This window comes from Ranitomeya imitator, chromosome 10 (assembly GCF_032444005.1).
Source record: "Ranitomeya imitator isolate aRanImi1 chromosome 10, aRanImi1.pri, whole genome shotgun sequence".
NCBI lineage: Eukaryota > Metazoa > Chordata > Amphibia > Anura > Dendrobatidae > Ranitomeya > Ranitomeya imitator.
The window spans coordinates 38,758,426-38,860,749 of record NC_091291.1 but is presented as its reverse complement, the minus strand read 5'-3'; the positions used below and the strand labels follow the sequence as shown (position 1 = coordinate 38,860,749).

General features: G+C 44.6%; 1 protein-coding gene and 1 long non-coding RNA gene across 5 annotated transcripts; one reads left to right on the top strand and one right to left on the bottom strand.

Annotated features, from left to right (window-relative positions):
- Positions 1-2,029: 2,029 nt before the first annotated feature.
- CDC42EP5 (CDC42 effector protein 5) lies at positions 2,030-55,127 on the bottom strand. Of its 4 annotated transcripts, none has more exons than XM_069741155.1 (3): positions 54,995-55,127; positions 53,545-53,843; positions 2,030-5,022 (listed from the first exon to the last, which is right to left on the bottom strand). In XM_069741155.1, exon 3 carries the CDS (start codon positions 5,007-5,009, stop codon positions 4,095-4,097), a length of 915 nt encoding a protein of 304 aa, XP_069597256.1. In that variant the 5' UTR covers positions 5,010-5,022; positions 53,545-53,843; positions 54,995-55,127; the 3' UTR covers positions 2,030-4,094. The 4 variants fall into 4 exon arrangements, with proteins under 4 accessions (XP_069597256.1, XP_069597255.1, XP_069597257.1 ...); XM_069741154.1 differs by having other exon boundaries at positions 54,991-55,083; XM_069741156.1 differs by lacking the exon at positions 54,995-55,127 and adding an exon at positions 54,916-54,970.
- A 2-nt stretch (positions 55,128-55,129) lies between these two features.
- LOC138651140 (uncharacterized) lies at positions 55,130-61,117 on the top strand. The gene is made up of 3 exons (XR_011315443.1): positions 55,130-55,294; positions 60,383-60,452; positions 60,532-61,117. It is a non-coding gene; the product is annotated as an uncharacterized lncRNA (long non-coding RNA).
- The last annotated feature ends 41,207 nt before the right edge of the window (positions 61,118-102,324 follow it).

Below are 102,324 nucleotides of genomic sequence, written 5' to 3'. Positions count from 1 at the left end.
CAGGGGTTAGTTTTAGAGCTTCTGGTCCATATACCTGCACACGTCGCAGAACTATGTGCCGGCGGTTCCCCCTCACGCCGCTGTTGTCGGTGCCACCGTTGGATTCCCACCTGCTACAGACTTCGCTGAGACGCCATGTGCCGCTGTTGTCGGTGCCACCGTTGGAACCCTGAAGAGCTGCACACCAGAAGACTACAGTCTGATAAGTTTTACCCCTTTCATTCTGAACTATTGTTCATCCCTGTCCTACCCTGCCACTCTCCCAGTTCTGCCCCATTTCTTCCCATCACCTTGCTACGCACTACTCCCTGCGTGGAGTGCATTTATTGTTAATAAACCTGTTAACCCTTGCTCTGCCTCACGTTCGTCAATGCATCCTGCTTGAACACTTCACTCGCACCCATAAACTTGCATTGGTGAGACTCAGCCGATATACGCGTAAAATCGTAGCATGCTGCGATTTCACTCACACGTAGAATACGCCAGAGGAAGAAAAAAAAATGGTAATGTGAGCTTCCCCATAGATTAACAATGGTCCGAGTGCTATACAATGTTTTCTTGCATAGCACTTGTCCGTATTATACGCTAGCGTGACTCCGGCCATAGACATAGGCCCAGGTAGGGATGAGCTGCATCAACAGGCACAGTCACATGCACTAGCCCAGGTAGGAATAAGCTAAAACACCAATCACAGTCATAGACATAGGCCCAGGTAGGGATGAGCAGCAGCACCAGTCACAGTCATAGGCCCAGGTAAGTATGAGCAGCAGCACCAGTCACAGTCATAGACATAGGCCCAGGCAAGGATGAGCAGCAGCACCAGTCACAGTCATAGGCCCATGCAAGGATGAGCAGCAGCACCAGTCACAGTCATAGGCCCAGGTAAGGATGAGCAGCAGCACCAGTCACAGTCATAGACATAGGCCCAGGCAAGGATGAGCAGCAGCACCAGTCACAGTCATAGACATAGGCCCAGGTAAGGATGAGCTGCAGCCCCAGGCACAGTCACATGTACTAGCCCAGGTAGGAATAAGCTAAAACACCAGTCACAGTCATAGACATAGGCCCAGGTAGGGATGAGCAGCAGCACCAGTCACAGTCATAAACATAGGCCCAGGTAGGGATGAGCAGCAGCACCAGTCACAGACATAGGCCCAGGTAAGGATGAGCAGCAGCACCAGTCACAGTCATAGACATAGGCCCAGGTAAGGATGAGCTGCAGCACCAGGCACAGTCATAGACATATGCCCAGGTAAGGATGAGCAGCAGCACCAGTCACAGTCATAGACATAGACATATGCCCAGGTAAGGATGAGCAGCAGCACCAGTCACAGTCATAGACATATGCCCAGGTAAGGATGAGCTGCAGCACCAGTCACAGTCATAGACATAGGCCCAGGTAGGGATGAGCTGCATCAACAGGCACAGTCACATGTACTAGCCCAGGTAGGAATAAGCTAAGACACCAGTCACAGTCATAGACATAGGCCCAGGTAGGGATGAGCTGCAGCACCAGTCACAGTCATAGACATAGGCCCAGGTAAGGATGAGCAGCAGCACCAGTCACAGTCATATGCAGTAGTCCAGGTAGGAATAAGCTAAGACACCAGTCATAGACATAGGCCCAGGTAGGGATGAGCTGCAGCACCAGTCACAGTCATATGCAGTAGTCCAGGTAGGAATAGCTGCAGCCCCAGGCACAGTCAGTCACGTGCAGTAGTCCAAGTAGGGATGAGCTGCAGCACAAGGCACAGTTATGTGCAGTGATTGAATCAGTGTTTGGTGAAGCTTTTAATTAAATACCAAAGCCAATCATCTAATCAATGTGGGTCCTGGGGGTTGGAATCCAATGATTGTTTCTCCTTGTATGCCGTCACTGCAATGTAAAACATCTACACTTATTCCCATTGTACTGCTGCCCTTAGTGAAGCAAATTAACATAAACTGAAGATTACTATGTCAGCTATTGAATCCAACTGCATTTAGGAACATCCCCGACTAGTAAACCACATAAAAGAAAATTACAAAATTCAAAAGGCTGCAAACTATTTTATTGCAGAAGAAATATTTCTAAAAAAAAAAATTTCTACTATATGAAATACATTTTTGTGAAGCTTTTTTTTTTTTTTTTACAATACATAGACTGAAAAGAGATGTAAAATAAAAATGTAAAAAAAAAAAATCCTGCCTGTTTAGACAGTGTTCTGATGGGATGCAGGCGGTGTATTACACCAGATTTCTGGCATGTTGACATCAATTTGCTATTAGATAAAAAAAGAAAAACGGGTATAATTGAGAGCGAGTGCAAATTATGTGAAACACCTGTAGTGTGCAAAACAATATTGAACATGGCATCGACAATTTCTACAGCTACATTTCTTCAAAATTTTTGCAAGCTGTCAGTCCACCATTGTGTCAAGTTTTTTCATTTAAAAGTTTGGTCATATGCATGAGCGCACAAGAGATAAAGCTCTATTGTACGAAATACAATATACTTTGTGGTTAATTCCTCTGGAGCAGAAAAGTCAAAACACAAAAGTAAAACGAAATAGAAAAAAAAAAAAAAAGAAATCTGTTCGGTTGACTCCGTTGGGACAAGGAGCCAATGATCAAACTGTGCAGCATGTTGTACAGAAAAAAAAAAATAATGGAAGAAATCTAAAATACATTTCAAAGAAATCCATTGGGGCTTAGTGTCCGCATGCAAATTACGATGTGTGCCCCAGCAGGAGATGTACAAAGAGGATTTTCCCAGTCGATGTGTAGTCCAACCTTGTGTTTAAAGCATTGATAAAAATACCATTTACATGAAAAATATCAACAATATCATGAATAGATTAAAAAAAAACTAATTGAAGAAAGAAAAAAAAATGTACAACCCTTTACATGTAAAAAAAAAAAAAAATGTCAACATCTTCAATGGATTGGGTTATATAAGAAACATGCAAGATAACAGTCTCAAGGCACTTTCTTCAGTCTTTTAGTGTTTTACATCCTTAAAGGGGAACTTTCACTGTATTTTTAAAATTGAAACAGAGTCCCTCCTCCAATTGCCACCGCTCCACTGATTCTGGAACAGCTTTTCTTTTTCTCCTGCGCCCATCTGTTCCAAAATTATACCTCCCAAATTTAAAGATGCAAATTTTTCATTCAACCATCAGGGCATATATGGCACAAATCCTCTGTGGGCGTGGCAGTGTTTTGATTGGCCAGAATTAAGAGAAAAGAAAACAAAAACGTCCAACAGAGGGCTTCTGTTGAACACGCCCTGTTTGTTAAAGGCAAAATTTGCACCATTATTACTGGGGGCATAACTTAGGAATAAAGGGACACAGAAACAAAAGAAAAACTGTTCCAGAATCGGTAAAGTGGGCGCAATTGGAAAATATACTTTTTTTTTTTTAAATTTAAACAGTGAAAGCTCCTCTTTTTTTTCTTAAAATAATACTTGAATGGATAAAATGTACAGATATTTGAAAGATGTTGTATGCTACAATAGTGAGGCTTTCGACAGCTACTTTTCCTTAATTTGGGGTATATGTTATAAGTGTAAACACTAGTAGCCATGGTGGGAAATCAATACACAATTAGTTAAAAAAATAATAATTAGGGAGCCGAGTATTGTCCTCTTCCGCATGCATTCAGATTTTACATAGCGTAAAGAATTCTCTAAGGACATCTATAGAGACTCATATTCATCATTCATCTGTAATAATGCTATAAATTACCCTTTAATATAACAATGACATAAAACATTGGACAGTTTCACTTCCTCTTATCAATCATAATTGGAAACATTGACAAAGTCCTTTCTGATAACTTCTCGCAAATGTCCAACTAAAACCAATTAGACCATGTCAACTCTAAGTCCAAAGTACAAGTCTCAAGTTCTTGGAAGCAGATCAAATTTATAAGATTACCTCTGTAAAAAAAAGTATATATCTTTTTAGAATAGTTTAACAACCTAAAAGTCTTTTAGTTTTTTCCTTTCTTCTTTTGAGAAAGTCCATCATATAGCAGTTATACAAGTTATTGATCTTGCTTTTGTGGTCAAGAAACATATACGTGAGGGATTCAAGAGTTTATTTTCATTCCTATACTCCAATCTCATCGTCAAGGTCATCATCAAATGTGTAGCCTTGACCGTCCTCTTCATCATCGTCCTCATCATCATCATCATCTAGCTCTGCCCGGTGACTGATGTGTAGATTGTTGTCATGCTGCACTGGACTATCTGCAATACCTTCATAGATGGAACGTTTTTCTTCTTCTTCCTCGCTGTCTTCTTCGTAAACTGATCTTTTTCCTTCTCGATGGTCTGGAGTGGTAACAGAGATGTTCTCAAAACCAGGGTTCGTCATTGGCAATGTGTTGGATAGACTATAGTGGTTTCCTTGTGGCTCTATAGCAGGCGATGATTGTGTGTATTTATCACCATCCGTGGCATGGACAGGCGTAAGTTTAAAGTCAAAATCTCTCTGGACATCTGGATTGCTCCACTCAGGAACCGGAGGATCTCTATCCATCACACCTAATACATCATCCAAAATAGATGGGCCCAAGTCAAGATGAAAGGATAACATGGATTCTGCATGCTTTAGGCCACAGTCTCCGGGTGAAATCCAGTCAAACTGATCATTATTCCTACCCGTGTTGCTGTTACTCCATAAACGGTCTTCTTTAGATGATACATTATTGACTGGGCTCGAGGAGACACTACCGGCCCCAGAGCCAATCCCTGAGGATTGCGAGAGCTGACTTAAAGAATCTGCCATTTTATTTTCTTCGTGTTCACCTGTCATTTTCAGGAGACCATTTTTCTTTGGCACTTCCACTGGTGGGGCTGAGGAAGGACCATGGTTACTGAGAAAGGAGGTATCTCCAAACACATCACCTCCTCGTCCAACATGCATGGTGTGTCTAAAATCCCCCAATGGGGCACTGATCATCTCTCGATCAATGCGGGTTCGCTTTTTTGAGTTTGAGCTGGATTGCTTGAGGATAGGCATCTTGAGATTGGATCTATAAGAAAGGAAAGACAAAAAATAAGAAGTCTTTAATATTGACATAACTTATGATGTCTGTCAGAGGTCTCAAAATGTTGTAGGCCAGGTTTCTAGGTTAACATCCACATAATAGAATCACAAAGATCATTAAACATCAGTCATTAGAAATCTAAGTTTCCTAGGTCTGTGATTTGTAAAAAATAAACAATCTTTCATCTAAAGGCAAAAACAACAACATGAATTATGATTCCATCCCATATTGAGAAGACAAGATAAGGAGCTCCTGTTATGAAGTAGAAATGTTGATGTGAATTGATTATTTAAGTCCTCCACATACATCAGATTATTGTCTGACAGTTCTCTCTCCCGCACCCTCCAAAATCAGGAATTCTTGGTTCGCCCAAAAGCTCCTATGTTTTCTATGCGAGAGCCACTGCCAGACTTTTCTGGCCAGGACTTACCTTAAGAAGAAAAGGATCGGCCATTGACATTCAACAGGCCGGATTTGTCTCTCCCCACACACCATAAGGGGAGAGTTGGAAGAATTGCGCATATATTAGACCAGTTGGCCAACTTTAGTCTGTCAATAAGGTACTTTACACTTCCTTTCCCTGTTCATCTACAGTTATTGTAAAAAGGTTGAGTTTACCAAGTCAATCAACATTATCGCTCATTAAAAGAACACACTGTCCATATACATCTGTTTAAAAAAGGGTTTTCCTTTTTAGAAATATTTGGATACCATCATCTAGATACCAGCATGTAATGGATATTAAATATAAAACAGTCATAGACCAACTTCGGTTGTTTTTTTTTTCTCCATTGTATAGAATCTTAGGGTTGGGTTCCTCTGGCTTTCTCTAAAACTAAAATATTGTACATAAATTAAGGCAGGATTATAAAGGAACATACAAATAAGAAACTACACCAGGTCTTCTACATCCATTCAAAATATTTACAAAGGTGATGACTCACAACCAGAATTAATGGAGATATGGGACGGCCCTAAAGCGTTTGCCCAACACATTAGGCCATCGGCAAATGATGCTTCCATTGATCGTTCCGCAGACGGACTTCTCTGCCCACTATCCCATACACAGGAGAACTCATACGGTTAAGAACTCCTGTGTTCTCTATGAGAAAGTCACCAACTGATGCATTGGCCTTTGGCTTATTTCAGGGAGAGCAATGCGATTGACTGTCCAAAATCAGACCTGCCCAATGGACATCTCTACCGTCTATCTGTTGGCCGAAAATCCCATAAACATTACACCATCAGCTGGACCAATGGATATTGGCAGATGACATTAGTCTGATGTGTCTGGAAGCCTTAAGACTAACTGTAACCAATTAAAAAGATAATAGAAGAAACTAAATCTGGCCATAATATACCTTAGATGTAGATCAGACCACCATGATGATTTTGGCTCGGACAGGCCAACCATCTAATCTGTACATGGACCCTCAAAAGATTAGAATAGATGGGAAAGATTTGGATATCAACAACCCAATCTTTTTGGTTTTTTTCTGGAGATAAATTTCTGCGGTCAGAGCATTCTACCATCTTACTAGCAAACAACTCAACAGAAGAAGTCAATGCAGAGTAGGATCTGCCATTCTGGACCTCTGATAATCGATCCGTTTGTTCCCCGGAAGGTAAGTTATTGACTGGAGAATCTGGAAACAGCTCTCTTGTAGAGAACAGAGGAGAACTCAACCGAGAGCTCCAATACATGGGGGACTAAGAAGAGATCTGTTTGATCATTCGGCTGACAAATGTCTATTTTTATTTTTTGGAGTGAGGGCTACACTGAGAACACATGTATGTCAGGAAGTTGGGGAGTTACAGCCTCTGGCAAATCGGGCGTTTGTACAAAAGCTATTTAATGGGCATTGCCAGTTTGATTTTAGGGCTTATTCTAGCGTAATACCTTATGAAATCAGTCAGTAAGTGAAAAACAGCGAAAAAGAAAGTTTGTAAACTGGTTTTGGGATCATATATGTCAACTGTAATCTTTTCACGTCACTGCCCACATGCTCTACCATGAGAGGTAAGAACTGATTTGTTACATGGAAAATCGGACATGTCTTTCATGTGTAACTTGTGTGCAGTTTTCATTACAGCAAACAACAGCCTTATGTTCAGAACACAAAACGCGCAGAGTCTCAGTTCTTGCCAGCTGTAAAGGCTTCAAAGCGCAGCCTCAGGCCCAACCCTTGTAATCAGCCTACTTTACTCTTAACAAATTACATATGTCACCTAATAGTAATATCCAGGCCAAGCATGTCAACAAGCAAGGTAACAGAAGGGGAAGCAAATCATTACATCAGCCCCACAGTTTACAATATTTATGAAACCTTAAAGGGAAGCCATCATCAGAAAATTACATATTGGTTAAATATGTTTTTTTTGTTGTTGCATTTTTCATATTGTGATTTTTTTTTTCTTAGGCTAGGTTCACATTGCGTTAGTGGGTATCCGCTAACGGAATCCGTTGCATAGCGCCACTAACGTAATGTAACGGATCCGTTAGCGCACCCATTCACCGCAATGTATGTAACGCATCCCTAACGCATGCCATTTTTGGCATGCATTAGCGATGTTCCGTTATTTTGTGACGGACCTCGAACGCTGTCTGCAGCGTTTTTGGGTCCGTTCTCGCTAGCGCAGATCGGGCATCTGCGCTAGCTAAATGCGATCCCTTTTTGGACATTGCATTAACGCAGTCCGTTAGCGTATGCGCTAAACAAACTGCACTAACGCAATGTGAACCTAGCCTAATATATACCAAATTAGTAATCTGAAGATGTTCACCCTGGTCATTGGGGCCATTTTGGACTCATACTTCCTGTCTTTTTAGGAAGAGTTTTCAGTAGGTTCCTCATCATCAGAGGCAGGACTATAATGAGAGGGGTAGCACGGTGGCGCAGTGGATAGCACAGCAGCCTTGCAGCGCTGGAGTCCTGGTTTCAAACCCCACTAAGGACAACATCTGCAAAGAGTTTGTATGTTCTCTCCGTGTTTGCGTGGGTTTCCTCCGGGCAACAAAATCCTCTAAACTGCATGCTCGCAAACGCCAGAAGCCTGACAAACAAGATGGAAGAACTAGAAGCAGAAATATCTACAGGTAACTTTGACATAGTGGGAATAACCGAGACATGGTTAGATGAAAGCTATGACTGGGCAGTTAACTTACAGGGTTACAGTCTGTTTAGAAAGGATCGTAAAAATCGGAGAGGAGGAGGGGTTTGTCTCTATGTAAAGTCTTGTCTAAAGTCCACTTTAAGGGAGGATATTAGCGAAGGGAATGAGGATGTCGAGTCCATATGGGTTGAAATTCATGGAGGGAAAAATGGTAACAAAATTCTCATTGGGGTCTGTTACAAACCCCCAAATATAACAGAAAGCATGGAAAGTCTACTTCTAAAGCAGATAGATGAAGCTGCAACCCATAATGAGGTCCTGGTTATGGGGGACTTTAACTACCCGGATATTAACTGGGAAACAGAAACCTGTGAAACCCATAAAGGCAACAGGTTTCTGCTAATAACCAAGAAAAATTATCTTTCACAATTGGTGCAGAATCCAACCAGAGGAGCAGCACTTTTAGACCTAATACTATCTAATAGACCTGACAGAATAACAAATCTGCAGGTGGTTGGGCATTTAGGAAATAGCGACCACAATATTGTGCAGTTTCACCTGTCTTTCACTAGGGGGACTTGTCAGGGAGTCACAAAAACATTGAACTTTAGGAAGGCAAAGTTTGAACAGCTTAGAGATGCCCGTAATCTGGTAGACTGGGACAATATCCTCAGAAATGAGAATACAGATAATAAATGGGAAATGTTTAAGAACATCCTAAATAGGCAGTGTAAGCGGTTTATACCTTGTGGGAATAAAAGGACTAGAAATAGGAAAAACCCAATGTGGCTAAACAAAGAAGTAAGACAGGCAATTAACAGTAAAAAGAAAGCATTTGCACTACTAAAGCAGGATGGCACCATTGAAGCTCTAAAAAACTATAGGGAGAAAAATACTTTATCTAAAAAACTAATTAAAGCTGCCAAAAAGGAAACAGAGAAGCACATTGCTAAGGAGAGTAAAACTAATCCCAAACTGTTCTTCAACTATATCAATAGTAAAAGAATAAAAACTGAAAATGTAGGCCCCTTAAAAAATAGTGAGGAAAGAATGGTTGTAGATGACGAGGAAAAAGCTAACATATTAAACACCTTCTTCTCCACGGTATTCACGGTGGAAAATGAAATGCTAGGTGAAATCCCAAGAAACAATGAAAACCCTATATTAAGGGTCACCAATCTAACCCAAGAAGAGGTGCAAAACCGGCTAAATAAGATTAAAATAGATAAATCTCCGGGTCCGGATGGCATACACCCACGAGTACTAAGAGAACTAAGTAATGTAATAGATAAACCATTATTTCTTATTTTTAGTGACTCTATAGCAACAGGGTCTGTTCCGCAGGACTGGCGCATAGCAAATGTGGTGCCAATATTCAAAAAGGGCTCTAAAAGTGAACCTGGAAATTATAGGCCAGTAAGTCTAACCTCTATTGTTGGTAAAATATTTGAAGGGTTTCTGAGGGATGTTATTCTGGATTATCTCAATGAGAATAACTGTTTAACTCCATATCAGCATGGGTTTATGAGAAATCGCTCCTGTCAAACCAATCTAATCAGTTTTTATGAAGAGGTAAGCTATAGGCTGGACCACGGTGAGTCATTGGACGTGGTATATCTCGATTTTTCCAAAGCGTTTGATACCGTGCCGCACAAGAGGTTGGTACACAAAATGAGAATGCTTGGTCTGGGGGAAAATGTGTGTAAATGGGTTAGTAACTGGCTTAGTGATAGAAAGCAGAGGGTGGTTATAAATGGTATAGTCTCTAACTGGGTCGCTGTGACCAGTGGGGTACCGCAGGGGTCAGTATTGGGACCTGTTCTCTTCAACATATTCATTAATGATCTGGTAGAAGGTTTACACAGTAAAATATCGATATTTGCAGATGATACAAAACTATGTAAAGCAGTTAATACAAGAGAAGATAGTATTCTGCTACAGATGGATCTGGATAAGTTGGAAACTTGGGCTGAAAGGTGGCAGATGAGGTTTAACAATGATAAATGTAAGGTTATACACATGGGAAGAAGGAATCAATATCACCATTACACACTGAACGGGAAACCACTGGGTAAATCTGACAGGGAGAAGGACTTGGGGATCCTAGTTAATGATAAACTTACCTGGAGCAGCCAGTGCCAGGCAGCAGCTGCCAAGGCAAACAGGATCATGGGGTGCATTAAAAGAGGTCTGGATACACATGATGAGAGCATTATACTGCCTCTGTACAAATCCCTAGTTAGACCGCACATGGAGTACTGTGTCCAGTTTTGGGCACCGGTGCTCAGGAAGGATATAATGGAACTAGAGAGAGTACAAAGGAGGGCAACAAAATTAATAAAGGGGATGGGAGAACTACAATACCCAGATAGATTAGCGAAATTAGGATTATTTAGTCTAGAAAAAAGACGACTGAGGGGCGATCTAATAACCATGTATAAGTATATAAGGGGACAATACAAATATCTCGCTGAGGATCTGTTTATACCAAGGAAGGTGACGGGCACAAGGGGGCATTCTTTGCGTCTGGAGGAGAGAAGGTTTTTCCACCAACATAGAAGAGGATTCTTTACTGTTAGGACAGTGAGAATCTGGAATTGCTTGCCTGAGGAGGTGGTGATGGCGAACTCAGTCGAGGGGTTCAAGAGAGGCCTGGATGTCTTCCTGGAGCAGAACAATATTGTATCATACAATTATTAGGTTCTGTAAAAGGACGTAGATCTGGGGATTTATTATGATGGAATATAGGCTGAACTGGATGGACAAATGTCTTTTTTCGGCCTTACTAACTATGTTACTATGTATGTTACTCCGGTTTCCTCCCACATTCCAAAGACATACTGATAGGGAATTTAGATTGTGAGCCCCAACGGGGACAGTGATGATAATGCGTGCAAACTGTAAAGCGCTGCGGAATATGTTAGCGCTATATAAAAATAAAGATTATTACTATTATTATTATTAAGTAACCCCTCAATACACAACTGATAACGCAGCATCCACCAATCACAATATGTGATATCACAGCTCACCTCCTCCTCCTGTACAATGACTGATAACACCTCTATAAACAGTAGATAACACAGGATTCACCATTCACAATAGGTGATGCCACAGCTCACCTCCTCCTCCTGTACAATGACTGATAACACCTCTATATACAGCAGATAACACAGGATGCACCATTCACAATAGGTGATGTCACAGCTCTCCTCCTCCTCCTGTACAATGACTGATAACACCTCTATATACAGCAGATAACACAGGATCCACCATTCACAATAGGTGATGCCACAGCTCACCTCCTCCTCCTGTACAATGACTGATAACACCTCTATATACAGCAGATAACACAGGATCCACCATTCACAATAGGTGATGTCACAGCTCTCCTCCTCCTCCTGTACAATGACTGATAACACCTCTATATACAGTAGATAACACAGGATCCACCATTCACAATAGGTGATGTCACAGCTCACCTCCTCCTCCTGTACAATGACTGATAACACCTCTATATACAGTAGATAACACAGGATGCACCATTCACAATAGGTGATGTCACAGCTCACCTCCTCCTCCTCCTCCTGTACAGTGACTGATAACACCTCTATATACAGTAGATAACACAGGATCCACCATTCACAATAGGTGATATCACAACTCACCTCCTCCTCCTGTACAATGACTGATAACACCTCTATATACAGTAGATAACACAGGATACACCATTCACAATAGATGATGTCACAGCTCACCTCCTCCTGTACAATGACTGATAACACCTCTATATACAGTAGATAACACAGGATCCACCATACACAATAGGTGATATCACAACTCACCTCCTCCTCCTGTACAATGACTGATAACACCTCTATATACAGTAGATAACACAGGATACACCATTCACAATAGATGATGTCACAGCTCACCTCCTCCTGTACAATGACTGATAACACCTCTATATACAGTAGATAACACAGGATCCACCATACACAATAGGTGAGGTCACAGTTCACCTCCTCCGGCAACAATGTAGTTCTCACACGCTCATAATACACTTCAATAGCAAAGATAGTATTGGACTCTGACCATTGTGACTATGTACATGTGTTTTTTCCTGACACAGAAAGTGAAGTTTCTAGTGTGAAAATTTCAAGATTTCTGTAGTTTTTTTTAATTCTCCATACAGATTGTGATAAAGGGAAAAAAAAAAACATTTTCTAATAGCTTCCTTTTAAGTGTCTATGACAAAACACTTTTGACTTGGGAAAAACTGCCAACAAATGTCAGTGTGATCAGCCCTACTCTACAGCCCTTGCAGTTAAAACGGATTGCTGTACGTTTCTTAAAGGAAGTCTTGTAAAATTGGCAGAGACGGCAGGGATTGAGCAGAATATAGCACAAATCCGAGGAGCCACTTCCACTTAGAAATATTCTGCTGGCTCCTAAACTTTGGTTCTAGGCAAGCCTTTGTTTGGCAGCAGCAAAGAGTCATAATAGAGGCTGGAGTAGTCTAAATGGCAACTAATATCCATACAATTGTCAGCCTTCTGAGTAGTCAATTTCCAATCAGTGATTTTATTTTCATTAAAGATCAGCTTATTGAATGAGAAACAAAATGTTATTGATCGTACTTGTGAAATCAGGATGACCACCAACAGCAGCCTTTCTTGGGTTCTGTGGTGACTTCTGATGGAACATTAGTTTTCTTAACATGGAAGGTCTACAGGGAGGCTTAAGGTACCTTCACACATAACGATATCGTTAACGATATCGTTGCTTTTTGTGACGTAGCAACGATATCGTTAAGGAAATCTTTATGTGTGACAGCGACCAACGATCAGGCCCCTGCTGGGAGATCGTTGGTCGCTGAACAAAGTCCAGAACTTTATTTCGTCGCTGGATCTCCCGCTGACATCGCTGGATCTGCGTGTGTGACACCGATCCAGCGATGTCTTCACTGGTAACCAGGGTAAATATCGGGTAACTAAGCGCAGGGCCGCGCTTAGTTACCCGATGTTTACCCTGGTTACCAACGTAAAAGTAAAAAAAAAATCAACCACTACATACTTACCTACCGCTGTCTGTCCCCGGCGCTGTGCTCTGCACTCCTCCTGTACTGGCTGTGAGCGTCGGTCAGCCGGAAAGCAGAGTGGTGACGTCACCGCTCTGCTTTCCGGCCGCTGTGCTCACAGTCAATACAGGAGGAGTGCAGAGAAGCAGAGCGCCGGGGACAGACAGCGGTAGGTAAGTATGTAGTGTTTTTTTTTTTTTACTTTTACGCTGGTAACCAGGGTAAACATCGGGTTACTAAGCGCGGCCCTGCGCTTAGTAACCCGATGTTTAACCTGGTTACTTGGGGACTTCGGGATCGTTGGTCGCTGGAGAGCGGTCTGTGTGACAGCTCTCCAGCGACCAAACAGCGACGCTGCAGCGATCCGGATCGTTGTCGGTATCGCTGCAGCGTCGCTTAATGTGAAGGGGCCTTTAATGATTATCTCTAAGATGGGTATCTTGTTTATTTTTGAGTCCTGATAAGTCTGATCACCAGTCGGTCTTATTTGCCCACCTTCCATCCCCCCACAGAAAAATGTATAGATCCTGTACCTAATGGCCTTTGTTCATGTCTGCTCCTTCCATATCCAAGGACAGTGCTTCCTAATGGTACCTTCACACATAACGATATTGTTAACGATATCGTTGCTTTTTGTGACGTAGCAACGATATCGTTAAGGAAATCGTTCTGTGTGACAGCGACCAACGATCAGGCCCCTGCTGGGAGATCGTTGGTCGCTGAACAAAGTCCAGAACTTTATTTCGTCGCTGGATCTCCCGTGGACATCGCTGGATCGGCGTGTGTGACACCGATCCAGCGATGTCTTCACTGGTAACCAGGGTAAACATCGGGTAACTAAGCGCAGGGCCGCGCTTAGTTACCCGATGTTTACCCTTGTTACCAGCGTAAAAGTAAAAATAAAAAAAACACTACATACTTACCTACCGCTGTCTGTCCCCGGCGCTGTGCTCTGCTCTCCTCCTGTACTGGCTGTGAGCGTCGGTCAGCCGGAAAGCAGAGTGGTGACGTCACCGCTCTGCTTTCCGGCCGCTGTGCTCACAGCCAGACCAGAGAAGCACAGCGCCGGCGACAGACAGCGGTAGGTAAGTATGTAGTGTTTGTTTTTTTTTACTTTTACGCTGGTAACCAGGGTAAACATCGGGTTACTAAGCGCGGCCCTGCGCTTAGTTACCCGATGTTTACCCTGGTTACCCGGGGACTTCGGGATCGATGGTCGCTGGAGAGCTGTCTGTGTGTCAGCTCTCCAGCGACCAAACAGCGACGCTGCAGCGATCCTGATCGTTGTCGGTATCGCTGCAGCGTCGCTTAATGTGAAGGGGCCTTTAATGTCCAAAATGGACACTGCAATGGGACAGTGTACTGTGGGAAGTCTGAACCACACCTCCCCTGCTCCGTGAAGGACATAGCATAGTTATCATCAATGCTAGTCCATCCTGCCATAATAAGACTTCACACAGTGGTCAACATCCCAGTGGCCACATGGAGAATGGTGCACCGATCTTGGATACAAAAGAAGCGGAAACAGAGGAGGACATAAGGTTTGGTAACTATAAGTTAGAAATTTATAATGGGCAGAGGTATGGTGGGCTACGTAACTTTCTGAACACTTCAGACAACGTTCTTCCTAATGAATGTCTTAGTCGGGTTGGCTGACTCCCCTATATACGTTATCGTTTGGCCAACCTGAAGAATTTTCAATAGGTAGGGGGAGGAAGTCTTTGCCAAACACTTGGCAGCAGTTTATTCCCCAGGGAAGTAAATGGATCTGGTACTTTAATTCAACAAGCTCAAACCAACATCATCTGCTGGGGAAAAGTCTCGAGGCTACCTACCCATACAAACCAGGTGGTCTAGCGGAAAACCGGATTAGGATGAATTTTCTCTTAACGTTTCAGGGGGATTTTATGGTGCATTCACACATGCCAAGTTTGGTCCAAGTTTTAGTGCCTTTAGTTTACCAGCAAGAGCGGCGTATATGAACATACCTTTACATTAAAAGAAAAAAATTATATATAACAAATTTGTATTATTTAAAAGGTATCTAAAACATGTGAAATTAAAAATGGCCACTGTCCCTCCTGAAAGTCTGCAGCGTGCCTCCATGTACAGGCAGCAGGAAATCTGCTCAACAGACGTCGAAAAATAGCTCATTTATCAGCGCCACAGCTGGAACTTCCCACAGTGAATCACCAGCATATTTACAGAACATCTGATGTGACACGCATACATAAATATGTACGGCCTGCGTGGCATCCTATAGGAATGGAGGAGAGGTCTCAGAGGCGACGGCAGAAATACCAAAAAATAAGAGAACATGAAAGCAAGTACACGTGTGAACCTCAGAATGCGAGGACTCACATCGGAAAGAAAATGAGTCAAGATCCTTCTTGACTAGACAATACATTTCTTATCTCATTTTGGATTGGGATATATTAATAAAGTTGCCTAATATTACTCCCAAAATAATAATTAAAAAAACAGAGTTAGGCAATTCATCGTTTTGAGATGTGCCGATTCAGAAGGGTTGCGGTCCCTTCAATCAGCTGATCGTAGGGGTGTCAGTAGTCAGACTCCCACCTGATCAGATATTGTGACTAGAGATGAGCGAACCCGAACGGTAAAGTTTGGGGTTCGTACCGAACACTTAGGGTACCGTCTCACAGTGGCACTTTTGTCGCTACGACGGTACGATCCGTGACGTTCCAGCGATATCCATACGATATCGCTGTGTCTGACACGCAGCAGCGGTCAGGGATCCTGCTGAGAATTGTACGTCGTAGCAGATCGTTTGGAACTTTCTTTCGTCGCTGGATCTCCCGCTGTCATCGCTGGATGGGTGTGTGTGACACCGATCCAGCGATGCGTTCGCTTGTAACCAGGGTAAACATCGGGTTACTAAGCGCAGGGCCGCGCTTAGTAACCCGATGTTTATCCTGGTTACCATCGTAAATGTAAAAAAAACCAAACACTACATACTTACATTCCGGTGTCCGTCAGGTCCCTCGCTATCTGCTTCCCGCACTGACTGTGAGCGTCGGCCGTAAAGTGAAAGCAGAGCACAGCGCGCTGTGCTTTCACTTTACGGCCGGCAGTCAGTCAGTGCGGGAAGCAGACGGCAAGGGACAGACACCGGAATGTAAGTATGTAGTGTTTGTTTTTTTTTACGCTGGTAACCAGGGTAAACATCGGGTTACTAAGCGCGGCCCTGCGCTTAGTAACCCGATGTTTACCCTGGTTACCCGGGGACCTCGGCATCGTTGGTCGCTGGAGAGCTGTCTGTGTGACAGCTCTCCAGCGACCACACAACGACTTACCAACGATCACGGCCAGGTCGTATCGCTGGTCGTGATCGTTGGTAAATCGTATAGTGTAACGGTACACTTAGTGTCCGGCGATGAACTCCGAACACGGGACTTCTCCCGGAAGTCCATTTTAGTGTTCGGATGCACAGAGAGAGAGGGAGAAGGACAGAGAGACAGAGAGATAGACACAGAAAGAGAAGATAAGGCACTGTCAGACTAGTCTTGCAATGACTGTCTCAGAAAACACAGAAGCACTCAGCCAAGTGAGGACTTCTGTGTACGGTAGAGATCGATGGTTCTTTCGGCAACTTTTGGCCGACCTACCTTTAGTGTATAGGGGACTTTAAACTCTTTTTTCTATTCTACACCAACTCAAGACTATTATTCATTTATACTATAGTACCTATATCTAAATGATAGGCAAGTGGTGGCAGTGCCCACTTTCCAAGCCCAAAACAATACGTGTTGGGTACGCCGCAGTCAAAACAAAATGGAGTAGAAATCAGGTGCAAGAAGCCATAGTAAATCTGCTCCATTGTGTTTCCACCTTTATCTCTGCACAAATCAAACATTCCGAACGGATTGTCAGGTACGAGAATGTTTTCACTCCAAACACAATGTATATCCCACGGATCTGTGTCTGCACCATTAATACTCTGTAGTGTTACAATAAAACTCTCCCCCCACCCAAAAACTAAATATTTAACAGATTCTGGCTTCAGCAGAGTGTCTGACACTTGAATGGGGAACAAAGCCCCTTCTGTCTGGTTTTGGCACATGAATTACAACTTTAGATGAGACCAGAATCCCCCCTTTTCTCAGAAACGAGACACCGATCCCTTCCCGGCAGAATTGTGCAGCCGCTCAGTGCAGAACGATTCTTTCTTTGCAATTCATTTATATCAATAGAATCTGATCAGTTATTCAAAGATTTTGTATGATCAATGCAATGATCTGCATATTAAAAAGATGTTTATCATGCATGTTGCAATTTGTGTGAAATTAATCAATATCTGGTGCATTTTCGATGCTTAGTATTTTGTCGTTTGTCTTAGGAAAGAGTCAGCAAGCTTGCTGCCAAATACATCCTTAGATTAGGTTTGGTTCACATTATCCTATGCGCTACATTGAGCACGTGCAATGGGGTTTTCATCTAAATCCCCCCCAAAAAAGGAGTTCAAATAGAACCTGTGATGAAGCATGTTGTAATCGAGCAGATGGAGATACTTTAGACTCCCGTTTGGCCTCCAGTTGGGTAGTGTCCCAACTTTTTTTTTTTTAAGGTAGACACAATAGAGTGGTTGATGGTACTTTTACGTCTACCTAGAAAATTTGGGACGCCACCATACTGAAGACCAAACAACCAGAGTCCAAAGTATCTACACTGGCTCCATCTGGTGTTCTCTCTAAATCACATTTTTTTTCAGGGATGGAAAATCCCGGCACATTCCTCAGAGTACAGGATAAATATGAATATAAGCACTGCATGATTACCATGAATTCCGTTCCTAAGAACACTCATTTCATGATAACTGTACCGTCTAAACAAACATTTCATCTGGGGAAATGATCTTTTGACAGTTCATTATTCTCGGCAGCACATTGTCCTTTGTAAACAGGATTCGAGCTGCCAAGACCAATCTGCTACAAATCACTCGTTTCGCACCAGAAGCGGTGTCAGTGTGTAAATAGGCTATTAAACGCCTCTGACCGGCAAGCATGTTGCCACACAGCGGTCTTTTAATAAAGTGCATCTTTCTCGTGCAGTTGACTTCCTGTGCTGAAACTGGATAGTCCAAATTACTCAACAGTGCTTCATATAAAGAATGTACTTCCTCGAAATACAATTCATATGATCGTGGGCACACACCGAACCAGCAAAGCAATTCTAGGAGATTTCATATCTGAAACCTGTAAAATTACGAATACAGCTCTGAAGCCTGAATCCTTTACTGCAAGGCCAGTAAAAATTACTAAATATATTTGCAAATTACTTAAAGAGTAAGAGATTTTCCAACCTTGGCAGGCACTTTAATTGCCTGCAGATTGGTGGGGCTCTGGGATCTAAGACCTCCAATAGATCCCAGAACAAGGTGAGGCTCAGCAGACAGGAGAGCGCAGCTCCTGTCTGAGGATGTACACAGAGCAAAGAAGAGATTTAATAGAAAGCATGGACTGTGGAGCTTTGAAGTTTAGTTACTCTGACATTTTTATATAGATTCACCTTATACATCGGCTGTAACATTTTGTTAAAAAGTAGACACCTTAAAAAGGAGCCATTATTTCATCTCAGAGTCTGTACTTCTACCAGTCACATGACCAAGCCATGAGCAGCGCCTAATGACCCCAGAACTTTACAGGTGTGGACATCCTACGATGTGGCTCCAATGACCAAAAAAGTAGAAGAAAAAATTCTAAAAAAAAAAAAAAAATTTAGATTTAGCAGTGGTCAGAATGCCGAGCTGTGTATAACCCCGCCCACACCCCTGATTGGCAGTTTCCTGTGTACACTCTCAGCAAGCTGCCAATCAGCAGTGGGGTTATATAGATTAGCTACACTGCCTGGCACAAGATACCTAGTCCGGCAATGATAATCTCCTGCTGATGAAACACTGATAGTATTGAAACTACAGCGAGTATCCCAATAAGTGGCACATCGCCGGAATCAGACTCTCAGCTCCTATATTATTCTGTTCTCAGATTAAATAGCAAAAACTTGCTGACAAATTCCCTTTAAATAGTCATTTCATACCACAAAAATCAAGGATTAAGGTCTGACTTAATTGTTTTCGATGACTAGGGTTAAAAATTCATATCTGCGGTTTTCTGGTAATAAAAAAAAGCTTTACTGTGCTGCATTAATCACCAGATCTGTGTCAACCGAGGCTGAAAAGACATCCTGGAATCTTATTTCAAAGTCCTTATAGGGACGGACTATTTATTTTGGGAGAATGGTTAAGCCTTTTGCCAAGTAGTAAACTCCTAGAAGACAAACTTTAAAGGGGGCATTAAACTTGAAAGGCAAAGCTTATTAAAAAAAAACCCCTAATAATTGCATTCACACGCTCAGTTTTGGAGTTTCTCAGGACACGAGATACGGGACGTGGAGTATTGATCATAATGATAAGAGATTTTTTTTTTCGAGATTTCCTGCCAGTGACATCATAGAGAATTTTGCCGACAAAACTTCTCCCCAACCATAAAAGACTAGTGACCTGGAACAATTGTTTGCATTCTATCATGGAAGACCAGAAACTCAAAATAGTTCTTCTGGGTGAATGAGAAAAAGATAATGGCCCTCCAGGGGGATATTATGAGAAAAGTACTAAACCGACTGCTGATAGGTCTCGTCAACAGTTCCTTCTGATCCCAGGAAGAATTAAGAGGGCAAGTGATCATTTGTAGACCTTCCGACATTTCAGATGGGTAATGAGGAAATGACAACTCTAAATGTTCCTATATTACTGAATAAAGACCAAAACTGCCGAAAAGATAAAACAAATGTACCAAATGCCCATCAATAGAGTATATACAGAGCCGTTAAAACAGGAGACCTTCTCAATATCGAATTTTCTAGCATCCTTGTTGTACAAAAAAAAAACCAAAACCTCATCTAACATATGTGAAATATGTATCCTGATGTCATGTTTTCCCAAGGATAAAATTCCTACTCATTTTAGTCCATGGGGCTGTTCACATGTTCGAGTATTTTTGAGGACCGAGTGGTCAGTTCCAAAAAATGAAGATTTGTCTGATTTGATTTGGATCAATCTCACCAATGAAAGTCTACGAGTCTCTGAAAAAATAAAAAGGATTATTTTTTATGGACTGCTGGACATGAGAGACTTGAGAAAAAACTATAGTTTCCCCCCCCCCCCATAGGAGAAAAACCTAAAAACGCTTGATGGTAAAAGCACACACTGAGCAAACTCTGATCAAAACATTGTTCAAACTTGAAAAGTTATGTTTTTTTTACGGATGAGTATAGAAAAGTGACCGACATCTGAATGAGACCTTAGCACGAGTCTTTGTATCTGAATCTTTGAGTAAGTGCTCTCCTTATGATTGTCTTACAAGACTTCATAAGTACTGTAGAATTATGTTGAGTGTTGTACTTTCTTAAGTGATGGACGTTGACTTTGATGGCTCCTTATCTGAAGTTCAACACTTTTATAAAAGTCTGGGTTATCCAACTTCTTCTGCCAAAACAAAGAAGCCCATTATCCATTAGAGAGCTGTAAAACAGATTCTTGTCTTCCCCGACATCATCTGACAGAGCAGAGATGGTAGGTGGTAGGCAGGAGCCGACAGATTGAAGAGGACCCCTGAGGAAGAATAATATATGGGCCCTATGCTATCCAATTCCACCTACTTATAGGTGGAAGCGAGTCCCATAACCTCTTAAGACCCCTGTGCGGCCCCATAGATTGAACCAATGGTATGTCCACCCCTGATGGTAGCCCACCATATAGTAATTGTCCAGTCCCATTATCATGATTGTAATTTATGGTAAATGCGATTCTCCACCATATTCAATTTCGGCCAAACAAATGCTCAAAGGGCACATCTAATGAATACATTGAGGCATTTTTCAACGTAAAGACATATGTTGTGTCTAAACTCTTACAGGGAACCCATTACATAATGTGGCGCAAACAATGAGCAGCGTGAATCCAAGCCTGACTTCATGATTGCAACCATGTATATTTTTCTCGCACCGGTGACTCAGAGGAAATACAGTTCGTAGATCCAGATGGGGACTATATGTAGAGACTGAACTAATGTGGTGCCACCCTTGGCCATCTCCAACCACAGCCACTTTAGGTGATTGAGAGGTTTATCCCACCTGGAAGCCGGTCAGGTGTGGCCTGCACTAGTCTAGACTCTGCCTATGGTCCCTGGCTGGTTCTACAAATTATATTTTCTCTGAATCACCGAAAGAAAAAAACAAATAGTTCAGCCAGTCCGAGGTTCAAGCTGCCCACGGTTTGTCCCTATAATTACGTCCTTTTGGACTGTATCTCTTCTGTATCATGATTTTTCATCTACAATTTAAGGATCTAACGTCCAGATGGAGTGACAGAGGAAGGAAGGAAGGGCAGGAGTTAAATCGGGTCTGTATTACATATTTCCTTTCAGCCTCGGGAGACCGAATAGCTGGATCTTCAGAGCAGACTAGCTGCTCATGTAACATACAGAGTGAGCTAAGAAATTTCCTGTGACCCTAGATGAGCAAAAATTTGGCCAGTTCCCTACGTCCAAGTCATAATTGGGACATTAGTTTTATGCAATAAAACGTAATGTCAACATCTAACAAAATACTCCAATAATAACATTCTATCAGGAATCACAAATTAATTAAAGGGTCAATTGTAACATGCTGACTACATCCATGAGGTGAATTCCATTACACCAGACACTGAGGAACAAACTATGCAGTGATAATGTTTGGCGCATGGCTTACCAGTGTCCTGCCAGTGTCAGCCACGCTTGATAGGCTTCATCACTGGGTTATGTGAGGTTTTTAAAATGTGACCAAAGTAAATCAGTGCGAGTGGATAACATCAAAAGAGACGCTAATCTTCCTATGTGAAGCCAAGGCAAGAAATGCACATGGTCTGAAGTGATGAGATTACTGTAAGAATCCACATGGCATCTTGACTAATATATATGAGAAAACCCGAAGTCCATGGATGCCAGTCTTTTCACGCCAACAACAATGTGGTCTTTGCACATTTATACGGTATGTCCAGCCTAACAGTTGAGTGGTGTCTTGTGCTGCATATCTGCAAAAAACGTGCCCCATTTATTTTAACTTTTTCTGTCCTTTTTTCCCCTCTGGTTTATTCATATTGTTCCCAGTGCATTTGAATAGATTTGCTAAGGTCACCTGCACCTCAAACAACTCTAAAATTCGACCTTTTCTTACTTTTGACTCTGTAAAAACTTACTGTTGCTAAAATTCATTCTCATCTTGACTATTGCAACTTTGACCAGTCAGTCTCCCTCTTACTAAACTCTCCTCTCCAACCACTACACCAATGCCTCCCCTCTGTGCCAGTCATTGCGCTGGTTACCCACCCGCTCCAATATAAACTCACAAACAAAGTTCTCTATAGTGCTGCACCATCCTACATCTCCTCCCTCATCTCTGTCTACCAACCTACCAGTTCCCTCTGTTCCACTAATGACCCAAGTCTAACATATTCAATAATCCGAACCTCGCACTCCCATCTCCAAGACTTCTCACCTGCTGCACCAATTCTCTAGAATGCACTACTCAGGACAATGTAATTCCCAATACCCACAGCGTGCAGCTCCATGTATTGCTATCGGCCGCACGCTCCGCTCTGGAGTGCCGGCGGCAGAGCCGGGTTTTAACATATGAGACTCGGCCGTATTTCACGCAAGTGAATATGAGGCCTAAAGATCCGTTATAGACTAAGTCATTCCTCCAGTGGAGAAAAGACACTTTGCCAATCTCAGTCACTTGATTTCAGTGTACCACCTTCTTTAAAAGATCCTCTATGCTTAAATGGAATGAATCATTCGAAAACTACGTATTGCTTAATTGAAGTTACATGTATATTTTTTATTACAGCTTAGCGCTGAGCTCAATGAGTTCACCGGTAGAAATTTCTTACAGCAAACTGCGGTGAACTCACTGAGCTTAGCACTGCACCAGGAGACTTTTTCTCACGGTGCTAGCAGTAGTCTCACTTGGGTCACTGCAGTTCATCAGCCTGCCTCATACTGAAGTGAGCTGGGAACGCAGCCCCAATTGCCTGTGATAATCTCGATGATGTCAGCGCTTGCAGCAGCTCATGCTCCCATGTTTTTCAGCCTGGACGGTCGCATTATGGGATTGTCCAGGTTTAAAACCAATTATTGCACACATGAATTACAGCGTGGGACAGTATGTCGGGACAGATGAGGGATATTGTTTTTATTTTTTATTTTTTTTTTTCAGGGGACCAGGGCTTCAGTGGGATAGGCATAAGAGGAGTATAATTGTGTAATTTTTAAATACATTTCAAAAACAGTGACTTTATTCTGGCTGTGTGTTTATTTACAATTCAACCATAGGATTAGTAATGGATAAGTGTCTTATATTATTATTATTATACATTTTTATAGCGCCATTTATTCCATGGCGCTTTACATGTGAATACGGGGCAAATATAGACAAATACATTAAACATGAGCAAATAAGGCACATGGGTACATAAGGAGGGAGGACCCTGCGAGGGCTCACAGTCTGCAGGGGATGGGTGATGATAGATGCCTCTCCATAACTAAGACGTGGGCTTGATGTCACCGGACAGTACAAAGTTGACATCAACCCCACAAATATGAAACCCACTTGCCACTGCCACAGGGCAAATGAGAAGAGCCGGTCAAAGTGCCAGAATTGGTGTATCTAATAAATGTGCCTTTTCTGGGGTGGCTGCAGGCTGCTATTTTTAGGCTTGGGGTGGCCAATATCCATGGTCCCTTACCAGCCTGAGAATACCAGCCCCCAGCTGTATGCTTTAGCTTAGCTAGTTGTCAAAAAATGGAGGATGACCCCATGCTGTTTTTTTGTTTTTTTAAATTATGGTATTTAAAATAATAAAAAAAAATCAATTCTTGATAACCAGCCATGATAAAGCTGACAGTTTAGGTTTGCAGTCCGCAGCTGTCAGTTTTAATATAGTTGTCTAAGGGTCACTTCCATCTGTCTGTCCGTCTTTCTGTCACGGATATTCATTGGTCGCGGCCTCTGTCTGTCATGGAAATCCAAGTCGCTGATTGGTTGTGGCACAACGCCCACGACCAGGGCCGCCATCAGGGCATGACGGCCGTGACTGGCGTATGGGGCCCGGTGAGCAGAGGGGGCCCGCATCGGGCCCCCTCTTATCTGCTCACCGGGCCCCTACCGGCAGCCGCAGGCTAACCGGGCCCTTAGCGCCGACGCTGCAGCTGTTTAAAGCTATTGACAGTTAACAGCCGCGGCGCCGCCAGCCAATCTGAGGCTGGCAGGCGCTGACGTCAGCCGCAGCGTGCGTGCATGTCGCCGGCGTCTGACATCATTGTCAGTCGCCGGCGAGTGCATGCACGCTGCAGCTGCGTGGAGACTTCGCCCGCCGCAGGAGCGCGGCAGGTAAGAAGAACTTCTTTTTTTTTTTTAGAGCGGCGATCCGGGGGCCCAAGGAAGAACGCTGGACAGAGATGGGGCAGAGTGCTGGACAGAGATGGGGCAGAGTGCTGGACAGAGATGGGGCAGAGTGCTGGACAGAGATGGGGCAGAGTGCTGGACAGAGATGGGGCAGAGTGCTGGACAGAGATGGGGCAGAGTGCTGGACAGAGATGGGGCAGAGTGCTGGACAGAGATGGGGCAGAGTGCTGGGCAGAGTGCTGGGAAGAGATGGGGCAGAGTGCTGGGCAGAGTGCTGGACAGAGATGGGGCAGAGTGCTGGACAGAGATGGGGCAGAGTGCTGGACAGAGATGGGGCAGAGTGCTGGACAGAGATGGGGCAGAGTGCTGCACAGAGATGGGGCAGAGTGCTGGGCAGAGTGCTGGGAAGAGATGGGGCAGAGTGCTGGGCAGAGATGGGGCAGAGTGCTGGGCAGAGTGCTGGGAAGAGATGGGGCAGAGTGCTGGGAAGAGATGGGGCAGAGTGCTGGGCAGAGATGGGGCAGAGTGCTGGGCAGAGTGCTGGGAAGAGATGGGGCAGAGAGCTGGACAGAGATGGGGCAGAGCGCTGGACAGAGATGGGGCAGAGCGCTGGACAGAGATGGGGCAGAGCGCTGGACAGAGATGGGGCAGAGCGCTGGACAGAGATGGGGCAGAGCGCTGGACAGAGATGGGGCAGAGCGCTGGACAGAGATGGGGCAGAGCGCTGGACAGAGATGGGGCAGAGCGCTGGACAGAGATGGGGCAGAGCGCTGGACAGAGATGGGGCAGAGCGCTGGACAGAGATGGGGCAGAGCGCTGGACAGAGATGGGGCAGAGCGCTGGACAGAGATGGGGCAGAGCGCTGGACACAGATGGGGCAGAGCGCTGGACACAGATGGGGCAGAGCGCTGGACACAGATGGGGCAGAGCGCTGGACACAGATGGGGCAGAGCGCTGGACACAGATGGGGCAGAGCGCTGGACACAGATGGGGCAGAGCGCTGGACACAGATGGGGCAGAGCGCTGGACACAGATGGGGCAGAGCGCTGGACACAGATGGGGCAGAGCGCTGGACACAGATGGGGCAGAGCGCTGGACACAGATGGGGCAGAGCGCTGGACACAGATGGGGCAGAGCGCTGGACACAGATGGGGCAGAGCGCTGGACACAGATGGGGCAGAGCGCTGGACACAGATGGGGCAGAGCGCTAGACACAGATGGGGCAGAGCGCTGGACACAGATGGGGCAGAGCGCTGGACACAGATGGGGCAGAGCGCTGGACACAGATGGGGCAGAGCGCTGGACACAGATGGGGCAGAGCGCTGGACACAGATGGGGCAGAGCGCTGGACACAGATGGGGCAGAGCGCTGGACACAGATGGGGCAGAGCGCTGGACACAGATGGGGCAGAGCGCTGGACACAGATGGGGCAGAGCGCTGGACACAGATGGGGCAGGATTGGACACAGATGGGGCAGAGTGCTGAACACAGATGGGGCAGAGTGCTGGACACAGATGGGGCAGGATTGGAAACAGATGGGGCAGAGTGCTGGACACAGATGGGGCAGAGTGCTGGACACAGATGGGGCAGAGTGCTGGACACAGATGGGGCAGGATTGGAAACAGATGGGGCAGAATGGAGACAGATGGGGCAGAGTGCTGAACACAGATGGGGCAGAGTGCTGGACACAGATGGGGCAGGATTGGAAACAGATGGGGCAGAGTGCTGGACACAGATGGGGCAGAGCGCTGGACACAGATGGGGCAGAGCGCTGGACACAGATGGGGCAGAGCGCTGGACACAGATGGGGCAGAGCGCTGGACACAGATGGGGCAGGATTGGACACAGATGGGGCAGAGTGCTGAACACAGATGGGGCAGAGTGCTGGACACAGATGGGGCAGGATTGGAAACAGATGGGGCAGAGTGCTGGACACAGATGGGGCAGAGTGCTGGACACAGATGGGGCAGGATTGGAAACAGATGGGGCAGAATGGAGACAGATGGGGCAGGATTGGAGACAGATGGGGCAGGATGGATACGATGGAGACAGATGGGGCAGGATGGGGAGATCATATGGGGCAGAATGGATACTCATGAGTAGTGTTGAGCGATACCGTCCGATACTTGAAAGTATCGGTATCGGATAGTATCGGCCGATACCCGAAAAATATCGGATATCGCCGATACCGATATCCGATACCAATACAAGTCAATGGGACATCAAGTATCGGAAGGTATTCTCATGGTTCCCAGGGTCTGAAGGAGAGGAAACTCTCCTTCAGGCCCTGGGATCCATAGGGATGTGTAAAATAAAGAATTAAAATAAAAAATATTGATATATTTACCTCTCCGGCGGCCCCTGAACTCAGCGCGGGTAACCGGCAGGCTTCTTTGTTCAAAATCAGCGCTTTTAGGACCTGAGAATCACGTCCCGGCTTCTGATTGGTCGCGGGCCGCCCATGTGACCGCCACGCGACCAATCACAAGCCGCGACGTCACCGCAAGCTATTAACGCGCTCATTTTTAAAAATGAGCGCGTTAATGACTTTCAAAGACGTAGCGGCTGATTTTGAACAACGAAGCCTGACGGTTACCCGCGCTGAGTCCAGGGGCCGCCGGAGAGGTAAATATATCAATATTTTTTATTTTAATTCTTTATTTTACACATCTCTATGTATCCGATACCGATACCCGATATCACAAAAGTATCGGATCTCGGTATCGGAATTCCGATACCGCAAGTATCGGCCGATACCCGATACTTGCGGTATCGGAATGCTCAACACTACTCATGAGGGCAGGATGGGAGAACATATGGCTGGAGCCTGCAATGAGACACACGGGGGCTAGGATGGCGAATATTATCATAGGGGCTAATTAAGGGATATTATTATTGCAGTGATGTATTTATTTTATTTTTTGAGTATACTGTTTTAAATGGGGGGAGGTCCTGTTACTGTGCAGAGTGATACTATGTCACCTTCTTTATGTGGTGTAATGTAGAGGCTGTGAAAATTAAGTAATGTATTCTGCAAGTGGAACTCGAGATAACTGTGTTATTTCCTGCAGAGACGAGTCCTGGCTGGAAGAAATGATGGCGGTCTGTGCTGGATGAAAGATGAAGGACTTCACCTAGAGACGTCACTGGTGAGTCAGTGTTAACTATACACTGACACTATACACAGTATACTATATACAGAGCTCCTGTGTATAATGTCACCGGTGATCACTGTATTACCTGTACACAGACACTGCTTACTAATTACAGATCTCCTGTGTATAATGGCACTGATGGTGATAGTATTGTGGTTGTTTTTTTTTATTACTGATCAGTATTGTAGTATTCAGTCACTATGTGGTGGTAATATGCGGTCTGGTCATGGTGTTGTGGTATTTGTTCCTTGTATTTTATATTATTCGATCACTGTGGTGGTAATATGTCATCTGGTCATAGTGTTGTGGTATTTGTTCCTTGTATGTAGTATTATAGGTCATTTTAAAAATTGAAAAATAAATAAAAATATACCTAAATTGTATTGCATATTTTAACAAATATTTAGTAGGTTACAGTACAGTAGGGCCCGGCCAAAAGTGTCTACCGTGTTCTGGTGGCGGCTTAAAATCTTTTGGCCAAAACAAAAGCTGCCGGCTATATGTGTGATCTGGTGATGGGAACTGTTAATGTGTGATAGGTGAGAAGTGGAGATTTTCCAAGAGATAGCGGTGGGACTGTGGACAGTTCGAGGGGTGGAGCCTGGAGGCGGGGCTGGGGTGGAGCCTGGGCGGAATCTCAAGGGGGCCCCGAAAATTTTGCCAGTATGGGGCCCCAAAATTTCTAGTGGCAGCCCTGCCCACGACCATTGCCACGACCAATCAGTGACGGGTGCAGTCCGGCGGCAACATGGCCGCTCCTTCCTCCGCCCAGTCAGCCCTCCCACAGGGTTAATGGCAGCGCTAATGGACCGCGTTATGCCGCGGTGTAACGCACTCCATTAACGCTGCTATTAACCCTGTGAGACCAACTTTTTTTTACTATTGATGCTGCCTATGCAGCATCAATAGTAAAAAGATCTAATGTTAAAAATAATAAAAAAAATAAAAAATCATCACATACTCACCTTCCGGCGCATTTCCCGCTCCTCGTGATGCTCCGGTGACCGGTCCATGCATTGCGATGAAGCGAGATGACGACGTAGCGGTCTTGCAAGACCGCTACGTCATCATCTTGCGAGACTGCAATGCACTCTTGAGACCGGAGCGCGCGAGGAGCGTCAGTAAACGCTTCCTGGATCCAGGGGTCAACGGGAGGTGAGTATATAACTATTTTTTATTTTAATTTTTTAACAGGGATATGATGCCCACATTGCTATATACTACGCGCGCTGGGCAATATACTACGGGGACAGGCCTGGCGGCCTCGACCAGAGACGCGGGATTTCCAGGACAGACAGACAGAAAAACCCTTAGACAATTATATATATAGGGTTTTTCCGTCTGTCTGTCTGTCTGTCTGTGTCGGTCTGTCCTGGAAATCCCGCGTCTCTGATTGGTCGAGGCTGCCAGGCACAGTCTGCCGCGAATTCAACTCGACCTATCAGCGACGGGCACAGTATCGACGTAGATGTCATAATGGTTGCCATGGCGACGATGATGTCATAAAGGTTGCCTCGACCGATCAGCGACGGGCACAGTCTGCCGCGAATTCTGGAATCATCATTGTCCATAATACGGGGACATGCATATTCTAGAATACCCGAGGCGTTAGAATCGGGCCACAATCTAGTCTATATATATAATTGTCTAAGGGTTTTTCCGTCTGTCTGTCTTCGAAATCCCGCGTCTCTGATTGGTCGAGGCCGCCGGGCCTCGACCAATCAGCGACGGGCACAGCATGGCGACGATGATGTCATAAATGTTGCCTCGACCAATCAGCGACGGGCACAGTCTGCCGCGAATTCGCCTCGACCAATCAGTGACGGGCACAGCATCGATGTAGATGTCATAATGGTTGCCATGGCGACAATGATGTCATAAAGGTTGCCTCGACCAATCAGCGACGGGCACAGTCTGCCGCGAATTCTGGAATCATCATTGTCCATATACTATGGGGACATGCATATTCTAGAATACCCGATGCGTTAGAATCGGGCCACAATCTAAATATATATATATATATACTGGGAGCAGCTGATTGACAGACTTAATCAATAGGTCCTTTTCAGACGAGTTATTCCCTTTAATGGTCAGGGACACAATGGCATTTTTGGATTTGCCCTCAGTGTCAGCAGGCGGCTTCTCTCAGGTATAACAATGCGATCAACAGTCTGAAACCAGATGTGGGTGGTCGACATCACCTCTGACCATGTCGGCCGGCGCCCCATACACTTTAGACGGTCAGCAGGACCCATTAATATGAGTCTAATGTGTATGGGGCCTAAAGTCCTCAGGAGTATTAGAACTTTGCAGCTTTAAAGTGGACGCCTTATTAATATTCAGGACCAACACACAATCCTGACAGATGTGCTCGCTTAGAACTTTTAACATTCAGAAGTCCTGGAAAGTCCTTAGAACTTCTGGATCTACAGAGAACACAAAAATATCCAGTTATTTATAGTTCACGCTATGTCAAAGAGTAACAGAAGATCATCTTTTGAGCTGCTCCATGCAGTTGCCTTGTAAATCATACATAACATACTGAGCAGATACCTCGTAAATCTGCAACTATTTTTTGCCAGCTGCCCCAAAATCAACAACATATTCAAAGTGGAGCTTTAGTACGGAGCTTGTGATGTGGTCCACACTCTACACATGTAACATGGGTTGGGGAGATAGCCGTGGACGAGATTCTCATCTCTTACACCTTGGAACGTTACATGAAGGTGCGGTTCTGGCTGGCTATGTGAACTTGTACTGTGAAGGAACTACGCCATTGCAGGTCGAATGTAACCGATGACTTTGGTTGGCCAGGACCAGGTGTTGGACAATACATTGAGGAAGACCACCAGTCTAAAATAAACTTTTTACTCAACGATGACTTTGGGATGAGGGTACTATATACTTTAGATAGAAGTAGATACTGTAGATTTTGTCAGAATGGTCGGTACCTATCTTTTTCGTCTCTCAAGCTCTGGAACTCCCGCCCGGGGCAAGCTCTACATCTCATGCACTATGTCCCGTTTAGGCCAGTTACCTCTAGGCCGCACTGCTAGGCATTCTGATCCAGGACTCCTCTCTTATCAACCACCCTGTACCTTCAGTCACTTCTTTGCTCAGAATCTCACTAGGTACACCTAAATGATGCGGTACTACTCACGCTAGACCTTAGGTCTTTTCTATGTGCACGCTGGGCCCTTTCTGACCACATAATGGGTATATATATATATATAATAGGAGTTAGGATCGATGGTTCTCATGCACTGAGAATTATTGCAGCATGAAGTTGAAGAGGAAAAGGATCGCTTTGTTTTCAGGCAGGGCCAGACAGGGATGCAGCCTGATCCCAACTCTATTCAATTCAACATCTACATAAATGGACTGGCTGCAGTTCTACAATCCTCTTCCGCCCCAGGCCTCAGTCTGCATGACCAAGAGGTGAAGCTCTTGCTTTACACAGAGAGATGACCTCTTGTTACTCTCTTCAGAGGCCTCCATGGCAGTGCTGGAAACATTCAGCACCACATGGGCGCTGCCCATCAGCCAAAAGAAGACCAAAATGTTATGACGTTTCAGAAAAGGAACCAGAACAAAACTCCAACTCCTTCTGTCAAAATTAAATGGCTCCACACTGGAGAAGACCAGCAGCTATACCTACCTTGGTCTGAAACGAAGCCAAACTGGGAACCTCAAGCAAGCACCAGAAGGCCTGAAAAGAAAAGCATGCACAACCTTCTACGCCATCAGAAGACAACTGTACCATATCAAACTACCAGTGAGAGCTTGGCTTAAGGTATATGACATTGTGATCACCCCTATACTGCTGTACGGCAGTGAGGTATGAGGCTCAGCAATCTACCCAGACCAGACAAAATGGGATCTCAGCCCAACCAAAGTCTTCCGCCTGGAGTTCTGCAAGGATCTCCTCCAGGTCCATTGCAGTACCTAAAATGAAGCCTGTCGGGCAGAACTGGGCCGGATTCCCCATATGGCTCACTATACACAAGAGGCACTATCACACCAGGTGCACGTACAGAGAAGCAACCCCAGCTCCTACCATCATAAAGTCCTGCTGAGCCAGAGCCTAGAGCCAAGCCAGGAACCCAGGCAACCAGTCCAGCCAAAGTCATCATCAACACACCCTGACAAAAGCCCATATAAAAAGGGACCTCAAAGAGCTGCAAGAAGAGATATATAAAAAGGGATGGAAAGGTGAATTACAGAATGCCCTGACTCATTATCTACTGGTCACTGCGGAGGGACTACACTTTGGCCCCATATCTGGAGAGGTTATGCCACCACAAAGAAAGGCAGACCCCGCGTCCATACAGACTGAGTTGCCCACAGCTTAGAGGAGGAAACAGGATGGCAATGACACACATACAAGCCACAAGAGAACAGACTGTGCCAGCTTTAAAGGAGTATTCCAATCAAGACATTTATAGCATATTCGCTGTGACTTAACCTTTCATATAGTATATTAAGTGTTGTGAATTCTGTGGCTGAGTTCACTTCTGTGGTCACAAGTGGTATTGCAGTCTCTGGGCTTCCTCCCTCAGGTGTTTTGGTGAGCTCGTTGGCTGCCTTGCTATTTAGCTCCACCTGAGTCTGTCTTCCTTGCTCCTTGTCAATGTTCCAGTGTTGGATCTGAGCTACTGCATCTTTCCTTGGGCCTGCTGCTCTGCTAGATAAGTGCTTCTAGTTTGTTTTCTGTCTTTTCTGTCCAGCTTGCTATTACTTTTGCTGGAAGCTCTGAGAAGCAAAGGGGTGCACCGCCGTGCTGTTAGTTCGGCACGGTGGGTCTTTTTGCCCCTTTGCGTGGTTTTCGTTTTAGGGTTTTTTGTAGACTGCATAGTTCTCTTTGCTATCCTCGCTCTGTCTAGAATATCGGGCCTCACTTTGCTGAATCTATTTCATTCCTACGTTTGTCTTTTCATCTTGCTAACAGTCATTATATGTGGGGAGCTGCCTATTCCTTTGGGGTATTTCTCTGAGGTAAGTCAGGCTTGTATTTCTATCTTCAGGCTAGTCAGCTCCTCAGGCAGTGCCGAGTTGCATAGGTAGTTATAGGCGCAATCCACTGCTGCTTATAGTTGTGTGAGGATAGATCAGGTACTGCAGTCTACAGAGATTCCACGTCTCAGAGCTCGTCCTATTGTTTTTGGTTATTGCCAGATCTCTGTATGTGCGCTGATTACTGCACGCTGTGTTGCCTGATTGCCAGCCATAACAGTACAAGGAGCCCTTCAATGATTTCCAATAGAGGGAAAAAAGAAATCCTGACATCATTTTTTTTTCTTAGCTCTGTCTTCAGTCTTTTTTTTCCCCTAGACATTAGAGTGCTTCAGGACACAGCTGTGGACATGGATATTCAGGCTCTGTGCTCCTCAATGGATAATCTCGTTGTAAATGTACAAAAGATTCAAGATACTATTGATCAGAAATCGATGCTAGAACCAAGAATTCCGATTCCTGATTTGTTTTTTGGTGACAGAACTAAGTTCCTGAGCTTCAGAAATAATTGTAAGCTATTTTTGGCCTTGAAACCTCATTCTTCTGGTAATCCTATTCAACAGGTTTTGATTATTATTTCTTTTTTGCGCGGCGACCCACAGGACTGGGCGTTTTCTCTTGCACCAGGAGATTCTGCATTGAGTAATGTTGATGCATTTTTCCAGGCGCTGGGATTGCTTTACGATGAGCCTAATTCAGTGGATCAGGCTGAGAAAAATCTGCTGGCTTTATGCCAGGGTCAGGATGATGTAGAAGTATATTGTCAGAAATTTAGAAAGTGGTCAGTACTCACTCAGTGGAATGAATCTGCGCTGGCAGCTTTGTTCAGAAAGGGTCTCTCTGAAGCTCTTAAGGATGTAATGGTGGGATTTCCTATGCCTGCTGGTTTGAATGAGTCTATGTCCTTGGCCATTCAGATCGGTCGTCGCTTGCGCGAGCGTAAATCTGTGCACCATCTGGCGGTATTGTCTGAGAGTAAACCTGGGCCTATGCAGTGCGACAGGACTATGACTAAAGTAGAACGGCAAGAACACAGACGTCTGAACAGACTGTGTTTCTATTGTGGTGATTCTACTCATGCTATTTCTAATTGTCCTAAACGCACTAGGCGGTTCGATAGCTCTGCCGTTATTGGTACTGTACAGTCCAAATTCCTTTTGTCCATTACCTTAATGTGCTCTTTGTCTTCGTATTCTGTCATGGCGTTTGTGGATTCAGGCGCTGCCCTGAATCTGATGGATTTGGATTATGCTAAACGTTGTGGATTTGTCTTGGAGCCTTTGCGGTGTCCTATTCCGTTGAGAGGAATTGATGCTACACCTTTGGCCAAGAATAAGCCTCAGTACTGGGCCCAGCTGACCATGTGCATGGCTCCTGCACATCAGGAAGTTATTCGCTTTCTGGTACTGCATAATTTGCATGATGTGGTCGTGTTGGGGTTGCCATGGCTACAAACCCATAATCCAGTATTGGATTGGAACTCTATGTCGGTAACCAGCTGGGGTTGTCAGGGAGTACATGGTGATGTTCCATTTTTGTCTATTTCGTCATCCATTCCTTCTGACATCCCAGAGTTCTTGTCGGACTTTCAGGATGTATTTGAAGAGTCCAAGTCTGATGCCCTACCTCCGCATAGGAATTGTGATTGTGCTATCGATTTGATTCCTGGTAGTAAATTCCCTAAGGGTCGTTTATTTAATTTGTCCGTACCTGAACACACCGCTATGCGCAGTTATGTGAAGGAGTCCCTGGAGAAGGGACATATTCGCCCATCGTCGTCACCATTGGGAGCAGGGTTCTTTTTTGTAGCCAAGAAGGATGGTTCGCTAAGACCGTGTATTGATTACCGCCTTCTTAATAAGATCACTGTTAAGTTTCAGTATCCCTTGCCATTGATTTCTGACTTGTTTGCTCGGATTAAGGGGGCTAGTTGGTTTACTAAGATTGATCTTCGTGGTGCGTATAATCTGGTGAGAATCAGGCAGGGAGATGAATGGAAAACGGCATTTAATACGCCCGAGGGTCATTTTGAGTATCTGGTGATGCCGTTCGGACTTGCCAATGCTCCATCTGTTTTTCAGTCTTTTATGCATGACATTTTCCGTGAGTATCTGGATAAATTCTTGATTGTTTACTTGGATGACATTTTGATCTTCTCAGATGATTGGGAGTCTCATGTGAAGCAAGTCAGAATGGTTTTCCAGGTACTGCGTGCTAATTCCTTGTTCGTGAAGGGATCAAAGTGTCTCTTCGATGTGCAGAAAGTTTCATTTTTGGGGTTCATCTTTTCCCCTTCTACTATCGAGATGGATCCGGTTAAGGTTCAGGCCATCCAGGATTGGACTCAGCCGACATCTCTAAAAAGTCTGCAGAAATTCCTGGGCTTTGCTAATTTTTATCGTCGCTTCATCTGTAATTTTTCTAGCATTGCCAGACCATTGACCGATTTGACCAAGAAGGGTGCTGATTTGGTTAATTGGTCTTCTGCTGCCGTGGAAGCTTTTCAGGAGTTGAAGCGTCGTTTTTGCTGTGCCCCTGTGTTGTGTCAACCTGATGTTTCTCTTCCGTTCCAGGTCGAGGTTGATGCTTCTGAGATTGGTGCAGGGGCGGTTTTGTCACAGAGAGGTTCTGGTTGCTCAGTGTTCAAACCATGTGCTTTCTTTTCCAGGAAATTTTCTGCTGCTGAGCGTAATTTTGATGTGGGCAACCGAGAGTTGCTGGCCATGAAGTGGGCATTCGAGGAGTGGCGTCATTGGCTTGAGGGTGCTAAGCATCGCGTGGTGGTTTTGACTGATCATAAGAACCTTACTTATCTTGAGTCTGCCAAGCGCTTGAATCCTAGACAGGCCCGTTGGTCGTTATTTTTTGCTCGTTTTGATTTTGTGATTTCATACCTTCCGGGCTCTAAAAATGTGAAGGCGGATGCTCTGTCTAGGAGTTTTGTGCCCGACTCTCCGGGGTTATCTGAGCCGGCGAGTATCCTCAAGGAAGGAGTCATTGTGTCTGCCATCTCCCCTGATCTGCGGAGAGTGTTGCAGAAATTTCAGGCTAATAAACCTGATCGTTGTCCGGCCGAGAAACTGTTCGTCCCTGATAGGTGGACTAGTAAAGTTATCTCTGAACTTCATTGTTCGGTGCTGGCCGGTCATCCAGGAATCTTTGGTACCAGGGAGTTGGTTGCTAGATCCTTCTGGTGGCCGTCTCTGTCACGGGATGTGCGTGCTTTTGTGCAGTCCTGTGGAATTTGTGCTAGGGCTAAGCCCTGCTGTTCACGTGCCAGTGGGTTGCTTTTGCCCTTGCCGGTCCCGAAGAGGCCTTGGACACATATTTCGATGGATTTCATTTCTGACCTTCCCGTTTCTCAAAACATGTCGGTCATTTGGGTGGTCTGTGATCGCTTTTCTAAAATGGTCCATCTGGTGCCCTTGGTTAAATTGCCTTCCTCCTCTGATTTGGTGCCTTTGTTCTTCCAGCATGTGGTTCGTTTACATGGCATTCCTGAGAATATTGTTTCTGACAGAGGTTCCCAGTTTGTCTCGAGGTTCTGGCGAGCCTTTTGTGGTAGGATGGGCATTGACCTATCTTTCTCCTCGGCCTTCCATCCTCAGACTAATGGCCAGACCGAACGAACCAATCAGACCTTGGAAACATATCTGAGATGTTTTGTTTCCGCTGACCAGGATGATTGGGTGTCATTTTTGCCGTTGGCTGAGTTCGCCCTTAATAATCGGGCCAGCTCGGCTACCTTGGTCTCTCCATTTTTCTGCAATTCTGGGTTCCATCCTCGTTTCTCTTCAGGACAGGTTGAGTCTTCGGACTGTCCTGGTGTGGATTCTGTGGTGGACAGGTTGCAGCAGATCTGGACTCAGGTAGTGGACAATTTGACCTTGTCCCAGGAGAAGGCTCAGCTTTTCGCTAATCGCAGACGCCGTGTGGGACCCCGACTTCGTGTTGGGGATCTGGTTTGGTTATCTTCTCGTCATATTCCTATGAAGGTTTCCTCTCCTAAATTTAAACCTCGTTTTATTGGTCCGTATAGGATTTCTGAGATTCTCAATCCGGTGTCTTTTCGTCTGACCCTCCCAGACTCCTTTTCCATACATAATGTATTCCATAGGTCGTTGTTGAGGAGATACGTGGCACCTATGGTTCCATCTGTGGAGCCTCCTGCCCCTGTTTTGGTGGAGGGGGAATTGGAGTATATTGTGGAGAAGATTTTGGATTCTCGTGTCTCTAGACGGAAACTCCAGTATCTGGTCAAATGGAAGGGTTATGCTCAGGAAGATAATTCCTGGGTTTTTGCCTCTGATGTCCATGCCCCAGATCTTGTTCGTGCCTTTCATGTGGCTCATCCTGGTCGGCCTGGGGGTTCTGGTGAGGGTTCGGTGACCCCTCCTCAAGGGGGGGGTACTGTTGTGAATTCTGTGGCTGAGTTCACTTCTGTGGTCACAAGTGGTATTGCAGTCTCTGGGCTTCCTCCCTCAGGTGTTTTGGTGAGCTCGTTGGCTGCCTTGCTATTTAGCTCCACCTGAGTCTGTCTTCCTTGCTCCTTGTCAATGTTCCAGTGTTGGATCTGAGCTACTGCATCTTTCCTTGGGCCTGCTGCTCTGCTAGATAAGTGCTTCTAGTTTGTTTTCTGTTTTTTCTGTCCAGCTTGCTATTACTTTTGCTGGAAGCTCTGAGAAGCAAAGGGGTGCACCGCCGTGCTGTTAGTTCGGCACGGTGGGTCTTTTTGCCCCTTTGCGTGGTTTTCGTTTTAGGGTTTTTTGTAGACTGCATAGTTCTCTTTGCTATCCTCGCTCTGTCTAGAATATCGGGCCTCACTTTGCTGAATCTATTTCATTCCTACGTTTGTCTTTTCATCTTGCTAACAGTCATTATATGTGGGGGGCTGCCTATTCCTTTGGGGTATTTCTCTGAGGTAAGTCAGGCTTGTATTTCTATCTTCAGGCTAGTCAGCTCCTCAGGCAGTGCCGAGTTGCATAGGTAGTTATAGGCGCAATCCACTGCTGCTTATAGTTGTGTGAGGATAGATCAGGTACTGCAGTCTACAGAGATTCCACGTCTCAGAGCTCGTCCTATTGTTTTTGGTTATTGCCAGATCTCTGTATGTGCGCTGATTACTGCACGCTGTGTTGCCTGATTGCCAGCCATAACAATTAAGGCAAGTGGAGATCAATCTACAAAGAAGAACGCCAGTAGCCAATTTGTCCTGCAAAACTATAGAAGTTATTCTTGTTTGCCAGCTGTCATGTCCTGGACAACAGATGAAGCATACGCTTATCTTCATCTATTAATGGTCATTTACTAGCATATTGACATTGTGGGCATTCCAAGCTTGTAAAGGTCTGTGACATAGGATTTATAACCTGCATAAAAAATTCCTTTAAAATACGCATGGGCCTTACATCCCGACACTATATCACTGAATCCTAAGGATTAAGGAAAAATACGTGGCCAGATTTCATTCACTAAGATTTTGCTGTTACGTGCCACGTTTCTCTGGCCTAGACAACAAAAAAATGTACTCAACGAAGCAAGAACAAGTGAAAGCAGGTGAAACTGACACCGGAACCTGTTGAGCGACTTTATCATTCCTGCCATGACTTATCTCTGACTTACAGTTTATTTCTTAACCTTCTCAGTAAAATGGAGTAAAGCTGAGGAATGAGACGGAGGGAAGGGGGTGGTGGCATTTAAGGGTTGGCCGGTGCGTCACCATCTCATATTCCTTGCCAGAGGCTTTATTCGCGGACATCAGTGCAGATGACGTGATGTTTTTTGCTCAACTAATTTTCGTGTTTTTCATGACTGAGCTATTGTTTGTAAGATTTATTAGAACGATGCCTGGCACTTCCCTGGTGACGTTCTTTGCATTCCATTGACTATCTAATGGCAAATAGAAGTTATTATGGGCTCAGAATGAACATCTAAAAATTGTTAATTATGTCGTCGAAATGGTGCTTTGTGTTTGCCAAAAGTACAGCCATACAGGATAGACATTTTGAGATCCTGGTTAGTAAGGAAGTGATATCAGGTCCAGAGAGGTAGATCCCATGTTACGAACTGGTCATCACGTTTTGAACTACGGTAATTGTTCTTACTCTTGGCCGTAGGCAAGAATGATTAGTTCAAAGACCCCTAGTAAAAGCGATTAGTTTGAAACACGTTCTCCAGTATGAGGGATTCATGCTTTACCTATATGTTCTAAACAAAGTTTTAAGTTTTTAAACTGAGCGGGATGAGAGCTGGATCAACTATACTATATTCATATTAGTTGACTCAGCAGGAGGATATGTGCCTTGGCCATATAGCAGGAACACGCTACGAGTATGACGAGTTTGCTACTGTTAGTTTATCAACTTTAGACTTTATAAAGCTATTGAGTTCCATTCAAGGGATCCGTGACCGATCTGTACTGAATGCGGGCCATGTAAAACCATTCATAGCTAAAGTTGTACTTATTTAGTAACCAGGCCAAAGATTCCGTTGCTACCCTAGCCTCACATCTAAGCATCATGGTCAAGGCAGAGTGGATTGTGTCCACCATTAAATAGGTTGTCTACCTTTGGAGAAAATTTTCTTTTCTCTTTTTCCTTAAATACATGTATTTGGGATTATACATTTTTGTATTTGGGTTTCATAAAATTTTTACACAGTTTGTCTTCTATAGCTTCTGTGTTGACTGTCTATCGCTGGCTGTGAAATAGTTCAATGGGTATCAGTCAGCCAGCCAAGTATGAGGCCGGTCATACACATTAGGTGGCTGTTGGTCAAAACATCATTTGGCTGGTCATCTCATCCAACTCTCCAGTACACAGGAGTGCTAGTTTGTCTGAGGTCCCCTGTGTTCTCTATGAGAAGGCCACTGACTGACCGTCCAGCAGCTTATCTCAGGGAGAACAATGAAATCAGTCCTCTGAAATCTGACATGCCTGATTGACATCACTCGTGACCATCATTTGGCCCCTATACACAGACTGTCTGCCGAACTGTTGACATCGTCGGATTCATCCAACGCAAGTCTACTGTGTATGTGTATAACCAGCTTAACAGTCCAATGGGAAGTTTGTACATCTTATCAGTTTTTTCCTGACCTCCAGCAGCTGACTGATGAACACAGACCACATCAAAGTTGAATGTTCAGGGAAGCAGAGTTTGTGAAAGCCAAACGGTGGAAAACTTTCAACGAAGACCAATTGCAAAAATTAATTTGAGACCAAAAACATACTTTTAAGTTAAACAACAACAACAAAATAATGGTTCTCCATCATGGACAACCCTATTAAGTCACCTACCAGCACCAAGGCAAGTTACAAGCTATGCTAGCAAACTATGCAACCTACAAAAGCAATTGTAACAGACTTCTTAGCATCCTTCCACTTCATTCTCGGAAGCAATGGAGACCTTCTGCAGATCAGACATTAATAGACTTTTCTAGGGATACGCCATTGGTGTCATTAGTGAATTCTAGAAAGAAAGGTACCGGTATCTAAATAATTCAATAGCCATTTTAAGAGTCGCTCCCGTCTTGTATTTTGGAGGTAAGCTGATCAGTTTCCCTCCCCTTCTTCCTCAAATTACGCCTGACAGGTATCAGCAAAAGTCGGTGCCCTCTAATGAAACCGTAGAAAGTTCTTGGCAGTTGAAAGGACAAAACATGACACTCACCATCTGGGGTTACTTTGCTTCTAGCGATCAGTGAAAATGTCAGATGTTATGATGCTAAAAGAACAAAAATACTTAGGAATTTGCATTTAGGACCCATTTTTCAGCCATGAATGCTGATTAAATGTATTGATCCATGGAGTGATAGCCCGCGACCATTCGTTTCATCTATAGATTAGCAGTTACATATAAGGGCAAGCAAGAGTTATCAGTTATTTCATAGCTAGAAGGTCTCTACTGCTGAAGGAATGGTGATCACCACAAAGCCTGATCTTTGACCCCTTGTTATATTACACCACCTCTCTGGAAGACCCCCCCCTCAGGGGTCCCACAGCGGTATAACCAATCATTGGAGTATGAACGCCCGCATCATGAGATACACCTCTGCCCACATGTACTCCACTGCTTGCATTACTCTTCGTATTTGTTTCATTACTTGCATCCATCCACCCAAGTCCAAAGTTGGAAAATAATTTGAAATAAAAACAAAAGTTGTGCCAAGTTTGAAAGTTTTCCCCAAACTACCGATCCCGAAATACTATCTTTTATGCAAACTGAAAGATGACCTGCCGAGATCGGAGGTTTGAGCTGATGATCGAGGAAACTTTTAGACCTGAAGTTTTGTTAGTAAGTCTCATACCTGGGACCACCATTGATCCAGAGAACTGGGGCTCTGAAGAAGTCACGCCATCATTATTTATGGAACCAGAAGAGACAGCCGACAGTTCGTTTGGCTGGTCATCAGCACTTCCATTAAAAATGAATGGATGGAGGTGCGCATGACTGACCACCACTCCATTCATATAGGGGGTCTTCAGAAGCCTGGTTCTGGGGATCCCCGTTATGCAGTTTAGGGGGCAGTCAGACGGCTGAATAAATCAGACTGAGATCAGAACGTAATGCTTGAACCAGGGCTGTGGAGTCGGTAAGCCAAACCGACTCCGACTCCTCAATTTCCATGACACTGACTCTTCCAAAATGGGCTCCGACTCTATAGTCCAGACTACTGAGCAGAGAGTTACAGCTGCATAGAAAGATAAGTGGCTGTCATGATTGGGTGGGGAGAGCCACCGGCCAGTCCGTGCACTGCGTTCTGATCTCGATCCGATTTGATTGCACCCTTACTAACACATTTCAGGTCTAAAAAAAATTAAAAAAAATAAAAATGGTGCCTCGATCAGCCATAACCTCCAGTCTCGGCATGTCGTCTTTATCAGCACAGAACCAGAGCTGTGTAAAGGGGGGAGGCTGACTGCTCATTTTAATGGCTAAGCCAGCCCCTTCGTTCTATACACTGACCTGGAAGTCTGCACTACATTGGTGCTGCAGATTAAAAAAAAAAAATTGAAAGACGGTGAATATAATAATCTGCCACTCCTATGCCAATGCCTCCTTGGTTCCCTGCCAGTCTCTGTTCTGTCCAGTCTGACTCCAGTGACGACTTGTTGACACATGTGACAAACTGCAGCGATCTTGTGTTTTCACTGGAGACTTGGGAAGTCAGCACGGGAGCGGCAAAACACTAAGAAAGTGATTATACCGGTGTTGTTTTTCCTCCTAATTACTGTGGAGTAATCTGCAATTTTAGAATTTGATTGCAGATTTTTTTTTCCCAATTAGGAAAATCCCCAATAAATCCCCAAGGATACTGCTGATTTTAAATCTGCACCAGGGTCATTTCCATGTATAGAAATTTTGCAGCTTTCTTAAACACTCATTGCCATGCCTGCTGCTATACTGCGCTGAAAAATCCGAACCTTTATTTTGTCCCATGTGGATCCAGCCTGAGATGCACATTCAGTGTATGTTTTACTATGTAAAATCTGAGTGCACCCCAATTTCCGCTGTGTGTCACTGACTAGGTCATGTGTTGCCATTTCAATAAAATCAGTGTTTTATCAGCAGGAGATTACCACTACAGGACTAGGTGTCTTGTGCCTCCTGGTCCAACCACGCCCCCACCACTGATTGGCAGCTTTCTGCCAATGTACACAGAAATCAGCCAATCAGTGATGTGGGTTGGGTTACACAGAGCTTAGCATTCAGAGAACTGCAGAGAAAAACAGTGATTTTATCAAAACTGTAAACTAAATAACACATTGATGAAATCAGTGTCTTTGTCCCTACATCACCCTGCTGATAGATTCTCTTTAACCTGCTGCTTACTGCCTGTTAAGTGTTAAGGCCCCTTCACATTAAGCGACGCTGCAGCGATACCGACAACGATCCGGATCGCTGCAGCGTCGCTGTTTGGTCGCTGGAGAGCTGTCACACAGACAGCTCTCCAGCGACCAACGATGCCGGTAACCAGGGTAAACATCGGGTAACTAAGCGCAGGGCCGCGCTTAGTAACCCGATGTTTACCCTGGTTACCATCCTAAAAGTAAAAAAAAAACAAACAGTACATACTTACCTACCGCTGTCTGTCCCCGGCGCTGTGCTTCTCTGCACTCCTCCTGTACTGGCTGTGAGCACAGCGGCCGGAAAGCAGAGCGGTGACGTCACCGCTCTGCTTTCCGGCTGACCGACGCTCACAGCCAGTACAGGAGGAGTGCAGAGAAGCACAGCGCCGGGGACAGACAGCGGTAGGTAAGTATGTACTGTTTGTTTTTTTTTACTTTTACGCTGGTAACCAGGGTAAACATTGGGTTACTAAGCGCGGCCCTGCGCTTAGTTACCCAATGTTTACCCTGGTTACCAGTGAAGACATCGCTGGATCGGTGTCACACACGCCGATCCAGCGATGTCAGCAGGGAGTCCAGCGACGAAATAAAGTGCTGGACTTTCCTCAGCGACCAACGATCTCCCAGCAGGGGCCTGATCGTTGGTCGCTGTCACACATAGCGATTTCCTTAACGATATCGTTGCAACGTCACCAAAAGCAACGATATCGTTAACAATATCGTTATGTGTGAAGGTACCTTTATTCAACATGTCAAGACAGATTACAGAAGTGCAGGTGGGTCTTTGTTTCTTTTCTTATCTGTCCACAGTGCATACAGATATAACAGAAAGGCAGATTTTCAGTTCAGTGCAATGGCAGGAGATATTGGGGAAGAGAATGAAAGAAAGTTCCTGCACCTATAGTGCTGGAAGAATTTGGATTAAAAGGATCAGCCTGGTAAAAAAGCAACCAGAAGATGGAAAGTCGCATAGCATGAGACTAGAGATCAAAAGAAGTCTTCACGTGTGGGAGACGAGGGCAGGTATTCCTAGTATTGAGAAATAAATAGCACAAACATCAAGATTAACTTGAGAATCAGCAATTTTCTTCCATCCAAAAACCAAAAAAATAATGACATTTTGCATATACTGCATATTACCTAAATGAAGCTTTAATTCTGGAGACAACACCAAGAATGGCATCTAACAGAGCATGCCAATAAGCATTCCTCTCGACTCAATATTTGGATTACAAGAGCAATTGTGCCGATTTCAGGCCATCAATGCCCCATAACGAGCGCCTACCAACAGTACATCGGCGCTCATTTACTGGCCTGTTTACACAGGCAGACCAATATTGATGGAATCTGAACAATTGTCAGTTATGTCCCCACTACAGCATCATGTTATCGGCAGCACACTGTTTGTTTACACGGGCTGATGTGCTGCCGATAACTATGGTTTTTAAGCATATTTACACAGACCAAGTAGGTCTACTGGGACTCCAACCAGGGTTGTGGAGTCGGTAAGCCAAACCTACAACTCCTCTATTTCCATGACTCCGACTCCACAGCCCTGACTCCAACATCTTCGGCACCTTATCCGAGGCACTCATTCATAACTACTGCTCATCTTATGGCAAATATGTTGGGGCATCTTAAAGGAGGAAAGAAAGGTAATGAAGGACCATTCTATAACATCTGGCAGAGAAAATCTTGGAGGTTGTTACCTACAACTTTGATGTTGCATGAAGCCATAGTAAGGCCACGTAAATGAGCCTTATAAAAGGGGTAGCCTCTACCTACAGTAGGGTATGTGAACATAAATGAAGAGGCAACCCCTCATGGCCAACTAATAATGCAAGAATGAGCGTTTGTAGGAACGCCTATTCTCGATTATTGGCTAGTGTGAACTTACTGGCACTCGATAAATGAGCAAAAATGCTTATTCTTGGGGGTCACTAGATCTGTTATACCAAGATAATGTTGATAATCGGCAGCACATCAACCTGTTCAAAACGGGAACGAGCTGCCGATTACACAATGGAACAAAATGATTGCATTAAGATCTGGTGCACAAGACCGTTTTTTCTGTTTTTTCTTGTACAAGTGCCATTTGTGGTCTTCACGGAGAGCACCCCTAGCTACTGTATGATTGACGTGCGTAACCCATAGGCTGATTATTTTCTTGGAACATGTGCTTGGTGGGAAAAAATAAAAATCGGAGACATGTCCGATATTGATACAAGTGTCTGCTCAAAATCGAAAATAAAAGACCATGCGTCGGTGAAAATAAATCGGATGATACTTGGATGACAAATGAGTGAAGTTCGATTTTCACAGAAGATTGAAACTTTTTTGTCTACACGTCCGAGAAAAACTGATACCATTCTGATCTGAAAAATCAGACCGTTTTTCTCGGATGTAGAGAAATCGGTGGTGTGAACCTACCGACAAAACTCATCATTTCCCATTGGCTTGTCCAAACAGGCGACAATCCACTTGCATGTAGTCATTTGGTGATCGTAAACACGATGAAATCCGCCCATCTAAAATGGATCATGGGGCGATGAAACCCACCCATCTAAAATAGATCATGGGGCGATAAAATCCGCCCATCTAAAATGGATCATGGGGCGATGAAATCCGCCCATCTAAAATGGATAATCGGGCGATGAAATCCACCCATCTAAAATGGATCATGGGGCGATGAAATCCACCCATCTAAAATAGATCATGGGGCGATGAAATCCACCCATCTAAAATGGATCATGGGGCATTAAATCACATCCAAAATAAAGCTACAAATAATCCATCCCTACAGAATGTTGATCACTCCCTCTGCTCCACCGGTTCCTATGGATAGAGATCGGCATTCATTCGATTACTCCAAGTGGCAGAATAATAACGATAAACAATGGCTTTCGGTCTCCTGTTCTGGTGCAAATGAAACGTTACTCACCAGATGGCAGAAATTTCACTATGACATTTAAGAAAAACCATCCCCCCCGCCTTAAAGTCCCATACAATCTGCCTTCATGGGACTCTTAGCAGACGGCACATCCTGCGAGCAATAACTCACAACAGATATGTTTATAGGATACACGCCGACAGCGAACTTAACGATGGGAAAAGTTTATAAAAGGATGGAAAATACGACAGCAGTGCACCTATAGATCTGACACGCATGGCTGGAAATGATTGATGTAATCCCAGCTAGAACGTGTACAAGACGAGGAGGAAAGAATCCATATCATTTAGTTAGAACCAACTCTTGGATCGCGTCCAGGTCACATGAATGCAGATATGAGCTTGTATACAAGGGCGGTTCTACAGATTCATAAAGGCTCGTAATGAACCTGTAATAAGTTGTGACCATTGATCCTCTTGGTAAACTGGTGACCTGCACCATCTGAGTCAATCTTGGGTCTTTCTTCTTGTGTTGGTTCACACGGCTACTCACCCCTAAATCTTAGATAGGAGGGCCTGGTTCTTGCTCTCCGCTCTTTACCTCCATTGTAAGACAGAAAGGCATCATGACCCTAGCTTCATCGCTTTTGTTTGCAAGGTTGAATGAGTTCAATGTAGGTAATAACCCACTCAAATCAAGACTCATAGCAGCTGAAGGGTCATCTTATGCTACAACCTCCTTCCATTTGCCTAGAAGGTCATATTAACTTCATAGAGACTAGTCCTCCACTCAAGAATACCCTCTTGGACAGATCTAAGTGCCCGTGATTTGCAAACCTAACCTATCCATGAATTAAACCTATTAAAGGGTTTTTCTCATCTCAATTTTTCAGGATCACACCTCTCAATGCCTCCCGGCTTGTGAATGCCTGATGATTGACGGTTTGGACCAGTATTATTGTTGAGCCACTGGCCTGACGTGTGCAAGCAGCTTCTTTAATCTAAAGCAAAGGAAATGGCCCACAAGAGCTTCACCTTGTGAAAGCACTTTAAAGCATACCTACACTTTTGTTCTGCCACACGTTGGCCATCTGGAGTGGTGGAACACATCTGCTCACCCTAGAGAGTGTCCAGTACAGTGAATGGATTTAGAACTGCACTCGTGACCTCTAGAACCCATCACCACGATTTACCCCTTAAACTAAGATTTTCTATTTAGCGATAATGTGTCCATTGGTCAAATCAGGACCTTTGATGTGTCCAGTAGAATTACTGCAAAGACAGTCCCTGTTCTCTTGATTGAAAGCTTTAGCCATGGTGTTATCGTAAAGAGGTTGCTCCACTACCTTTTTATGATGACCTATCAATATCAGATTGGTGGGAGTCAGACATCCAGTAACCCCTCTGATCAGTTAGTTGTTCTCCATGCTGGTAGTGGCCGGATGTTAGCAGATGCAGAGCTAACAAGTACAGCTCCATCTCCTGTGTAGTGCCCGCTGCTGGGTACAGATGACGGAGCTGTACTCGTTAGCTCTGCAACTGCTAACATCCCACCACTACCGACACCAAGAACAATTGATCAAGTGGGCATAAGGCAGTGGCGTAACTTGAAGCTTGTGGACCCTAATGTAGAAGCTTCATCAAGGCCCCTAATTATTACAAATCTTCAATAGTAATGGTCTTTTCATATGGGCCTAAAGGAGTTCTGGGGCCGCTTAGGCTCCAGAACTTGGAAAAGATTGCAACCCCTGTACCTATTATGCTCCTGGTACAGAGTGTTGAACCACCACTCATCCGATATTGATAACCCATCTTTAGCATAGGCTACCAAAATGAAAAGTAGTGGAGCAACCCATTGAAGTCAGCTCGAGAAGAGAACCAGCGCATGCGCAGTGGTTTTTTCTGTTTCTCGCTCTCCATCATTCGGAACGCTGATGACCCGAGTTCATCCAACGTCATTATCTTAAGTTATTTAAAGCTTATAATAGGTTTTTCCAAGTTCTAAATACCTAAGATGACCTTCTCAGGGGACAGTATTTGGGATAACCCCATTAATATTCTGTATACCTAAAATGAACAGATGTCTCTTTTGGGAAGAAAAATGTTTTGAAGACAACTCTGGAGCCGCTTATCTTTAAAGTAAGTTTCCTTCTAATGGATCATTAGTCTCGGTTTATCCATGACTATGAGATTATTGTTGGATCCTCAGGAAATCAGCCTCCATGTCTACATCTAGGTTTTAATAATCTAGAAAGAACATGTTTACTTCAAATGGTCACACAGCAAAGCAACATTTTTTATTTCTCAAAATATGATCCAGAAAACAATTTTGTTCTTGCGAGTTTATGCAACGTTAGTGTGAAGGGTAAGCGTTCAAGATATCTTGTGAAAAATGCTAAAGTAAATAATTGCACCGAGATTAGGACCCTGCCTTTGTGGAGCTTGTCATTTGTCAAGATCACATTTATGTAACACTTAACAACCTCAAAAAAGCTCTGGGGTCAAACGTTCACCTGTAAAAAAAAAAAAGTGAAAAACTAATCTCTTATCTACAAGGTATATAATAAATATATGATTACCAGGGGGAAACCATGAGACTTCCGAAGATCATAAGAAGTATGGTCCCAAAGTCATCTGAGTGAATGAAGCATTCGTGACCATGTGTGACCTCTGCTCTATTCACGGTCTATAGGAGCATTGGTCGCTCATGCTCAAGCTCGTCAAGCACACGGGAAATTGGATCCATGTTCTCAAAAATCGGGGGGGGGGGGGGGGCGGGAGTCTGGAGAGAAAGGGGTCTCAGCAATCATACTGTTATCATCCATCATGTGGACAGGTAGTAACATTTTGTTTACAGGACAACTCCATTGAGGACCACACGCATTACTGTGTAATGATACTGCCATAATGTGACATCAGAAGTCTATGTTGCATTACTGTTCTTCAATATAAACTTATTCTTTCAATCCTGGCAAGTTATGAAAGTACATTCTTCAAAGTGTTTGGTCTAGAGAAGAATATGTACAGTTAGTGGTGGCACATGGATTGCCTACATATCTGTTATGTACCTAAGGCCCACCCTAGTGCTGAATGGGACAGAAAGCCTACATCTCTTCCATGCGCCTAGGGCCCATCCTAATGTCAAATAGGACAGAGTGCCTAGAACCTATCCTAGTGGTGAATGGGATGGAGAGCCTGTAACTCCGCCATGTGCCTAAGACTCATCCTAGTGCTGAATGGAACAGACTGTCTTCATCTCCTCCATGAGCCTGAGACCCATCTTAGTGGTGAATGGGACGGAGTGCCTATAAATCTGCCATGTGCCTAAGGGCCATCCTAGTGCTGAATGGGACAGAGAGCCTACATCCCTTACTAGCGCCAAAGGCCTATCCTAATGTCAAATAGGACAGAGTGCCTAAAACCGATCCTAGTGGTGAATGGGATGGAGAGCCTATAACTCCGCCATGTGCCCAAGACTCATCCTTGTGCTGAATGGGACAGAGTGCCTTCATCTCCTCCATGAGCCTGAGACCCATCCTAGTGGTGAATGGGACATAGTGCCTACATCTACACCATGTGCCAAAGACCCATCCTAGTGTCAAATAGGATGGAGTGCCAACAAATCTGCCATGTGCCTAAGGGCTATCCTAGTGCTGAATGGGACAGAAAGCCTACATCTCTCCCATGCGCCTAAGGCCCATCCTAATGTCAAATAGGACAGAGTGCCTAAAACCGATCCTAGTGGTGAATGGGATGGTGAGCCTATAACTCCGCCATGTGCCCAAGACTCATCCTTGTGCTGAATGGGACAGAGTGCCTTCATCTCTTCCATGAGCCTAGGTACCTTCACACTTAGCAACTTTACAACGAGAATGACAACGATCTGTGATGTTGCAGCGTCCTGGATAGCGATCTCGTTGTGTTTGACACGCAGCAGCGATCTGGATCCCGCTGTGATATCGCTGGTCGGAGCTAGAAGTCCGGAACTTTATTTTGTCGTCAGGTTGGCGTGTATCGTTATGTTTGACAGCAAAAGCAACGATGCCAGCAGTGTTTTTACATGGAGCTAACAACCAGCGAGAACGATAAGTGAGTCGCCGTTACGTCTCTGGATCGCTCCTGCATCGTTCTGGTGTTGCTGTGTTTGACGTCTCTACAGCGACCTAAACAGCGACGCTGCAGTGATCGGCTCATTGTCTATATGGCTGCAGCGTCGCTGAGTGTGACGGTACCTTTAGACCCATCCTATTGGTGAATGGGACAGAGTGCCTACATCTACACCATGTGCCAAAGACCCATCCTAGTGTCAAATAGGATGGAGTGCCAATAAATCTGCTATCCTATTGCTGAATGGGACAGAGAGCCTACATCTCTTCCATGCTCCTAAGGCCCATCCTAATATCAAATAGGACAGAGTGCCTAGAACCTATCCTAGTGGTGAATGGGATGGAGAGCCTATAACTCTGCCATGTGCCTAAGACTCATCCTAGTGCTGAATGGAACAGACTGTCTTCATCTCCTCCATGAGCCTGAGACCCATCCTAGTGGTGAATGGGACGGAGTGCCTATAAATCTGCCATGTGCCTAAGGGCCATCCTAGTGCTGAATGGGATAGAGATCCTACATCTCTTACGAGCGCCAAAGGCCCATCCTAATGTCAAATAGGACAGAGTGCCTAAAACCGATCCTAGTGGTGAATGGGATGGAGAGCCTGTAACTCCGCCATGTGCCTAAGACTCATCCTAGTAGTGAATGGGATGGAGAGAATACATCTTCACCATGTGACTAAGACCCATCCTAGTAGTGAATGGGATGGAGAGAATACATCTCTTCCATATGTCCAAGACTCATCCTAGTGGTGAATAAGACGGAGTGCCTAAGACCCATCCTAGTGGTGAATAGGACGGAGTGCCTAAGACCCATCCTAGTGGTGAATGGGATGTAGTGCCTACGACCCATGCTAGTGGTGAATGGGATGTAGTGCCTACGACCCATGCTAGTGGTGAATGGGATGGAGAGCCTACGACCCATCCTAGTGGTGAATGGGATGTAGTGCCTACGACCCATCCTAGTGGTGAATGGGATGTAGTGCCTACGACCCATGCTAGTGGTGAATGGGATGTAGTGCCTACAACCCATGCTAGTGGTGAATGGGATGTAGTGCCTACGACCCATCCTAGTGGTGAATGGGATGTAGTGCCTACGACCCATCCTAGTGGTGAATGGGATGTAGTGCCTACGACCCATGCTAGTGGTGAATGGGATGTAGTGCCTACGACCCATGCTAGTGGTGAATGGGATGTAGTGCCTACGACCCATGCTAGTGGTGAATGGGATGTAGTGCCTACGACCCATGCTAGTGGTGAATGGGATGGAGAGCCTACGACCCATCCTAGTGGTGAATGGGATGGAGAGCCTACGACCCATCCTAGTGGTGAATGGGATGTAGTGCCTACGACCCATGCTAGTGGTGAATGGGATGTAGTGCCTACGACCCATGCTAGTGGTGAATGGGATGGAGAGCCTACGACCCATGCTAGTGGTGAATGGGATGTAGTGCCTACGACCCATGCTAGTGGTGAATGGGATGGAGAGCCTACGACCCATGCTAGTGGTGAATGGGATGGAGAGCCTACGACCCATGCTAGTGGTGAATGGGATGGAGAGCCTACGACCCATGCTAGTGGTGAATGGGATGGAGAGCCTACGACCCATGCTAGTGGTGAATGGGATGTAGTGCCTACGACCCATCCTAGTGGTGAATGGGATGTAGTGCCTACGACCCATGCTAGTGGTGAATGGGATGTAGTGCCTACGACCCATCCTAGTGGTGAATGGGATGGAGAGCCTACGACCCATGCTAGTGGTGAATGGGATGTAGTGCCTACGACCCATGCTAGTGGTGAATGGGATGGAGAGCCTACGACCCATCCTAGTGGTGAATGGGATGTAGTGCCTACGACCCATGCTAGTGGTGAATGGGACGGAGAGCCTACATCTCCACCGTGTGCAGGAGGCCTGTCATAGCGTTGAATGGAATTTTTACCAACTTGACAGGAGAAGACGACTCAATAACTTTCCGAAACTCTCCATTATTGGTCTGAGGCTTTGACTGCAGCACCTGCCAAGCTGTTTTACACTGGAAACACATCCTTTAAAAAGCTGACAAAGCTCTTGGTGCGGTTTTATTGTGTGCTGCTGGGAATACATATGCTTATTCATCCAGCCACTGAATAAATCTCCATTTCAAAGAGTCAATGGAAAGGAATCTCAAGGCTGCAGTCAGATTGTGACATCTCAAGGGCAGGATTCAAAGTTTTTCAGAAAAGGTTTCATCTACTTGATGACTGGTAGAGCAGACAAGACAATCCCAGAGGACACCAATTCCTATGGATCAGCATAGACAATGGTTAAAAGGTAGCAGGCAGACGGTGCAGGGATTTTTCAGAAATTGGACTCCAAGATCTGATAATCTTTGTTTACAGACAACAATCACAGGTATCCATGGGGACGGATGATATCAATGCAAATGATGGCTTGTCCTAGTCTGGTCATAAAGACCTGCTGCAAACAATCAGTCCAAAACGAAAAATACGCACATTGTTAAACTCACGTAGAGAACGCTCAGACTCACGGCTGAATCCGCTCTACAATTATTACAGCTTAAATGGCTGGTCACTAGATTGCTAGTTAGAAAATCACACACAAACACAGACTGCAAAAAGTCCCCAAAATACAATGCACGCAATGGAAATTATTAGTGACCCCCCCCCACACATCCCCAAAAAAAGCCAAAAACCAGCGCATGGCTTGTTTAAGGCTATGTTCCCACGATGAGTTTTTTACGTTGTATATTTTTTTTAAAAAAATGCAAAGTAACCCATTTAGAAGATCTGCAATATCAAAAAAATCACCAAAAGCTCATAGGAGTGGGAACGTGGCCTAAAAGGGACACTCATGGTATGGTTAGACATGGCGTGCTAGTGTTGGTGGGAAGAACGCAGAGTACGTTACATGCTTTTTTTTTCTCATTAGATAAGGCTGCGTTCCCCATTTTTTTTACTGCATCATCAAAAGCTCATGGTGGGAACGTAGCCTCGAGGGGTATAAAATGCTTAACAAACGATGACACAGGAATAAAAAAAAAAAGCATCAAAACCTCATAAAAAGTGCAACAATTGCAACATATTAGAGAAATCTGATTTTTTTTTTTAAGTACGAAAAAAGAGACACTCTGTGAACATACCCCAGATGCACATTGATGCTGATACCATTACATGCTTCACCCCCCCCCCCCCAGTTAACACCAGCAATTCCCAGCACCAGGCGTCACCACTCACTTCCTGTGTTAATGATCTCCCAGTCTGGCCCCCCTGTTGCTGGGCCCCAACTAGGCTCCAGATCTCAGGAAGCCCCCCACCCCCTGGTTGCAACCAGAGTGATCCTTACTAACTATGTTACTATCAATTATTAGGTTCTGTAGAAGGACGTAGATCTGGGTATTTATTATGATGGAATATAGGCTGAACTGGATGGACAAATGTCTTTTTTCGGCCTTACTAACTATGTTACTATGTTACTATGATCCAACAAATTAGACCCATTTATAAAAAAAAAAAAAAAAAAAGGGGTCTTCATACAAGGGACTTTTTTTTTCTACGAAGGATTTAGAAATGACATCAATGTACCCAAAAAGTCCCTCTTAGATCCCAAACCGGTGTACGTGAAATGATTTAGAAACAAAAAACGTGTTCCGTTCGCCCGAATAGGAAGGGAAAGAGTTAAAAGAACATTCTAAAATGTTACCATCCGCAGGATCTTGAATTTTAACCCCATCGTCCCCAGGGTGCGCGGTTTAGAGGGGGGCTGTTATCCACGCCACCGCCATACCTATACTATGTGCATGCAACATTATAACGAAGAGTCTGAAAATCCAACTCACCTTTCCTAGGTGAATGTTACAATGTTGCAGGGTGATATTTTCTCTTTTAATCTTCCTTGATCTTTATTTTGTAATCCAAGGATCAAACAGTAGATCTCTTGAGTGGGATTCCAGTCCTGGTCTGTGCACTCCTAGGAGGGGCTTTTCAGGGAACAAGAGTTTATCCACAAGCAGTGTCCTTTACATAGGGTGTTGTATGTCAGCCAGCAAAGGCGCCTAGTAGATCCCTCTTCTACTTCTTCCTGATCTTGGTGTACAGCACTCTGGGCGGGGGCTTCAAGGAGAACTCTTTACATGTCCTACAAGACAATGCAATCTCAGAAATCTTAATCAGAAAACACACAGTCCATAGGAGCTACTGCATAAAGAATAATAAAAAAAAAAGCGTAAAAAACCCCCCAGAAAACAATGATTTGGAAGGTTACAAAGTAAAATAAAAACATATAACAATAAAACACTGAAACGGAACGAGGAAAAGTAAATTAAGACTTTGGAAATAAAATTAATAAGATACTGATTCTAAAAGAGCATGCCATTTTATATTAAAAAAGTATAGGCGTACACAAAAGTAGCAAAAAACAATGAACCAAGAATTAAAATACTAAAGAATAAACAAATGTTCTAACATAAAAAGTAGTAAAAAGAAATAATTAGAAAATTAAATAATGATATACTAAGGGGAAAAAAGGACACATTTTCTAAAAGTGGTACATAAAAGTATCAAAAATACTAATATATATATATTTTAAAGAGAATACGTTTCCTAACTGTATGCCCCTTTTCACATGTAAAACATCATGGAATACATGATAAATACTATATTAACTCTACTACATGAAAAGGTGGCAAAATTAAAAAAAAAAAAAAATTATATTATATATATATATATATATATATGTACATATATATATATATATATATATATATATATATATATATATATATATATATATAAAAGATGCATTTCCTAATAAATCTGTGTAAAAGTAGCAAACACAATAAACTTAATAAAAAAAAAAAATTAATGACAGTAAACATAAGTTTCCTAACAGCAGTACACAAAAAGAAGCAAAAAAATTAAAATTAAATAATGATATACCAAAGGGGGGAAAAAAGATATATTTTTTTATAACAGATCTGCAAAAAAGTTGCAAAAATAATAAATACTAAAGAAAATAATAATAATTTTCACTTCCGAACAGGTCTCTATTAAAAAAAAAAAAAACCAAAAAAATTGAATAGTTAAAAATCTAATAATATAGAGGAGAAAGGATACATTTGCCGACAGGACTAAATACAAAAAGCAATAAATAAATACATAGGAAAATATAAAAAGTACCTAGAAAAATAAACAAAAAAAATGAACTTAACTGAAAACAAATCCACTGGGTGTATGAAGCTCTTTGCACCCTTTTAACCCTTTCTATGACTGGCACTTGGCCCTACCTGCCTTTCAGTAGGGATCAGAGTCCATTCTGCTGTGTATTCCTGCCTGCACCTCTGAGACTGTGTCACCCAGGACTTGTGGAAGGATAATGCAATCCACAGCCAGAAAGAGAAAAAAAAATCCCTCCTCTTTCTCCACCTCCTTCCTGCAGAAAGCACAGGAAAGCGTTAAAGAGGCGGGGGTGACGTCACACGTCCCAAAAGTTGTCCAACTTTTCTGCACTGTGGGTCCTGCATGAAATAAGACCCCTGAACAATCAGCTGGCTGTACCCCTATACAAGAGACTTGTGCCCATTGTGATGTGTAAGTTTAAAAAATGTGTGTAAATTCACATAGTAAAATAATAGAGGAAATGATAGAAATTCCTAAATGTCTTGCTCGCCCCCTGTTAGACCCATTGTTGGAATTTCCTGAAACTGTTTCTAGTGTAATTTCTTCCAGATTGAGAGATCTGCATTTGTGATTCCTGCCTTGAGGTTGTGGAGAAAGGAGCCAAGGCAGTCCCTTGTATGGAGTGCAGAGACTGCACCGCAAAACACAACAGGAATGATGCAAATGTGGTTATGGTGTCACCGATTCGGCATGAGAAAGCAATCGCAGCGTGGATCACGTGCACCCATTCAAGTCTATGGGTGCGTGTGAAACAGCAGACTGCACTCGGATGTCATCCGAGTGCAGTCCGACATCCGCTGACCCAGAAAACTGAGGAAATGGAGAAATTAAGTTCTTCGTCTTCTCCGCTGCGATTCATTCATGCAAGATGATCTGAGTGACCGTATAATCTGAAAAGTGGGACAATTTTCCCTCACGTGTCATCCGTGTGCAATTTGTTTGTTTTTTTTAACTCAGGACCATGTAAAAATCGTATGCCGTAATAATTTTTCGTACGAGATGCGATTTTTTTTTTTTCTTGCACCCATCTGATTTCGCAGTAACCAATTTTTTTTTTCAGAGCGCAGTCTATTTTAGGAGTGCAGTTATTTGACCTACTAGGATGACACTTAACTGGCCGTAGGACCCTATGATGATCTAAGTCCAGTACAACATCAGAAGGCCCAGGAAATGTGGATATAGTACAGACACAACCAATGCAACCATTTATTATAAATAAATAATAATAATAATAATAACCACATTTAAAGAGTTTATCCAAGACAATTGTTTTCTTACTATGGGCCTAAAGACTAACAATCAGGTAGTTGCTACCCACCTTTCTGATCTCTGCTGGCACAGAGTGCTCACAGAACGCTCTTGCCAGCGATTCAGCAGCTTCCGATAGCGTCATGTTGAAAGAGCAGCGGCTTGTCTTCTGCTCTACCCTGTTGGACAGATGACGTCATGCTGATTGACAATCGACTCCACACTGCCTAATGGCCAGGAGCAGGCTATCAATCAGCATGACACACCCCATTAAGAGCGGAACAGCAAGAGCTGATCTGTTGACTTGAGCAGCTGAATCGCCGGCAGGAGCGGTCAAGTTAGCAACTACCTGCCTGTTAGTTTTTAAGCCCATAGTAAAAATTAAAGTCCTAGATAACCCCTTTTAAGACATCTAAAGCCCTCCTTACACTTTAGATAGCTCTTGGCCGATTGTTTGACTGGCAGCTATCTCGTCCAGCTCTCACATACACAGGAGCGATCACTCTTCCGAGAACGGAAACTGGAAATCTCATTTAACGTTCCCTTCTCCACCGCCACCTCTCCCTATCACCTCTCACCACAGTGCACATGACTACTGCAGCCAATCACTGGGCTCAGCAGCTTGTGTGGTCGACATCGACATTACCCCTGTTTACAGTGGTTGGCTGCAGCGGTCACATACACTGTAGTGGTGACATCACTGCTGCCAGCTGTAGGGTAGGGGACAGCAAGCGCTAATAATTTTATTACTTTTACATAAGGCTAGTTGATGGGGTAAAATAATTTTTAAATAAAAAAAAACCTCCCGTCAGGACGATCACCAAAGACATGAGACAGTTGGAAGGTTGCGCGGAAATCGGGGGTGATCATCGGCAAGAAGCTCCAGTCTTTGGCCAAAATCATAGACCTTATAATAAGCAATAAAAGAATATTGGGAGATAAATCTTGGAGAATTCCCGCAAGTAAAATGCTGCACATAACCGACGGAATGAAATATAGCCGCGAGACTGACAGATTTACTGGAGAGCCGAATTCAGATTCCAGTGGTAAATTCTTGGGTTTGCAGCATTGCCTGAAGAGTTTTGCCGTCAATGGGCTAAGGATATTTCTCCTCTTCTTAAGAATATTCATGTCTTACTATTTGCGGTATTTTATCTTTCATACAAGCGGTTAATTAATATCATACAAACACGCTCTGATCATGTTAATAACCTGGGTATGTAGTCACATAGGACACATCACCTGCCACCATTGAAGTGGGTATCGCTGGCCTGGGAACCAAGGCTGCACCAAGATCATTTTGTAATTGATTCATTCCATGATGTTATTTTGTCAGCAGTTTGGCTCTATATGGGGATTGTATGAGTCTATTATCTGATTACAATATGGTAATCATAAGGGCGGAGGGCTCGATAGAAAATCTTGTACGGGGCACTGTCCAGCCTAAGACAGGCCCTCAAAGTGACATTATAAAAATACATGATTACAGGTATAAATAAAGAGTACTTGTTACAAGGTCAAATTTGATGCTTATTCTCGCTGTTCCCCTGAGTATTTTGCATTTTGTTTTTCTAAAATCCGCCATACGGTTCCTGAGATATAGGCCTTTTTATTTAGTATAAATTTTTCTGGTTTTTACCTAGGAAGTGTGGCTCACAGGATCCTCTGGGTCGTGTCTTTAGACTGCTCTGCATAATTAACCTGTGGACCACGCCCCCTCGGAACACTAAAAAAAAATGAGCACTAAATAAAAGGTCCATATCTCTGGAGCCGTATGGAGGATTTAAGAAAATTAAAGAACAAAATACTCAGGGGAGCAAAGAGCAAAAACTTACCACTTTCGATAGGTCCTCTTTAAGTGCCAGGGACTTGTCCAGGCAAATCAAATTAGTTGAGACTTGATTTAGGAAAAGTAATTTTTGGACTTACCGATCCCACGTAGCTCCTTTTTCAATCTCCACGTGTCTTGTCTTGACACAAATATCAGTTTAGCCAATCACTGGATGCAGTAATAACCTGCCTTTGCCAGTGATTGGCTGAATGGGTATTTACAGACTTTTCCAGTGTTGTAGAAAGCAGCAAAGGAAACAGTGAATATGAAAATTGCCTCTTTCAACTTTGTTTTTTACATTAGTCTGAACCTTTAAAAATAAATCTGTCAACCGGTTTTTGCTACCCAATCTCAAAGCAGCAAAAACTCTGATTCTAGTGATGTGTCACTTACTGGGCTGCCACTGACTGGCAGCTTTCTGTGAACACTATGCATAGGCAGAAAGTTACCAATCATTTATGGGGATGTGGTTAGACTTCCTGGCATCAGGACAAGTAGTCCACTAGTGATAATCTCCTGCTGATAAAACTGTGATTTTTTAAAAGTACAGCAAGCAGTCCAGTATGTGGCACATCACTGGAATCAAGGTCTCGATCTCTTATATTAATTGGCAAAACCCTGGTGATAGATTCCCATTGCAAAATAATTTTTATCCACTGGACAACCCCATTAACACAGATAAGGTCTCTGACTGCCGTTGTGCCATCTCTAAACTTGTGACTTCATGTAAGAATTGCTGTTTTTTTATTGACATGATTAATGCACAATGCCGCCATTCACTGCACAAGACCATACTTCATAGTTTATAATTTAGTTTTATGGATCGGTTTGTTTCATTGGTAATAAAAACCAATGTGTCATTAAATATAGGCTCCCAGTCATCCTTCTAGGGATTGGTAATAAGTGTGGACTTTTCGTTTGCACCAGTGAATAGGCAGCTTTGTATAAGAAGAGGAGACTTGTTTTTATTATGTAGACATGGATCATAATAGGATGAGTTGGGCAAATGTTAGATGGCCTGAAAGTTGTCAGGATATAACACTATGGTCCCTCATACACAACCATCAAAGAGCCCTCCCTACTCTCCCATGATAGATTTGTTTCAGCGGCAGCGGCGACATGTGCTGCCGAGAACAATGATAGTCCATGTGCACAGGATGATCATATTAACTAAAACTGCTGTTGACCCATCTAAATGTGATGTTAAACGATGACCGGTCAGCTTTTATGTAGCCAATTGGCAGTCGTTCAATGGAAGCGGGTTGGCCAGTGTAAAAGTAACTTTACTAAACTTACTCGGCAGGTAGTTGAGACCTGGTGAAAAACGGGTAGCAGAAGTCCAGGAGGCTGCAGGCAAGTAGGAGAGGTCCTTGAGACTGCAGACAGCTGGCAGAGGTCCTGCTAGGTGTAGATAGATAGCAGAGGTCCTGACGACCACAGACAGGTAGTAGAGGTCCCGGAGACCACAGACAGGTAGCATAGGTCTTAGAAGCTGCAGGCAGACAGGAGACCTGGAACACATACCAAAAATACTGGAAGCCGCAGGTGGACAAGAGATGTCCTGGAAGCTGCAGGAGGACAGGAGATCAGGAACAAGTAGCAGAGATCCTGCAGACAGCGAGCACAACAAAACACTAAAATCTTAATACTAAGACTAGTGTGTGGGTCTTGGTAAGAAAGCGTTACATAGGCCCAGGCAGATGACCTCATGGAATCACGGCGGCCATCTGCAAAGCTTAAAGTAGAGCACAACAGAGTTCACTGGACCAGAGTGAGGGGAGCAAAACCTGGTTCGAAGACAGACATGTAACGTGGCTTTGCTATGGGTAATATCCTGGCTCAGTGTGTAGAACTAGTATAGGGTTTTAGGTTGGAATCCAATCTAGGCCTTCACCTACATGGATTTTGCATGTTCCCTCATATGTGCGTGGGTCTTCAGCCAGGTACTCATCTGGCAGTGGCTTGTAGACCAATGAAATTCAATTCCTTCTCTTCTCCAATATCATCAAGAGTTGAGAGGCCCAAAATACACATTAGACTGTCCGCTGACTTCTCACCGCCCCCCCGAATATTGATGAATTTGACCAACTTTATTCTAGTGTGCATGGAGACCTTGAATCAATCATGTGATTCCAAAAGTGAAAACTTAATCTTGCACTGACATGTCCCTGGATTGGTCATGTATCACCACAAAGTCCCTCTCCCCCTATTCAGCACACAATTGTACACATTTTATGGTAGGAAGTGTACTACTTTGAAGACCAATGCATTAATTATGTACAAGGACATCCTTATGAATAGGACAATTGACATAACTAACTTCAGACTTGTGACGGCTGATCTAGATAAATCAGGTCCACCCAACTGCTCTCTTTTGAAGACCTCCTATGTTCTTCTAATCTCCACTTATTTAATTGCAGATTGAAATGGCTCCTGGGCAGTCACCCCCCACAGAGAAGTACACAAGTCTGTGTGTGTTTGATAATTAAGGTAATGCTTTCATTTCACTATGTGGGATTTTTAATACCAACACCTTTCTACTCTTACCAGTAAAGAGTATTTGTTTTAGGCATTTACACATACAATTCCGGGAGGAGATTAACCATGAATTGATGTCTGGAGTCACTGGAATTTAGATGAAAGCTACAAAAAAAAAGGAGTCGGTCAGTCAAGCTTCCAAATCTGACCCTGGCTGTGACGTCTGCCATGTTGGACAGTCCGACTCCGGAATTGGCATCGGTACATTTCTACTGACTCCGACTCCACCCAAAACTGTCTCTGACTCTGCCTTCCTGTCTATAATTAATGTATTAATTAATTTGAATATTATGCATGCACTCTCCTTCTCTGTGAGTATCTGGAATCAAGTGAAGCCAATACTTCACTACGGTACATGAAACCATATTAATAGTGTTGCAGAAGAGGACAACCCGTTGGCCAATATTCCCGAAAATTCTCCTACGACTTTTATGGATAACAGCATTGTGTCTCCACATGTAAAAAAAATACAGTTACCCCCATGTGGATTGTCACTATAGGTTGAAAACCAAAGCAAAATCCTTGAATAGATTTTTAGGAATTGGGCACCCACATGAATTTCGGAACCTGATGAGAGATACTTGCTGCCTGAACCATGTGCTATCTATTATGCTACCCAAGAGTGTCTAAAATAAAAATATGTCCGCCCAAAATGTTACGGTGTATGTAGTTCATGCCTGAAGAATATCATGTTTTTGTACGTTTTGTCTTTCTTTATTAGCCCCTGAAGGATGAAGCCAATTTTGACCACAGGAATTTTTTTCTTTTTGCCTCCGGGCATTCCGGGGATTGCAAGCTTTTATTATTTCTACATTACCTTAACTGTATACGATCCTGTTTTTTTATTTTATTTTTTACAATAGTTGAGTTTTTTATGACACTATGATTTTATTCCTTGACATTTTTTGAGCCATTCAACACTACGATCTTTTGTATTTTGGTGCATATATTGAGGTTTGTATAATAAACATGTCCTGCCCTTTTGAAGGTTAGATCTTGGGGTACTTCAGCTTTAATGACAGTAATTAATGCTATGTCTGCTTTACTAAGGTGACCCCACATTGGAAAACCACCTCATGTTTGGCAGGACCAACCAGCTAATGTGCATGGAGACATCTCAACTTCACTATTGTCTCTTTGTCCCACCACATGCTTCTTGGTAAAAGTATATCTGTAAATCTAATAGATCATGGCACAGTTTTGTCATATGGTGGCGCAGTATTACCCCATGGTTGCCTTGTACTGACTATATAAAACTCAATTAGTAGTTGAGTCGCAATTCTCGACAATGGCCGCTATACAGTGAAAGGAACTCTGGCTCCATGTTACATCTGGCCAACGGAACTGAGAAGGACTGATAGGTGGAAATGTGTGGTGTCGGACCCCAAACAATTATATATTGATAGTTCACTGATATCATAAGCTTGGACAACGCACTATTTCAGTTTAATGCTCCCTCTCTACTACTCCATTTTGATCTAATGCCTAAATTTCCTCTTTCTATGTGTAACCATAACCATTCTATAAAATTTAGCAATGAACCCTCTTCTTTTGGCATGTGTTAATTATCCTACCAATAATTTTACCTAGTTACGACTTTTTTGATTTTCCCTCTTTTCTCAGTATTTTTTTTGAGTGGAGATAATGTAAACTTAAGGCCTTCAAACTCAATGGATTGACGTTAGTGGAACTCACCGATATCGGCAGAGTCAGATGACATTCTAATGTGTGTTGTGTAACCAGACTGTGCCCTAACAAATGATTTTCGGAGAGCTAAGGCTCCGGCGTGTCCTGTTTTGGACTGCCGATTCTTGTGTTCACCTTTAGATAAGCCACCACCATCGAAGTCTATACCGACTCTTGGAGACCACAGGAGCACTCAGCAAGAGAGATGATCTGTTGAATCGGCCAACAGCTGTCTAATGTTCATGGTTGGAGCTTTGCCATAACTTGGAGACTATAGGGAGGAATTTATCATGAATGGAATTTTTAAGTCAATTTTACTCACGACATTGTTGTGGTTATTTGCACCGAATTTGTCAAAGGGTCACACGGTGTTTGATATATTTTATATATCTTAGCATAGCAAACCTCTGTCTACTCCTATACTGACGGAAGTTTACAACTTTTTGTGCTATACTTAGAAAAAGTTGGAAAACGTAAAAAACGTAAAAAACACCTAAAACAAGGAAAATGCAGAGTTCACACTTTTATTAATGTTCTCAAAATGAAATGTCGGACTTAGCTCAAAATGTGTGGTGCACAACTTTTTATTTATGTGGCCTTCTCAAATCAGAATTCTATAATTCCTGGAAGAAACTATGATGACAAAGTATAATTGTTAATTGCTTTATGTAATTGGTCTGAACATTTTATTGTCTATGCACATTCATTCATAACCTGCTAATTATGAGAATACTTCAAACTGTGAGTAACCATGGGGTTAAAGAATGCCGATGAATAGTTTTCGTAATCTAATCATTTAACTTTACCCTATTTCCAAGCTCAAGGAGATACAGTTTCCATGTAATGATGTTCAAAACACATATAAAGATCAATTTGATTATTACTGTGAAAGAGTTTGGCTGAAGGGCAAATAACGATAGACATAGATTGGTTCCCTCTCATATGGACCCTCTCACTTGATTGGATGAGTTTGATCCAAAAATTAGATCAGACATGAGGTGTCAACAGGACATGAAAAACCCAGATAAGGAGAATACAAGGATAAGGGACTCCTGGACATCTGAGTGATTCCTGATGGGGGCACATAAGTAGGGATATCACGTAGTTGGGGCCGGGAGAAGAGATTGGGTTGGCACAGCTGGAATTTTTAGGATTAAGGCAACCTGAGAATCTTGAAGAATTTTAACTCCTCATCAACAAATAGATTATTTCTCAAATTAGCCCCAAGCATATCACACTTGAAAAATGTGTTCTCCACCATACAAAGGTGAAAGAAAGCAATCCATAGAAATGGGTCTCCAATATCCAATCTCATATTGGTAAATCCGTATATATGAAACTTTAACGTGATGTAGACCAATAGACTTGGTGTCAGTCGATTCATAGGACTTGGTCCAATGGCCACTTCAGTATTCTGTGGCCATCAGATGCGAGCTCTGAGAACCACCTCCTACCTCCCGCCATCCACGGCTCTTATTTTGATTAGCCAGCCTGTCGAGACATCACTAGTGCTTCACATTGCCCAGCTGTCTAGTCAAAAGAAGAACCTCGGATGTTGGGAAGTATGAAGCGGTTCTCATCCGACAGCCATAGATTATTGCACTGGCTGGTCAAGCGAGTCCTACGAATCAATTCACACAGACTCTACTGGCTATACACATTTGATAACTGGTGACCACACGCTTGTTGAGCCATTAGCTAATTTTACCGAATCATCCGTACACATGAACGTTTGGCCCAGCTGGGCGTCCATGTTTTTTCATTAGGGAGAGTGGGAAAGCCACTGCCAGACACCTTGGGCATCAGCTTATCTCTCAGGGGAACAAAAGAGTCGGCATTAAAATTCAAACTGCCTGACCATTATTTCTCCTGACATCATCTATCGGGGAAAGTCAGGAGGACCTCATACACCTTAAGGTACCTTCACACTGAACGATATCGCTAGCGATCCGTGACGTTGCAGCGTCCTGGCTAGCGATATCGTTCAGTTTGACAGGCAGCAGCGATCAGGATCCTGCTGTGATGTCGTTGGTCGCTGCAGAAAGTCCAGAACTTTATTTCGTCGCTGGACTCCCTGCAGACATCGCTGAATCGGCGTGTGTGACGCCGATTCAGCGATGTCTTCACTGGTAACCAGGGTAAACATCGGGTTACTAAGCGCAGGGCCGCGCTTAGTAACCCGATGTTTACCCTGGTTACCAGCGTAAACGTAAAAAAAACAAACACTACATACTTACCTTCCGCTGTCTGTCCCCGGCGCTGTGCTTTCCTGCACTGGCTGTGTTCGCCGGCCAGCCGGAAAGCACAGCGGTGACGTCACCGCTCTGCTTTCCGGCCGCTGTGCTCACAGTCAGTGCAGAGAAGCACAGCGCCGGGGACAGACACCGGAATGTAAGTATGTAGTGTTTGTTTTTTTTACTTTTACGATGGTAACCAGGGTAAACATCGGGTTACTAAGCGCGGCCCTGCGCTTAGTAACCCGATGTTTACCCTGGTTACCGGCATCGTTGGTCGCTGGAGAGCTGTCTGTGTGACAGCTCTCCAGCGACCAAACAGCGACGCTGCAGCGATCAACATCGTTGTCGGTATCGCTGCAGCATCGCAGCGATGGTAAAGGTACCTTAATATTGTTGGCCAATATCAGCTGGTTGGGCCAACTTTAGTCTATTGTGTTTGGGGGCCTTTCTCATGGTTGGAACCAAACAATTCTGCTGGTGGAGAGCTTGTGGTGGTGGTAAGCAAAATTTGGATTTGCGATCATCTCCAGTTCCTCACTTCAGCTAATATGTTTTAATCTTTTTTTATAGCTTTATATATATAGCTTATATCACCTTGTACTTAGTGGATTATACCACTCCTTAAGATGCATTTATACTGAAAGATAATCATGAACGAGTGTTCTTAAAACCATTTATTTCACGATTATCGTAAGACAGGTCTCCAATCAGTCACCATGAAATGGCGATTCATCGCTGTGAAATGATCTTGACTTCTATCCAAAAATGCTCTTGATTGATTTAGTGACACCGATACGTTTGTGTAAGGGTATGCGCACACGTTGCGGATTTTGCTGCCGATCCGCAGCGGATTGGCCTCTGCGGATTCGCAGCAGTTTTCCATGAGTTTACAGTACAATGTAAACCTGTGGAAAACAAAATCCGAAGTGCACATGCTGCGGAAAAAAAACGCGTGGAAACGTAGAGTTGTTTATTCCGCAGCATGTCAATTCTTTGTGCGGATTCCGCAGCGGTTTACACCTGCTCCATAATAGGAATTCGTTGGTGTAAAACCGCAGGTGAAATCCGCACAAAATGTGCAAAAAAATTGCTGTAACTCCGCAGGAATTCTGTAGTGCAGTTTACCTGCGGATTTAACAAAATCAGTCAGGAAAAATCCGCAGAGTAATCCGCAGCTTGTGCACATACCCCGAGGGCTCTTGAACATGACCATATTTTTGGTCCAATTGTGATCCGAAAAAATAGCAGATCACACTCGGACCAATGTTATTCTATGGGGCCGTGCACATGTCCAAGCTATTCAGATCGCACTGGGCCATGCAAGTCAATGATTCCTTGGAAAATATCATACTGCACACAGATGACATCGGATGACAGAATGGAAAAGATCAAGAATTATTTTTTTCATCTTATCCTCATTTGAGAAAATCTGATCACGCTGTGATGATTTGCATAGTCGGCCCGATTCTTCCAATTCCTGATGTTCCACAGATCATCTAACAGTTTTTTTTCTGTACCCCATTGTTTTAAAGTTATGCCCTCCTGTAATACAGGTGCAACTATTTCCGCTAACGAACTGGGCGTGTACCCTAGAACCTCTCTGTGGGCGCGGCTGTCTTTGATTGGCCAGGCTGCATCAGAGGAGAAAAAGATAAGATCTGTGGTACACGCCCACTTATTTTAAGAGACATTTTTCATATTTATTTTCCAGGGGGCTTAGCTTTGGGACATAGGAGCAGAGTGGAAAAAGAAAACCTGTCCCAGAATCGGTGGAAGAGCTACAATTGGAGGCAATACTCAATTTTAATAAAAAATATTCAATTAAACGTCCCCTTTAACTTACCTAGAGAATCAATTGCTGGATAGTCAAAACACAGTTAACTTCTGGGATCAGTAGAGGATCAAGTTTCTTACTGAAGTCATTGGAAAAGTGAGTCCTATTGTTGGTATGTGCAATCCAGTTTAACTCTGTCAGAACCAGATTTCTTACAATCAGGAGTAAATATGAAAATTTCTAAATATTTACCGTATATACTCGAGTATAAGCCGACCCGAGTATAAGCCGACCCCCCTAATTTTGCCACAAAAAACTGGGAAAACTTATTGACTCGAGTATAAGCCTAGGGTGGAAATGCAGTGTTTATACTGGCCCCATAGATGCCCCAATACAGTGCTCTGCAGTGTTTATACTGGCCCCATAGATGCCCCAATACAGTGCTCTGCAGTGTTTATACTGGCCCCATAGATGCCCCAATACAGTGCTCTGCAGTGTTTATACTGGCCCCATAGATGCCCCAATACAGTGCTCTGCAGTGTTTATAGTGGCCCCATAGATGCCCCAATACAGTGCTCTGCACTGTTTATATTGGCCCCATAGATGCCCCAATACAGTGCTCTGCACTGTTTATATTGGCCCCATAGATGCCCCAATACAGTGCTCTGCAGTGTTTATAGTGGCCCCATAGATGCCCCAATACAGTGCTCTGCACTGTTTATATTGGCCCCATAGATGCCCCAATACAGTGCTCTGCAGTGTTTATACTGGCCCCATAGATGCCCCAATACAGTGCTCTGCAGTGTTTATACTGGCCCCATAGATGCCCCAATACAGTGCTCTGCAGTGTTTATATTGGCCCCATAGATGCCCCAATACAGTGCTCTGCAGTGTTCATAGTGGCCCCATAGATGCCCCAATACAGTGCTCTGCAGTGTTCATAGTGGCCCCATAGATGCCCCAATACAGTGCTCTGCAGTGTTCATAGTGGCCCCATAGATGCCCCAATACAGTGCTCTGCAGTGTTCATAGTGGCCCCATAGATGCCCCAATACAGTGCTCTGCAGTGTTCATAGTGGCCCCATAGATGCCCCAATACAGTGCTCTGCAGTGTTTATACTGGCCCCATAGATGCCCCAATACAGTGCTCTGCAGTGTTCATAGTGGCCCATAGATGCCCCAATACAGTGCTCTGCAGTGTTCATAGTGGCCCCATAGATGCCCCAATACAGTGCTCTGCAGTGTTCATAGTGGCCCCATAGATGCCCCAATACAGTGCTCTGCAGTGTTCATAGTGGCCCCATAGATGCCCCAATACAGTGCTCTGCAGTGTTCATAGTGGCCCCATAGATGCCCCAATACAGTGCTCTGCAGTGTTCATAGTGGCCCATAGATGCCCCAATACAGTGCTCTGCAGTGTTCATAGTGGCCCCATAGATGCCCCAATACAGTGCTCTGCAGTGTTCATAGTGGCCCCATAGATGCCCCAATACAGTGCTCTGCAGTGTTCATAGTGGCCCCATAGATGCCCCAATACAGTGCTCTGCAGTGTTCATAGTGGCCCCATAGATGCCCCAATACAGTGCTCTGCAGTGTTTATACTGGCCCCATAGATGCCCCAATACAGTGCTCTGCAGTGTTCATAGTGGCCCATAGATGCCCCAATACAGTGCTCTGCAGTGTTCATAGTGGCCCCATAGATGCCCCAATACAGTGCTCTGCAGTGTTCATAGTGGCCCCATAGATGCCCCAATACAGTGCTCTGCAGTGTTCATAGTGGCCCCATAGATGCCCCAATACAGTGCTCTGCAGTGTTCATAGTGGCCCCATAGATGCCCCAATACAGTGCTCTGCAGTGTTTATACTGGCCCCATAGATGCCCCAATACAGTGCTCTGCAGTGTTCATAGTGGCCCATAGATGCCCCAATACAGTGCTCTGCAGTGTTCATAGTGGCCCCATAGATGCCCCAATACAGTGCTCTGCAGTGTTCATAGTGGCCCCATAGATGCCCCAATACAGTGCTCTGCAGTGTTCATAGTGGCCCCATAGATGCCCCAATACAGTGCTCTGCAGTGTTCATAGTGGCCCCATAGATGCCCCAATACAGTGCTCTGCAGTGTTCATAGTGGCCCATAGATGCCCCAATACAGTGCTCTGCAGTGTTCATAGTGGCCCATAGATGCCCCAATACAGTGCTCTGCAGTGTTCATAGTGGCCCATAGATGCCCCACATTAATCTGTGCGATGGCCGCTGCTGCTGCAATAAAAAAAAAAAAAAGCCATACTCACCTCGCTACTTGCAGCTCCCAGCGTCTGGTCCCGGCGTCTGTCTGCACTGACTGATCAGGCAGAGGGCGCCGCGCACACTAGTGCGTCATCGCGCCCTCTGACCTGAACAGTCAGAGCGCAGATAGACGCCGGGAAGATGGATCGGCGGCTGGAACGAGGACAGGTGAATATAACATACTCACCTAGTCCTGGCGATCCTCGCGCTGTCCCCTCCTGTCTTCCGCGCTGCAGCTTCTTTCTCTGTCAGCGGTCACCGGCACCGCTGACAGAGAAATGAATACGCGGCTCCGCCCCTATGGGAGGTGGAGCCGCTTATTCATATCTCTAATGAGCGGTCCCACGTGACCGCTGAAGAGAGGAAGAAGCTGCAGCGCGGAAGCCCGTGGGACGGCAGGGACAGCGCGAGGATCGCTGGGACTAGGTAAGTATACCCCAGCGCCCTCACCCCCTCACCTGCCGACCCCACCGCTACCGTGACTCGAGTATAAGCCGAGGGGGGCACTTTCAGCCCAAAAATTTGGGCTGAAAATCTCGGCTTATACTCGAGTATATACGGTATATTATATTTTTATGGTAAAGTAAATTTTACCATGGGAAAAGAAAACCTGTAATACTTTGGTCTCGGCCACCGCCAGCTTGTAGATATTTATCAGCTCTAATGTTATTCTGATTTTAGATAAGCCCAATAATTTAATGCCATGTTATATAACAAAATCGTCATTGAGCAATGCACTGTAGTAATATAGGGCAGGGAGTCAAGCTTGACAATTCAGCCTACAAATTAGTGGTAATTAGAAGCCAAATCCATTGCATTGCTATTATGTAATGTAATGGATGGTAATTTAGTATCGTTGGTTCCTGACGCTGATATGGTCAATGCCGCCGCTCACAAACCACATTACACTGGACAAGGATCCCTTTGTCCGTTCATTCACATGCGGCCTGTAGGTGTTTTTGCACAAAGTTGATATTATGTTTCTTGGTCTGGTGAATTCACGTGACTGCCATTCTTAGATAATCTAATATATAAAGCTGAATGTGTGCGTGTGTGTGTGCGTGTGTGTGTGCGTGTGTGTGTGTGTCTGTGTGCGCGTGTGCGTGTGTGTGTACATATGTGTGTATGTCCGGGATTGGCAACTGCACCGTCGCAGCTACAGCCACAAAATTTTGCACAGTCACATGTCTGGACCCTGAGAGCGTCATAGGCTATGTTGTGAGGCGAAATTTTAACCCCGCGCATTCCAATTCACCAAACAATTTTGCCCCTGTCTACATAATGGGGAAAAAGTGAAAGGAAAAGTGTTGGGGGCAAATTGACAGCTGCCAGATGTGAACAAGGGGGACTTAAAGAGTGAGAGCGATGGCGCCAAAGAGTATATACCGTACAGTTGCTAAGGTGGGGCCCCGACATGGGATACTCACCACACACGGGGATATGAACACACACACAAAATGCGCCACACACTACCACGTGCTTGAACACATATCACCCTCAGCACACATTTCACCACACATTACACCAACCTCGCCACATAAAAGTCGAAACACAAAAGTCACCGCTCAAAACTCGCCACGTGCAGAATTCACCACATGCAAAACTAGGCTCACGCAAAACTCGCCACATGTGCAAAACTCACCTCATGGAAACCTCGCCACACGCAAAACTTGCACACACGGAAAAATGTCCACATGCACAAAAGTTGAAACACATGCAAAAGTTGCCTCACACAAAACTTGCACATACTCAAAACGCACCACACATAAAACTCGCCACACGCAAAACTCACCATGCGCAAAACTTGCTGCACACATCTTGCTACACTAACCTGGATGTCCTTCGAGTGTGGGAAAAATTCAGAAAAGTTCCCAGGCTCGAGTTCATATGAGGACAACTAGCAGAGGGCGCCTTACCGCGAATGAAGGTAACTACAGGTCATTGACCTAGTTTCCATTCATTCGCTGGGGTTTTACAGTCAGGAGCATAGCTGCATTATAGCAGAGCTCCTGACTGTAAAAAAAATTAACCCCTTCAGATGGATTTACAACGTGGGACATTACAGATCCTCGGAAGGTATGTATATTGTTGGTTTATTATTTTTTCTTTGTCACAGAGCGAGGGTCTTCAGCCAGTGGATTAAGCGTACAATAAAATATTACAACAAACAGTGTGTTTATTTCATTAAAATACTTTTTAATAATGTGTGTGTGTTTTTTTTTAACTCTTTCATACAATTGGATTAATAATGGATAGGTGTCATAATTGACGCCTCTCCATTATTAATCTGGCTTAATGTCACCTTACAATAGCAAGGTGACATTAACCCTTCATTACCCCATATCCCACCGCTACACGGGAATGGGAAGAGAGTGGCCAAGTGCCAGAATAGGCGCATCTTCCAGATGTGCCTTTTCTGGGGTGGCTGGGGGCAGATGTTTTTAGCCAAGGGGCGGCAATAACCATGGACCCTCTACAGGCTATTAATATCTGCCCTCAGTCACTGGCTTTACTACTCTGGCGGAGAAAATTGCGCGGGAGCCCACGCCAATTCTTTTCCGCCATTTAACCCCTTAATTTAATAGCTAGAACGGCCAAATTTTGCACATACACACTACTAACTTTAGTAGTGTGGAATATGCAAAAAAAGGGGGATATGACATGGTTTACTGTATGTAAACCAGCAGTGGCGTAGGAAGGGGGGTGCGGGGGGGGCGGTCCGCCCCGGGCGGCACAATGCGGGGGGCGGCCGGCGCTGCAGGAGAAGAAAAAAAAAAAAAAAAAAAAAAGACGCCCCTTTAAATCTTCGGGCGGCGCCGTCCGCCGCCACGACCAGGGCCAGTTCCCCCCACCACCGGACCCCGCCCCCCGCTCTATACTCACCTCTCCTGGTTCCTGCGGCGCCGGCAGCTACAGCGTCCTCTGACTCTGCGACGTCTCAGAGCAGAGGGCGCGATGACGTCACTACTGTGCGCGCCGCGCTGCCTTTCTGTCCTGAGCGTCGCAGAGCCGGAGAGACGCTGACTGCACCGGACCTGCGCTAGAAACGGGAGAGGTGAGGATTTTACTTTTTTTTTTTTTTCTTTATGTCTGACTGTCTGGGGCTGGGGCAATGCTGGACACACTGGGGCAATACTGGAGACCATGGGGCAGATTGCTGGACACACTGGGGCAATACATGAGACCATGGGGCAGATTGCTGGACACACTGGGGCAATACATGAGACCATGGGGCAGAATGCTGGACACACTGGGGCAGTACAGGAGACTATGTGGCAGAATGCTGGACACACTGGGGCAATACAGGAGACTATGGGGCAGATTGCTGGACACACTGGGGCAATACTGGAGACCATGGGGCAGATTGCTGGACACACTGGGGCAATACAGGAGACCATGGGGCAGAATGCTGGACACACTGGGGCAGTACAGGAGACTATGTGGCAGAATGCTGGACACACTGGGGCAATACAGGAGACCATGGGGCAGATTGCTGGACACACTGGGGCAATACAGGAGACCATGGGGCAGATTGCTGGACACACTGGGGCAATACTGGAGACCATGGGGCAGAATGCTGGACACACTGGGGCAATACAGGAGACCATGTGGCAGATTGCTGGACACACTGGGGCAATACATGAGACCATGGGGCAGATTGCTGGACACACTGGGGCAATACATGAGACCATGGGGCAGAATGCTGGACACACTGGGGCAGTACAGGAGACTATGTGGCAGAATGCTGGACACACTGGGGCAATACAGGAGACTATGGGGCAGATTGCTGGACACACTGGGGCAATACTGGAGACCATGGGGCAGATTGCTGGACACACTGGGGCAATACAGGAGACCATGGGGCAGAATGCTGGACACACTGGGGCAGTACAGGAGACTATGTGGCAGAATGCTGGACACACTGGGGCAATACAGGAGACCATGGGGCAGATTGCTGGACACACTGGGGCAATACAGGAGACCATGGGGCAGATTGCTGGACACACTGGGGCAATACTGGAGACCATGGGGCAGATTGCTGGACACACTGGGGCAATACATGAGACCATGGGGCAGATTGCTGGACACACTGGGGCAATACATGAGACCATGGGGCAGAATGCTGGACACACTGGGGCAGTACAGGAGACTATGTGGCAGAATGCTGGACACACTGGGGCAATACAGGAGACTATGGGGCAGATTGCTGGACACACTGGGGCAATACTGGAGACCATGGGGCAGATTGCTGGACACACTGGGGCAATACAGGAGACCATGGGGCAGAATGCTGGACACACTGGGGCAGTACAGGAGACTATGTGGCAGAATGCTGGACACACTGGGGCAATACAGGAGACCATGGGGCAGATTGCTGGACACACTGGGGCAATACAGGAGACCATGGGGCAGATTGCTGGACACACTGGGGCAATACTGGAGACCATGGGGCAGAATGCTGGACACACTGGGGCAATACAGGAGACCATGTGGCAGAATGCTGGACACACTGGGGCAATACAGGAGACCATGGGGCAGATTGCTGGACACACTGGGGCAATACTGGAGACCATGGGGCAGAATGCTGGACACACTGGGGAAATACTGGAGACCATGGGGCAGAATGCTGGACACACTGGGGCAATACAGGAGACTATGGGGCAGATTGCTGGACACACTGAATACTGGAGACCATGGGGCAGATTTCAGGACACATTGAGGCAATGCTGGAGACCCTGGGCAGACTTCTGGACATACTGGAGCAATACTGGAGACCATGGGGCAGATTGCTGGACACACCGGGGCAATACTGGAGACCATGGGGCAGAATGCTGGACACACTGGGGCAATACAGGAGACCATGGGGCAGATTGCTGGATACACCGGGGCAATACTGGAGACCATGGGGCAGAATGCTGGACACACTGGGGCAATACAGGAGACCATGGGGCAGATTGCTGGACACACTGGGGCAATACTGGAGACCCTGGGGCAGATTTCTGGACACATTGAGGCAATGCTGGAGACCCTGGGGCAGACTTCTGGACACACTGGGGCAGATTGCTGGACACACTGGGGGTAATATGCTGGACACACTGGGGCAATGCTGGACACTGGGGGTAATATGCTGGACACACTGGGGCAGACTGCTGGACACACTGGGGAAAGGCTGGACACTGGGGCAGATTGCTGGACACACTGGGGGCAGTGCTGGACATACTGGGGCAGATTGCTGGACACACTGGGGGTAATATGCTGGACACACTGGGGCAGATTGCTGGACAACATGGGGGTAATATGCTGGACACACTGGGGCAGATTGCTGGACAACATGGGGGTAATATGCTGGACACACTGGGGGCAGGACTTGAGGCATGGGCAGAATGTAGATACGGGGCATGATTGGAGACACGGGGCAGGATTGGATCATGGGGCAGGACGGATACGATGGAGGCTGGTGGGGCAGGATGTGGAGATCATATGGGGTAGAATGGATACTCATGAGGGCAGGATGCGAGAACATATGGCTGGAGCCAGGAATGAGAAACGGGGCCAGGGTGGGGAATATTATTACCATAGGGGCTAATTAAGGGATATTATTACTGCAGTGATGTATTTATTTTATTTTTTGAGTATACTGTTTTAAATGGGGGGGGGGGGGCGGTCCTGTTACTGTGCAGAGTGACACTATATCACCTTTTTTTCTTCATGTGATGTAATGTAGAAGTTGTGAAAAATTAAGTAATGTGTTCTGCAAGCGGAGCTCGAGATAACTGTGTTATTTCCTGCAGAAACGAGTCCTGGCTGGAAGGAATGATGGCGGTCTGTGCTGGATGAAAGATGAAGGACTTCACCTAGAGACGTCACTGGTGAGTCAGTGTTACCTATACACTGACACTATACACTGTATACTATATAGAGGTCCTGTGTATAATGTCACCAGTGATCTCTGTATTACCTCTACACAGACACTGCATACTAAGTACAGATCTCCTGTGAATACTGGCACTTATGGTGATAGTATTGTGTTTTTTTTTTATTACTGATCAGTATTGTAGTATTCAGTCACTATGTGGTGGTAATATGTGGTCTGGAAATGGTGTTGTGGTATTTGTCCCTTGTATGTAGTATTATTCGGTCACTATGTGGCCTGGTCATGGTGTGGTGGTATTAAGTCACAGGTGTGGCATGTGGGGGTGACACCATTAGGCCCAGTTTAAGTTCTACAAAACAGGAAAACCGTTTTTGGTAACCTTTGTGTGTATTGAGCCGGGGGGGGGGGGGGGGGCGCCAAACTCGGGAACAGCCCCGGGCGGCAAAAGCTCTAGCTACGCCTCTGTAAACCAGGTCTCATATCATGTTGGGTTTTTGAAGGAGAAAGAAAAAGCCGGTAATTGAATTACCGACTTTTAAGCTATCTAGCGCTGGATGAAATATTAATATATATATATATATATATATATATATATATATATGTGTCTCACTAACATATATATATATATATGTATATATATATATATATATATAGACAGTATATATGTTTTTATTATTTTTTGAGCACATGGATCCCTTGTATATCCGTATGTCGGTTTTGCAAGCCTGCGAGAAAATCTTGCAGTACAGATGCCATACGGATTACATACGGAGGATGCCATGCGCAAAGTACGCTGACACACCCTGCCTACGGAGGAGATACGGACCACTATTTTGGGGACTTTTCAGCGTATTACGGCCGTAAAATATGGACCGTATTTTCTTACGCCGAGTGTGACGCCGGCCTATGTGTGAGCTGATATATACTGCCAGGGGGGAGGGCTTCCTGTTGGCTGGGGATTTATCAGGCTGCCAATTTAGCTTACAAATACTGAGGTAAAAATACTGACCAAATAACGTGTGAACGAGGTCTAATACAGGAGGAGATGACACAGGTATATACTATATACAGGAGGAGATGACACACAGGTATATACTATACTAGATGGTAGCCTGATTCTAACGCATCGGCTATTCTAGAATATGCGTAGTGTATAGCACAGCCCAACGTAGTATATTGCACAGCCCACGCAGTACATTGCGCAGCCCACGCAGTACATTGCGCAGCCCACGCAGTACATTGCATAGCCCACGCAGTACATTGCATAGCCCACGCAGTACATTGCGCAGCCCATGCAGTACATTGCGCAGGCCACGCAGTACATTGCATAGCCCACGCAGTACATTGCGCAGCCCATGCAGTACATTGCGCAGCCCACGCAGTACATTGCGCAGCCCACGTAGTACATTGCACAGCCCACGTAGTACATTGCACAGCCCACGTAGTACATTGCGCAGCCCACGTAGTATATTGCGCAGCCCACGTAGTATATTGCGCAGCCCATGTAGTATATTGTGCAGCCCACATAGTATATTGCCCAGCCCATGTAGTACATTGCTCAGCCCACGTTGTATATTGCGCAGCTCACGTAGTATATTGCGCAGCCCACGTTGTATATTGCGCAGCCCACATAATATATTGCCCAACCACGTAGTATATTGCGCAGCCCACGTAGTATATTGCCCAGCCCACGTAGTATATTGCGCAGCCCACGTTGTATATTGCGCAGCCCACGTAGTATATTGCGCAGCCCATGTTGTATATTGAGCAGCCCACGTTGTATATTGCCCAGCTCACGTAGTATATTGCCCAGCCCACGTAGTATATTGCGCAGCCCACGTTGTATATTGCGCAGCCAACGTTGTATATTGTGCAGCCCACGTAGTATATTGCCCAGCCCACATAATATATTGCACAGCCCACGCAGTCTATAGCAATGTGGGCACCATATCCCTGTTAAAAAAAGAATTTAAATAAAAAATAATTATATACTCACCCTCCGTTGGCCCCCGAATCGAAGCGGTTACCGACGCTTCTCGCACGCTCTGGTCTGGAGAGTGCATTGCGGTCTCGCGAGACCGCACATCATCATCTCGCGAGACCGCAATGCATGGAGCGGTCACCCGGGCGTCGCGAGGTGCGGGAAAGGCCGGTTCCTGATCCGGGGGGCCACCGGAGGGTGAGTATATAACTATTTTTTATTTTTTTTATTATTTTTAACATTAGATCTTTTTACTATTCATGCTGCATAGGCAGCATGAATAGTAAAAAGTTGGTCACACAGGGTTAACGAGTGACCGGAGGGGAGTATGCAGGCGCCAAGCACTGACTGCGGGGAGGAAGGAGCAGTCATTTTCTTCCGGACTGTGCCCGTCGCTGATTTGTCGTGGCTGTTTTGCCGCGACCAATCAGCGACTTGGATTTCCATGACAGACAGAGGCCGCGACGAATGAATATCCGTGACAGACAGACAGAAGTGACCCTTAGACAATTATATAGTAGATACAGGAGGAGATGACATACAGGTACATACTACATACAGGGGAGATGACACACAGGTATATACTATATTCAGGAGGAGATAACACACAGATATATACTATATACAGGAGGAGATGACACATATATACTATATACAGGAGATGACATACAGGTATATACTATATACAGGAGCAGATGACATACAGGTATATACTAAATAAGGGGAGATGACACACAGGTATATACTATATACAGGAGGAGATAACACGTATATACTATATACAGGAGGAGATGACATACAGATATATACTATATACAGGCGCAGATGACATACAGGTATATACTATATACAGGAGGAGATGACACACAGATATATACAGGAGGAGATGACTTACAGGTATATACTATATACAGGAGGAGATGACATACAGGTATATACTATATACAGGAGGAGATGACTTACAGGTGTTATGGGTTGAGTTCCTGCCTCTGCACAGGGGGAATCTCGGGCCATCTCCGCTGCGGTCTCCCATTCTTCTCCTGCCGCAGTGGAGCCTGCTCAGCGGAGACGTCGATCCCAGCGTCTCGCTCAGTCTGACTCTGTGCTGAGAGTTACTGCTGCTTTTCCTGCTTCTGCCATTGAAGTCAGTGCTGGGCAGCGGCGAGCAGATGCTTCTGGGTCTAAGTCCTGCTTTTCACGTTCTGAGCATGCCCAGGGCAAGATCTCTCAGTGGAGATCTGGGGTCACATGCTCAGGTACTGCGGCAACTCCATTGGTCCTTCTTTGGAAGGTCCTAAACGTGCTGCAGCTATTTAATGCTCGCGTGGCCGCACGGCCATGCGCTAGTAGCAATTCTAATATGTGCTTTGCGCCAGTGTGGTTATGTATATTTGTATTCAGGGACCCGGCTGAAATAAGCCCATAGAATGGTGGCACCTCCGGCGAGGAGATTGTGTGAACGTGATTCAGGGACCCGGCTGAAATAAGCCCCTAGAATACCGGCACCTCCGGTGAGGAGATTTCGTGTGTGCATAACCACTGACTGCTATCAGTTCGGCAGTAAGCTTGTGCTCCTGTGAGGCTAACAGGGCGCAGTGCTTTCCTCTCGAGGTTGCTCTGTGAGGTAACAGAGCTAGTCTATACCGCCAAACAGTGCCGCCATTCACTAGCAGCAGGTTCCTCCTGCACGGTGGACCCCGGGCTGCGAACGCACCATTCATAATAAACATCTATTTTACTCGGTGCATTCTGCTAGCCCTAACAACAGGTATATACTATATACAGGAGGAGATGACCTACAGGTATATACTATATACAGGAGGAGATGACACACAGGTACATACTATATGCAGGAGGAGATGACACAGGTATATACTATATACAGGAGGAGATGACTTAGAGGTATATACTATATATACAGGAGGAGATGACTTACAGGTATATACTATATACAGGAGGAGATGACATAAAGGTATATACTACACTGTGTGCAGAATTATTAGGCAAGTTGTATTTTAGAGGATTATTTGTATTATTCATCATCAACTATGTTCTCAATCAACCCAAAAAAACTCCTAAATATCAAAGCTTAATATTTTTGGAAGTTGGAGTGTTTTTTTTTTAGATTTGGCCATCTTAGGAGGATATCTGTTTGTGCAGGTAGCTATTAGTGTGCAGAATTATTAGGCAACTTAATAAAAACCAAATATATTCCCACCTCACTTGTTAATAAACATTTCTGACATGCAAAAACAACCCCCCCAAAATTAGTGACCAATATAGCCACCTTTCTTTATGATGACACTCAACAGCCTTCCATTCATAGATTCTGTCAGTTGCTTAATCTGTTTACGATCACCATTGCGTGCAGCAGCCACCACAGCCTCCAGACACTGCTCCGAGAGGTGGACTGTTTTCCCTCCCTGTCGATCTCACATTTTATGAGGGACCACAGGATCTCTATGTGGTTCACATCAGATGAACAAGGGGGCCATGTCATTTATTCTTCTTTGAGACCTTTACTGGCCAGCCACGCTGTGGAGTAGTTGGAGGCATGTGATGGAGCATTGTCCTGCATGAAAATCATGTTTTTCTTGAACGATACGGACTTCTTCCTGTACCACTGCTTGAAGAAGTTGTCTTCCAGAAACTGGCAGTAGGTCTGGGAGTTGAGCTTCACTCCATCCTCAACCCGAAAAGGTCCCACAAGTTCATTTTTGATGATTCCAGCCCATACCAGTACCCCACCTCCACCTTGCTGGTGTCTGAATTGGAGTGGAGCTCTCTGCCCTTTACTGATCCAGCCTCTGGCCGATCCATCTGGCCCATCAAGAGTCACTTATTTCATCAGTCCATAAAACCTTTGAAAAGTCAGTCTTAAGATATTTCTTGGCCCAGTCTTGACGTTTTATCTTATGTTTCTTGTTCACAGGTGGTTGTTTTTCAGCCTTCCTTACCTTGGCCATGTTCCTGAGTATTGCACACCTTGTGCTTTTTATTACTCCAGTAACGTTGCAGCTCTGAAATATGGCAAAACTTGTGGCAAATGGCATCTTGGCAGCTTCACGCTTGATTTTCCTTAATTTATGGGCAGTTATTTTGCGCCTTTTTTGCCCAACACGCCTCTTGCGACCCTTTTGGCTATTTACCATGAAACGCTTGATTGTTCGGTGATCACGCTTCAAAAGTTTGGCAATTTCACGACTGCTGCATCCCCCTGCAAGACATCTCACAATTTTGGACTTTTCAGAGCCCATCAAATCGCTCTTCTGACCCATTTTGCCAAAGGAAAGAAAGTTGCCTAATAATTAAGCACACCTTATATAGGGTTTTGATGTCATTAGACAACACTCCTCCTCATTATAGAGATGCACATCACCTGATTTACTGTATTGGTAGTTGGCTCTCAAGCCTGAACAGCTTGGAGTAGGACAACATGTATAAAAAGTATCATGTGATCAAAATACAACTTGCCTAATAATTCTGCACACAGTGTATATACAGGAGGAGATGACTTACAGGTATATACTATATAGAGGAGGAGATGACATACAGGTATATACTATATACAGGATGAAATTACATACAGGTATATACTCTATAAAAGAGGAGTTGACACATAGGTATATACAGGAGGAGATGACATACAGCGGGTATATACTATATACAGGGGAGATGACATACAGGTATATACTATACATAGGAGGAGATGACATACAGGTGTATACTGTATACAGGAGGAGATGACATATAGGTATATACAATATACAGGAGGAAATGACATACAGCAGGTATATACTATATACATGGGAGATGACATACAGGTATATACTATATACAGGAGATGACATACAGGTGTATAGTATATATAAGGGAGATGACAAACATGTATATACTGAGGGGAAAATGAGAAGTGTGAGGTGAAAATGAAAAGGTGTGAGTGCAAAATGAGAGGAGTGAGGGAAAATAGTGTAGTGATCGGAAAATGACAGATGTGAGGTCAAAATGACAAGTGTTAGGGGGGAATGAGAGGAGTGAGGGGGAAAATGAGAGGTGTGAGGGAGAAAGTGAGAGGCGTGATGAGAAAATGAGAGAAGTGAGGTGCTTTAACTAACCACAGATATTTACTATGCCCAGGCAACGCCGGGCTCTTCAGCTAGTTCAAGATAAAGAAAGTTTCCAGAACCAGATGCCATTGGTCATGTAATTGTCAGACTGATTCTTGCTGGGATAGCACAAACTTTATAGTATCAAAAAGTAAACAAAAACTTTTTCAATCTCTTGCCTCACCATCTGGTTTTTGTGGGATGGGTCTATATACATACATAATTTTTGGCACATTCAGAAGGATGATAGATTTCGGTAGGACGTTGGTCTGAACATGGCGACCCCATGCAAAAGTTCTTCGCACGTTTCTTGCTTTTCTGAGGCATTGATGTTTGGATTTTGGCCAATTTTAGCAAATTTTACAACATGAACAATTGTGGTTCTAGTAATAATATTATTAATGTCATTGTTTTCTCCCAACTCCATGATAAACATGTACATTCATCATGCGTCATTGATCAAGTGTGGGCTATTTTATTTACCGTGAGAAGACGTAACTTAACACTCCTGGGGTCCTATACAAAATTAGTCCCGGAGCCACACACCTACATAGTTTCTGTTCCTCCCTCCCTCAAGTGTCTCTCTTAGGCCCCTTTCACACATACATTCTTTGTGTCCGTATTTGGTCCGTTTTTAAGGACGGCAAATATGGACAGATGCTCCCATTGTATTCCATGTTGATGTGCACATGTCAGATTTTTCACACGGACTGTGTGTCCATGTAAAAAACCCGCAGACATGTCCGTTTTTTACGCACATCACAGACTAAATGCGTTCCGCGTACGTGCACATTGATGACATACGGATGGCAGTTTGCGCTGTTCCAAGGCACCAGGTGCTGAATACAGCTCTCATCATTGTCGCCAGGTCTCCCTGACATCAGTGCGACTAGGCGACAATGATGGGAGCTGTATTCAGCACCCGCTGTGTACATGGGGTGTAAAATAAAGAATTAAATAAAAAAAATTGGTGTGTGCTCCCGTTTAATTTTGATAACCAACAGAGGGGATGCCCACGGGGGGATGATGTTACTAATCTGGGAAAGGAGACCACGGTGGCTCAGTGGTGGGTTCTGGGTTAAAATCCCACCATTGGCAACATCTGCAATAAGTTTGTATTGTATCTTCTCACTGTGTTGTCATGAGCTTCCTATGGGTTCTCTGTTTTCCTCCCACACTCCAAAAACATACTGATAAGAAATTTAGATTGTGAGCCCCAATGGAGATAGTGATGATAATGTCTGTAAAAACGCTGCGGAATAAGAGCGCTATATAATCAAAGCATAATAAATAAAATAATAGCCCAAAAGGTTCCCAGTCTATTAATAACAGTTGACAGCTGTTTGCTTAGCCTTTACTGGTTAATTTACAGGGGACCTGAGAAAAAAGTAGGGTCCCCCTATTAATTCTAACAAGCAAAGGCTAAATAGACAGCTGTGGGTTGATATTGTCTGGGAAGGGGCCAGGGATATTGTCCCCGCTCCCAGGCTACCAACATTAGTCCTCAGCCACCCCCAGAAATGGCGCATCCATAAGATGCTCCAAATCTGTCACTTAGCCTCGCTCTTCCAATTTGCCATGGTGCAGTGCCAAGTGGGGTAATAGGGTTGAGGTTGATGTCAGCTTTGTATTGTCAGCTGATATCAAGCCCAGGGGTTAGTAATGGAGAGGTGTCTATAGGATACCCCCATTACTAACCCCATAGTCATATTGTAAAAAAAATCACAGCAAGAGATAATGGCCCCTCTTCGAGATCTATAATATAACGCTGGGAGCGTCACTCTGTCCGAAGCCTTTATAGACTGCGCAAGCGCAAGCGCCGGCGCAGTCTGGACCCCACAGAGTGACGCTCCCAGGAGATCGCGGTATGCGTAAGCACTGAACGCACACCGCAATCTCCAACGGAGAGGCAGGGACGTGGCAGGAGGCTAAGTATAGCTATATTCACCTGTCTGTCCCATTCCAGCGCTGCGCGCCGCTCCATCTTCCAGGTCCTCTGCCTGTGACGTTCACAGTTCAGAGGGCGCGATGACATGCTTAATGCGCGCTGCCCTTTGACTGAACAGTCACAGCCAGAGGACCCGGAACACGGAGCGGCGCGCAGCGCTGGAACGGGACAGACAGGTGAATACAGCAAGTGCTGGGGGGCCTGAGCTAGCGGCGACTCCGGCACCTGACCCCCACAGCGCGCCGGTGTCCCCGCCTGCTCAGGCCCCCCAGCACTCGGCGCCCAGCGACGATAGGTGAGTATGGTATTTTTTTTTATATGTTGCAGCAGCATACAGGGCATATACAGTACTATGGAGCATCTTATGGGGGCCATCAACCTTTATGGAGCAGTGTACGGGGCATATACTATGGAGCATCTTATGGGGGCCATAAACCTTTATGGAGCAGCGTATGGGGCATATGGATGGGAGCAGCAAATTACAGAATGGTGGCGCAGGATGGGAGCAGCACATGACAGAACGGGGGCGCAGGATGGGAGCAGCACATGACAGAACGGGGGCGCAGGATGGGAGCAACACATGACAGAACGGGGCGCAGGATGGCAGCAGCACATGACAGAACGGGGGTGCAGGATGGAAGCAGCACATGACAGAACAGGGGTGCAGGATGGAAGCAGCACATGACAGAACGGGGGCGCAGGATGGGAGCAGCACATGACAGAACGGGGGCACAGGATGGCAGCAGCACATGACAGAACGGGGGCGCAGGATGGGAGCAGCACATGACAGGATAGGGGCGCAGGATGGGAGCAGCAAATGACAGAATGGAGGCGCAGGATGGGTGCAGCACATGTCAGAATGGAGGCGCAGGATGGGTGCAGCACATGTCAGAATGGGGGCGCAAGATGGGAGCAGCACATGTCAGAATGGGGGTGCAGGATGGGAGCAGCACATGACAGAATGGGGGCGCAAGATGGGTGCAGCACATGACAGGATGGGGACGCAGGATGGAGCAGCACATGACAGGATGGGGGCGCAGGATGGAACAGCTCATGACAGGATGGGGACGCGGGATGGAGCAGCACATGACAGGATGGGGGCGCAGGATGGAGCAGCACATACCAGGATGGAGACCATATACCAATATAAATGCTCGCCACCCTGGCATAGAATGGGTTCAACAGCTAGTTATTAATATCAGACCCAGCGGTCGGTTTTCCCTCTGCTGGTTTTGAAAATTATGCAGGAGTCGACGCATTTTTTTTCTAACTATTGAAAACTGAAACAAAACACACAAAGCACTGACTATATTGCACATTAACATATTTATATCTATCTACAAATAAAAAAACCTTTCCAGAACCTCAATGTGAAATAGGTGCCATCTGCAAAAACTGCACAATATGTAAAAAGAAAACGCAGCAGCACTCTGTGAGGGCCAAAACATACAGAAACACTGGGAACATTAACTCATGTAATAAAGTCTATACCAATTGTACAGAATTTCCTAGTGTCAAATGTAATATTCTCCCCTTGGGAGCACTAGTTTCTTCCCACAGTATTAAATTACATACTAATACATTTTCCTTGAACCTGTGACTATTGTATACAAGTTGTAAACTCCAAGGGTTGACCCAAAATGATCCTATTATTCATACTGCTATTTTATTTTTCCTTGGAGGCCAATTGTGCTCTTCACCCTAATGTGCTTGAAAAAGTGAACAATGCCTCCCAAAAAGTGGTCAAAGATGCAGCCTACGCCTAAAGAATAAGATCCATCAATAAACCTTTTCCCAACGCTTCGGACAGAAGTCCACAGCCAGAGTCAGGGATGGTGGCCTCACCTTACTGAAGATTATGGAGTCAGTCAGGCTCCCAACAACTAAACTGTCACCCTAGTGGAATTAGGAGCTCAGTCTAGGGTGGCCTTCCTGCCGAAGTAGGAGAGCAAAGGGTTTGCAACGAAAGTGGAACCTGATGGCTATACATTCCAAGACCGATCAGGAGGTAACTCCTAATTGTAGCCTCAAAATTCGTTGACAAGGACAATGTAAATAAGGTGACACACAGTGAACAAATGAAAAACACAGTGAAAGTCCAGACTACGGGCCTGGAAATTAAAAAAAATTCCCCTTCCTATCCAAAGGCAGGGAATAAGGTTGTTTGCTTTAAGGTGAAGTATGTGCAAATGTGCCGAAAACTCGAGTGGGGTCGCACAACTAGTGAGTTCAGGAACCCCAGGGTCACCCCACCTAGGACATTTCTGCACCTTGGGCTACTCAACTGATAGCACCTATGTTTTGGGTTTGGGTCACCTAACTGTATGACTATAAAAGCCACACGGCGTACGCCCCAAAACTTACACCCATTGTGTATTATTGTGTCTGTGTCTACATCAGCAGGCCAGTACAAACCCACTGACCCCAGCAGACACAACACTTGATCTTAGGGTACCGTCACACTCAGCAACTTTCCAACGATCACGACCAGCGATATGACCTGGCCGTGATCGTTGGAAAGTCCTTGTGTGGTTGCTGGAGAGCTGTCACACAGACAGCTCTCCAGCGACCAACGATGTCGAAGTCCCCAGGTAACCAGGGTAAACATCGGGTTACTAAGCGCAGGGCCGCGCTTAGTAACCCGATGTTTACCCTGGTTACCATTGTAAATGTAAAAAAAAAAAACCACATACTCACATTCTGGTGCCTGTCACGTCCCCGGCGTCCGCTTCCCTGCACTCCTCCTGCATCCTGTGTAAGCGCTGGCCGTAAAGCAGAGCGGTGACGTCACCGCTGTGCTCTGCTTTACGGCCGGCGCTTACACAGGATGCAGGAGGAGTGCAGGGAAGCGGACGCCAGGGGACGCGACAGACACTGGAAGGTAAGTATGTAGTGTTTTTTTTTTTTTTTACATTTACAATGGTAACCAGGGTAAATATCGGGTTACTAAGCGCGGCCCTGCGGTTAGTAACCCGATGTTTACCCTGGTTACAAGTGAAGACATCGCTGGATCGGCGTCACACACGCCGATTCAGCGATGTCTGCGGGAGATCCAGCGACGAAATAAAGTTCTGGCCTTCTAGCTCCGGCCAGCGATGTCACAGCAGGATCCAGATCGCTGCTGCCTGTCAAACACAACGATATCGCTATCCAGGACACTGCAACGTCACGGATCGCTATCGTTATCGTTGTTAAGTTGTTCAGTGTGAAGGTACCTTTAGCCAAAAGGCTGAGAGGCGATTTGCCTACATTACTATGGTATTTGTGTATGATATATACAATTAAAGCTCATTTAGGCTACGTTCACATTAGCGTTGTGCGCCGCTGCGTCGGCGACGCAACGCACAACGCACGCAAAAATGCGGCAAAACGCACACAAAAACGCTGCGTTTTGCGACGCATGCGTCGCTTTTTGCCGAAAATCGGACGCAAGAAAAATGCAACTTGTTGCGTTTTCTTGGTCCGACGCTTGCGGCAAAAAAGACGCATGCGTCGCACAATGCAACAAACAAAAATGCATGCGTCCCCCATGTTAAGTATAGGGGCGCATGACGCATGCGTCGCCCGACGCAAACTAGCATAACGCTAGTGTGAACGTAGACTTATAGCAATGCTCAGACTTCCCCAGTGAATTTATTTATGAGATACATTAAGCACAGTGACTGCGGAGCCCCAGAGGAGGTCCTGTTAGTCTCAGTACTGTCCCTCATCCCTGAAAACAATAGTGACCCAGAGGGCATTTTCCCCCTTAAATTAATTAGAGCCTTCTCATGCAAATATTTAGCGTGACATATATGTAGGTTTTCCTGACAACTTAAAAGGGGAAGCTTCAGGCAATAGGACAATAAACAAAGGATCCTTAATGGCTCCCTTAAGCTAGACGCTAACGTTTTTGTGTCTTCCTTCTACACAGAAAATGATATTCTACTTTGCACTTAAGTCTTTTATGTCTGTGATTGTTAACATTTTTCATCAATGGGAAACCACAATTATTTTATTTTCCATTCACACTGGGCACTGGTCACCAGTGCTGGAAGCCATCTACACAAGGTCTTTCTACGTTTCTGGACATGGAGGTGGTGTAGAAAGCTTTTAGGCTGGGCCCATGCCAAGGGAAGGAAATAGGGAGGGGTGGAAGTGGTGAATACTCACAAAGCATTGCAGTGACAATATGGGACCACGTTAAGGTGTCACTGCTTCATTGTTTAACAAAGTACGAGAAGAACTCGCTTTGAAATAAAATAAAAAAAGAAAAGGACACTGTGTCATATCCTTCCTTTTTCCAAAGAGTATTAGTGGAGTGAAATGGGACTATTTCTTTAAGTAGAAACTTCCTTAATTAGAAGGATCAAGAACAAGACAAGCAATACACTAATATCCTTACAGCTCTGTGTAGCCTGAGTAGACACTGTCAATGAGAAAGCAGAAAGGCGTAAAACCTCCATACTAATTAGATGGTCCATTGTTTGGCCAACAGCTATCTCTCCGACTTCCCCATACGCTGGAACACCTGTCTCGGCCGAGTTCCAAGTTCTGCGAAATTGTCAGGTTCTAATATGTTATAGAAGAGAAATATGTAGAATACAGAAGAGATAGTCAACCCTATGGAAGCTAATATAAGGGGGAAGGGCATTAAGAGAAGATTGGGCATGGGGCAGCATACTCCTACATACATATAGAACATTTTTGCATACACTTTAGCTCTTACAGAGTGCTGCTGTATGCTTTACTTTGTATATGATGCAGTCATTGCAGCTTGCACCTGTTCATACTTGCTTTATTCTATTCGGCGATGCTGGTTAGTCTTCTTATTATACTGTTGGAGATGGTGACGACTTCCATATTTTGTTGAGCTCCTCCTCTGTCTATCAGGATATCACTTATTTTCTCAGAAAATCATTCCACGTTTCATCAGTGTTTGGTCAGTGTGTCAGTTTTTACCATCAAAGTTTCATCAATTTTTCTCGATGACAAAGAAATGTTTCTTCAACTTCTCCTATTTAGCAGTCAGTGAAAAACTCGATTCTACTATCATAGGTACGAGTACTATCCATGAAAAGTTCTCAGAATCTTAGGGATGTTATTTATTAGTGTCTCATCCTACCTTCCACCTTTATTTGTAAGCTTTTAGCCTGGGAGAGACACATTTGATAAATATTAGGTTTTGGGTCCAATTAGAGAATGGTCGCCTTGTCGTGGCCGGTTTGCTCTTAAGAATTGTCCAATTTATGCATTAAGTACTTTCCTTTTGTAAGTATGTTCAATATATAGCAGTAATGCAGTCATGATGTCGTGTATGTAGTATTTTCACACCAGATTGAGGTATCTCAGACAAAATGGGCAGAGTTGGAGAGGATCCATGGAGTGACGGGGCATAGTTACATCCGCTTTTCAAATTAATTAAAAGTACCATGTGCGATTCCAGTCTTAATGAATTGGGCCCTATGTGTCTTGAATGACTAGTCCGATACGCTCTCCGGTGATAAATCTTTCCCTATATACACACATATAAACCTGAGATGCCACATAATTTCAGAGTAAAACACACCTAGCCTCCATTACGCAGACAGGTTTTGATTCATATTGCCCATGGTTTGGGCAGCATGGAGCTGATGACAGGTTCCTTCTAAGGTCTAAAACATGTGCGTTGATAAGGGGTTAAATTGTTTCTCACCTTAAAGTAAGTAAACTTAATGCAGTCACCCTTAATCACCCTCGATATAATTATCCCATGATGGAAGCTTCTCTGCTCTTTGTTCACAAACATCAGCCCTGACCCTGTTGACTTCTTTTCTCTGTAGCCCACCTGTTGCTTATTTTCGGATTCACACACGTCTCTCGTAATTGATTCCTTTCAGCTTTTAAAACATCTTCCCCAGAGTCAGATTTTTATTTTGTTCCCACAAAACTTTTTTTTTTACTTGCACTTCGACAAAAAAATGGACCACAAATTTTTAATGCCTGGTCCTCCTGGAGCATAACTATTTACCAGCTCCATGTATAAGTTAAAGAGGGATTCTCATTTTACAGAATATGGCAAAAAATGTCTGGTTGCTGCAGGTCCCACCTTCAGGACAACCACTTGCCTCAAGAACATGGGTGCTTCAATGTGTGGGAAGACGTCGATGCGCATGCGCCTATTTCATCATTCACTTCTGCAGAAGTTCCAGAAAAAGCTGAGCAAGCAGCTGAGGCCTACAGAACTAAATGATGGGGCAGGGAGCCAATGGCTCTATCATACTTTTCTTCAGTTTCCATGCTCTGAAAATGTGAATGCAGTTGAAAGTGGCCACTGCCGGCTAGACTAGGTAGCCTAGGCAGCTGACTATTGAGATGGCAGATGCATCGAGTGTTTTTGCACCCACCAAACGGAAGCTTGAGTTTGAGTATCAAGATGTAATATGCACTTGCTGATCAGAAGTTGCATTGGACCCTGCATCACAACGATTCACAATAAGTTAAATCATTCCGTTTATTAATATCATAAAAAAGCCAGCACTTAAAGTGAATATATCAGAAAGTTTCACTATGTAATCTGAGAGCAGCAGGAAGTAGGGGTTAAGACCGTGATTCATGGAAATGTTTGCTTCACGTCACGGTCCCTAAACACCATATTCCATTACCCCTTAGTGTGTTTGTGGGATCTGGGGGTTTTCTGCTTACATGTTGTCAGGTCATAGATGGTTTGATGGTACGGGGACCCTGAAAATATGCATTGAAACACCTCCCGACCCCCTCATGCATGGGTTTGTGGCATGCAATATCGTCACATTATGATGTAAGCTTCTTCCTCCACAATATACAGCAGGGTAATGGTGCTGGGTCTGTCCTTCTTGCAGTTTTTTTCCCTCTGGTTCCACCTTTCCCGGGGCTGTACTTTGAACATTTCAGCCGTGTCGCTACTCACTCTGTGTCACCACCTTTGGCGTCTCCTCCTGTTATCACCTCCCGGAGTTCCAGACTTGTCTTTCGTTTGCACCTTCCTGGAGCACACACCTCCCACAATGGGTTAGGGTTTCTCCACAGGGCAGTCTTTCTGCTAGGCCAAACTCAACTCCAAAGTTGGGCATTCCTTCTATTCCATTTGTAGACTGTGAGCCCTCGCGGGCAGGGTCCTCGCTCCTCTTGTACCAGTTGTGACTTGTATTGTTCAAGATTATTGTACCTCTTTTTATTATGTATACCCCTCCTCACATGTAAAGCGCCATGGACTAAATGGCGCTATAATAATAAATAATAATAATTATAATAATTTGACTCTTTTCACCATCTTGACACAGTATTAAGGTGCCATGCGTCTTTCCCTCAAAACAATTGTGCTGCGCAAACCTATCCTAAATATGTAATGAAACAGTGAGACCAGGAGCCGTTTTAAAATGATCAAAACTTCTTTACTGCAATTATTCAAACGAGATTTCATTAATTGATAGGAGGCATAATACTTCCTATACTTCCTATATAGGGATGAGCGGACGTGCTCGGTAATACTCGGATATCACTCGAGTATCCAGGTGCTCGGATGTGCTCGTTACTCGGTGAGCATTAGCCGGTGCTCGATTTCAAGCTCGAGTCCCCACCCTGCAAGTTTGGCCACTGTTACGCATCCAGTAAGCATGCTGGGATTTCCTGTGAGTCACTGTAACGCCATCTTGGTAGTGGCATTACTGTGATTGGCTGGCCTTCTGACATAATCAGGGATTCTAAAAGGACAGGTGCTCGAGGCCATTTCTCAGCTCTCAGACAGTTCATATTGGAGGGAGACAGTGCTTGTCCAGGCATGTGTGTGCTCAGTTTAGCGAAACAGAGTCCAATGGTGATGATACAGGTGCTGAAGCTGAGTTATCATACTAACAGCCCTTGCAAGGGCTAATTATGTGCTTTGCTGTATGTATCAGATGCATTCTGCATTTAGCCTAGTGAGGAAGAGAGAGTTCCAGGAACAGGGAGAGTGGTTCAACAAAGGCTCTAGGTACAGTCTCTACTATATTGAATTACTCAGCCATATACTGTTACATGCTCTGTGGTACACTTCAGTGTTATATAACAGTCCAAAAAAGCTTTGACATTTTTTTCTGTGTTCAATTACTCATCAACATAGTATTACGTGCTCAGTGGTACATTTCGGTGTTATGTAACAGTCCAAAAAAAGTTCAAAACATTTTCTGGATCCAATTACTCATAAATATACTATTACGTGCTTTGTGGTACATTTTGGGGGCATATATCACTCAAAAAAGTGTTTAAAGATTTTTCTGAATTAAATTACTCATCCATACAGTATTACATGCTCTGTGGTACATTTCGGTGTTATATAACACTACCAAAAAGCTTGGAAACGTTTTTCTGATTTAAATTACTCATCCATATACTATTAAGTGCTCTGTGGTAGCTTTCAGTGTTATACACCAATCCAAAAAAGAGTTTAAATATTTTTCTGTATTCAATTAGTCATCTATAGAGTATTATGTGCTCTGTAGTACATTTCGGTGGCATATAACAGTCCAAAAATGGATTCAATTACTCATCCATAGACTATTACATGCTCTGTGGTACATTTCAGTGTTATATAACAATACAAAAAAGCATTGAAATTTTTTTAAGGATTCAATTTTTCACACATAGAGTATTAAGTGCTTTGCTGTACATTTCGGTATTATATTACACTCAACAAGCTTTGAAACATTTTTCTGGATTCAATTACTCACCATAAAGTATTATGTGTAGTGATAGGCTAAAGGTACCTTCACACATAACGATTTCATTAACGATATCGTTGCAACGTCACGCTTTTTGTGACGTAGCAACTATATCGTTAACGAAATCGTTATGTGTGACAGCGACCAACAATCAGGCCCCTGCTGGGAGATCGTTGGTCGCTGAGGAATGATCAGGACCTTTTTTTGGTCGCTGATCACCCGCTGTCATCGCTGGATCGGCGTGTGTGACGCCGATCCAGCGATGTGTTCACTTGTAACCAGGGTAAATATCGGGTTACTAAGTGCAGGGCCGCGCTTAGTAACCCGATATTTACCCTGGTTACCATTATAAAAGTTAAAAAAAACAAACAGTACATACTCACATTCCGATGTCTGTCACGTCCCCCGGCGTCAGCTTCCTGCACTGACTGTCAGCGCCGGCCGTAAAGCAGAGCACAGCGGTGACGTCACCGCTGTGCTCTGCTTTATGGCCGGCGCTGACACAGTCAGTGCGGGAAGCTGACGCCGGGGGACGTGACAGACATCGGAATGTGAGTATGTACTGTTTGTTTTTTTTAACTTTTACAATGGTAACATAGTAACATAGTTAGTAAGGCCGAAAAAAGACATTTGTCCATCCAGTTCAGCCTATATTCCATCATAATAAATCCCCAGATCTACGTCCTTCTACAGAACCTAATAATTGTATGATACAATATTGTTCTGCTCCAGGAAGACATCCAGGCCTCTCTTGAACCCCTCGACTGAGTTCGCCATCACCACCTCCTCAGGCAAGCAATTCCAGATTCTCACTGCCCTAACAGTAAAGAATCCTCTTCTATGTTGGTGGAAAAACCTTCTATCCTCCAGACGCAAAGAATGCCCCCTTGTGCCCGTCACCTTCCTTGGTATAAACAGATCCTCAGCGAGATATTTGTATTGTCCCCTTATATACTTATACATGGTTATTAGATCGCCCCTCAGTCGTCTTTTTTCTAGACTAAATAATCCTAATAGCGCTAATCTATCTGGGTATTGTAGTTCTCCCATCCCCTTTATTAATTTTGTTGCCCTCCTTTGTACTCTCTCTAGTTCCATTATATCCGTCCTGAGCACCGGTGCCCAAAACTGGACACAGTACTCCATGTGCGGTCTAACTAGGGATTTGTACAGAGGCAGTATAATGCTCTCATCATGTGTATCCAGACCTCTTTTAATGCACCCCATGATCCTGTTTGCCTTGGCAGCTGCTACCTGGCACTGGCTGCTCCAGGTAAGTTTATCATTAACTAGGATCCCCAAGTCCTTCTCCCTGTCAGATTTACCCAGTGGTTTCCCGTTCAGTGTGTAATGGTGATATTGATTCCTTCTTCCCATGTGTATAACCTTACATTTTTCATTGTTAAACCTCATCTGCCACCTTTCAGCCCAAGTTTCCAACTTATCCAGATCCATCTGTAGCAGAATACTATCTTCTCTTGTATTAGCTGCTTTACATAGTTTTGTATCATCTGCAAATATCGATATTTTACTGTGTAAACCTTCTACGAGATCATTAATGAATATGTTGAAGAGAACAGGTCCCAATACTGACCCCTGCGGTACCCCACTGGTCACAGCGACCCAGTTAGAGACTATACCATTTATAACCACCCTCTGCTTTCTATCACTAAGCCAGTTACTAACCCATTTACACACATTTTCCCCCAGACCAAGCATTCTCATTTTGTGTACCAACCTCTTGTGCGGCACGGTATCAAACGCTTTGGAAAAATCGAGATATACCACGTCCAATGACTCACCGTGGTCCAGCCTATAGCTTACCTCTTCATAAAAACTAATTAGATTGGTTTGACAGGAGCGATTTCTCATAAACCCATGCTGATATGGAGTTAAACAGTTATTCTCATTGAGATAATCCAGAATAACATCCCACCAGTATGTTATAATAAAGAAAAAGAAGGTTATGGAACAGCTGACAAAGCTAGAAGTGGACGACCAGGGAATACTTCCTCCAGAGTTGATCACATTATTAAGAAAAAGTCAGTATCTGATGTCAATAAAAAGTGCTGTACCGCCAAGTGCGGCCCTGCACTTAGTAACCCGATATTTACCCTGGTTACCCGGGACTTCGGCATCGTTGAAGACAGTTTCAACGATGCCGAAGTCTTTCCCCTGATCGTTGGTCGCTGGAGAGCTGTCTGTGTGACAGCTCCCCAGCGACCACACAACGACTTACCAACGATCACGGCCAGGTCGTATCGCTGGTCGTGATCGTTGGTAAGTCATTTCATGTAACGGTACCTTTACCTGAAGAGTAAAGTTCGGTGTCCGTACCGAACACCTACTGTTCGGGCACGGATCATGATCTGTTCGGGTTCAGCACCCTGAACATCGGATGTTTCCCACACTGTCATCTGCATGATAACGCAAGAAACACCAGTGGCTCTGATTGGCGGTACATCACTTTTTATTGACATCAGATACTGACTTTTTCTTAATAATGTGATCAACTTTGGAGGAAGTCTTCCCTGGTCGTCCACTTCTAGCTTTGTCAGCTGTTCCATAACCTTCTTTTTCTTTATTATACGTGACACTTGACTTAGAGCAGGTGAATTCCATAGTTCCCTCTTTTACACTTTTGCCTGACTTCTCTGTCAGAATAATAAGCTTCCTGACATCTGGTGATAAACGTGGTTTTGTCTTTGCCATTTTTTGACCAAAAATGACACAAAAAAAGAAAAAGAATTAGGAAAAATTTGACTACACATGACAAAATATGCAAAACATTTGGCCCAGGAAATGTTGAAAACTAACACATAAAGGGATAAAACAGTGTGCAAAACATAATCCATACAATGCTATTGGTGCCAATTTGGAGTAAGGAGACTTATAAGTCATCCAAATGCTCCGTAAAGTTTCTCCATAAAAATTTTTTATGGACTGAGAGTAAAATTTCCATTGTCATTTAGTTTTTGTCAGCCTGGGTGGCATTAAGCTTTCTGATATGCTCCATTAACTGTCTACTAGGGTTGAGCGAAACGGGTCGTTCATTTTCAAAAGTCGCCGACTTTTGGCAAAGTCCGACCCCTGTGCGGGGTCGGCCATGCGGTACGCGACTTTCGCGCCAAAGTCGCGTTTCAATGACGCGAAAAGCGCCATTTCTCAGCCAATGAAGGTAAACGCAGAGTGTGGGCAGCGTGATGACATAGGTCCTGGTCCCCACCATCTTAGAGAAGGGCATTGCAGTGATTGGCTTGCTGTCTGCGGCGTCACAGGGGCTATAAAGGGGCGTTCCCGCCGACCGCCATGTTACTGCTGCTGATCTGAGCTTAGGGAGAGGTTGCTGCCGCTTCGTCAGAAGCAGGGATAGCGTTAGGCAGGGTCCATTAACCACCAAACCGCTTGTGCTGTAGCGATTTCCACTGCCCAACACCACCTTCGGTGTGCAGGGACAGTGGAAGCTACATTTTTTTTTCCCCTCAGCGCTGTAGCTCATTGGGCTGCCCTAGAAGGCTCCCTGATAGCTGCATTGCTGTGTGTACGCCGCTGTGCAAACCAACTGCTTTTTTCAAAGCACAAATCCTCTTGTTCCTTCCTTTCTGCACAGCTATCTTTTTTGTTTGTCCACACTTTTTATTTAATTTGTGCATCAGTCCACTCCTTATTGCTGCCTGCCATACCTGGCTGAGATTACTGCAGGGAGATAGTAATTGTTGGACACTCCCTGTTTTTTTTTTTTTGTGGGAGATTAAGATTGACATTTCTGCTAGAGTGCCATCCCTGTGTGTGCCATCTCTCACTCAGTGGGCCATAGAAAGCCTATTTATTTTTTTGCTTGATTTGGGTTATAAAATCTACCTGAAAAAATCACTACATCAATCAGTGGGAGAAAAATATTGGCCTCAGGGCTTGTGTGCCACTCCTGACTCCTGTGTGCATCATCACTCACTCAGTGGGCCATAGAAAGCCCATTTTTTTTTTTTTTGCTTTATTTGGGTTCTAAATTCAACCTGAAAAAATCAATAAATCAATCAGTGCGAGATTAATATTGGCCATTGGGCTTGTGTGCCAGTCCTAAGCGTGCCATCTCTCTCTCTCAGATAGTGGGCCATAGAAAGCCTATTTATTATTTTTTTTATTGGGTTTATAAATTTTCCCTGGAACAAAAAAAAAAAAGTGGGAGATTAATATTGGCCTCTGGGCTTGTGTGCCAGTCCTGAGCGTGCCATCTCTCTCACAAATAATGGGCCATAGAAAGCCTATTTATTTTTTTGCTTGATTTGGGTTCTAAAATCTACCTGAAAAAATCACTACATCAATCAGTGGGAGAAAAATATTGGCCTCTGGGCTTGTGTGCCAGTCCTGAGCGTGCCATCTCTCTCACAAATAGTGGGCCATAGAAAGCCTATTTATTATTTTTTTTTTTGGTTTTATAAATTCTCCCTGAAAAAAAAAAGGTAGATTAATATTGGCCTTTGGGCTTGTGTGCCAGTCCTAAGCGTGCCATCTCTCTCTCTCAGATAGTGGGCCATAGAAAGCCTATTATTTTTTTTTTATTGGGTTTATAAATTTTCCCTGAAAAAAAATAAAAAGTGGGAGATTAATATTGGCATCTGGGCTTGTGTGCCAGTCCTGAGCGTGCCATCTCTCTCACAAATAGTGGGCCATAGAAAGCCTATTTATGTTTTTGGTTGATTTGGGTTCTAAATTCTACCTGAAAAAATCAATAAATCAATCAGTGGGAGATAAATATTGGCCTCTGGGCTTGTGTGCCACTCCTGACTCCTGTGTGCGTCATCTCTCACTCAGTGGGCCATAGAAAGCCTTTTTTTGTTTTATTTGTTTTCTAAATTCTCCCTGAAAAAATCATTTTATTTTATTTGGTTTCTAAATTCTTCCTGAAAAAAATCATTTTATTCTATTATTTTTTTTCCTAAAGTCTCCCTGAAAAAAACAAAAAAAACAAATCAGTGGGAGATTAATATTGCCCTTTCTGCTTGTGTGCCAGTCTTGACTCCTGGGTGTGCCATCTCTCTCTCTCTCTCTCTCTCCAATTGTGGGCCATAGAAAGCCTATTATTTTTTTAGCTTGATTTGGGTTCCAAAATCTACCTGAAAAAATCACTACATCAATCAGTGGGAGATAAATATTGGCCTCTGGGCTTGTGTGCCACTCCTGACTCCTGTGTGCGTCATCTCTCACTCAGTGGGCCATAGAAAGCCTTTTTTTGTTTTATTTGTTTTCTAAATTCTCCCTGAAAAAATCATTTTATTTTATTTGGTTTCTAAATTCTTCCTGAAAAAATCATTTTATTCTATTATTTTTTTTTCCTAAAGTCTCCCTGAAAAAAAAACAAAACAAATCAGTGGGAGATTAATATTGCCCTTTCTGCTTGTGTGCCAGTCTTGACTCCTGGGTGTGCCATCTCTCTCTCTCTCTCTCCAATTGTGGGCCATAGAAAGCCTATTATTTTTTTAGCTTGATTTGGGTTCCAAAATCTACCTGAAAAAATCACTACATCAATCAGTGGGAGATAAATATTGGCCTCTGGGCTTGTGTGCCACTCCTGACTCCTGTGTGCGTCATCTCTCACTCAGTGGGCCATAGAAAGCCTTTTTTTGTTTTATTTGTTTTCTAAATTCTCCCTGAAAAAATCATTTTATTTTATTTGGTTTCTAAATTCTTCCTGAAAAAATCATTTTATTCTATTATTTTTTTTTCCTAAAGTCTCCCTGAAAAAAACAAAAAAAACAAATCAGTGGGAGATTAATATTGCCCTTTCTGCTTGTGTGCCAGTCTTGACTCCTGGGTGTGCCATCTCTCTCTCTCTCTCTCCAATTGTGGGCCATAGAAAGCCTATTATTTTTTTAGCTTGATTTGGGTTCCAAAATCTACCTGAAAAAATCACTACATCAATCAGTGGGAGATAAATATTGGCCTCTGGGCTTGTGTGCCACTCCTGACTCCTGTGTACGTCATCTCTCACTCAGTGGGCCATAGAAAGCCTTTTTTTGTTTTATTTGTTTTCTAAATTCTCCCTGAAAAAATCATTTTATTTTATTTGGTTTCTAAATTCTTCCTGAAAAAATCATTTTATTCTATTATTTTTTTTTCCTAAAGTCTCCCTGAAAAAAAAAAAAAAAAAATCAGTGGGAGATTAATATTGCCCTTTCTGCTTGTGTGCCAGTCTTGACTCCTGGGTGTGCCATCTCTCTCTCTCTCTCTCCAATTGTGGGCCATAGAAAGCCTATTATTTTTTTAGCTTGATTTGGGTTCCAAAATCTACCTGAAAAAATCACTACATCAATCAGTGGGAGATAAATATTGGCCTCTGGGCTTGTGTGCCACTCCTGACTCCTGTGTGCGTCATCTCTCACTCAGTGGGCCATAGAAAGCCTTTTTTTGTTTTATTTGTTTTCTAAATTCTCCCTGAAAAAATCATTTTATTTTATTTGGTTTCTAAATTCTTCCTGAAAAAATCATTTTATTCTATTATTTTTTTTTCCTAAAGTCTCCCTGAAAAACAAACAAAAACAAATCAGTGGGAGATTAATATTGCCCTTTCTGCTTGTGTGCCAGTCTTGACTCCTGGGTGTGCCATCTCTCTCTCTCTCTCTCTCTCTCTCTCCAATTGTGGGCCATAGAAAGCCTATTATTTTTTTAGCTTGATTTGGGTTCCAAAATCTACCTGAAAAAATCACTACATCAATCAGTGGGAGATAAATATTGGCCTCTGAGCTTGTGTGCCACTCCTGACTCCTGTGTGCGTCATCTCTCACTCAGTGGGCCATAGAAAGCCTTTTTTTGTTTTATTTGTTTTCTAAATTCTCCCTGAAAAAATCATTTTATTTTATTTGGTTTCTAAATTCTTCCTGAAAAAATCATTTTATTCTATTTTTTTTTCCTAAAGTCTCCCTGAAAAAAACAAACAAAACAAATCAGTGGGAGATTAATATTGCCCTTTCTGCTTGTATGCCAGTCTTGACTCCTGGGTGTGCCATCTCTCTCTCTCTCTCTCCAATTGTGGGCCATAGAAAGCCTATTATTTTTTTAGCTTGATTTGGGTTCCAAAATCTACCTGAAAAAATCACTACATCAATCAGTGGGAGATAAATATTGGCCTCTGGGCTTGTGTGCCACTCCTGACTCCTGTGTGCGTCATCTCTCACTCAGTGGGCCATAGAAAGCCTTTTTTTGTTTTATTTGTTTTCTAAATTCTCCCTGAAAAAATCATTTTATTTTATTTGGTTTCTAAATTCTTCCGGAAAAAATCATTTTATTCTATTATTTTTTTTTCCTAAAGTCTCCCTGAAAAAAAAAAAAAAAAACAAATCAGTGGGAGATTAATATTTACATTTGTGCTTCAGTGACAGTCCTGCGTGTGTGGCATCTCTCTCATTTGTTGCCACCAACAACAGAGTGTGTAACATTGTGCCTGATTTTCGTTGTGGTCTCACTCACCTGTAAAGGGGTAGCTAAATCATACTGAAGTTATAGCTCACCGTGTAAGTTGTGTGACAGCAACAAATACCGTTAGTTTGTTTACGTTTTTAAAACAATGAGGAAGTCTGGTGGAAGAGGTCGTGGCCGGGGGCGTTCATTGTCAGCTGGTAATGAGGGTAGTGGTAGTGGTGGAGCATCAGCTGGTCGTGGGAAAAAAAATATTGCACCTAAGTCTGGAGCTGTGGAGCCAGGTTCGTCGTCTGGCTACACAAGGCCTCGAACGCTCCCTTTTCTGGGAGTAGGAAAACCACTTTTAAAGCCGGAGCAGCAAGAACAAGTTTTGGCTTATCTTGCTGACTCAGCCTCTAGCTCTTTTGCCTCCTCTCGTGAAACTGGTAAATGTCAAAGCAGCGCGTCGTTAGTGGATATTCACGGTCAGGGACAAGTCGCTTCCTTGTCCTCTTCAGCAAAAACAACAACAGAGAAGAATGCAGCAGGCGACACAATGGGTTACTCCATGGAGCTCTTTACACATACCGTCCCTGGCTTAGAAAGTGAAGCAGTTAACAGTCCATGCCCATTACAAGTTGAATCTGACATGGAGTGCACTGATGCACAGCCACAGCCAGACTACTATGCTGGTCCTTTGACTCAGACCACAACATTGCCCTCGCAGGGTAATGATCAAGAATCAGACCCTGATGAGACTATGTTGCCCCATCACGAACGCTATACCACCGACCGACACGGTGACACAGACGAAGTTGCACACGAGCTACAAGAAGAGGTAATAGATGACCCAGTTCTTGACCCCGATTGGCAGCCATTGGGGGAACAGGGTGCAGGCGGCAGCAGTTCTGAAGTGGAGGAGGAGGGGCCGCAGCAGGCATCAACATCGCAACAGGTTCCATCTGCCGGGCCCGTATCTTGCCCAAAACGCGTGGCAAAGCCAAAACCTGTTGGAGGACAGCGTGGCCATCCGGTTAAAGCTCAGTCTGCAATGCCTGAAAAGGTATCCGATGCTAGAAAGAGTGCAGTCTGGCATTTTTTTAAACAACATCCAATTGATCAGCGCAAAGTCATCTGTCAAAAATGTTCAACTACCTTAAGCAGAGGACAGAATCTGAAAAGTCTCAATACAAGTTGCATGCATAGACATTTAACCACCATGCATTTGCAAGCCTGGACTAACTACCAAACGTCCCTTAAGGTTGTAGCACCCTCGGCCAATGAAGCTAGTCAGCAACGCAACATCCCTTCCGGCAGTGTAGGGCCACCATTTTCCGCACCACCTGCAGTATCTGTGCAGGTTTCTTTGCCAGGCCAAAGCAGTCAGGGTCAGGGAATCACCAGTTTCGTAGTAGGAAACACTGCATCTAGGGCACCGGTGGCAACAATACCATCTCCCACCGTCTCTCAGTCTGCCATGTCCACCGGCACCCCCGCTAGTTCCACGATCTCCAGCTCTCCAGTCCAGCTCACCCTACACGAGACTATGGTTAGAAAAAGGAAGTACTTAGCCTCACATCCGCGTACACAGGGTTTGAACGCCCACATAGCTAGACTAATCTCGTTAGAGATGATGCCCTACCGGTTAAGGTACCGTCACACATAACGATATTGTTAACGATATCGTTGCTATTTGTGACGTAGCAACGATATCGTTAATGAAATCGTTATGTGTGACAGCGACCAACGATCAGGCCCCTGCTGGGAGATCGTTGGTCGCTGAATAAAGTCCAGAACTTTATTTCGTCGCTGGACTCCTGCTGACATCGCTGGATCGGCGTGTGTGACACCGATCCAGCGATGTCTTCACTGGTAACCAGGGTAAATATCGGGTAACTAAGCGCAGGGCCGCGCTTAGTAACCCGATGTCTACCCTGGTTACCATCCTAAAAGTAAAAAAAACAAACACTAGATACTTACCTACAGCCGTCTGTACTCCAGCGCTGTGCTCTGCACTCCTCCTGTACTGGCTGTGAGCCGGAAAGCAGAGCGGTGACGTCACCGCTCTGCTTTCCGGCTCACAGCCAGTACAGGAGGAGAGCAGAGAAGCAGAGCGCAGCGCTGGAGGACAGACAGCGGTAGGTAAGTATCTAGTGTTTGTTTTTTTTTACTTTTAGCATGGTAACCAGGGTAAACATCGGGTTACTAAGCGCGGCCCTGCGCTTAGTTACCCGATATTTACCCTGGTTACCGGCATCGTTGGTCGCTGGAGAGCTGTCTGTGTGACAGCTCTCCAGCGACCAAACAGCGACGCTGCAGCGATCCGGATCGTTGTCGGTATCGCTGCAGCGTCGCTTAATGTGAAGGGACCTTTAGTTGAAAGCGAAGCTTTCAAAGCCCTGATGGACTACGCTGTACCACGCTACGAGCTACCCAGTCGACACTTTTTTTCCAGAAAAGCCATCCCAGCCCTCCACCAGCATGTTAAAGAGCGCATCGTCCATGCACTCAGGCAATCTGTGAGCACAAAGGTGCACCTGACAACAGATGCATGGACCAGTAGGCATGGCCAGGGACGTTACGTGTCCATCACGGCACACTGGGTGAATGTTGTGGATGCAGGGTCCACAGGGGACAGCAAGTTTGGTACAGTTCTGCCTAGCCCACGGTCTAGGAAACAGTTGGCTGTAGCCGTTCGCACCCCCTCCTCCTCCTCTTCGTCCTCCTGCAGAAGCGAGAGCTCGTCCACAGACCGCAGTCGCACAACCACTCCATCCGCAGCTGCCACTGTTGCACACCAGGTCTCCCATTATGGGGCAGCTACTGGCAAACGTCAGCAGGCTGTATTGGCTATGAAGTGTTTGGGCGACAACAGACACACCGCGGAAGTTCTGTCCGAGTTCTTGCAGAAAGAAACGCAGTCGTGGCTGGGCACTGTAGATCTTGAGGCAGGCAAGGTAGTGAGTGATAACGGAAGGAATTTCATGGCTGCCATCTCCCTTTCCCAACTGAAACACATTCCTTGCCTGGCTCACACCTTAAACCTGGTGGTGCAGTGCTTCCTGAAAAGTTATCCAGGGTTATCCGACCTGCTCCTCAAAGTGCGTGGACTTTGCTCACATATCCGCCGTTCGCCCGTACACTCCAGCCGTATGCAGACCTATCAGCGTTCTTTGAACCTTCCCCAGCATCGCCTAATCATAGACGTTGCAACAAGGTGGAACTCAACACTGCACATGCTTCAGAGACTGTGCGAACAGAGGCGGGCTGTTATGTTTTTGTGGGAGGATACACATACACGGGCAGGCAGTAGGATGGCAGACATGGAGTTGTCAGGTGTGCAGTGGTCGAAGATTCAAGACATGTGTCAAGTCCTTCAGTGTTTTGAGGAATGCACACGGCTGGTTAGTGCAGACAACGCCATAATAAGCATGAGCATCCCCCTAATGCGTCTGCTGATGCAAAGTTTGACGCACATAAAGGATCAGGCGTCTGCAGCTGAGGAAGAGGAAAGCCTTGATGACAGTCAGCCATTGTCTGGCCAGGGCAGTGTACAGGACGAGTTAGCGGGCGAAGAAGAGGAGGAGGACGAGGAGGATGATGGGGATGATTATATTTTTAATGAGGAAGCTTTTCCGGGGCCACTGGAAATTGATGGCGCGGCAAGGCGGGGTTCTGGTTTTTGGAGGGACACAAGTGACGTGGATTTGCCTGAAACTGCCCCTCAACCAAGCACAACCGCAGATTTGAGAACTGGAACTTTGGCCCACATGGCGGATTATGCCTTACGTATCCTCAAAAGGGACACACGCATAACTAAAATGATGAACGATGACGATT

Bases quoted from the DNA above. Each gene is read 5' to 3' on its own strand.
- CDC42EP5 (XM_069741155.1), bottom strand. From the start codon at position 5,009: ATGCCTATCCTCAAGCAATCCAGCTCAAACTCAAAAAAGCGAACCCGC.